We start from the raw sequence: 144,179 nt of genomic DNA, 5'->3' as shown, positions 1-144,179 counted from the left end.
GTCATTTGCTATAATCCAGAATGAAGGTAATTTTCCTTCTAGAAAATGGGCAAACAGGTACCCGCTCTGACACAGGACATGGTGAGGAAAGGGCAGGCTGTAGGAAAGAGGGAGAAGGTCCAAGGCAGCAGATTGTTACACATCATATATTTACCCTTCATGGTAACACTGCCATTAAAGGCGGAAGGAACAGGGCCCCCAAATTTTAAGTAAAGACACCACAAAATTTGTTCTCTTGACACCTTCATATCCAGCCCAGACGGGGAACGGAGGCCCGAAGAAGGGGCAGGAAGCGGGTGAAGGTCACACACAGTCAGGTGGACGGTGGGATCAGGGGCTTGGCCTCAGAGGGTCGGTCCAGCTGTCTCCTTGGCAGTGGATTGGACCCTCAGCCGTCCCTGTCCTGAGACTTCAAGACCGGCCAGTCTTGCACTTGGGACCGCGTCTCAGCTTTCGCTGCAGGAGTCAGCTGTTCTTCGGCCCAGCTGGTGCTGGGCTGACATCGCATCCCTCTCCTTGGCCCTGGAGCCAGGGACACGCTTTCGGCAGCCTGATACCATCCCCCACGGCGTGATTTCTGTGTCACGGCCGGGAACTGCTGGCTCAGGGGCCGGCAGGCTGGGCTCTGAGTCAGGGCTGGCTAGCTCCATGAGGATCACCTGGCCACAGGCAGGCTTGGGTTTTACTGCCGTTTGGCCACATGTCACAGCAGGACATGCTGAACTCTCCCCGGTGACCTGAGGACATGGGTCAGGTTGTCCAGGGCAGCAGGGCAAGAACCCTGAGGGTAATCCAGGCGGCTCCCCTTGCCTCAGGTGTCTTCAGGGCGCGCAGCAGTGGGTGCTGGGCCCAGCTCCCACCCCCAGGCAAGGGGAACAGACAGTCTTGGCCGCAGAACCCCCAGTTCCAGCCCCATCGACAGCACCTGTGGGGCCTGTCTAAGGAACCAGCAGAACAGCTCGGCAAAGGGTGGAGTGGAGGGAGGCACCCTTCCCCAAAGAGTCAAGAGCATCAGGAAGTAACACCCTGCCCATGGCCCAGATCCCCCAGCCTCCATGGACCCAAGGACCTCAAAGATCTAGCACAAGTCCTTCATGGTATGGAGGCCCAGAGAGGGGAAGGAGCTTGCCCTGGGTCACACAGCAACTTAGAGCCAGGACTGAAATCTGATCTTGCTATCCAGTCTAGTCCTCAGCCCACAAAAGCTTTCAGAGCACGGAGGTGACAGACCTCACTGAGGCCTCCTGAGTGTCCCGAGGGAAACATCTCTAGACGCTCCCAGGATGAGTACCAAGTGCAGGTGCAGACATTGCACTTTACAGCGTCGGCCATTGCACGAAGCATTGGATGCGTGGCCTTCCTCTGCATATTCAGCAATCCTATAAGGGAAGTGCGATTATTATCACCATTTATAGGAAAAGTAACCTGAGGCCTTCATTGGACCCTCTCTGGTCATCCCACATCCTTGTTTGCCCCTCACTATCAAGGCCAGTCAATGGATCGGTAAAGCTAGCCACCTCTAGAGGACCCCAGGGACAGGAAGGAAGAGAGTTGTGAACAGAATTCCAGGTCACCAAGGTCTCAGGGACCACAGTATGGACTCTCTGCCAAACACCATCCAAAACTGCTCTCCAACCACTGCAGGGGAACAGCCTAGGAACGTCCGGCACTCCCCCAGGTGGCTCACCCTGCGACCAGCACGGGGCCACGTGGGCTCCCCTGGACTGGGGCCACCTGGCGAGAGCATGCTGGGAAGCAGCTTGGCCCACAGCAACACCGGCCCTTCTATTTTTGTTCTCTCTTTCCTCCTCCTCCTGCTCTCTGCCCGGCAGCCACCTGCCTGTCCATTTGAGGAAGCTGTGATTCGAGCCCTCTGCAGTCTCTCCCTGCCAGCCAGTGAGGCCCCGTTACGGGCGTCGCTCAAACCCAGCCACAGACAAACAGGAGCACGTCCGGAGGAGGCGACCCAGAGAAGGAGGGGCTGGACTTCAGGTCCCTGGAAACGCAGTGGAGGAGCTTGAAGACACTGGAGCCACTAAACCTGAGGAAGAAGAAATTCAGGGGACTGTGGCAGTGTGGCCAGATCCCTGGAAGGGTGTCGGGAGCAGAGAGAGCAGCCACACTCTGCAGGTTCCAGGAGACAGAGTAAGGAGTGGTCACAAGGGGCAGATTTTAATTCAAAACAAGAAAAAGCTCCTTGACGATCCCAAGATAGTCCAGGGTACTTCAGATCAAATGAGATGCACATTATACTTGGGGTTGAGGAAGCCCAGATTGGAGGCCCAGCTCCTCCTACCTGTGCCACAGGGAGCAAGGCACTCAGTGTTCAGCATCTCTAAAATGGATCTAGTGTGGTGTATCGCATAGACTCGCTCGGAACTCCTTGCAACACATCCAGAGATAAACTTGAAATTCCCCAAGAGAAAAGGAGCTCAGCCCTCACATGTGCCAGTCCCAGCCTCACCCACACACAGAGGCTGTGATCCTAGTCAGGGTGGCCACAAAGAGCGGAGCCTACCGGGGCAGTGGGCACCAAGAAAGGAACCCTGGTCAGGAGCCAGATCAACCTGGGTTCAAGTCCCAGCTCTGCCCCTTACCCTCTTGACCTCTGGCAAGACACTCAGCCTGAGTCTCTGGGTCTCAGTTTTCTGTCCTATAAAATGGAGCTGTACACCCCTGCCCTGCCTCCCTCACAGGGTGGTGGTAAGGATTGGATGAGAGAGGAGAGCGAGCACCTTGGAGGCTATAGTTTACTTATAGAAAAAGCATTGATGTGTCGAGAATTTCTGACTATAATTATTTTTATCCCAGGAAGCACATGGGTGACACAACAATTGGGTTCAATAACAAATATCCATTCAACAAACATTCACTGGGCACCTACCATGCCAGATTCTGCAGATGTAAACATAAATGAGATAAAATTCTGTGTCCTCCAAGACAAACTAACTGGGAAGACAGACATGTCCCTGATTCACTCAGACAGAAGGAGGTACACAGAGGGGTAGACAAGGTACAATGGAACCAGCACGCAGTACAAGAACTCTGCCTGGGCCAGGGGATGCAGGGGTGAGGGCCCGCAGAGGGAGCATTTGAGAGAGTCTTGACGACCCAGAAGGAGCATGCACACACCCAATGACAGACCACCAAAATATATGAAGCAAAAACTGACAGGATTGGAGGGAGAAACAGACAATTCTACAGGAATAGTTGGAAACTTCAATACCTCTTTCTCAGTAATTTATAGAAGAACCAGACAGAAGATAAGGAAGGAACGAGAGGACTTGAACAACAGAATAAACCAACTGGATCTAACAGACGACACAGAACCCTCTTCCCAACAACAGCATACACATTCTGCTCAAGGGCACACGGGACATTCCCCAGGACAGACCATATGTTAGGACACAAATTAAGTCACAATAGCCGAAAGGTGGAATCAATCTAAGTGTCCATCAACAGAAGAACAGGTAAACAAATTGTGGTCTACACATATAACGAAACATGACTCAGCCTTAAAAAGGAAGGAAACTGTGACCCATACTACAACATGGATGAATCTTGAAGACACTTTGCTAAGTGAAATGTCAGTCGCAAAAGGACAGACACTGTCTGATTCCACCCCTACGAGGCAGCGGGAGTAGTCCAGTTCACAGAGACAGAGGTGGAACGGTGGTTCCCAGGGGCTGAGGGAGGGCAACGGGGGGTGATTGTTTAAGGGGGACAGAGTTTCAGTTTTGCGAAGTGAAGAGCTCTGAATATGGACAGTGGTGACGGTTGCACAACAACGTGAATGTACTTAATGCCACTGAATTGTACACTAAAAAATGGCTCAAATGTTAAATGTTATGTTACATATATTTTACTACACCTTTTAAAAATAAATAATTTTAAAAAATAAGAGAATGAGGAGAGAGTGTTCCAAGCAGTCCAGCTGGGGGAGAAAAGTCTAGACAGAAGAAACAGCTTGTGCAAAAGCACGGAGGTACGAAAGCAACTGGTGTTCTCGGGGAACAGCAAGGCGTCCCCGACACGTCAGACACACAGAGGCGAGGGCGGCCACGATGGGCTGGGGGTTTGCACACCATTCTGTGGGCTCCAGGGAAAGACAAGGTCACAGCCCAGGCTCAGAACAATCAAACCCACCGGGAGGGGCCTGGCGAGGGCAGGCGGGAGCTGGGAGAGTGTGAAGAGCAACTCAGCTCCAGACAGACGTTAAAAGGGAAACTGCTTTCCAGACAGCACCAGCTCCCCAGCCCTGTGGTCACCCTCTGTGGTCACCGTCCCAGGGCCGTGGTGAGAATGACCTAAGCCACTCGCCACGTGGGGCCATCGGCTGAAGGCAGGAGGGATTCCCCTGAGAATGAACCCCGGAACAGATGCGCGGGTGGGGGACCTGTGCAAGAAGTCCCTTCCACGGAGTCACTCTCCCTGCACCATGCGGTCTAGGAGACGCCCCAGCAATGGGGGGCCTTGTCTCCCTGCAGGCCCACCCTGTGGTTTCCACCCACTCACAGGCAGGCAAGGTCAGCTGCTGGAAATGTGCACATGGCGTGAGGAGTGGACCGGCCTCTGTGAGGTCTCGGAATCAGTAAATGTGGGAAATCCCAACTCTGCAGCTTACAAACAGTGACCTTAGGCAGCCTGTGTCTCTCTGCTCTCAGTTTGCCCACCTCTGAAACGAAGGAGTTAAACCTATAACTTCCTTGTTGTGCCCCTAACATTAGGAAGGGCAGGACTTTACAGGACACGTTTCAGTAATGACCCAATGCAGTGCGCACACACAGCTGGTCCAGAGGTGGGGCGAAACTTGCTCGTCTTGTCTGCGTGAGCCTTTCTTGTCCATGCTTAGTCCAGCTTGGGCAACCAAAGGCGCGTCTCCTCTGTGATCGCCCTTCCCCCCCACCCTACTTCCCTTCGTTTCTTCCTCTGAAGAGTAGTGGGAGCTTTGTAGGGGCCTCAGCCTGCTATGGATGGAAGGAGAATGAAGGTAAGTCCTTCCCCACCTGCCACAGGGCCAAAGATCGATGAAATAAATCCAAGAGTAAAATCAGCTGCCTCTTAGCTAAAACCAGTGTACCGTTCTCCTCAGAGCACCATTTGGTCTTTCCAAAGGAAGCAAGCCAAGCAAAAAATATATATATCCTCAAGGAAGAATCTGCTGAAAACCCAGATAGTCAAAAGTCAATTTGCCAAATGATCAATTCACTGCATCACTGAGAATGTTCTTAACATGATGTTGCTGTTTCACCTCCAGGAGAGCAAATTTGTTCATGCCCTTGTTAGCTGGGCTAGCCCCAAGATAACGCAGGCTCTGCTGTTGTCACCAACTGACTTCAAGGAGTGCCCTGGGGGGTCTTGGCCTGTGTGGGAGGTGACAACACCACCACTCACATTCGGTGGCCTGGCTCTAAGTCGCATGTCTACCTACAAAGAGGACTGGGACTGTGGTCCCTGAGCAGGCAGCCTCCCCATGGTGACAACCCTGGGAGCCGAGCAAAGGGAAGCACTTATCCTTAGTGGGCAGCCAGCCAGCTCTGCCACGGATGTGCTGCAGACACCAAACTCTTCTCAAGAGCTCAACATCCTACGTAGACATGTGTGGGCCTTTTCTTGTACACGCTGTCTCCCCCGTTTTGTCAGACTTACAGTCTGTCTCTGTCCCTGCCCCACGTGGAACATGCAAATGAGTGGACTTTTCCTTAAACGCCGTTCTCGTGTGGCCTTGTGTCTGGCCCCAGCTTTGGCGTCGTCATCGGCCTGGCCTCAGCCCGTGCCTCCACCTCGCCTCTGCATCTGCCCTGGCCTGTCCCCCGGCCCTGCCATTTCACAAATGGGCTTCCCCTTCAACACAGCCTACTGTTTGCTCTATTTATCAGGACTTATGCCCCACCCACCTTGGCAGGGAAAGCCTGTTGAGCTCTAGAAAACACAGACAGGAGGCAGAAAGCTTACCTCTAAGAGATGAAGTGGCTACAGAGAGAGGCCCCCTTTTGAGTTCTTCTTGGTAACAACGGAAGAGGGAGCCCTTGAGCTTTGAAACCGGGACAGCTGTCCTGACCTCTCTTTGCCCTCATCACAGACACCTCCCTAAACAGACCAAGAAAGCACATCTCAATGAAATATAGAGAACAAAAAAGAATGCCAGGACCTCTGCTTCCAGCCATGACAAAGGAACAGGGACTGACTTACTCTCCTGTCTGAAACACCAAAAGCAAAAATGAAAGAAAGAAAGGGAAACAAAAAGAAACAAAAAATACACGAAACGGTTGTTTTCAAGACACTGGTGGTGACACAACAGAGGACACCCAGGCCTGAGAGACCAGAAGCAAATGAGGTGAGCCCTATGGTTGCCCCAACTTATGCCTTCTGAGAGTTCCCGGCTGTGGCCCATGAGGGGAAACTGAGGCACAACCTGGCAGATTCTCTGAGCTGAGGAGACAGAGCTAAGAGTCCAGAGGGACCAAAGCAGTCAGATCATAATACAGAGCAGCAGAGAGGAGAGCTCTGGACAGAGAGAACCTCGGAAACCTGCAGAGGACCATCCGTGCATCCATCAACAACACGTCCTCAGGTGGAGGAAGGAACCACCTGAAAGGATTAGAGGGAACAAAGCCTAGTGCTCACAGGGGGCTGGGAACGGTGTCCACAGCCACCACCCAGACTGGAAAAACTCCTAAGTGACAGGACGTGGAGTAGAGCAGGCAGGAAGCTGTTGCCTCAGTGGTGAGGAGTAACCGGCCCTAAACTGCACTGCTCTAGACCTCCCAGCAAGTGATCCAAGTGAGACCCGAACGAGTCACATTGTCTCCAAGTACGTAACTGCGTCCCAGAACAAAACTCCGGAGTGACAACACACAATATCCAACACCAACAAGGTAACCTCTACGTCTGATAGCCAATCAAAGCCTCCCAGGCATGCAAAAGATCAGGAAAACATGACCCGTAATGAGGCCAATCAATCAAAACCAGCTCAGAACTAACACAGATGTCAGAATCAGCAGAGAAGGACCTTAAACAGTTATCATACTGTACTCCCAACGTTCAAACAATTAAATAGACATGGAGAATACACAAAAGACCCAAATCGGACTTCTAGAGATGAAAACCACAATGTCTGAGATGACAAAGGCACTGGTTGGATTAATGGGAGATTAGAAAGTGCAGAAAAAAAGATTAGCGGACTTGAAGGCATAGCAGTAGAACCTCCGCAAAATGAAACAGAGAAAAAACAACCTGTGAAAATAAGAAGAGCATCCGTGAACTCTGGGACAGCTTCTGGCAGAGAGGGGCCAGCTCCCTTGAGCTCTCAGTCTTCCACTCTCTGCCTTCAGCCCTCACACGCTGGAGGTTACAACTAAGGGGGCTCTGTCCACCCACTGGTGCTCGTATTTAAAGGGCTTGGGGGGGGTGGGGTGCATGTGTGTGTGCACGTGTGTGTTTTACATTTTTAAAAATCTTTTATTTAAGCAAAATACACCTATAGATAAATACACATATTATGAGTATACAGCTCACTTATTTTCAAAGATATTTATAAAAACTTTTTATTTTAGAATAATGTTAGATTTGCAGAGAAGTTGCAGAGTTAGTACAGAGGTTTCTTGTGTACTCTTCACTCAGTTTCCCCTCACGTTAACATCTTACAAAACTGTGGCACGTTTGTCAAAATTAACATTGGTATGTTGCTATTAATGAAACTACCAGCTTTATTCAGATTTGGCCAGTTTTTCCATTAATGTCCTTATTCTGTCCGTCCCAGGATCTAATGCAGGATACCACATCACATCTAGGCCTTAAAGGTTTAAAGCTGAAAACCTGAACCAAAGAGTTGCCTTATGGGGAGTCAGCAATCAGGGGTGACCAACTGTGGCTCTGTGGTGCCACTATCCACTGCCCACACTTCATACTCACAAGGACAGACACGGACGAGAGCCCTCTGTTGGAACTCCCCTAAAGTATGCTACCAGGGCAGCATGTGCTTACTGGGAAAAATGCTAGACACCTGAAAAGTAAGACTACAAAAAAAACACAACAAAAATAGTAAGCTGAACACTCTTTACCATATGAAGCAGAAGAATAGACCAAGAATTTAAAATAAATATAACAAATATTTGCATTATGGGACATGGACAATTTATTTTTAAAAACCAAGTGGAAATATTGACATTGGATCAAATGGTAGGTCTGATTCAGCTGAAGAATGTATTAGTGACCCGAAAGATCAGACTGAGGAATTCTCCCAGAGGGCAGCAGGAAAATTTTAAAAAAAAAAAGGAAAGAAAAGAAAGAAATACAAAGGAAAAAAAGAATATCTAAGATAAGATGTAGAACGATTAGAAGTTCCAACATCCAAATAATAGGAGTTCTAACAAGAGGAAGTAAAACAAAAATAGAAAGGAGAAAATACTTGAACAAATAAATGGACATTAATTTTCTAGAATTAACCAAAGATGAAAGACTTCTCATTGAAAATAGACAGAGACTAAAACTCACATCTAGATACATTATAGAGATATTTTTTAAATTGTCCCAAGACAAAGGTAAAATCCTAGAAGACTCCAGAGAGTAGAGAATACCTACCTGGAGAAAGAGTAGACCACCCACAAAGACTGACATTAGTCTTCTCCAAAGAAGTGGTGGATACAAAGAGACAAAAGAGTAATCTTCTTAAATAATTGAAAGAAAATGATTTGGAAGTTAGAACTTTATATCCAGAAATTGGCACTAAAATATGAGGGATAATAAAAATATTCTCAGGAATACAAGATACCAAAAAAGCACACAAACACACATTGAAAATAATTTTGGAGAAAATACTCAAAATCTAAGAGAGGTAAATTCAGGAAGGTAACAAAAAAATCTAGTAATTGAAAAAAAGAAAATAAGAAGGGGATGGGGTGGGCAAGAGAGTGAAGGACATGAGAGTAGACTAGAGTACTTACTTTTCTAGGGGAAAGACATAAATACTTATAAGTTTAATACGTTAGTAGGAGAAAATAAAAATATTAGTCCTAAGTTTAAAGCAATTATCAGGTGTACAAAATTAGAGTATAGCTTTTAAACCAGCAGATGAAAATTTAATATATCTAATGGAAAGCAAGAATAAAAGAAAAAAAGAAGATATATAAATGGAAAATAGGAAATAAGATGGCCAACTAAGTCCAAATAGAAAATAAATATAAATGGGCTAAATGCTCCAATTAGAAGACGGAAACTGTCAGATGGGGCTTTTTTAAAAAGGTCCAACAATACGTTATCTACACAGAAAATTTAAACCATAAGATTAAAAAGTTGAAAATAAAAAATAAAACTCTCTACACTAATAAATTTGAAAACCTATATGAAATTGATAAATTCTAACATATATAAAATGCCAATATTGATACAAAAAGAAATAGAGAACTTACATAGACCAAAAAATGTTACAGAAATGCAAATGGTAGCCAAAGACTTCCTCTCTCCTTCTCCCAGATAAACCAGGCTTATTGTATATTTAGTATCTTATTTATCTATTGTCTGAGTCTCCACCCTTGAACGTAAGCCTCACGAAGGCAGACATGGACTTGTTTGTTCACTGTTATATGCCCAGTGCCTAGAATAGTGTGGAGAATGTAGACACTCAATAAACATTCATTGATGGAAGGATGGATGGATGAGTAACCAAATGGATGGAGTGAGTTTAAAACTTGACTCAAACTCCTCATCTACATTGAGCATTGAAAAGGGCTGAGGTTGAAGGAGATAGAGAGTAGGTGGTGGGGACTGATTAGAGGAACACAGTACAAGGGTATCTGATTCACACCTAGGAAATCTAAAGAGTAAGTAACTGGTCAACTACTGGTTCTGACAGGAGAGCAAAGGAAAAGGTTCTGAAAGGTGAGTATTGCCCCACACTCCCAGTTTGTTGGGGGATGGATATGAGAGTGTTTATATGAGAATAGACATGAACCATGCATGACATAGGAGTCTACATAGGTTTATCTTATATCATGTCTAAGAGGGTCACCTAGAAGGGTGAAGGGACCTCAGGAAGAAAAAGAAAGAAAGAAAAGATCTTTAAACACCTTTGGCTATCTAGGGGCTAAAGAAGGGGTTGATGCAACCAGTTGGAAGACACAGACTTGCCCATTTCAAAATAGAAACAAATGAAAAATTCTCAGCCATTGGGAAGTCTCAAAGAACCACAAATGTGCCAAGAGATATTGTCAATACATCCACCAAATGCAGACACAAACACTAGATTGCCACCACACTACCAGTCAAATAAAATCTTTCCTGCTCCCCTTACCTCTTCCCTCCTACATAAATACCAACCCTGCAGGATTCAGAAACTGAAGTAAGCAAGACAGCGTTGGGGGGGGTGGGAGGGGGGGACAGTAAACAAACCAGGAAGGAAAAGAGAGAAAACCATCACTTGCCCTCCCCAACTGCAGATTTCCAATCTTTTGGAGGGAAAGAAGTTTTATCTTTATATCAGGCTTGAAGTTCTGAGCACTGTATAGGATAGGATAGGATATTGTAATTAGTAAACAGAGAATGTTTCAAATGTTGTATCACTTAAAGTCACCAGAAATCTGCTTATATTACCCAGGGGCAATCAGGACAATGGTGGGCAATTTTTAATTTTCGTCCAAAGACAAAGGATGAACTACCCCCATAGAGTGGATTGAAAGGGATAATGGGAGAAAAATAAAGCCTTTCTAGTTATACCCTTTGAGCCTCGCCTGATCAACAGAAGTTACATATAATCTATTCGTTAGGATAGTCTAGGTTATGCTGCTATAACAAAAACTGCAAAATCTCTGTGCCTTCCAATAACAAAGATGTCTTTCTCACTCACATTACATGCCCATCAAAGATCAGCTGCAAATCTGTCTTCACTCAAACCCAAGCTAAAGCAACAGCCTGCATCTAGAACGTCATCAGTCTTATGGAAAGGAGAAAGAGAAAGATTATGGCAAGTCACACGCTGGCTCTGTAAGATTCTGCCTGGAGGTGACATGTGTCACTTTCATTAATCAGCTAAAGCAAGTCACACGGTCAACCCTAAAGTCAGCGGTGTGGGGAGGTATGACCTTCCCCCAGAGAGGGGCAGCTAATACTTGGGAACAATAATAATCTAGCTTAGGAATTGACAAACTTCTTCTGTAAAGGGTCAGATAGCAACTATTTTCAGCTTTGTTGACCACACAGACTCTACCACAAGTACTCAACTCTACTTTTGTAGCAGGAAAGCAGCCACGGACAATATGTAAGTGAAAGTGCGTGGCTGTGTTCCAATAAAACTTTATTAACAAAAAGAGGTAGTAGCTGCCTTCGGCTCACAGGCCACGGTTGGTCCACCTGTGATCTAAGTTACTCCATTTGCCATTACTAACTTGAGAAGAAATGGAAAATGCAATTGTTTTATAACAAAATAAGAACTTGAATTAATAGTTCTTAAATTTTCCCATGAAGAAATTATGGGTTCCAGATGGTTTTCCAGGTGGATCCTCTAAGCTTTCATGGAACAGATAATTCCAACTATATATAAATTCTTCCCGACAGTAAATAAAGACGAAACTCCTCAACTTATTTTATGAAGCTAATATAGTCTGGATAACAAAACCAGACAAGGATATTATGAGGGAAGGATGTACAGGCCCCCCACCTCAAACACATGCACAAATACGAGAATTTTTAAAACACATACATAGACAGCAGACAGTCAGCTAGATAGCAAACAACTGAGCAATGCATGAAAAGAAATACATCACAACCAAATAGACGATGGTCCTCTATCTTATCTTTTCCTAAAAACGATAGACTACTCTAAAATTAGGACATCTATTCATGAAATTAACTAAATTAGGAAATTAAAGGGAGAAAATTACATAATCATATCAATAGATACAGAAAAAGAAACTTAATGAAGTCAGTCATGAACGGGTATTTGGAAAAACAACTTTTGGCAAACTAGTAATAGGATGTAAGCTCCTTAACCTGATAAAAAGGTAACTACCCAAAACCTACCACAAGCATCATACCTAAAAATGCAAACAGTACAATCTCTTTTAAACCGGAAAAAGAACAGGAAAATAATCCCCACTTGAACTCCTATTCAATGTTATACTAAAAATAGAAATAAGAGGTTTAGGGATAGAAAGTAAGAAACAAAATTGTCATTATTCCAAGTGATTTTATTATCCTCAAAGAAAATCCAAGAAAAGGTACAAAGCACTAGAACTAACAAGAGTAGAAATGTCACACAGCAAAACACTGGCAGATAAAATGAATGAACAAGATCTACATTATTAATATGGATAAATCTCGGTGTTGAGTGAAAAACAAAAGTAAACTGAAAAAGAGACAAGGAGGATGGCACTGCTTATGAAGTGTTGTAAATGCACAGGACAATGCTATGTACCGGTGTTTACTGACATAAACACAAAGCCACATCAAGGTCTGAGACCTGCTACTAACTTGAGAGTCACCCGGGAGAGCGGGAGAGGTCTGGGAGGGGGCAACTGGGTTTCAACTTCACCTGTAGTTTTACTTTCTTTCCAAAAGCATCTAAGGCCAAGGTTACCACTTCTTCCATCTAGTGCTGGGGACATTTGTGTTTATGACATTATTCTCTGTAATGTTCTGTAAGCTTGAAATCCTTCCTAATTAAAATCTTTCTTAATCAAAAAGAAAAGAAAAGGAGCCGTGATCAAAACCGTCTACTGTTTGGGTAGCTTCTGGCAGCACCTCTAAGTGCAGGGAGGCACAAGGAGATGAGGACACCCGCTCTGGGAATAAGGAGTGACACAGTCCTCTGTGCCCCGAATTCGTGAGGTCTCTGTGGCTCCCAGTTCTGCCGCCCCACGCAGAGCTCCCCCACACTGTGGGCCCCTGGGCAGGACAGGCTTGCAGTGGGCAAGGGTCACCGTTAGAAACTGAGGCAATCCATTCCGTGTTGCTCTCCCAGGGCCCTACCCCCACAAATTTGATCTCCCATTTCCCACCTAGGATCATCTGAAGCTCGCTTTGAAATTCTCTTCCACAAAACTGACGTCATAAGACACTTAAACAGATCGGTTTGGGATGAATTGCAAGCAGATGCCACTATGGGGACAATTGTTTTCCTAATCCCTTCACTTAAAGGCTAAGAAGAGTCATAACCTTTGGCTAAAAATCGTGTTCTTTGGCTCCTACAATGCCTCAAGATTCTGGATTTTAACACCAATTCTCAAAATATGATGAGTTTAAGGCTGGAGCAGTGAAAGTACAAGATAAGTGTGGAATACCTTTTTGTACCAAAAATAAGGATATGCTCAAAGAATTATGGGAACATGCCAAAAGGACACAGGAGCCAGAATGAAGGGGTTCCCACCGACAAAATCTAGTACAGTCTGATCATCAAAACCCATGAAATAAAATAAGGACCCATTGAATAAAATAAGAAACCATGAGCCGACAGCCATATAAAACAATAAATGGATATACAAATAAATGGAGGAGAAAGGAAAGTCCTTCTCTATAGTGGAGCTGACAACTACTAAATGTACAAAGAATGAAAAAACAAATTCCATGAGTTTTGAATACAAAGGAAAAAGAAAGCCTTGACAGCACAGAAGACAGAGAGAGAGTGGGAGCCAGTGTGCGTGCTGACTGGAAACCAATGGACACCTGCTCCCAGAAGAGGGTGCTGCTGGCCCCGCTCTGCCTTGCCTTCCCACCTCCTGAAAAGGCCACTTTCCCATCGGCCGCTCCAAGTCCTCATGCTGTTTTCACCTCCTCCCCCTGCCCAGTGACTAGCACCACTGTACTCCAATTTAAATCTAAAAATTGATGGACAGACCCCACTTTGGGGAGAGAAGGCAACGTGGAATTGTGGGATTCATATCTACCTAGACCAATACATGGAACCTGGCCTTGCGACTCTCTTGCCGCATGACCTTGAAAATCCCACATTCTCTGCTCTGGTTATCTCACGTGTACAACAGGGATTAAAGTTATTCACTGGGTGGATCTAATTATTCACCATGTGAGAACATGCTTGTAAACCAACCCCGGCAGACACTTAAGGTGTCAGAGAACTAAGGAACTTCTTAAGAAAGTGAGGAGGGCGATGTGGTCTGTCTGTTAGAAACAGGCCAGGATCAGAATCATCAATTTTTTTAAATATGAAGAATGCACTGAATCCTTTAAAAAAAAGTCTCAGGCTGTAAGCATTGACTTCAACGACTCTTATTATAATGTTTCTTATACATGAGAAACATAAAACTAGGTTTTGATTTCTTATGCTGCCTAAATAATTTACAGTGAGAGCATCTTTTAAAGAACAATGCGAATAATGGCCTTAGGGGCAATGAGCCCGGAAATTCTGGACTGAAGGCCTGAGGAAGACAGTGGAAATGCAAGAGCGGCCTTTTGAAAGAGATTGTCTAACCTCGTCTTCTTTTTCCTTTTTTCCACTGAGGATATAACTGGCTGTATTAAGATCAACACAATGGTTATGGGCTGAATTGTGTTTCCTCAAAATTCACGTGCTGACATCCTAACCCCCAGTACCTCAGAATGTGACCGCACTTGAAAATAGGGCCTTTACGGAGGTCATTAAGGTAAAACGTGGTCCTTACCATGGTCCCTATTCCAGTCTGACCAGTGTCTCTACAAGAAGAGATTAGGACACAGAGAAGCACAGAGGGGAGATGGTGAGATGACACAGGGCCAACCATCTGAGGACACAGTGAGAAGGCGGCCCCCTGCAAGCCAAAGAGAGAGGCCTCAGAAGAAACCGAACCTGCCACACGTTGGTCCCCTGCCACACGTTGGTCCCTAGCCTCCAGAACTGTGAGAAAATACATTTCTGTTGTTAAGCCGCCGAGGCTGTGGTGCTTTGTCATTAGCCGGAGCTAACTAATACAATGACACAAACTCCATGATTTTGAAAAAAGCTACTTTGTGCTTGCTTCTTCAAAGAGAACACTATGTCAGGGCATAAGATATGTTATAAACACATATGGTTCACATATGTGAATATTTACGGGATTAACTTTCTGTGGACACAGGGTGGGGGTCCAGGGACCGGGCATAGGGGTGGAGCATGTTCTGCTCGTTTCTATCCTGCGAAAACCGTCTGATGGCTACGAGGCTTGAGTACCAACCGAAGGCCAAACTGTACTGATCACATTTAAAAGGCTTCTCTCCAGTGTGGCTGCGCCACTCTGCGGGATAGTCACACAGTGGAATACTCGACAGCTATCAAAAGCCACAAATCATAGCCACATGCACAACATGGTTAACCTCACAAACATGATGCTAAAAAATGCAAGTCACAGAAAAAGACGTTCAGTATGATTTCATTCCTATAAAATTCACAAGCAGGTGCCTCAGCTCTACCAGGGATGGATCATAGGTCAAAAAACCAGAAAGAAAAGCAAGACAATGATTCCCCCAGAAGGGAGGACAGTGAAGAGCTGGAACGGGGAGGGGAGGGCGGTCGTCAGGGAGGGGACAAAGGAGATGATGGGTGCTCGCACCATTTCCCACCTGGGTGGTGGTTACGCAGGGGTTTGCTTTATAATTATTCAATAAAACCCATAACTTTTTAAAACTTTTCTTCTTGTATAAATCACTTTACTAAAAGAAAAAAAACCAGGAGGAAAGCCGAAGCAAATATGACAAACTAGTAACTGCTCTCAATCCTGGCAGGTCTATGTTCTATCACTAAGTACAATTTTCTGTAATTTGAGGGAGTTTTTTCAAATTATTATGCTGAGTCAAAGAAGCCAGGCAAAAGAGTACATACATTATATATGGAATTTTATATTCCATTTGTATAAAATTCAAGAAAATGTAAACGAATCTCAAGTGGCAGAAAACAGATCAGTGATTCCTGGGGGGGAGGGGGTGGCCCGGGAGGGCCAGGAGGGAGGGCACATGGAGGGGATGGACGTGTTCATCACGCTGATTGTAGCGATGGTTTCCTGAGCATACACTTTTGTCAACAAGTATCACTTTATATACTTTAAATACGGACGGTTTATTGTATGTCAATTGTACATCAATAAAGCAGTTTTTCCGATAACCTTCCTCATGCTTTTTGCGTGTTTCACACAGTCTTCAATATATACCCATTGCTTCGGAATGAGGGCGATGTGTCTACACAGAGAGTGTGTGTGTCTCTGGGTCAGCCTCGGGATTCCAGTGTCCAGATATTTTTGCTCTGCCTTTGACGTCGACCAGGCCTCCCCTCCTCTCCCCTCCCTCTGTTCTCCTCTCTTCCTCCCCCTTCTCCCCGCTGCTTCTTCCTCTCCCTACCCACCCTTCCCCCTCCCTTCTCTTTTCTCTTTGGCTCTCACTCCTACTCTCTCTCAGAAAACCCTTTCCTTCAACTGAGCAGGCAGCTTTAGGAGACATGACAACACTCATAAGAATGACAAAGGATCACTGCTGTCACTGAATGGCATTTTATAGTTTCTAACATGCTTTCTCATATCTGTCTTTTGATTCTCACAACAACCCTCCGGCGTAGCAATAGGAAAATAAAGGCAGCTGTAACCGTCTCTGCCTCCTAAGGAGGGTGGTAAATTTCCTATCAATGGGAAAATCAATCTCTTTGCTGCCCCGTCCACTTGCAGAGGCTTAGTGAAGACAGGAGATGAAAGATTCGTCCATTTCTTTCACTCCAGCCCCCTCCCTTCAGCAGTGCAATGGCCTCTGAGATTTAATAGAATAATGAGTCATGGGCCATGCAAAGTTAGGTCACAGCTGGTTTGGAGGTTGTGGCAGACATTGCTGGTTGCCTACCCAAAATTTGTTCTTCTCTTCTTACTTACACAGGGCTCAGGTTTTGTTGGAGGTGGCAACATGCCCAGCTGAAAAATTAGATTTTCCAGCCTCCCTTCCAGATAAGAGTGGCCCTGTAACTAACTTCTGGCCAATGGAATAAAGGAATAAACTGTAGTAAAGGGCTTCTGGAAATGCTCCCTGAAAAACGGACTGACTCACTTGGCAGGCCCCTTGTTGGCCTTCTCTCTTCCTCTGCCTGAAACATGGATGTAATGACTGGTGCTGCAGCAGCCATTTTGCAATCCTGAGGTGATCCTGCTGGAAGACAGCAGGCTTATGCTAAGAATAGCAAAACAGAAAGACAAGAGGAGGTTAGGACATTGATGAGATTATAGCACTACCATACCAGTGCTGGGATGCCTACCTCCAGACTTCTTTTACAAGGGGAAATATTTAAGGTATTGTTTCATAGGTCTCTGCCGTGGCAAAACATAGGTCCTAAATGACAGAGAACTAATGAGCTAAGGTATTCTGTGTTTTGAAGTGAGAGGCAGAATTTCTGAGACGAACTCTGCAGAAGGGTGCTGTAAAAAAAGGGAGAAACAAGCAATATGGTGACGCAAATCTCTCTGTTTCCTCACTTCTTCTATACACTCTGCTAGACATGGACATGCCTTGTGCGCACATGAGGGGAAATCAAGGAAAGGGGGTTGTGGTTCTTCATCAATGTGGTGTGAGGAGGGACAGCACACGTGAGATAGCAAGTTGACCCGTCCACCAAATTAATCCAGAATCAACAGAATGTCAGAGCTAGAGGAAGAGGAAACTTTGATGTCCCTTTGGTACCTGAGAGGCAGCTGGCGAGCTCGTCTCACCACACGTTTGGTGAGTTGTGAACCAATACCATTTGCATCCATAAGACATAAGGTACTGCAGGTCACGTGAGGGTTACAGGAGGAAGCAGCCCCATTTCACAGCTGAGGAAACTGAGGGCCAGGGAGGTGAAGTGACAGCTGCTTGAAAGCCCGCTGTTCCAATTCAAGGTTTGCCTGCTCTTTATTATACCAGAGCTGCACCTGGGATTCAAGAAGAGCAGCGAGGCGGGCAAGAGAATGGTCATCTGAGCAACCAGGTGGGCCATGTGGATCCTAGCGGCCAATGAGGACAAACGCTATAGCCAGACTCCCTTCTCAACCACGTGTTTGTATGTCCCCAGTGCCTCCCCGTGGAGGGTGTCTATGAAAGCCAGGGACATATAGGCCTAGCAAGGGATTCACATTATGGTAGAAAGGACACCTCCTTCGAACTTGTTCAGTCTGGGCTTGAATCTCAGCCGCGCACTTATCACTAAGTGTGATCTTGGGCAAACCCTTTAACCTCCCGGGGTCTCAATTTTTTCATCTATAACAGGAGGCATTGGTCAAATTAAGTTCTAAGGCCCAATCCTACTCTAACCTCTTAGGAGCCTATATAAACATGTCATTAAAGTAAGATTAAACCTATTAAGTGCTATACGAGAATAAGTTGTTTTATATAAATATATGCTACATAACAGTGGGAATCCACTATTTCAAAAGTCGCAAGTCTTAAGAGAACGGTACAGACTTACAATGAGACGGGCTGTGAAAGTACAGCTGCTCGTCCCTCAGTCTTCCCTCAGTGTCTTCATGCCTACGACAGCACATTCTTAGCTCTTCACACCTATGTACGTAGGTGCATTTACATTGGAAAATCTGCTTTAGACTTTGAAAATCATTTCCTTTAAGTAAAAATTAAACAGACACCACGGGAATTTAAAATACATTCTGGCACCATCCCCAAAGCACAAGAATGTGTGACACAGAGCTGGCGACATCGGCAGGGCTGTGGGAGGGTTTTATTAGACAAATTGGGTAGTTTACTGAACACCCCAGGGCCCTCTCATCATAAATGCAGCCAAGCAGCCTGGAGTAACGGAGATGGAGCCCCTTGTGAGCTCTAAGCTCTTTATTCTGGCATTTAATGAGCATGAATAACCAGGGATAGATGGCATCACTTATGAGTCCTCGTGAACCCGGGAAAAAGGTGATTTCAAAGGATCCTTTGGGATTTTTGAGGCTGTGTCTATAAACTGTGCCTGGATTCACTGGGCATCCTTAGGACATTGTCTTCAGCTGGACTGGACGCCCAGGAACTGGGTAAGGGGAGTCTAACGTCTGGAACCCTCACCTGTGAGTATGTCACTGACTTATTTGCTGAATTAGCCTCTAAACGATCATTCGGTCCTGTTCTCTGGCAGCCTGCATTATTCTAGTTGACTAGGGAAAGGCTTCCTGTTCCCTGAAACTGGAAAGCAGTTTAAATATATCAGACCTGTAAACAGAGCTCCTACTTGACAATTATAGAGTGGTCCAAAGAAGGCAAGGATTCCTAAAGAGCAGTGAGCTCCCCATCACAGGAGGTATCCAAGCAGGGTCAGAGACTGAAGAGAGGATTTCATATTCAAATTGGAGGATGGGGGAAGGGTGTCCTAAGGGTATTCAATTTTCTTTTCAGTCCTAAAAGTTGGGGATTCAACGACCTACAGGACCAAATGCTACTCAGTGTGAATACTACTACTTGTTATCTAAGGCTTATTACATGCCGGGCATTGTGCTGAACACTTCACTTGAATCCTTTCATTTAACCCTGACATAAAATAAAACTCAGCCTATATCCCTTTTACACAGGACTGTATCCGAGTATCTGCAGAGGAGGGAACTGAGGGTCCAGGCGGCTGAGCAAGGAGATCACACAGCTCCTAGGTGGCAGGCTGGGTCCCAGACCCCAGAGTCTGGGCTTCCTGCCTCTCAAGGGGGCTTCGCCCACACAGGGGCTGGGGCTGCAGCAGCGGGATCATACAGGAAGCTGGCCAGAGCCCCACCTGGAATTGCCCCTCCTCCCCGGCAACTTTTCAAGGTGTGTATGCAAAGACAGGGGAGATTCAGGGGTGATGGAACTGGGCAAAGAGAATTTGAGGGCTGGAGTGGGCGAGTCTCCTAAAGGTCAAAGGGCTGCTGTGCTGAGGAGGTGAGCAAGATGGTGGGAGGGTAGAACACTGCAGCTTTGGTTTCCTCAAAGAGACGTTCCAGGGAAGGGAAATTCTAGCCAAAAGTGTTTCTGTCCCTTGGAGCCATGGCCTTAGTTCCTCTGAGAGGCCTTTGCCAGGCAGGATGCTGAGGCCAGAGCCAGCCCCTGTTCCCCTCCTCACATCCCAAACGCCTCCTAGCAGGGAGCCGTCATCTCAGCCTGGGCTGCTGCCCCCAGAGGCCCCCACCCGTCCACTGCCTGGGCCTCCTGAGGAGCCTGGGGTTCTCTGGCTACTCTCAGATGCCGAGATTAGACTCAAGAGAAGGCGGAAGACAAATTTAAGAGACTTGGCTTTCTCTCCCTCTCTCTCTCTCTCAACAGGCAGCCCCCAGCAGTGTTTGTTCTCAGAGAGGCCCTGGGAAGAAGGATGGGCATGTCCCTTTCTCCCAGAGATAAGTGAAGAGAAGAAAGAGGGTACCTGTGACCGAAGGCAAAATGACAACAATTAATCTCTAAGCACAGGGCCTCACCATTACATTCTTCAGAGAAACAACTTTAGGAGTTTAACGACAATCAAGAAAATAAAATTGAATTAAGACAAATAGTAATTAAATCAGGAAAGAAGTTTTTGCAAAGGGGATGGTAAAGGAAATTAAAACCAGTAATGCTGAAAAATGTGGTGAGCAGAGCGGGGGGAGGAGAGGGCTGGGTGGAGAAGAGGAAAGGGCAGACAGAGCAAAGCAGGTGGGCAGCCACAGGGTGTCTGGCACTAAGGAGAGGAATTTGGAAATTGCTCTTGAGACACCAGGTGTCTGGCTCTTCCAATTTGGGTCTAATGAAGCCCAACTCCTAGTGGGATCAAGTTCTCTGTTAGGAAAATAGAAGTATCCAGTTGAAAAAAGTATTAAAAAAATCCATAGACTTGAAGTAGGTGACCAACTGTCCCAGTTTGCCTAGAAATGTCCCCGTTTTAGTACTCGTGTGGCCATGTCCCAGGAAACCCCTTACTGAAGGGCAAACTGGGATGGTTGGTCACCAAAACATGGAGGCAGACAGCCCTGGTCCCCAGCTCTGCTGTGCAGTCAGTAGCCCCATGACTTCGGGTGAGTCGCTCCATCTCTGTGGGCCTCAGGTGTCTCGCCTGTAAAATGAATTTTCATGGGTACCTCAAAAGATCAAAGAAGTTGCTATATGTCAACATGTCTAGAAAAGTGTGCATGAAGTAAAAGCTTGATAAATAGGAGTTGAACTCAAGAATACTGGTAAAGAAACAGATGAAATATTAGCAAACACAATCCCACAGCACATTAAAAAATAATACAACATGACAGTTTCAGGGGTCCCCAAGACCACCCCCATGTTTGATGATTTTCTAGAATGACTCACAGGACTCGGCATATAGTCGTTCTCGCAGCTAAGGTTTACTACAGTGAAAGGATACACAATAGGAGCATCAGAGGAAAGAGGCACAGGTGTAGTCAGGAGAAATCCATGCACAGGCTTCTCGTACTCTTTCCCTCCTGCGAGGGACACATCCAGCATGTCCCTCTCTCTAGCAGTGAAGAATGCCATCAGGTGTGCAATGTTTCCACCCAGGAAGCCCTTTAGAGACTCAGTGCCCTTAGCTGTTATTGGTCGTGGCTGCAAAGGCATCTTCTGCCTGGCAACTACCCAAATTCCAGACTCTCAGAAGGAACACTGGTGTGCAGGCTAAATCACATTGTCAGTCAGCCTTATCCGTCCAGGAACAGTTCAGATGCCAAGGCCCCAGACAACCAGCCAAGGGCCGACCTTGCAAACAGACCTTTTTAAAAATACCAGTGTCCAGCCTCCTACATTAACTCTTTTCATCACAATGACCAAGTGAAGCTCATTCTTGGAATGCAAGGATAATATACATAAGTGAAAACTTGAATCTGGATCCCCAAGCTGCTGTGTAGACTATCATCTCCCAGCTGGCTGTGCCAGGCCTTCACTGGTCCAAGCTTTATTGGTGGTGGTATGAATGCTAAATCCACTCTGCTAAATGAGCTCTGGTCACTACCAAATTCCCTGCCAAGAATTTACCACCAACCAAGGTCTTCTTAGTTTCTTGAGTCAGAACACTGGGGTTTTCTCAGTTCATCATGAGATGAACAAGTCTTCAGACAAAACAATCTAAATAGAAATAGTGCTACCCTCACACATAAAATAGACCAGCTTTTTATTTACAGTGGGAGACCTCCACTTCTAGTGGCACAAAATGCTTATGTTTCAGATTTGGGGAACCACTTTTCTCAAGATCAAGATACCAGAGCAGTGAATCAGAGCCTGCTGATTTCTTGCTCCAAAGCGGAAAAGGGCTGGAAAAACAAGTCTTGCAGGCTAGTGATAGGGAAGGGTTTTTGGAGTTTAGAGCTTCCATAGCTGCTGCAGATATGAAAGAAGCCAGAAGACAGGAAGCGGGATTTTCAAAAGCATTGCTGCGAGTTATCGATTGGCTTCCGCTTTAACATATTTGCGTATTGGTTTGCTAGGGCTGTCATAACAAAGCACCACAAATGGAGTGATTCAAACAACAGAAATGTATTGTCTCACAATTCTGGAGACTAGAAGTCCAAAGTCAAGGTGCTGGCAGGTTTGGTTCCTCCTGAGGGCTGCAAGGGAAAGGTGTGTTCCAGGCCTCTCTCCTTGGCTTGTAGATGGATGTCTTCAAGTTCACATGGTGCTCTCCCTGTACTGCCTGTGTCCAAATTTCCCCTTCTTAGAAGGACACAAGTCATATCAAATTAGAGACCATGCTAATAGCATCAATTTAATGTAATTAACTCTGTAAAGACCCTATCTCAAAATAAGGTCACATTCTGAGGTTCTATGGGTTAGAACTTCAATATATGCATTTGGGGGGACACTAGTCCACTCATAATAAATTGGAAAAATCTAAGTGAAAATCAGAATTACTTTTTAATAACTTTTCTTGGAAGACTGTGTTTCTTTGCACACTTTTATTTGTATGCACAATAGCCCAGGAACATTTGAGTTGTATAGAACAGAAGAGAGTAATGGGAGGGTGGAAGAGGTGGAGGGTCAGGAAGAAGAGCAGTAAGAAGAAAAGGAGAAGAGGGGCTGGCCCTGTGGCCAAGTGGTTAAGTTCACACACTCCGCTTCAACAGCCAGGGGTTCGCTGGTTCGGATCCCGGGTGTGGACCTACACACCGCTCATTAAGCCATGCTGTGTTGAGATCCCACATAGAAGAACTAGAATGATTTCCAACTAGGATATACAACTATGTGCTGGGGCTCTGGGGAGGGAAAAAAGGAGGAAGATTGGCAACAGATGTTAGCTCAGGGACACTCTTCCTCAAAAAAACCAAAAACCAAAAGGAGAAGAAAAGAAGGAGGAGGAGAAGGAGGAAAACAAAGAGGAGAAGCAGTGAGCTAGGTCCCATCACCCAGCCTGCACAGGTTCACAGATTGGTGACAAGGACAACTCACCACTCACCTCAGTGTGCTTTTCTTTCGCTTTACTACTAAACCTACCAACAAGCAGTGCAAAGCATGCACACAGCATTAATGCGGATGTTTCAGAGCTCCCTGGTCCCCTCCCCTGTGTCTCAGAGTCCTGGTAGGTTCAGCAGCTCCCCCCAGAGAGGCATGAGCTGGGTGGAGGAGCACAGAACCACGGCCCCCTGCCTTCTACACCATCCGGATGGGCGGGGGCATCCACACCGGTACTTAATGGCCTGCCCAGTAAGGGAATGCTTGCCGGCTAGATCCTTACATACTTGTTCTTCTCATTTCTCACAGCCTCCCAGAGCCAACGGAAGGTTTCAGTGCTGTAAGCCTACTACAAAAGGAAGTCTGGCAAAGGTTTGTTTTGTTCATTCAGGCAGCGTGGCCTCTATAAAAAGAGGCCCTGCTATGAGTCAGCGAGAGAACTGGAGGGAGAATCAGGGCCACCCTGCACCACGGCTCGCTGGCCGTGCGTACCGCCAGGTTACAAATACTCAAAATGCAAAACCACAGAAGGCAGGGTGAATTTGCCCGGGGACAGTGCAGACTGTGCAGCAATAGCACCAGGGGTAAAGCTTCAAAGAAGAGCCGGGGGACAGACGTAACACCCTGTACAGGTGACAGGGCTGGAATAAACTGCAGGCCCCGCGCCCCTGGCCCCACGCTGTGACTCCTGTTTTAGGGCTGCCAGCCCTCCCAGTCTGGCGCAGGCCAAATCTGCTAGGGAGCAGCCACAATTCCCTCCAGGTGACTCTGATGCACGCTGAAGTTGGAGAACCACTGACTTAAAAGTCTACAACCCAAACCAATTTAGACAGACAGGAGAATGAGCTTCCGTTTTCTTACCAGCAACTACACTCTTGAGTAGAACAGGTGAGAGGGCAGGGAGGTGCAACTCCAGGCTCTCTCATCTGCATCGCCCAGACAGAGTCACAGGGAAGAAAGACGAGCATGCGTGCAGGACCAGTTTACCTCTTCGATGTGTAATTCAAGTTCTTCCCCTCATGTCTCCATTTGCTTTCCGAGGCACAAATTTCTAGACCTTTCCCCAAATTGGAGCCATGTAGACTACGTATAACTACACCTTTGATTCCTATTTAGTTAATGTTTTATTTTACTGTAATGCCTTTAGCATGGGGAAGAGACCTAGTTGCCAGAGCGACCAGGAATAGTATTTAAACAGTTTAGCCTTGACCTTAACCCTACTTGGTCAGTTCACTGTGTCCTTGGCTCATCTAACATTTGTGGTCACAAGAATGCAAAACAGTGCCGCTCTGCTGCCTGCTTCTCCCTATTTTGTTTCCCCATGGAGCCTCAGGAACCCGCTTTCTCCTAGATCACTAACAGGATTCATTTCCTTTTTACTAGCTAACCTCACAGCCTTTACTCCTCCCCTTTGATGAGCACCGCCCACTAATCCAAGCCCACTGCTCGGTGTATCTGGTTCCAGAGCCTTGCCTCTAGTCACAGGTCGGCTGGCTTACGCACAGGCTCAAAACCACTTGCACAGAGCAGTTCTGGGAAGGAGCCCTGGCCTGGAAGCAGGAAGCCTGGTTCTGGCCTCTGCTCCGCTACAGCCCCGCTGCACAATCTTGGGCAAGCCCCTTGTCTCTGGGCCCTAGTCCTCTGTGGTACAGTGGGAAGGACGCAGCAAACGCTCAGCCCTTCCAGCCAGGGAACCCCAGGGTTCCCTGGTTTTCTTGTTGGACAAGTGACCCACAGAGTGGATTTCCTGGGAGGCAGTGCCAGTTTTGCTCTCCCTGGCACCACTGCCCACATACCATGAGCACACAAGTTCTTAAACTGTGGTCCCAGTATCGATTTCACCAGTAGTTGAGGCAGCCTTGAGAGGGCTCCCTGTCCAGTTTCCCATCATCACATAGCTATATAGAACTCACAGCCCCAGGTGGGACTGGGATCCTAGCATCCAAATGCCCAGCCCTGTTAAGCTATGAGAAATCTCACCAGGTCATTTCTAAGACCCCAACAGTAGGGCATGGCACACAGTGCTCAGGAAATGTTTGTTGAATGAATAAACACTATGCATTCTCTATAAACACACGAGTTCCAAAGAATGAACAAAGCTCAGGACTGAAACAGAGAAACCAATCCTTTTGCACAACTGAAAATCTCAAACTAAAGCTATGTAATGCCTGAAGTACACCAAACAACAATGTGGCCACTTCCAGGAATCATGTTATTCTTTAAAGCTCTATTGTCATGACACCCTTCCCTCGCCCTCACCCAGAATACTTACTAATCTGGTCTATGTACCGCTAGTGGGTAAGTCAGAGACCGGAGTTAAATCCCAGCTCTTCCACTGACAAGCAGAGTTGTTTAAGCTTCAGTTTCCTTTTGTGTAAAATGGGGCAAATAGTAAATTCCTCATTCGCGTGTTAATAAGAAACCTACATCTCAAATTATTGATAATAGGCACTTAACTGTTGGCTAACAAAGCACTCTTGGATCTTTCTTGTCATTTAATTCTCCTATTTGGTGGAAATTATACCCATAATTTAAGGAAAACAAGACCCAGAGAAAGGAAGTGAGCCACCCATGGTCACACAGCTGGTAAACTGCAGGGCCAGCAGGTGAACCCAGGTCAGGAACACTCCCAAGCCTGGAAGACGGGTAGTAAGCACAGTAAGTCTGGAAGTCCTACTAGCACACCCAAAGAGTCGAATGAACTTACTGCTGGCCAGAACCTTCCTCCTGCAGCACCCGAGGGAGGGGAGAGGCAGCCCCAGAGCTCCCAAAGGGGCAGCATGCACATACCAACTCCACACACTGTATTTTCTGTTGAACAAAGCCAGCTTTGTAGACATTTTCAGCCATTTTAACCGGATGACAACATCTGCATGATTTAAGAATGTCTTCTTCAATTCTTCTTATGTGGACATGAGCAGCTGGGAAAAAAAACTGGAGTCTCGACTAGGCCAGGGGTGAAAACAGAAGCTGTGGCATGCTGAGCCTCTCCCAGGAGCAGCTCTCTCCTCGAAAGTTTCAGGACACTGGTTGGGCCCAGAGATCCCAGTCTTTCCATCCCACAACTTGCAGGGACTCTTGGGCCCCTTCCCTAATATGTTTTCCCCCAATGACTTAAAAGGCTCAGCCCAAACTGCGGTTATAATGTAATTCATTTTCCCAGGTTAACCACTTAGAGCTTCTGCTCAACATGTGCTGGCTTGTGACCACTCAGACGTGCTCAGAACTACAGCCCATAGTCAAGGGAGCTTGAGGATTCTCTGCGCCAAGGTGACCTTAACTCAAGTAAAGATCTAGTTTGCTAGGCTTTCGGAATTACTATAGATGGCTCACGGTCCCCTAAGGCTTAGGAAACAAAGTGTGGGAATCCTTATTTACAAAGGAACACAAAACATGGCATATACATACAATGGAATATTATTCAGCCTTAAAAAGGAAGGAAATTCTGACATATGCTATAACATGGATGAATCTTGAGGATATCATGCTAAGTGGAATACGTCAAGCACAGAAAGGAGAAAATATTGTACAAGTCCACTCACATCAGGGACTTAGAGAACCAAGTTCCTAGATAGAAAGTAGAAGGGCAGTCGCGGGGCTACGCAGAGCGGGGAGGGGAGTTATTGCTTAGTTGGTTTAGAGTTTCAGTTTTGCAAGATGGACAAGTTCTGGAGATGGATAGTGGTGAGAGTTACACAAAAATATGATTGTACTTCATACCACTGACCTGCATACTTAAAAATGATTAAGATGGTACATTGTATGTTATGAGTATTTCACAATTTTTTTAAAAATTGGAAAAAAGAGAAAAAAGAGAAAGGAACAGCTTGAACGCGAAGATTCTCAGCCACGGTATTAGCATTGTATCATCACAGCCAAAAGTAGCTACATAATAGATGATGTACATCTTTATACCCAACCCCCAATTTTCCTTCTGCTGAATGAAGCATCTCCTTGCTCTGCCACTGAAAACTAGCATTTTCTTATAAATCTCTAGCTCAAAAACTTCAGTGACTTTCAGCCATCAGTCCACTAGAGACCACTGCTAGGCAGTTGGGGCTCACAGGGGCACTGCAGTGGAGAATGCACCCTCACAACCAAATAGTGCCCCCATGTGGCTTCAGCATGTCCCCCACAGGAAACCAGACTCTGGACAGAGGAACAGATTTCGCTGTTATTGGTACCATCAACCTGAACATCAGAAAAAAAAATTCCTATAGATACTATCATCTTTAATTTCTTCCAAATGAAACTGAGGCTTTTCCCCATGAATTTCAAAAGGAAGATAATCTATTTCGTGCAATTAGCAATTCCCAGGATCCAAGGGAAGCAGTTTTTCATTCTTCCCCAATAATCTGCCATTCATTAGGATTTAAATGAGCGCACTCACCCATATATTGCCCCAGGAAGTCTTTTTTAAAGATACATACTTCCGTCATTTAAATTTGGTACTTTGGACCTAAAATTACCTTACAGCCACGATTTAAGAAAAACACTTACAAAACTGCTTAGCTGTTCTAGCAATTTTTTCTTTAAATAGGCTTACTTTATGAAAGATATTTTTTTAATTATCCGTCTTTTAACTAACACATCTCTTTGTCATTTTGTGATTCTGCCGGATTCATATGGGTCTCTCACTCTTCAGAAATTCTGGCTCAGAGTCCTCAGCTCCTGGAGGATGCACCTTTGAGCAGTTCTTGATATTTCCTAGGGTCCACCTAAGAAGGTATACCTAGAAAGGCAGCATAAGCTAAATGAAACTTCAAAAAATTTTATTTTTGGTTGGAATTATATCAGCTCAGTTTAAAAAAGCTGGTGTTTCACTCTGATTAGAAAGGTCTTTAATTTTCAAAACGAAAACAAAATTTTAGTTGATAAATCCAATTTATCAAATGAATTCTTTCAAAAAACGTTTAGCAATAAGTGATAAATAGATGGAAAGCCCTGGTCTACACTCACATAATTAAGAACTGGGGGAGAGAAGAGACAAAAATATTATCTATCGTTTTAGAGACAAAGAACAGAATGAGCAAACACTTCATCCAAGATTTCTGGTTTAGGATTTCTATGACTATTCCCCTGGGGACCAGCTGCCTTTGAGAACAGATCTGCCTGATGGAGTCATAGGCACACTCCTTGAAAACCGCAGAACACCCTACATGACAATCATCAGGACAGAAGCACCTTGAAGAAAACAAACCAAGGCCAATTACAGTATCTTGGATTTGAATGACTATGTAGTCACGTAAGGAACTGTGAATCCAACGAAGAAAACAATCTCCACAAGACACGTTTTCCACGTATTTACTTGAAAATCTAAAGGCAGGGAGACTAAGGGCCCTAGCAGTCAGGCATCAGCAATTAGACTTGGTATAAATGAATTAAAAAGTTTATTAGCCATAGAAAAAAAACTGATTCCTTAAAATCAATTCTTGTCAAGTTCCCTGTAAAACAGTAAGCTTACAGAAAATTTCTTTCTCGTGAACAGAAAATCACTATGCTTTTGGTCCAAGATACGTTGGGTTTTTTCCTTCTTCTTCAGATGACAGACAGATGGATGTAGCTGAATCTATGAACGAGTGTACTTGCCCCAAATGTGCAACATAAATACAGAAGCGATGAACAGAAGACTCATAACCAATACTGGAACAGGGCCACTGCAAAGAAGAAGAGAAGGCATGCTTACTTTTAGTAACAATACAATATTATATCTGTAATACTAAAGATTGCCTGGGGAAAGGGGGGCGCACCTAAGACTCATCCAAGGATATTATTTGCATCATTTAAAATACTCACAAAATTATTATTGTGGCTATTTTGAGCGTGTGGTGATGGCACTGTAGTTATTTAGAAAGGAGGAGTCTTTATCTTTTAGTACAACATACCAATATACAAATAAAATGATCTGATGTCTTGTGGACACAAGTCTCTCTAATTTCATGTATCTGACATTTTCCATAATAAAAAGTAGTAAGAAAAATTTCCCAGACTCTTTAAGTGCAAATGATCCAATTACCAAACTATTATTTCAAATTAAGATCTACTTAAAGATAATCTTTATTGTCTAACAACAATACACACGTCATGCAAAGATGAATATCACATTATAAGGTACAAAGTGTTTTCAAATACATGATCCCATTTGAACAACAAACTCAGGACATAGGTGAAACAAACATTAACCTCATTTTATAAATAAGGAAACTGAGGCTTGGAGAGACTAATTATTACTTGCCTAAGAACACGTAGCCAGGATGGAAAAAGAGAGATCTGAACTCAGGTTTTCTGACTTGGCACATATTGCTCATTTTACTGCTTTAAGGTTCCCATCCTCAAGGAGCAAACGTTCTCGGCAACATGTGTTAAGCTTGATTTATATTTATAAGTTTATTGTAGGAAAGAAATAGATTTTACTCATCAGCGCCTCCCTAAAAGCAAACGCTTTTCAAATTGTGAAGTAGTGTATAGGTTTCTTAAAGGGAGAACTGGATTTTACACAACCTGTGAATGTTGACCTTAGTGAAACATCAGTTTTGGAGCATTCAAGATGTCTCGCTTCACCTCCCACATACAAATGGAGAGTGGACAATGGAAAAGACCCCAGAAAGCTTTATAATCATCAAGGCCGTGGAGCAACCCCGTGGAGCAGCAGGATAACAGAGTCCACTGGTGGACAATAAACAAAAAATAAAGATCGAAGTCCTTGCTACACTATTTCGTTCGTCCAATATGTGTACATTTACTGGAATCAACAAATTTAAAAGGACATAGGAAGAGATGGTCACCATGTTGTACCTGATCATACCCCGCTACTTTACAGAAACGTTACAGTAACATCAGCCATAGAGCAGAAAGCTGGGAGAGCTGCTCTCAGACTCAGGGTGCTGGCGTTTGGAAACCAATTCTGTCACGTTATGAGCTGTGACTATGGCCCTGTGATTTACCTGCTCCAAGCCGCTTCCTCCTCTGTAAAGTGGAGATAATCAGAGTACCTCTCTCATAGGGTTTCTGAGGTATTAAGTAAATTAATACACACACAATGCAGGTTTATACTAAGCCTACAGGAAATGCTATTACTATCAACCTGAAAGAAATTCTCAACTCCTAGGAAGAGCCAACAAGAAGCTCCACGGTGCTGACTGACTGCGCCAAGACGTGGGTTTGTGGATGAGAATTCCCAACTGTGTCCCTTCACCAAAAGCATGTCTCTCCAGTGTGATGAGACTGCGGTTTCTGACTCCTGGGAGGACTCAAGCAGTACGACCAAGCACGCCCGCCTGCACAACAGCAGAAAGCCCAGAGCAAGCACAAGCCAGACACCCACAGGAGAACAAATTTTACCACGCTGAGAAGGGTTTAAAATGTGTCCCCTGGATACTCTGAAGAGCGTAAGGCTTCAAAATTTCTCTGAGATACTCAGAAAAATTACCTCTAACAAAAACCAAAAGGTTGTCAGAAGCTGCCAACTCACAGACCCCAGCCCCAGGAACTACTTCCTAAATACATTCTCACCTTACCATACAGGTCTTCAAGATAACAGGGAAAAAAAAGCTCAATCAATAAAACCATATCTCAAGAGTTCTAGGGAAGTCTCCATAAACTAAATTTGCAATCCAAGTCAAGTTGCTGGTCAAGTTAATTAAACTAACCCAAGTAAGCCTAATTTAGTCTCCTTTCCAGCAGACGGGCAGCACAGAAGAGCACAGGCTCCAACAGTGGAAGATCTGCCTCCAGCTCTTGCTGTGTGTCTTGGACTCGTAACGTTTCCTCTCTGAAACTGAGCTTCTGAATCTGCAGAGCCGCACAAATGAGAGCTGCTGTCACCATTCTAATTCCTCATCCACAGGGTTTAGTCAGCAAACAGCTGTAATCAGTGGCGTCCTGGAGCCCATGTGATCAGAAACCTGTGGGATTAAGTCTGCCACACAGTAACAGAAACCTCAGAAAATGAAGTGAGCAAGGCATGGGGACAGGGGCCTGCTGGATGCCCACTTCCATCCCCTAATGAGCCCTCCCAGGCCTCAGAACTTAGAAAGTGGTATGTTCACCCTCCAGGCTCTACTCACCACCCAGCAAAGACAAGGAGGCCAAAGAACTTTTGGTAACAGCTGAATGGAGAAACTTCCATTAGGCTGAAATAATATCAGCTTATGTCTCCAGGAAAGCTTTGAAAAAATCACCCAATTCCTATTCAAGTGGTTACTCCTATTTCTCAGTGCGGGACAAGAACACCAAATGAAGAGCAATTTCATCTAATTAAGCAGTCTTCCCTCAGGTTCTCTCTGTTCCCATCGTTTGTTTTGACCTCGCTAAATGAAGCTCTCCCCTTGCTTTCACTCAATCCATGAAAAGATGTCATTCCAGGCCCTAAACTAACTGGTTGACATACGGGCAAACCAAACCTAGCCCACCTGGCACAAACAAAGCTGCAGTGTTTTGTAAATCTCATCAAAGCAAGCACAGCTGTCGGCAGTGAGAGAGCACGCTGCCAAAGAGCTCCGGGATACCGGACAGAAACACAAGGTCTGCTCCCCCAGACTTACACTTTGAGCCCAGGTGAATCCTCTGTGTAGAATCGCCACATTCCCCCAGTGCCTGCTGAGGTCGTGCGGCCTGCGCTCCTTGTTCCACAGCTGGCATTCTTCCTGCAAGAGGAAAATGTTACAAACACCTTTTTCTTGGAACCCCTTATAATAGCATGATAACATATGCTACCATTACATTGGTAAAGAACCAATAAAAAGAAAAAACTTTTTCTTTGCTAGTACTGTCCCCAAATTCTTGCTTTGACTCCACTGATCATGATAACGAACGAACACGAACTGAGTAGCTGCCTTAGGTTAATGCATTCAATAACCCTAAAGAGTAGTCACCATCTCCGTCTTACAGATGAGGAAATGAGGCTCAGAAAAGGTGAAGCTAAGTGCCTGAGACCACACAGCCAGCAGGTGGCCGAGCTGGGATGTGGACCCGGTCCTGACGCCAGAGTTCATCCGCCAGAGTCCATCTGCTTGCCCACACATATGGATACCTCATTTGCACAGTACATTTCAGTTTTTCTTCACATTTTTGTGAAGTCAAGTAATAAATCCCTGCTTAAAAAAGCCCTGAATCCATATAGTCTGATTATAAGATGGCAATCTTAAAATATGTCTTAAATCACTGCATTTGCTACAAAAGAGACAAAAAACATTAACCTTTAATTGTATCCAGGTCCCAGAGTATACATTTTATAAAAAATTATTCTATAATCTTTTTTCACTATTTTGTTACATTGACCACATATCTAACAGAGAGATAAGACATGAAGAAACACGGAAAACACGCAGCCAGAACTTGTCCCTCAAAGGGGATCAACGCTTGTGTGATGCACACAGCCCTGGCATACAGAAGTAGCTGAACAGCACTTACACCACTGGCCAGGAACAGGCCCAGGGAATCCTGCCCCTCCTCTCTGGGAGAATCCCTCAGTGACTGGGGAAGCCTACCCACACAGCACTACTCCAATCCTGGCCCCAGTGCTCGAGCGGTACAACACCAACGTAAGAAGAGATGGTGAGAGGACAAGTCACAAGGAATCTTCTTCAGCCCATTTATCACCAACTTGGAAATCCCAGGTGAGAGGAAAGGCAGAGGAGAGAAGGAAAGCCCTGTCCCAACACTGCCCCTCACCATTAACCAAATCCCAGGTCACCCTCCCTTAAAATCCCATTCCAGTATCTGTGGGCTGCTGATTCTGGATTTTTGAAAAGAGAAGGACATATAGGGAGAAATCAGAAGTGAAAACCCTATCCACACCATCTCTTCTCACTGCCCTCCCAACTCAGGTCCTATTCCCCACCTCACCCTGCCATGGTCTTTATCCCACACTCCAAATGCAAGAAGCACTGGTCTAGAGCTCAGGGAGCTTGCTGTGCTGCATGGAACGGAGAAGTGGAGTCCTGGTTCCAGCTTGGGTTCCAGCAAAGAGAGCTGTGTTCATGCTAGAACTCTGAAAGCAATCAGTGTCAAACAATGATTTGGGTCTATTGTACTATAAAGGTTATATTTCAAACATGCTAATTACAGGCTACGTGGTGGCCCGGGAACTTAGAACTCCATCTGTATGACTGATTTTATGAGAAAACTGATTGCACATAGCAAACAGACTTGTACAGGGATTTACAGAGTAATTCATACACTTAGAAGAACTTCCACACACACAGACACACATCATTTAATCTCCAGGGCAGGTACCTGAAATTCTCCTCCTCATTCATAAAAAGGAACTTGAGCCAGACAGTAAGGCCAGCGTGGATGTGGTAAGTCATCGGCTGAGCCAGGACTAGGGCCCATGCACTTTCCACTATGTCCACAACCCCTGAACTACAGTTCCTGTCTTCAAAGTCTTCTGAAATTACAGGAGCTCTGAAGGGATCAGCGTGGCCTCTTTTAAGATTTCTTACTATGCTGGCACACGGGACATAGCAGAGGATCTGAAAATCAGCACCCCTAGAAATCCCAAAATGTACTCAAAATACCTCCCATTCCCCTGCTGGAAAGTAGGTAGAGGTTAATAGAGCCCATTTTAATTTCTTAAATTTCTATTTGGGTTCTATTTTACTCTTCCTTTTTGGCCACTGTGTAACCGCCTCCCTCTTCTGACACCTTAATATGATGGTTTTCATAACTGACTTTTAGGTACTTTTGTTTTAACATGACAGCCTTCTGGCCTTTCCTTGAAGAAGCCAAGCTCATTCCCATCTGAGTCTTTACACTCAGCCACTCCTTTCGGCTAGGAAGCCTGTTCCTCCCCAGACCACTGCACGATTTGCTCCCTTGTTTCTTTCAGGTCCCTATTCAAATGTCAGCTGCTCGGAACACCCTCCCCCTACCACTCTCTATGCCCTACAAAGCTTTATTTTTCTTCACAGCCCTTATTGCCTGAAAGTGCATTATCTGCCTTGCTCACAGCCTCCCACACTGGAATATAAGGTCCATGAGGTCCTGTCTATCTTGTTCACACATATACTCTCAGAGCTGGAATGGTGCCTGGCATGTTCCCTTAATAACTATTTGATGATTATCTTAATACCGCTGGCTATCTCACCATCGTACCCTGTGTGAACAGGGTAACACCTGACAGCCTTACAGACACAGTGCATTACTGCTCCTTTTCATCCTCACGGCAGTTCCGTTTTATACTGTATTAAGCAGAGCAGGGACTCCAACCGCAGCCTGGCCTCAAATCCCACACCATTTCTTCTGCAAGGCACTACCTCTATCACCTCAGTGAGCACGGACAGAGGACAGAAATCTGCGGACTACGCAATCCAAAGCATTGCCTTCGACTGTGCAAACCATCAACTTCAACTGCTTCACACACACTTACAAAGTGGGGATATAGCCTTCGACAGCCAATACCTATCACATTCCACTCATGAAATAACACTTGAAGAGTGTCAAACTCTAGAGGAGAACACTCAATACATACAACCGTGATCTGTCTAGTTACGCTAGCCCCTGTCACACGGAATCCTAGAAGACAGCAACACCCAGAACTGGAAAGGACGCCTCTGTCCTCAAATGTTTCAGTTTCTCCATTTCACCTATTTCATTTTTATTTGTTAAGTACATAAATTGTTTCATTATCATATCTACGTTTGTTAAATATATGACTTCCCTTTTTTTCTTGAAAAGTTCTCAGATGGTCAACCTTCCCTACCACATTACTCCCAGTTCTGATTAACCAGACCCTCACCCAAAGGAACTGCACATGTTTTCCACTCCAAGAATCTCTGAAATTCAGGGTGGGAATGAGACAGCACTCCAAGCACACATAACCTAAACCACAGCTGACACACTGTCCAGCTGGTCCATCCCAGCCTTGCCCTGAACATCTTGGTGACAGGGAACTCACGATTGTTCAGGATAACCTTACCGTTTCTGACAGTTCCATTAGAATTCCCTTTAGCTGTCTCATGTAAGTTCAAATCACTAGTTTTAGATTTACCTATTCTAGCCCATAAGAAAATTCTCATTTCTCTTCACATCGTTAAGGACAGTTTTCATGAATCCCTTCCAGGTTTTCTCCTCTCTAGATAAAACCCCACTAGTTCCTTCAAAAATCCCAAGACAACGTCACTTGATTCAGTCATCATTTATGTGTTAGGCCCCATGGTAGGACAGAGGTGACTCGAGCAGTGGCTCTCAAATCTAATGAAAGAGACAAATATGGAAACATAAATGCTATTACAACAATGTGAACAAAATGCTTTAGGAACAAAGGGGAAGGCTAATAGCTACTGCTGCTTTCAGAGTCAGAGACGACCTCACGAGGAAATAACCCGAGCTTAACCCTGAGGAATAAACACAAAGGGTGGGGGTGTCCAGTGCCTTAAGAAGACGGTAATAGTTCACCGTTGCTAGAGCACAGCGCAGAGGCAGTTAGGCTGAAAAGACCATCAAGAGCCCTGGTATTCCTTTTTTTGTTTTTCAAAGTCCAGCAACCAGGAACTAACAGAGAAACTAAGAGGAAGCGTGACAGAATCAGAGCAGAGGATGGACTGGAATGGAAATGACCTGGAGAGGAGAAAAGTTAGGCAGAAAATGCAAAAGTCTAGATGAGAGAAGTTGAGGTCTGAACTGAGGCAGCAGAAACGGAAAAGGAAAGGACTGATGAGAAGGTTTTCATGCCTAGTTTAAAGTCTCGCAAACGACTGGATAAAAGAGCATAAGAAAAATCCAAGATGCTGCTGAACTTCCGGCTTTGGGTGAACGAGTTTACAGCAGCAGGCGATATAACTCGGGGCGAGGAAGGGGCTGGGGTGGAAGGAGAGGCTCAGTTTTGTCCTGACAAGTCACGCTAAACTGAGTATGTATGAGACCTTCAAATGGAAATGTCGAGTCCAGAGTTCAGGTCAGGAGACGCCAGTTTAATGACAGTTTTCTCAAAACTGTCTCTAACCCTGTTCCAGTTTGTTAACTTTCCTTTTTTAAGAGTGTTGCCCAAAACTGAGGAAAGCAAAGAAAACGCTGCCTCCCTCTCGAGACATAAAAGACTTCCAAAGGTCTTTAGCCATACGGCCATGTCACTTGCACCTTATTCTGCCCTTCTAAGTCCTAACATCCCGGGGTCTCCTTCTGAAGACCAGCGAATTCTTGGGCCCCACCTCTCCAAGCCTATAGCCGAGGGTCGCAGGGATCCTTACCTCTGCCGGACCGTAGAGCCCGCCGCCCGGGCGGCCACTGCTTTGCTGGGAGAACGGCCAGAGGAGCCCACGTTAGTGCCACTGGGGGTCGGACCAGGCTGCAGAGGAGACAAGGAGACAGAAGGGTGAGCGCCGCCGGCCCCAGGCCCTGACGGCCGAGACTGCACCTAAAACGGGAGGCCGAGGAAAGCAAGGGCGCCACGGAAGGAGGCCACGGCGTCAGGCAGGAGTCGGGGCGCCTGGGAGAGGCGGGAAGCAAGGAGGGAAGGCTGGGGCGGCCTTACCATGCTGGACACAGGCCGGTAGCAGAGAGCTGGAGCGGAGGACAAGCAGCCGAGGAGCCTTAACAACCGGCTGTTGGAGAGACTGGCTCAGGCCCCGCCCCCAGACGTGTTGGCAGGGTCCTCGCTGAATCCAAGGACTCCTGGGTTGTCCCACCATATGCCTGTAAAAATTTTGCTGCAGGCGACTTGGCCAGTTTCTGTGTGGGAAGCACAGACCTTCTTTCTCCTTCCTTTGGGTCACAACGTCCTTCCTAGAGTTCGGTCCCTACCAAAGGGAAGATATAACCACTGTCAGAAGAGAAATTTTCTCCGGCAGTTACTAGGCGCCCACATATTTGCGCTGATGTGGCCTAAGAAACGCGCGCGTCGCGGGGCGTGGTTGGCCCCCGCAGTGGCCCGCTGGGAGCCGGGGGAAGGAGCATGCGCAGAATCCCCTGAGGGGATGGGGCGCAGGCGTGGCTTCCGGGCCATGGCGGAGAAGCAGGATCGGGACGAGGAGCCGGGTCCCAGCCCGTCGGTGCTGTTCCTGCACCCAGACCTGGGCGTGGGCGGCGCCGAGCGGCTGGTGCTCGACGCGGCGCTGGCGCTGCAGGCGCGCGGATGTAGCGTGAGGATCTGGACCGCGCACTACGACCCAGGCCACTGCTTCGCCGAGAGCCGCGAGCTGCCGGTGCGCTGCGCCGGGGACTGGCTGCCGCGCAGCCTGGGCTGGGGCGGCCGCGGCGCCGCCGTCTGTGCCTACGTGCGCATGATCTTCCTGGCGCTCTACGTGCTGTTCCTCGCCGACGAGGAGTTCGACGTGGTCGTGTGCGACCAGGTGAGGCGGCCACGCCCGGCCCTCGCCGCGCCTCCTTCTATCTTTATGGAGGGCGCACTGCATGACTTCGGGTGACCTGTCTGCGTCTGCGGTTTGGAAAGAGCGGAGCTGATCTGGAGAGATCAGAGCTGGGAGTGAGACTCTGGTTCTCCGGCTTTAGTGCGGACGCATTCAAGTTGCAGATTACTCGGCCCCACCTTCGGAGGTTTTTTCATCCTGGAGTCCTGAGGTGGGGCCCCGAAATCTGCATTTTCACTGGATCATCGGGTGATTCTGAAGCAGATGAGTTTGGGCCTCGCTCTAAGAAACACAAGCGTTAGAAGTCAGCCTTTGGTCACCTTTTATTTCCTAGTAACTCGTATGTCTTCCCCCTTTGCATTATTTCTGTTGACTCTCCTTCCAGGCCACTGCATCCCACCGTCTCTTGCCTTTGCAGCCAGGCCACCCCGCTCCTTCGCAGTGTCGTGTGTTTCAAACGCCAAGGTCAACATGTCATGTTCCTGTTAAAACTGTAACATGGCTCGCCATTAGTCTTTGAAGAAAACTCCAAGTTCTTTAGCTTGGTAAATAATGTCCACCTGGATCTGGGCTCTAGCTATTGTAGACTTTTCTTACGTCTTTTTTTTTCTTCCCCTCCCCCGCCCCCAAAAAAATTTATTTTAAAGAGTAATATTTCCTCAGGACTAAAACTTTAAATAGTATAAAAGTGTAATGTAAAATTCCCGTCCCGCGTCCACTCCCTAAAGAGAGCCTCTCTTAACAGTTCCTCCTGTATTCTTCCAGAAAGTGTGACTACACCAGCATGTGAGTGTCTGTTCATAGATATATTTCCTTATTTGTAATGATTAGGATTATGACACACCCTACTATTGGACAACTTGCTTTTTCTCACCAAAAGTTTCTGTTTGAGACATCCTTATATATCAGTGTTAGAGATTCACTTCATTCTTCCTAGTGGCTGGAAATTCCGCTTTTGTTTGTACCATAATTTATACGTTCTTCTGTTAAAGGACTCTAACATTGTGGCCAGTTTTTCGTGTATAGATCAGTATTGTAATAAACATCCTTGTACCGTTTTTTTTTTTGTACTTCTGCAAGCATGTCCTTTGAGTAAATTCCTAGAAATAAAATTGATAGATCAGAGTTGTTCATTTTAAATGTCAATAGCTGTTGCCAAATTTGCCCTCCAAAGAGGTTGTGTCTCTACTCTCCCACAGTGTGTGATACAGCCTGCTTCATGCTCTTGTGCACGTCGGATGTTATCAACCATTTTTTAGTCTTTGCCAAACTGACAGGTGGGCATGACATCGTGTTTGTATTTATGTTTCTCTAATTATTATTCCTGAGTTACATTTGATCCTGCTTGCTTCTGTGAAAGCTGTTTCTTTTTAGGAAATATGGACATCTACCAAACATCCTGCGTGTGTAACTAGTCATTAGGTGTGAGGTAGCTGAGATTAGGCTGGATAGAGAAAAAACTGAGCTTGGAAGGAGGAGACCTGGATTCCAGTTCCATGTCTGATACTTTCTAACTCAGTGGCTTTGGATAAACCCCTCATCATCCCTAAAGCTCACCTTCTGCAGATGTTGAGTGAGCTGGAGATTAAGTGACGTGGAAAGATTACCCAACAGGAAGGTCTCTAGTGATGCCAGCATATAGCTCGTGATCAGTAATGATAATGGTTAACATTTATTGAGCACATATTCTGTGCTAAATTCTTAAGCCTTTTACATATACCAGTGCATTTAATAATCACAAAAACCATATGGGTTTTTTTGTACTATAATTGTCACCATGTTATAGAAAAGAAAACTGAGGCCCAGAGAGAGGTAGACTACCTGATGGTAGTCACACAGCTAGCTAGTCGAGCTGAGATTCAGACCCTGGCAGTCTTGATCCAGAGCCTGCACTCTAATCTACTGTAGTTCGTTCACTCAGTTCCTTAGGAGGAGAAAGATACTAGAGCTGCTCCATCCACGATGGCTGCTGAGCACCTGAAATGTGGCTAGTCTGAACTGAGATGTGCTGTAAGTGGGAAATACCGGGTTTTAAAGACAATGTGGGAAAAAAGAGTGTCAAGTACCTCATTAACTTTTTTAGTATTGATTACATTTTGATATACTGTTTTAGATGAAGTACATTAAAATTAATGTAACCATCATGTGATTACTAGATTTTTATTTCCGTTGGACAGTGCTGTTCTAAAGGAAACCGCTGGCCTTGCAGCTTTAAGTATTTAGCACGCATCCGGAAACCATGTACCCGCCTCCTGTACACCAGGCATGGTACTGGGTGAGAGTCTGGGGAACACAGAGCTGAACCAGACACTGCCTGCGAGGCGCCCACTGACTCACAGGCAGGGTGGGTGTCTGTGCTTTTGATTTGGTTGAAGCTTAGTTGACGAGTCACTTTATCTGCTGTCGATTTTTGCTTTGGCCAGGTTTCTGCCTGTATCCCAGTGTTCAAACTGGCCAGACGGCGTAAGAAGATCCTCTTCTACTGTCACTTCCCGGATCTGCTTCTCACCAGAAGAGACTCTTTTCTTAAACGCCTGTACAGGGCCCCGATTGACTGGGTGGAGGAATACACCACAGGTATGGCAGACTGCGTCTTGGTCAATAGCCAGTTCACAGCTGCCGTTTTTAAGCAAACGTTCAAGTCCCTGTCTCACATAAAGCCCGATATCCTCTACCCATCTCTGAATGTCACCAGCTTTGACTCAGCTGTTCCTGAAAAACTTGATGACCTAGTGCCCGAGGGGAAAAAATTCCTGTTCCTCTCCATCAACAGATACGAAAGGAAGAAAAATCTGACTTTGGCACTGGAAGCCCTGGTAAAGCTGCGTGCGAGATTGACGTCCCGAGACTGGGACAAGGTCCATCTGATCGTGGCAGGTGGCTACGACGAGAGAGTCCTGGAGAACGTGGAACACTACCAGGAATTGAAGAAAATGGTCCAGCAGTCTGACCTTGGCCAGTCTGTGACCTTCCTGCGGTCTTTCTCAGACAAACAGAAGATCTCCCTCCTCCACGGCTGCACGTGTGTGCTTTACACACCAAGCAACGAGCACTTTGGCATCGTCCCTTTGGAGGCCATGTACATGCGGTGCCCGGTCATTGCTGTTAATTCCGGCGGGCCCTTGGAGTCCGTTGTCCACAGCGTCACAGGGTTTCTGTGTGAGCCCGACCCAGTGTGCTTCTCGGAAGCAATAGAAAGGTTCATCCGGGAACCTTCCTTAAAAGCCACCATGGGACTGGCTGGGAGAGCCAGGGTGAAGGAGAAATTCTCCTCTGAAGCGTTTACGGAACAGCTCTACCAATGTGTCACCAGGCTGCTGGTGTAATGGGATGTTTTTTAAGGTCTTTATGCTACATTCATTAATACCATCTTTGTAGATCGTGACTCAGTTTTGAAACCAAAAAGAGAAAAAACCTAGAATCTAATGCAGAAGGGATTAAAAAATATGCACTTGAATCTTGAACCTGAGCCACCTTCCTATATACCACAACTCCCTGTCTGCTTTTTCAGAAAAATAGTATCTTTTATGCTGTAATAATCCTGAGTCTCACCAGTGTTGATTAAGATATAAATATGGTACAGTTCCACGTTCAGCAGAATATTTTAATTATATTTTCTCTAGATTATTGTTGCTCTGCCTATGAATTTTGAGTCATATTGTGCCTTAATTGTTTTAATAATTTAAGTATATCATCATCAAAGTTGATTGTTTGGCTTCGTAATGAGAATAGGGTCCCTGTAGTTCCCAGAATCAATCCACCTGGGTGTTGACTGTCCTCTGTTAGGAATTTTGCTTAGTCATACCTTTGCCTGGATCCGTGGCAAGAGTGATCTTTATTTTTTTACAAATGTGATTTATTGTGTTTTCCCACACTAAGACAATAAAAGATGTTTATCATAGGAAGAGACAAAATTTTAGATCTTGGCCTCCGTGATCTATTTTGGTATTATTAGGAATGTACACAGTCAAACCTGAAGTCAGAAACTAGGATAAACTGGATGTTGAAGTGGAGAGGGCGTATTGTCACGCGTGCAGTGTGCATCCTGTTTAGGGTTTGTTGCCTAATGCTCTCTGCATCATCAGCTCTGTTAATTTTGTCTTGTATTGAGTAAGCTCCTACAGAGTGTAAGACACAAATTCTCTTTATTCTTCAAGGCCTGCCTCAGTGCCACTGCTGGGAAGCGTTCCTTGACCCTCCCCTTTCACGTACTCCAGCCCTTTCCTGGCACTGACCAGTCTTAGGTTCATTATTTACCTGTGGTCTAAGTACAAATAAGCGTAAAGCACTTTTCAACATATCTATAAAGCTAAATTCATTTTTAAAAAATAGCAAAGATCACTAGCCAAAGACTCCACGTTAATCACCTCTAAGAGCACAGGCCAGGGAGCTGACAGCCTGTGTGACCTTGGGCACATTGCTTCATCCCGGCCTCAGCTGCTTCATCTGTGAGGTGGGATAACCGCTGCTCCGCTCTCCTCAGGGTGGGTGTGACGGGTCACCCCAATACGTGTATGTAAACTCTACTTAAAACGGCATTGCCGCATAGTGTGGGCTGTATACGTGTTTGCCGTTTTTCAATTTTGGGATATTGAAAATGACTGTAGAAGTTCCACGTGGGTTCATGCTGTGCTACAATATTGTTCTTTCGGGGTTCTTTAGAGGCTGAAATTTCAGGTTGTAATTTATCATGTTAGTCTATATCACAGGAGTATTTTAATGAAATGAAATGGCCACACCAGAAAGGCCTGGTGGCCCTCACCACTGCGTTTAGGACCAATGGACTCAGTCCTGCTCTGATCCATAATTGGTGCTTACACATTCCAAGCACTAAAACTTTTGCCCATTTGACAGTTTTTATGCAGATCCTTCCAAAATGGACTACATGGGTTCATGCCCCTTAACTTTAACTTCCTTTCATTGTCTTAAGCCCCAGCAGGTGACATTAAGACCACAAATCGGGGAGGGATTCAGAGCCCTGCCTGCCATAAGCTTCCAGCCTCTGGTGCATTAACTCTTGGCTCCCAGACATGGATGGAGCTTTGCCCACAAGAGGTGTTCACAGCTTCCAAAACTAAGCTGAAGTTAGGGAAAGTAGCATGGAACACAAGTGAATTGTCCAAAACCTTATCAACACTAATGCTTCTAGCACTTAGCACATGCCCGGCATGATAGGAGGTGCATAGCAGACAACTCATTGAATCCTAGCAGTTATATGAGGTGTAGGTATTCTCCCCTCTGTAGATGAGTGTGGTTAAGCGACTTGCCTGTGTTGCGCAGCCTGAAGGAACGGGCAGGCTCAAGGCCCTCTGGTGCCCAGGTCCAGCCACTCTAGCATTCTTCAGTCTGCCTCCGCCCGAACCGGGCTCCCCCTATGGCAGTTCAGTGAAACCCCCTTGCACCTGCAGTCGCACGTTCTCTGCTCCTCAGGTTTAGAAAGGCTTCGCTTTCGCTTGCCCTTTTCGCCTTCAGAGCAATCTTGTGAGGTGGGTATGATTATTCCCCATTTTATATGCAAAGAAAGAAGCTCAGAGAGATGAAAGACTTGCCCAAAGACACATAGTTGAAAAGTGACAGCCAGGATTCAACCCGAGGTTGCCTGATCCACGCAAGGTCTCTGCACAAGCCAGAGTTTCTCAGCCTGCGCCCCTTGGATAAGCATAAATATTGCATGTCCTTCAATACTTTATGAAATTCAAAATAAGTACAGCATTGTGAGTCATATCAAAGCTGAGGGACGGGATGCTCTTCCATCTTCAAATTAGTACTCTGACCCTGAAAGGGCTGCTGATGTCCCACAGCCATCCCAGCGCCCTGTCCCAACTCCATGAGAATCACCATGCTGAGCCCATGCTGCCTGCCCTCACTGTAGCAGACACTGGGTCTTTCAGAGTCCTAGTGGGGTTGTCAGGGTCGTTGACCTGCACAAAGCAGAGATTCAAGCTAGTTTAACACAAAAGGTTTTAAGAATTGGGTGTTTGAAAGAACCAAGCTGGAAAATACAGTCATGCCCCACCAGGGACTGGTGAACTGGAGATGAAAGTTCTCTCATGCAGTCTCTCAAGGAGGTCACTGCTTTCCTGTGTCTGCTTGCTCACCTGTGCACGTGGGTGCAACCCCTGAGCCTTCGTTACCTTCCATTGATGCAGAGATCTCCACCAGTCAGCTGAAATTCTACACACACACACGTGCGCATGCACACACAATGCGCCTGGGTGTGGTGTGGGGGGAGTCGTGATGTACATAGAAAAGAGATCCACCCACTCAGCTAAGGGGGAGCAGTATTCTGGTTCATCCTGTTTGAAAGTGACCCAATGACTAAGGACATGGGAACCCCGTTGGGACAGCCTTTAGAGTTCACAAAGCTCTGTCCGGGTGTCTCATTTGCTCTGCAGCATCATTCCAGGTAGTTATTGTGGCCGTGTTGACAGTAGGAAAGCTGAGGCTCACAGCCAGGAAGCCCTGGAGCAGGAATTCAAACCCAGGTCTGTCTGAGCCCAGATCACAGTTCCTGCGATTGGACTGCAGAAGCCCCTTCAGGAAATACCTCACCACCTTCTACCTGCCCAATACGCCCATCCCACTTCCACTGTCTTGTTCTGCCTCTTCTCCTTCCATAAGGAAAACGAGGCACCTGAACACTTCACTGCCCTGCTCTCTGCTTGTTCCCCACCTCTGTTCATGACAGAGGGCCCTTCTCTGTCACCTCTGCCAGTATCACTAATGTCCTGTTACTTCCTTTCTTTGCATTTCCAACTCCCAGAATCAAATCCACTCAGAACTGAATAGGACCCCAGAGGTCAACCGACCAACTTTGCTCTTACACACATGGGAAAACTGAGGCCCAAAAATAGAAAGGGACCCGCCCGAGGTCACACAGTGGGACAGCACAGCCCTCCTCTCATTTCTTTCTGGACCCCCTCACACCACCTCCACTTTTATCAAAAACCCCTTATCTCCTGCCACTCCTTAATCCTTCAGTCCTAACCTAAGCCCCCTGCAGCTCTGTCCCCAACAGCCCGTGAGGTTGCCACCACCCAGATGCCAGTGCCCTCGTGCCTGCTCGCTGAGGGGTGGGGAGCTTTCCCGATGACAGACTCCAACCTGTCCCCTTTGATTAAACAGTACCCTTGGGAGGAATTCTACCAAGCTGACTCCTGAGCTCAAGGGCCGCTGGAGCCAGCGCTCTGTCCTGTCAAGACTCCTGGAGATTGGGTGGGGCTCACGGTAAGGGCAGAGTGGCCTTGTGACCCAGAAATAGAACCATGAACAAATCAAATGTCTTGTAGGAAGCACGAGGCCAGCCACTGTTGTCATTTGAGACAAATATAGTCTACAATAGTCTCTTGGGGGTTGTGCGTATGTGTGTGTGTGTCTGTGTGGGTTGTGATTTGCGGGTCAGTGGGGGAGACAACAGGTGTAGCACAGGTGTGTCTTACCTTTGTAATCTCCCACTCACCCAAGAAGTTGGCAGGCAGAATTAGAACAGATGGCTAAGATGATGAACTCAGACTGGCCTTTGCTTTTCTGTGTTCCTGAACCGAGAATTCCAGGGTTCTGCAACTATTGAGAAGGTGTCTTGATGACAATAATCCTAAAGCCTAAGTTTCCTTATGTGTAAAATGGGTATAATCAGATCTGAGTGGCTCACCCCACAGGGTGGTTGTGAAGAATGGACAAATTCTTGTCCATTGTGGAGAGGGACTTGTCACTGTAGAGAGGGACTGAATCAGTACATGAATGAGGGAGAGAAATGATGGGAAGCTGATTTGTAAACTGTAGAGTGTCATGAACTTGTTAGGGATGCAGGATGTCCTTCACAGGTCTGTGTTGTGGGGGATCAGAATTGGCCACCCCAAAATGTGTCTCTTTGCCTTGATTATTTCTAATAACAAAAGACTCTGAAAGAAACTTTGACCTTCCCCGTGACTACTTAAAAGAACTTAAGATAAAAGGCCTGGCCCCAGGACAGACAGGCATCACCATAGATAACTCCGGGTATTGGTGGACTGTGAGGGTCCTTGCTAAGCCCACTCTAGGGAAGTTCTACCTAACAAACAGCTGCTTTTCCATCTCCATGTGAATTGCATTCCTCCCCTTTGAAGCCCCAAACCACTACCCCTAACACCCTCCTTTGTCTTTAGCTGAAGATGATATTTAAGGCGGCGACCTCAGCCATTCTGGCAGGTTGCTCAGTTTTCCGGGGTTTCTCCCGTGTATGCATGTTATAAAGCTTTGTTTGATTTTCTCCTGTTGTTCTGTCTGAATTTAATTCTTAGGCCAACCAGAAGGACCTAGAGCGTAGAGGATTTGTCTTCCTCCCCTGCAGTATCAATTGCCCCAGTCTGTTACCACCCCAGTAAGAGTAGCACTGGAAGTCAGCCTACGCCAGGGGAAGTCATGGGGGAATGGAGAGATGGCTTAAACAACCCCCATCGGGAGTATTTCCCTCTCAGTTTGTGGAATGCTTAACTCAATGTCAGGGGTTTCCCAATAGTCTATAGACAGTGTGGTACTGAGGTAAGGACAGACAAATGAAGGGAGTTCTAAAATATGTCTGCACATATGTGGCCAATTGATTTTTGCCAAAGGTACTAAGGTAATTCAATGGGGAAAAGATAGTCTTTTAAAGAAATGGTGCTGGAACAATTGGATACCTGTATGGGAAAAAGTGAACCTCAGACTCTATCTCACACTAGGCAAAAATGAGCTTGAAGTCGGTCATGGGCCTAAAGGCAGAAGCTAGACTGCAGAGTTAGAGAGGAAACAGAAGAAAATCTCCACAGCCTTGGGGGAGGCAAAGATTTCTTAGATAGGATGCAAAAGGGACAAAGCCTAAAGGGAAAAAATTGACAAGTTGAATTTCGTCAAAATTAAAAATTGCTCTTCAAAGGACACGGACTTAAAAAAATTTTAAACCAAGCTACAGACTGGGAGAAAATATTCGTAATTAATGTATCTGATAAAAACCTGCATCCAGGATATATGAAGAAGCCTTATAACTCAATAGTAAGAGGACAAATAACCCACATTTTTTAATGGGCGAAAGATCTGAATGGTCACTTCGCAGAAGATATGCGAATGGCCAATAAGCACATGATAAGATGCTCAACGTGACTGGCCATCAAGGAAATGCAAATTAAAACCACAGTGAACACAGGGGTGCAGATAGCTTTTCGAATTAGTGTTTTCTTGTTACGCCTGAAATTTATATAATGTTGTAAACCAGTGTGACCTCAATAAAAAAAAAAAAACACAATGAGATACCAGCACACACCCATAAAATGAAAGATTCCCAGTAAAAATGTTGGAGAGAATGTGGCACACCTGGAGTTCTCACACGTTATGATGGGACGTAAAATGGTGCAAACTCTTTGGAAAGCGGTTTGACAGATTTTTATAAAGTTAATCATGACACCTACCATGTAATAGCAATTCCACTACTAGCTATTTTGTTTAAAATAAGTGAAAACATATATCTAAACAAAGACTTACTCAAATATTCAGAGCAGCTTTATTAATTAATGGTCAAAAACTGAAAACAACCCGAGTGACCATAACAGTGAATGGATAAGCAAAGTGTGGTCCATTCATACAATGGAATACTTCTCAGCGATCAAAGGAATGAACGCCTGTAAGCACAAGGATGTGGATACATCTCGAAAACGTGCTGAGTGAGAGGAGTCAGACACAAAAGGGTTCTTACTGTGTGATTCCATGCATGCGAAACTTTACAGAGAAGAAAAAACAAAGCTAGTCTATAGTGACAGAAAGCAGCTCACCATTTGCCTGAGGCCCAGGGTGTGACAGAGATTGACAAGGAAAGGGCGTAAAGGAAACTTCTGGGATGATGGAAATGTCCCATATCTTTATTATGGTTATAAGGGTGTATAAATTTGTCGGAACTAATGAAATATATGCTTAAAATGAGTGCTTGCTATTGTATGTAAATTATACCTCACAAAGGTGATTTTTTTTTAAAGCACATGTGATATAGTCCCATTTTTATAGGAAAGAAAAGATCTTCTAAAGGAGCAAGTGTGTATATATGTGTATGTAATTATAGAAGTTTCTAATAGAACATTCACCAAGATGGTGACGTGGTTGTCCCCGGGGGATGTGATTATCAGTATGCATTAAATTTTTGTTTTGTTTGCTTATATTTTCTGATATCCCATAAGGTTTTTTTCATTAAAAAAATAAATTTGAACATAAAATAAAGTATAAAATAATCCTATGGGTCACTTATGTTTTTACAACATATTTTTAAACATTTCCAACTCTTGCCCTATTTGGGATGGATAGTTGTTCTAATTAATCCCTCATTATTATATATTAAGATTGCTCCAACTTTTTGCTACTACAAGCAGCCTAAGAGAAAAAATAATTGACTTTAAATTCTAAAAGCAAATATTTAAAATTTTGAAAAAGCAAATTGAAAAAGCAAAAATGGGCTGGGGCAGTGGCGTAGTGGTTAGTTTGTGCCCTCTCGATCTGCAGGCTCGGATCCTGGGTGTGGACCTAGCTCTGCTCATCAAGCCATGCTGTGTGGCATCCCACATAAAATAGAGAAAGATTGTCACAGGTGTTATCTCGGCGACAATCTTCCTCAAGCAAAAAGAGGAAGATTGGCAACAGATGTTAGCTCAAGGCCAATCTTCCTCACCAAAAAATAAATAAAAATAAGTAAAAACCAAAAACAGAAAAAGGCAGGCATATGAAAAGATTGCAAAACTGCCTAGCAATACACCAAAAAAATAGCAATCAAAAAAAATCTCTAACTGGTGATGTTTATTTTCAAAGCAAATTACCACGTTGACCAGCTTGCTTTCAGCCAAATTGTATGCTCCTCTTGCATTGTGGAAGCTGGAAGCCTAACTTAACACTTCAGTTCAATAGAGTGATACAGTATCATATGTCAGGACGTATGGACCACCACTTGAAAATTTTAACAAGGCAATTGTATTAGTAAGGACTCTTGTGGTCGCAAGTGACAGAACTCTAGCTTAGGCAGAAAAGGGACATTTTTAGGAAGCTACAGGGATGGATCATTTGGGGAAAAGTTGCACAACTGAACCAGGGAAAACGCAGGGATACGGCTAGGCCTGACCTTCAAATAGAACCAAGACTCCAAACGCCATCAGAATGCCACTTTTGATATAAAATTTCGCTGTCTTTCATCATAGACAAGTTTCTTCCTCAGGACAGGAAACATGGCCACCAATAGCAGCCAAGAACCTCCATCTTACTGTTGGCATCACCAAGAGGACCCAGCCCGCTCTTCCCGAGTTTGAAAAGACATCAGTGAAGGACTATACGGATCCTTGGTTCAGGTGCCTTTCCTTTTGAATGAAGCAAGTCGAGGGGAAGGTGCCGTGGTTTGCCAGGCTCGGGTCGGCTTCCACCAGCTGTGGCCAGGATCCAGGCTCACACAGCTGCAGGCCTCACAGAGCTGGGAGAAAGGGGCCCAGGGTGTACAGAGGAAGGAGGAGGAAGCAGTTCCCAGAAGAAGGTGAGTTGGGAAGATAAAGTAGGTGTCCTTTCCGGTAAGAAAACATGGAGATCCCTTAAAACCTTGCACCCAAGGGGCCCTGGCAGCCAAGGGCCTTCCCACACGCCTTTTTCCCATTGTTTCCACTTCCACAATAAATCTTGCTAATATCTATTTACGACCAACCTTGTGCAAAGAACTAGGGATAAAGAAATGAAATTGTTAACAGTTTAATATTCTTTGGCTTGTATAATTCTGCATTGTTTGATATCAGTATTCCCAGACCTGACTTTCTTTTTGTTCACATTTAAATAATCATATTTTAACGTTGAATATTTCTTTCTCTCGCTCTCTTTTTTTTTTTTGGTTTATCTAATAAGCAGAGAAACCTTGAATTTAGGGGTTTTTTCCCCCTCATCTGAGTGTATTGGACTTCAATGCTTTACTAGACTTTAATTAAGTCTTTATTAATGACTACTGGGGTTGTTCTTGTTACCTGTTTATATAAACAGATATATATCCTCTCTACCGTCCTTTTTTTCTTAAAAAAGTCACTTGCTTTCTCATTCCCCTCCTTCACTCCTTTGATCTGCACTGATGTAAGCTTTACCCAATTATTTCAATATAAATAATTCCTTTCAGATATTTTATTTTTATTTCTTTTTGAGGAAGACTAGCCCTGAGTTAACTGCTGCCAATCCTCCTCTTTTTGCTGAGGAAGACTGGCCCTGAGCTAACATCCGTGCCCGTCTTCCTCTACTTTATATGTGGGACGCCTACCACAGCATGGCTTGCCAAGTGGTGCCATGTCCACATCCGGGATCCAAACCTGCCAACCCGAGGCCGCCAAGTGTGCACTTAACCACTGCGCCACCAGGCCAGCCCCCCTTTCAGATATTTTAATCTTTCAATATCAGTTTGGACCAGATATTTGCTGCAATTGTTCAGAATTATTTCAATACAGTCGACTGGGCTCACTCCTTTCTGCAAGCTCTTGTCTGCCAGCCTCGAGTTTCTACTTCAGAGTCATCATTCCCTTCACGTGTGACACACCTTGGAGGAGCATTTTTTCAGAGAGAATACATGCATTTGCATCATTAATTCCCATTGCCTCCCCATATAAATAGCTTGATTGTGTATAAAATCTTTGAATCACGTGCCTTTCTTTCAAAGCTTTGCAAATGTACTGTCATCTTCTAGGGCAGCTTTTCCTATAGTATGTTCTGGGGAAAAGAAGCTGTAAAAGATGCTTCAGGAAAAAGGCTTCCGTGGTCGTATAAGCATGGGAAATGCTCCACTCAACTGGAAATGTACCCAGCCGAGTATCACAGTAGAGGCCATGAGACGTCCTGAGGGAACGAAGAGGTTTCACTTTATCTCCAGTGTGTCCAAGCTGTTGGACCACAGCAATACGGAGAAAACGCAAACGACCAATGATAGGTTCTTAGTTGACACTGATGGAGCACTTAGCCTTCTGGGACTTGTTCTGCAAGTATCAACTCACTGGATCCTCACAGCAGCTCAATATGGTGGATAGAACTCTTAAACCCATTTGAACAGATGAGAAAACTGAAGCACAGAGAGCTTAAGAAAATAAACTAGAAAACGGCGAATTCAAACCCGAGCGGTCAGCTCCCCATTGCTCACAGCCTTAAGAGTTGGCAGGTAAGGGCTCCAGACAGGCAACTTTTATACCTGTCTCAAATCAACCAAACATCCCATTGCACCAAAAAGAAAAGGGAACTTTCCACCTAAATGTCTCTGTAACAGAATTTGCCGTTGAATTACGGCAAAGGCACTTTGGGGGGTTAATCTGATTATCGTGGGCGGAGTGCTCAAACTCCGGCGTTGGCCAACGTCCAGGACCCATCATTGAATACTCATCACCTCATCAATTCAGCCTCCTCGACCGACGGGCAAAACAACCTCCAAATATTCATTGCACATCTGTGCCGGGCAGATTATACATTAGCAATTCAAATCTGGCCTGTGTGCCGGCCGTTCCGCAAATGCGTCTGTTTGGGTGAGATGCCTTGTTGTCTGGGATGGATAATAAGGCAACTCGGTCTAATCTTGAAGAACAATCAACCCATCTTGCGAAGGTGACTGGCTGTGTGTGTTCTTGCCCTGGCAGCGTTGGAACAATGGCCCCATAATGCACTCGACTCAGCTGGCAATGAAGTCCCATCCTGATTAGTAGCCGTGGCTGGTGTCAATCACCACAGGATGCACCATTGTCCTCTGGTCCCCAACACAGTTTATTTACAGGAAAACAAAGGCTTTGGGGGGCTATGGCTGCTTCCCAGAGATTGCAAAATAGATTGAGCTGTCAAGCACACAAAGTAGATGAAGATTAATGAGTTGTGCGGACAATAAATATGAAGAGATGACCATGAATATGCTAATGGCCATTATCCATATACACCGTAATTGCTACCAAAATTAAAAGGTGGCATGAAGAAGATGGGGCACGAGGTGACAGGGAGATAATCTTGGATGCTTCAGACGCTCACCCTAGATAAGACCCACTACAGGTTTCCTTTCCCCGAATAAACCATCCCAAAGCATCATTGTTCGCAAGCTGTCTGAATAGGTTCCTTTGAAACAGGGATGTAAGGGGTGGGCTGAGGGGGGGAAGCTGCAAAAGTTACTTTAGGGGAAGGTGTGATTAGAATAAGAAAGGTGCTTAGCAAAGGCAAGAAGTGATCAGCTGTCAGGCTGCCTCCTCATCCCCAGGGACAGAACTGATGAGGGATGTCACTTCAAACTTCAGACCCCCCACCCCAGAGCCACAGGGATTATTATGAGAATGTTATTTAGATCACCTTTGGGGGAAGAGTGGGTAATTTTTCAAAGCATTCCAATATTTTGATGATTTTTAAAAATAAATATACTAGAGAAATTTGAGGAACATAATGTTTAAAAGCGAATGAAATTTTGTTTCCTTGGGTGATTTGATTTTGGAAAATCTGTATCCTGTTGGACTGTGGTGTGACTGATTCCCTCCCAGTCTGTCTTCACCGCCTCGCATGTGGTGGGACGATGTTCTCTGACCCCATTCACCTTCTTTCTTCCTTTCCATCCTCACGCCTGTGGATGATGGTTAGTTAGCATCATAACGTACTGAAGTAACTGAGCGATTAAGTAGAAGGATGGCAGATGATGGGAGGCAAGCTTGTCATCCTTGGAGTGGGAGTTTGCAGGTAAGAGAGGAGGCTGGAATGATCAATGTGGCAATGGATTTGAGTTGGAGACATCAGTATGAATTTGTGTGTAACACAGTATAGATACAGATGGTTACATGTAGAAACTATAGATATGTGTACATACACAGTACCCACACATATATTTCCTTGCCCTCTCAGCTGAGGGGGCCTAGGTAATGACACTCCAGCAGCAACAACTCAGTAGCAACAAGCACACCTGGTACCCAAATCTTGGTTTCTAATACCATTCTCCAGTAAAAGGAACCAGGGCTCCTTAGAGAACTGGCTGATGCTGGCATGGCGCAGGAAATGTACAAGATGAGCCTAGAGCATGCTGTAATGCCAGAAAATAAGGAAGTGCAAAACAAATTTTTTAAACCCACATTTATTGGGGGGGTGGGTATGTCAATGGGACACAGAAGCAATGAAATAAATAAAATAATACTGGATTATAACCCAAAGTATAAACTAAACATCCATAAGTCCATACTGATATAAATAAATGATTGAATAAATAAATAAATGGAGAAGAATAGAATAGACAAACTTCCCATGCAGAAGAATTCCAAATAACTTATGTAGATAGTGCATCCTCAGGGAGGTGGAGAGTAAGTCCCTACTCATTACTTTTTGAGTCTCGTGTGGTTACTTGCTGCCAAAGAGAACAGTTCGGAAAGGGAGAAAAAGAGTAACTTAACAGTGGAGAAATCTGACAAACATGACCTCAGCCAGCTGATCAAGGTCGACGTCAACAGTGATGAGTCATGTAGGTAGGATTGCCCTTGATATGATGTGATGAGGATGGCACTTTGCCTCTGTGGTCTTCCTCCCCAAAACCTATAATCCCAGTCTAACAGTGAGAAAAAATATATCAGACAAATCTCAATAGAAAGACATTCTATAAAACAGAGGACCAGTACTCCCCACAACTGATCATCAAAAACAGAGAAAGTCTGAGAAACTGTCATGGCCAAGAAGAATCCAAGGAGACATGATGACTAACTGTAACGTATCCCGATGGGATCCTGGACCAGAAAAAGGATAGTGGGTGAAATGGGTAAAAACTAAGGAAATCTGAATAATATTTGGGCTTTAGTTAATAATAATAATGTATCAATAGTGGCTTATTAACTGGGACAACTCCGGTTTTGAGTTTCTGCTCTGCCCTTCCTAGGTGGTGACACTGGGCAAGGCATGTTTCTGAGCCTTATCTGTTCACTCTCCTCTTCATCTGCGCTCACACTCCAGCTCTTTGGCGCACTTACCACTCTGTACTGGAATCATCTGTTGATGCGTCCATGAGCCCACGGGACGGTGTTCTCCTCATTCATCTCTGGACCCCCGGTGTTCAGCCGAGGGTTAGCACGTGGTAAGCACACAGAGATGTCTGAATAGATGTGTGCATGAGGATGATGCAGAGTTATGAGCCTTATCAAGTGCCCTCAGTCAATAAGAATTGCTTATTGAAAACCTTTTGTGAACTTGAAGAGATATGGATTCTAATCCTTCTCAGCCACTCATTAGCAGTGTGACCCTTGGGCAAGTACTAACTATGCTGAGTCTCAGTTTTTCTCTTCTAAGAGTGGGACCAATAATGAGGCCAACACTGTTAAATGGCTGCCCAATGGACATTCTCAGCTCCCTTCTCTCTTCTCACCATTGCAGAGGCTAAAAAAACTAAATACTCAGTTTCCCAGCCTGCCTTGCGGGAGTAGTGGCCGCATAACTGGTTTTAGGCCAATGAGTTGAGATGAGTAAGTTTGCAGGTGAGCTCCTGGGAAAGACATCCTTTCTTTGAAGATAAGCACAGGAAAAGAAAGACTCTCACAACCATGACCTCTGCCTGCTTCCTGCCTTTGAACGTAGATGGAAGACCCAATAGCCATCTTGTAGTCATGAGGGAAAAGCCCAAGGAAGGAGGGCAGAGCAGAAGGCTGGAGTCCTCGATGACACCATTAGACAGCTAAGCTAAGAACAGCAACATCCTCCTACAGACATCCTATTAAGGAAAGGATAAATGTCCTCACGGTTCACACCACCATTGGTTGGTTTTCTTGTTACTTGCAGCCTAAAACATCAATAACTGATAAACTTGCCTCTTAGGGTTATTGTGAGGACTAATTAAAATCATCCATGTGCCTGGCATGCAGTGAGCCCTCAATAAATGGGAATTTACTGTTATGACTATGAACTGTCACCCCATCCTCAGGGAGCTCAATGTGGCTGAGAAGACAGATCGGAGGGGGTGAGGAGGAAGGGTGAGGGATGGAAGAGGGATGCGGTGGGGAGGTGGACAAGGGCAGAACCGAGCGGGAACGACAGAGAAGGAGGGGAGAGTGGGAGGGGCTGGAGAGAGGAAAGAGGGAAGGAAGAGGACAGGGACGGGGACCCCAACAATAACTGAAGCAGAAATGCAAAATAATCATGGTAACAGAAAGAACTCAGAGTCCAAAGTTGATTGAAAGGAAACAAAGAATAGTACTGTTTCCTGTACCCTGGGCTTCTGGTCTGAGATGCGTGGCCGCTGCACTGCTCTGCTGAGTTTCTATGAACATTTAACCACATACTACATGGGAAAGGGCCCAGAGTGTGGTAGACACTTAACAAATGTTTGACGAGTTGAAAGGTATCAGTATGAAATTGGCAACCACACAAGGGGCCAAAGAACCTAATGTGTTGTAGCTCTTTAATCCCCTCTGAGTAGATACTAGGTGGCTCTAAGCTCTTCCTGGGTGCAGCTGGAAGGGGAGCCAGAAAGGACCAGCTCTCCTTAGCAGACACTGTATTTGTTGTCACTTAACAAGAAGGTGCCTGGCAAGCCCTGCGGAGCCTGGTGACTTTCTTCCCAACAGGGCTCTGCGATGCAAGCTCTGTGATGCACCAAGAAGCCAACGGCTGCAGTGATCGAAGGCCAGTTTCACTCCAGGTAATTAAAAACAGCAACAGCAACAACAAAAGCAGAGTAGATTAAAACAAAACGGCTAAAAAAAATCCATTTTAGAGACATTTGAATTTGACTTAATATTAGATACTATAGAATTTTTATTAGTTTTCTTAGTAATAATCGTATATGGTGACATAGGAGTATGTTCTTATTCTTGGGAGACTTATGCTGAAATTTATAGGGATGAAGAGTCATGATGTTTAGAAATTGCTTTCAAATGGTTTTGCAAAAAAAATTTTAAAAAACAGAAAGTGAGATAAAGCAAATATGGAAAATGTTGAAGTAGGTAACAAGCTCACGGAAACTAGTGACCTTGATTTATTCTTTTTTGGGTTTCTCTTCACCCACTCACCACTCCAGGCCCAAATCCGCTCTCTAGTCTGCCTGGCACATGGTGGGCACTCAAGATGTTTGGTGAATTAACATTAAAAATTAAATTCTCTTTACCTGCTAACATTTGCATAACTAAGTAAAGATGTGGTTTCAAGCCATTTGCAAAGAAATACCCACAACCAATTACTTTCTTCTTAAGTAAACATAATCTGCTTAAAACCACAATTTAACATTGATTTTTCCTCCCAGAGTCTAGTATCAAGCAAGGTCCCATGTGCCCTCTGTCCTAGGATGCCCCAGCCTGATGCTCCATTCTCAGAAGACCCGTCTCCCTGCGCCCAACACACTCTTCCCACTGCTGTGTTCCTGCTGCCCCGACTCAAGAGTCCCTTCCACTTCAAGACCTCGGGAGCAAACCATGTGGGCAAAAGCAATCTGATGGAAAAAGAATATACATTGCACATTTTTAAAAAGACTTAAAAGAACTGTCAATGGAAAACATTTATTTCCAACTAGCTTGTAAATATTAAAGTAACGAAAATATTACCCAAGAAGCAATGAATTCTAGTTCATCGTTTAAGAATGAGTTAGAAGGGCCAGCCTGGTGGTGTAGTGGTTGAGTTCGGTGCACTCTGCTTCAGTGGCCCAGGTTCACAGGTTCAGATCCCGGGTGTGAACCTGCACCACTCGTCAAGCCATGCTGTGGCAGCAACCCACATATAAAAATAGAGGGAGATTGGCACAGATGTTAGCTCATGGCCAATCCTCCTCACCAAAAAAAAAGAATGAGACATTTTTTAAAGCTCTAATTATTTTCAGATTCTTTGTTTTAATTTATCTTTTATTGCTTTTTCCTTATGCCACAGAAAATTTTGTCCATTATAGAAAAGGAAGAAAATGAGGACAAGAAAAATGAAGCCATCCTCACACTGAGATGACTGTCACATTGCTGTAGGTCCTTTTGTATAATAATAATACATATTACCAGTTAACAGGTGCTTGCTATTCTAGTCCTCAGAGCATGAATATGAGATTTACAGATGAAGAAATCAAGGCTTAGAGAGGGTAAGTCACTAACCCAGCGTCACACAGCTAGTAGGTACAGAACCAGAGCCAGATGCCCAGATCTGTTTACCCCAAAAGCCCGAACCTGTAACCACCACTCCATACTCTCTCCCATAACCCTCTATCATTTTCTTTACAAAAACAGGATTCTATCACGCAATCCACTATTGTATCATTACACTGCCTCCAGCTTGTGTTCACTTTCTATTGCTGCTGAACAGATTAGCACAAACTCAGTGGCTTAAAACGACATACATTCATTCTCCACTACTATGTCCTCACACTGAAGGATTCCTGTGCTGGGATCTTCCTGGGGTGCGCTGGTCCTGTCTGGCCTGGGGGTACCTGGCTGATAGCTGAAGACGTTCCGTAGCCTGAGATGCCAAGGGCCTGTACTTTCTCGCTTCCGTGCTGATCTCTAATCTACAGAAACCAGACAGTTGTCCCAGAGGTCCCTCATCCCCACAGGCCGGCGAGGAGTGGATCTCTACCCAAGAATGGGCTACGCGCCCAGGGGCACTGTCTCTGCGCTGTCTCTGTAGCCCTCTCGCCCCTCTGGTGCAGCCTTACCACTCCCCTGCCATACGAGACATGGTGCTGTGCCAAAGGCAGGCTTCTCTGAGGCTGAGAGGACCAGCCCTGATGTTTTTAATTCCTCCAAACTTAGCAGCTGGCTTCCTCTACAGACACTTCCTCTCTGCAGTTCAGCCCAACATGGAAGGAATAGTGTGTCAGTCAGCTGTCGCCGCATGTAATGCTGTGTAACAAACTACTCCAAAACTCGGTGGCTTCCAACAGCAAGCATCTGGTTTTTGCTTACAAGTCTGTGCTTTGAGAAGCTCTGCTTCAGGCTGCAGGTCAGCAGAGGTCGCCTCCAGCTGGATTCGGATTCACTCCACATGACTCCACATTCTCCTTGGAACAGCACCTGCCAGAGACACATTCTTCTCATGGAAAATCGAAGAGCACTAGAGAATATAACCACACACTGCCTCTTAAGGCCTTGGCTCTTCCATTCACATCCTACTGTTCTGAACAACGAGGCAGGGAAATATGTTCTGTCGTTCTGTGTCCTGCGAGGTCACAAGACGGAGGGAGAGAGCGGCGTTCAGGGTTTACTAGAAAGTGGGAGGAGAAACTACCGATTTCCAGGAGCCTCTGAGGCTTCAGAGACGAGATGACCTTCATGATGTTTTTAAAACCAGCAGTTGTTCGCCAAACAGCCCAAAGAGGAGGGACATTCTGGGCGGAAGTTGCAGGTTAAGGGACCAAGAAGGGGAGAGCCTGGCGTGATGGGAAATGAGCCTGAAGAGAGGGGCAGAGTCAAATCAGAGAGGATTTTCTAAGCCAGGCTAAGGATTCTGAGGGTCGGACTTTGTTCTAGAAGCCAGGGGGAGTCTGTGACGGGATTTAAACAAGGAAGAACCTGACAGTTTCACACAGGGCTAACCGGCAGGAGGCAAACGTGGGTCTTCTCGCCCCCAAAGCAGCGCTCTTCCCCTGAGGACCCATCCCAGCTCCAGGCATCAGGGCTCCAAATGCCCCGCGCCTTCCTCTGCCCCGTGTGTCGAGCATCACCACTGGTTCCTCGCCTTAATGGGGAGAGAAGAAGGATGAGAGGCCCCTTTCAATGATCGTAGAGAAAGGAACTGCTCCCTCAAGCCTGACCTACTTACAGAGCTCAGATGGCTGAAGACCATCAATATAAATTCTAGTTTCTATTGTATTTATCTTAGTTGGTGACTAGGAATGTTTGAACCTTATACAAATTTACTGTCAGAAAATATTAGCTCCTAAATGCTGCAACCCTGCCCCCACATCACCTCTTTAAATTCAGATTGTTTTCCCATTCCATCATTTGCAATCAGAGTTTTCATCGTGGGCAGATTTTTACAGGTCAGCCCTAGACCTGTGATTTATTTGTACCCATAAACAAAACCCCGATATTAATGGCCAACTATTTCTGATTCTCCGTTAACGTTCTTAAACATCTTGTGTCCCAGGGGACCCTTTGCCCTGTCATATGAAGATGATAATTCAAGATTTATATTTCCCCAAAGAAGCAAGTAGATCATAAAACCTAATGTATTCCGTGGTTTGGAATGATAATGTTGCAAAGAGCTGAGGGAATATTTCACTGTGGGTCATCACAACACCCATGCAAGTTGTTAATATAGTCCTTGCTACTTCCCTGTACATATTCATCCAGCTCCCGTTTATGGAACGGCTCCTAGCCCCCAGGGTGGACTGTGCGTGGGACACGCACTCGGGATGGGGCACCCGTGAGGACAAATATGTAGACAGCCCCCTGACTTGGGGAGGAGAGTCGTGGATGGAGATGGAAGGGAAGAAGCTGTCACAGGCAAAATGGCCAGTCATGGGCAGCGTGCTGGAGACAAGGAGGAGAGAGCTTAGGCCAGGAGAAGGGGGGACAACAGGGTCCAGGGCTGACACTGTATGTGGCCACAAGGATGTCTGCCCCTGGAGACTTGTGCAAAGCCCGAAAGCAGAGAGGTTGCTGAAGTGGATATGAAAACTAGGGATGTGATGCAAGGAAGCTACCAGAATGGAGGAGGATTCAATTTAACCAACGTCTTCTGAATATCTCTGCCATGGTCCTGTGCTCAGGTTGTTCCCAATCTAGTCACAGAGCAGAGAGGCACAAGGCAAAGTGTCTTTCAAGGAGGACCATAATAAGGAAACCTGCAGGTGAAGACGAAGGAAGCTTGAGTCCTGTCCCTTGGGAGTAATCTCAGAAAGCTTGTCAAAATGATGAGGTTGAGCAGGAGTATTTGAAACAGGATTGAAATCCCAGCACAGTCCCTCCCTAACTAGGTGGCCTGAGGCCTGGGTCTCTCCTCAGTGCCTCAATCCTCCCATGTGCACAATGTGGATAATAATATGCCCACCTCTTAAGAGGGTTGTAAGGATGAAACAGAACGGTAACATGCACAGCACTTAGCAGACCGAAAGCTCCATAAATGTTAGTCTTTACCATTCTTCCAAGTAATGACAGCCTAAGAGCCTTGACACTGGGCGTTATCCAAAGGGTGTAAAGGCACTGAGCTTTAGGCAAGAGAATGGTGGGATCCAGTCTTCATTTCAGAAAGTAGCCAGGAGGCAGGTAGTGCTGGTGTCACAGGGAATGGGGAGGCAGGACTGTGTCCTGCTGTAACCCAGCAGCAAAGGCAGGCTTATTTGAAACTGGGAAGAACTGTAGCTGGGTAAAGCAAAGAGGAGGACGGCGGTAAAATGGAGATGGGGCGGGGGGTGGTAATCCAAGGGATGGAAGAAGGAAGAGAGAGTGGGCATGAGCTGCAAATACTACAGTTTCACAATTTCGCTCCCAAATTAAGTCACAGCTTCTGCAGCTCTACATTTGACAGCGAAGAGACCAGGGCAGAATCAAAATATAATTTTTTTAAGAGAAGAAAAAATATTCTGAATCTCTAATATTTCCTTGCATTGGCTCCATCACTGGAGCTGTAGATCTGAAATATGGTTTGGTTATCTGTCTGTTTATCCGCCCATCCATCCACCCATCCATTCATTCACACTGTGTCCACCAGCCCTGGCCATGGAAGGTACTCAACAAATATTTGTTGAGCAAATGAAGGAATGAGTGAAAGCCGAAAAAGAATTGAAGTTTGTGAAATTTAGCCTAAAACTCTTCACGGCCGTGCAATATTAAAGAACAATCTTGTTTTTATTTATTTCAATGGATCATTCAGGGGCTAATTTAGAAAACACGCCCACCACTTTCACTCCCATTCAAATCAAATCTGTAGTTATGGGCAAGTCACAAGCTCGGCACCTTATCCGTTACTGGAGGGAGTGTATGCTGGTACAACTTCTGTGGACAATTTGGATGGTCTCTCAAGATTACAAAAGCACAGGCTTAGTAATTCCACTTTCAAGATTTTCTCCTTTACCTAGGCTCACGCATGTGCGAAATGATATCTTACGAAGATATTTACCAAACATTGTCAGTAATATGAACAATAAGAAACAAATGTCTAACAATAGGGGACCAGTTGAATGACAGTATATCCATACAATAGAATACAGTTCAGCTACTTTTCAAAAGAAGAAGAAGCTGTAATTACGCTGTTAGGGAAGGATCTCCAAGACGAGCCATTAACTGAGAATAAAAGCTCGTAAGCCTGAATATGTTTCTAAACTCTGAGACTATTTCCGTAAAAATACACGAGACGCCAGTAAATGGTTGCTGCTGGACTGGAGAACAGGACGGGGAAATAGACTCATTTCCCCCATCCCCTTTGTATCTATTTCATCTATTTTAGAAACTAACAAAATTTACTTTCCAAAGTCAAACAGTAGAAAAAGGCTTAAAGTGACAAAGTAACAGTGTTTTCCCATCACTCTCCATCCTGAGCTCCACTCCCCAGGGGTAACCATTTTTCATGATTTTGTTTCTTGTTCTCTGGTGTTTATTTCCAAATAATATGTTGGTTAGCCAGTTCTTGGTTCAACAATTCCCTGTATTATCAATTGATTTTCTGTTCTAATCATTGAGGGTTTAGCTTCCCCACAACCCCCCCACCACGTCCCCCTCTTTTTAATGTAGTTTTATCCCATTAGTCAGGATGCAGTAGGTCTTGCTGCAGCGACAACCAACCCACTGTCTCAGTGGCTTCTATCAAGAAAGGGATTCATGCTGCACTATTGCAGGCCCGTGGGGCACAAGGAGAGGCAGAATCTGTACGCTGTAATCATTCAAAGGCCAAGGCTGACGGAGCTGCCATCATCTCACACAAAGCAGTCGCTGTCCCAAAGGAAGAGTCATCACACCAGCAGTGAAATGCTCACCCGGAAGTGATTCGCATCACTTTGGCTCATAACTCAATTGCCAGAAGTAATCCATGGCCCCATCCAACCCCAGGGGTCAGGAAGCGCCTAGAACAAGGGGGAAGCAGAAATATCCCGGTGAGCAGCACTGATGATTAATGCAGTTACCATTGCAACTCAACATACGTAGTTCAACCTCAATTCTTGTTCCCTCAACTTTAGATACTATGCATTGCCTCCCGGCTTTGTGACGAGACTGTTACTAATGGCCTCCTCGGCCTCTCCCTTTCCTCCTGTCCTCCTGCTTTGGCTCCTGATTTCTTTCAGCTGTACTTTTCCACTTTTCCTCTATTTTTGGTCAAGTTTCCTCCACTCCCATACTCCTCAGCGACATCAATTCTCTTATTTATTTACCACATAAATATTACTCGCCGCAGAGACAAGCAGAGAGCTGGGCCTTCGTTTCTTTCTTCAGGTGTCTCATGTTACCACCTCTGGTGCCACTCTGGGGAATTTTCAGACGGAGACTCCTTACCTACACCCCATAAACTTCAGTTTGCTTTGTATTTTCACTGAAATTCAAACATCAGTGGAAGCACTGGAAGATAAAACTGAGGAAATCCGGGCCACAGGACGTATCAGGGTGCCACGGGCCACAGGAGCCACAAAGGACCAACATGGAGCCGGCAGCCTCAGTCAGCTGGAGACGGACAGCAGGGCTGGGCAAGGGGCAGCTACAGCGGCAACCGGAAGGTGGAGTTTAGCGTTCAGGCCCCGGAGCCCATATTAGGACCCCATCCTCACCGCCAGCCCGGGTTGGTCCCTGGTCTAGATGGATTAACTGTTCCATCATTTTCCTTCTGATGCCAAGTGGGGAGAAGGGCCTCATGTGCCTTCACGGTAATGTTCTCCAAGCAGTACTCAGCTGGGACGCCCTGGGGGTACCATAGAGGTCAGGAACAGCCAAAGGGCAAGGCACTGTTCGTTTGTTTGTTTATTAATGGAATCAGAATCAGGAGATTTTAGTACCAATATGGACTCTGTGTGTATTTATTGGGACAAGTGGGGAGGAGACAGTGGTTAGAGATTGCCCAGTCCAACCTGCCCATTCTACAGATGAGAAAATTAAGGTCCAAAGAATGACAGCAATGTCCCCAGCTTCCCTGTGCATCGGGGGCTACTCTGCACCCCTCCCCCTTCCCATAGCGGTGATCTTTCTCCCTCTGCCACTGCCTCCCACCAAAACAGCCCGGAGGACTGCAGGCTGGGGGACACTGGAAAGGCAGAGCCGGACAGGTAAAGAGAGACCCCATCTCCTGCCCACAGGACGGACAGCAAGACACGCCTTGGGTCACACACTGAGTCCGCGTGGACAGGCCAGAGCTCTCCCCCCCGGGGACTGTGGCCAAGCCTTTCCCAGAGGCCCCAACTCCCTGGCCCTTGAGGTCTCAGATGGAGGGAGGCATGTGCCTCTGGCTACAGAGCAGGCCCCTTCCGGGACAAGAAGGCAGCTCCATCCTGAGCATCTCCACCTCCCTCTCCATGACAGGAGGGGCATTGGCATCCAACGCCAGCAGGAGAAGCAGCTTTCATCAAAATCTCTCATCTTCACACACCACGTCCTTTAGAGCCCCCTCACTTCGTCTCCTTTAAACCTCATGACCACCCATGAGACAGGAGCCACAAGCAGTATTATCCCATTTTACAGATGAGGCAACTAAGACTGAGGGGTAAACACAGCGGCTGAGCATCGGAGCTGGGGTCTGAACCCAGGTCTCTTGACTTCCCAGATCGAGTGTCCTTGTACCTAAGGAGCCATTCTTAGGCTAGACTGCTCCCTAAGATCGGAATATGCCACTTTAGAAGCTGCGGGGGTGGGGAAGCCTTCCTCATCCTTTCTTCACAGGGTCGTCTTCCCTGACTTCCCAGCTCCCGCGCGGCCGCGGGCGGCCCTATGGGAGCATCCGATGTGTGGGCGCCCACCGCCCTCTGGTGGCCAGAGGACAAAGTGCTTTCGGATTGTGACTCCGAGAACAAAGCCCGGCCGGTCTCCCAGCCTCTCTCACTGGCCAAGTGAGAAGTGGCCGTGAGGGTTCTTTCTTCTGGGGGCCCTGGCCGCCGCTGCCGTGGCCCGGCTGACTAATGAGATGTCCATCAGCTCAGGAAAGAGCAGCTGAGTGTCTGGCTGGGGCTGAGTCTGCGCGACTCAGGTGAGACTTGGACTCGGGGTTGCTATGGCCAGTTTGTCTCACCGGCCGCCCAGGAGGGTCGGCTCCCCCTCAGAACTCGCCCCAGCCCACCCCAGCTGTCACTAAAATCGACTTCAAGGCCCAGCCCTTGCCCCCTCCTTCAGGAAGCCTTCCCTGCTCCCTCCCGACACCTCAGGTTCTGCCTCTGCCTCTGTCAAAATGAGCGGGGTCTGTGGCTGGCGTCTGCTCAGCATTGCATTTCTGAAGGCAGGGGCTGGTCCTGTCAGCTCCTGGGATGAGGCCCGGGTGGAGCCAGTGAGTTTGCTGAACGAGAACATTTCAGCCCAGCCGCCACATCCCAGCCTCCACCGAGCCCAACAGGAGAATGGGGCAACTCTGGAGAAAAGTGGGCTTTGTGGGGGTCGTACCTGTCAGTACCATCCAGGTTTGAGGGTGAGGCCACAGAAAGAATTTCTGGGGACAGTTGGGGCGACTGAACATCCTACCTGCAAGGTGTGGGGACCTGGAATTGGCCACCCCAAGATATGTCTCTTTGGCATCAGGATTATTTGAGGCTGATTGCTTTTGATAAACTGGGACAGGGAAGGAGGAATGGAACTTGCCCTTTGTTAGGACACGTTTACATTTGTAAGGTAAATCTCTATCTGTAAAATGTGCCTCCCTCTCTGTACCAGGAAGAAGAAAGGAGATGATGACCTTCTCTCTAAAAACTCTTAATCAATACCAAAGGCAAGGACTTAAAATCTGCATTTTATTGTGCCTGTCTGGTAACCTCCTGTAGCTGACTTCCCTCCCCCTCCCAACTTTGGCATTTCTTAAGGATTAAGCATCTTTCCTTAGGCTGGGAACCGAATGTGGTGCTCATCTGTGACCCCCCCCCCCAGCCCGAGGCAACACACCTGCCACCCCGCGGCGCTCACTGGGACAGCAGACCTATCTGTCGTTTCCATCAAGCGCTGTGCTGACAGAGCAGCCTCGTGACTATTGTAAAAGGGACATTTCAATCACATGTGAAACACCCTGTTTGGGGGTATATAACCACTATGTGCACCCCGCTTCTTCGGTGCCCTTTCTTCCTTCGGGAAGAAAGGCCCCGGGCCATGGTTCCTCATAAAGCTTTGTTTGATTTTCTCTTGCTATTCTGTGTCATGTGAATTTAATTCGTTCTCCAGCCAGACGAACCCCCATTTGGGAAGAGGAAATGTCTTCCTCCCCTACAAAGGCTTGTTTCTTCACCCACTTGTGTGGCCTCCACCTCTCCAAGGAATCCCCAGGGGCCACAGGCCAGCCTCGGGGAGGGGCGAGTCGGGGGAGAGGGGTTGGTTCTGGGGGAGTTATCTTGGCGCTTCTATTTTCTCATCTATACAATAGGAGCAAATAATGCTGATTGACAGAGGTTTCCAACCTTAAATGAGGCAATTGATGAAAAGCTGTTAGCACCATGGTCAGCCTTCTACCAACTTCCAGGTTCAGGGAGCTGGGTGGGCATCTCCTACCCAGTCATTCATTCAGTCCCTGCTGCGACAGTACGGATGGTGGCCCAGAGTCTGGACGCTGGAGCCGCACCGCCTGGGTTTGAATTCTCGCTCTAGAAAAGGAAGATGATGGCAGCACCCACATCATAAGAGCGTTGGGAGCACTCAATGTATGAACACAGATAAAGAGACGGGACAGCCACGGGCACTTAGGAAATGCTCAATAAAGTGCGCTCTTACTGCACCGTTGCGTAGAAGCCGCTTGTCGCGAGGCTGGCTCAGCCTGGAACGTGTAGCACAGAGTCTGTAGCACAGAGTCGGAGCTGAGCTGCCTTTTACATAAAAATTGGTCTTTCTAATGCACACCCTCGGTGTAAGTGTCTTCACCCTGTGGTCAACATGCCTTCCGTGTGAAAGGAAAAACAGAGTGTGCCCTAAAGACGTTTGTCACACTAATGTTTATTCAATTGGTTAATTAATTAATTGATAGCTTCTATTTTTTCCTAAATAGGTTTGCATTACATGCACGGGTTTGTACGTGAGGCAGCGGTGACCCACACCTGGACCGCGGGCTGTGCTCTCCAGCCTGTGATGCGCCACGCCAAGGCTGCGGCCGGTGTGGGGCCGCACATCTGCTGAGAGCCCTGGAGAGCTGCGCGCCAAACCAGGGCCATTTAATATTTCATTAATGACTTGAAGGATGGAATGGAGACCCAGCTAATCAGATCTCCAGATGATCCGAAGCTGGAAGGGATCCTCGCTACTTTGGAGGACAAGATTAAAATACAATCCAAGCTTGACGAATGGCAGGGCTGGACCTAAATCAATAAAGAGGGCAGCAATAAAGATAAATGCCAGCTGTTCCGAATAGAGACGAGAAAATTATCCGGGTACCAAATGGTGATGGGAGAAATGAGTTTGGAGGAGGCTGGGAGGAGCTACCTGGATGTAAATCCATCAAGTCATAGTATTTGTAAAGTGGAGGCGCAGCTCTGTCACCTGGGGGACGTCAAACTTCACTGGGTATAAGAATTACCCAGAGAGCTTGGTCAAATGCAGATTTCCAGGCCACAGGCCCGCGATTGCGATCCAGTTGGTCTGGAATGGCGCTAAGATGATTCTGATGCAGGCCGTCCGTGGACGGTGCTTTGAGAAGATTAAGGCCTGCAGGTGAGGAGACGGCCGCTGACCACACCGCTGTTTCCCAAATGCTTTCTCTGGAACACTCATCCCACAGGCTGCTCTGCAAAAGTGACTTCCACAGTCAAATAACCCTTTAGAAAGAAAAACAAAAATTCACGAGGTAAGCGAGCATATTCATGAGGCCAACATTTTCTACAGTGAAATAAATAGCTTCACTTGGATTCACTTGGATTAATACAGAGTTTCCCAAACTTTTTGACCAGGGAGCCGTCTCTTCCTGTAACATCCAGCAGCGTCTTGGGGACGCACCTGAGAAGGTGTGATCCCATTCAAGCCCCTCCCTCGTCAGATTCTCCAAGAGTTCTCAGTCCTTCCACCGCCCCGTGTTGAAACTAATCCAGGGGGCTGGGACTTGGAACCATTTTATTTATTTATTCTTTTTTTAAGATTTTATTTTTTCCTTTTTCTCCCCAAGCCCCCCGGTACATAGTTGTATATATTCTTCATTGTGGGTCCTTCTAGTTGTGGCATGTGGGACGTTGCCTCAGCGTGGTTTGATGAGCAGTGCCATGTCCGCGCCCAGGATTCGAACCAACGAAACACTGGGCCGCCTGCAGTGGAGCGCGCGAACTTAACCACTCGGCCACGGGGCCAGCCTCACTTGGAACCATTGTAAATGCTGCTGCATCTCCTCGACTTCCCTGGGTCTGAACTTTCTTCTAGCATTTAAAGAGAGGATGGGAGCAAATGAGCTAAAGCTTCGAGTCTTTGGCTTTCCCTTGCCGGGTAAGAGCACCATGAACCCCAGGTTGAGGGGGTGGAAGGTGTTGCTTTCCCTTTTTTGTTCTTTGTCTTCCTTAAGTTTGTGTCAAAAACTGGTAGTTGCCCTCCATGGTCTATTCCCTCCGAACCCTTAGTAACAGAATCCCTGTATCATTGAATATGGCCATGTGCCCCAGTACAGAACCACATTTCCCAGCCTGTTTTGCAGACAGATGTGGTCAGATGTACTCAGAAGTACATTCGGTGTACATGGGAGGATTTCTAGGAAATAAGGAGGCTGACACCTTTGGAAGGTATCCTTTTTGCTCTTCCCAACCTCTTCTTCCTGCCTGGAACACAGATATGGTAGGAGCACTGGCAGCCATCATGGGCCATGAGGTGAACTTGTGGATGGAAGCCACTCAACTCACTAAGGACGGCAGAACAGAAAGACAGAAGGAGCCCAAGGGTTTGATGGCATTGTGGAGAGCCAGAGCAACGCTGCCAGGCCTAAGAGAAGAAAATGCACCCCTATTTTAAGCCATGGTTTTTCAGGTCTCTGTTACCTGCAGTTAAACGCAATTTTGAACTCACACAGAACAGAACCAGCGAAGCCTTTTTGTCATTGTCTGCAAATCTCGGCCTTGCTGGGCTGCCATGCTGACTGTATCCTGCATGTCCTTGCCATACGTCATGCACATCTGTGTGCATGAGCGTGTGTGTGTGCTCTCCTCCCACCTTCAGCAGAAGGCAGCTGCATTGCTGGAGCCCAGCTCAGTGTCCTGGGCAGTCACACCTGTGTCTTTGGCTGCCTCTCTCTTTTCCCTTCATTGTAACTAACTGCAGAATGGAATTAACTCAGAATGACATTTTTGAGAGTTTCCAATCCCTCTAGAACGAACTTCCCTTCTAGAACTTCTATCCTCAGAGTTTTTTTTCCTGAAGTTTTGTAACCTACGTTCCCACCTGAAACCAGTGAGCGACTCCTGAGAAGTAGGTTGAGTGTAAATTCCATCTCAAGAATTCCGGTTATATCACCCATGAGACTTGCTGAAAAAGAAAGAAAAATCACGCAACTGCAAAGAAAAACAAGAAAGGAGCACAGTCGAGAGTCAGAAGGATACCCGGATCCACTCCAGTGATGGATCAGGTGGCAGAAGGTCCCCGCTGCAGCCTGTCCTCACCGCTCCGTGCTGGCCTCCAGCGGCAGGGGCCGTCGGAGCCTCAGGTCTTGGATGCTCCACTCTGTTGGCGGCCCCTGGCCTGGGGCGCACCTGCCTGGTGCCCTCTGGGAGGCTGCCAGAGGAGAGGAGCGCATCCACCGGAGCGCCCTCTGCTGCTGGCCTTGCGGCCTCAGGAGCAACACAGAGGATTTGAACTTTCCCCTCCGTTCTTTGACTGGGAAGTCCATTTACAAGAAGCTTTTAGCCTAGTTCAGACCTGGTGAGGTGGCTGCATTTTCCCGGAGCTTCCAATGGGAGACTCTCCTGGGAGAGGGACCTGGCGTCCACAGGATGCCTGTCCGCTGACCGGTGTGTGCTCCTCACACACCATTCGTCTTCAGTTCAGCCCCATCTCGTCATCTTCTGATCCCTGAACCAGCTTCTGATCCCTGAACAGCTTTGCAGTTGGGCCTCCATAGGTTTTCCCATTGTGACCCCATGCACATAACAGCAACCCACACGAAGTGTGTGTTTTCTCCCAACAATGCAGGCAGCGTGTACGCGCCTTAAGACGGGCAGGCAGCACGGGTCCTGCATCCCGTATCCCCAGTGCCTCCTGTTGCTGGAATGAATGAATGAACGAATGAATGTGGAATAAATGTGGAACAAATGGAATATTATAAACGTGTATAAACTGTGTTACTCCCACAGGGAAGACACATGGGGTGAAACTCACAAGGTTTCCCTCGAGGACGATCAGGCTCTTGCTCCCTGATAATCAAAACAAAAACTGCCCTATCTTTTCCTGAATATCTCCCAGGTGATATCCTCTCCCTGCAAATAAAACTGTTTCTGCTGAAAAGTCCATGAAACAGAAGAGACAGGTGCCAGTAAAATGTCAAGTCATTTTTTCAATACATTCACGGGTTGTTCTCGGCTGCTCTGTGCTTCATCGGCAGCATCCTTCGGCCAAATAAACCAGTCAGTGCTCAATTCTCCAACTGACTAGATGGCTCAGGGAACAAACCCTCAAATCTGATTACAGGAAAATTCATTACTTTAAGTACTCCCTCAGGGTTCAGAGCTCATAACAGAAACCTCCAGAGGCCCCGGCTCGGGGGAAGAGAGGGCTCCCCGCGCAGCAGATCTACAGATTGGCAATAATTAACCTGAGCTAATTATGGCGAAGCCCCAGGTCAGTCTTCCCGGATCAAGGCTGCCTCCTGAGATGTGAGTTTCCAGAGCCAGAACTTTGCACTTAAACACAAACGAACGTTCAGCAGATTTTAATAGAAAAAGAGAATGACCCAAATGGGATCCTCTCCCAGGCAAAGACGGAGCGCGTTGGAACTTCCCCCGCAGGGACACGGCTAGAGCCCTGAGAAGGACAATGTGCCAAGACACCTTCCCCAGAAACTGCTGACGAGGTTCTCAGGGATTTTAAAACCAATACTAGCTTAAAATTTGAACAAAATTTAGACAAAACTGCCACAAACACCAACACATAAAGACAAACAGCAAGCTAAGACGACATGGAAAAATAAGAAAAACAATGAATACTCCAAGAGAAACTATGGCAAATTATAAGGAAAGAGAGTTCACAGAAACAACAGTCAGTCAACTCAATCGACACGTTCAACCTCACCCTAGTAACAAAAAATTATATCAAATAGTATGAGAACTTTTTGTCTTATGAGTCAAGTTTTTTTAAAGGTTGATGCTCATATTTATAAGAGTGGTGAATTGGGCATTCTCATACACTGTTGGTGGGAGTAAATCATGCAACTTTGGGAAGGCAATTTGGCGATAGATAACAGAAGTCTTAAAATATCATACCCTTTAACCTTTTGACCTAAGAACTTTGTCCTTAGGGCACTGATTCTCAAGCAGGGGCAATTTTGCAACCCAGGGGACATTTGGCAATCTGGAGATATTGGCTGTCAGGATACCGAGGAAGGGCTGTGCTACTGGCATCTAGTGGGTAGAGCCCAGAGATGCTACTAAATATCCTACAGTGCACGGGACAGAGCCCCAGAAGAAGAACGATTGGTCCAAAACGTCAATAGTGTTGCTATTGGGAAACCCTGCCTTAGGGAGGAAACTGAGATTGGTACACAGGGACGTATATCCAACGATATTCATTGCAGCATTGTGTAACAAGTTAAAAAATTATAGGGGCCGGCCCAGTGGTGCAGCAGTTAAGTGCACACGTGCCGGTTTGGATCCCGGGTGCGGACACGGCACCGCTTGGCAAGCCATGCTGTGGTAGGCGTCCCACATACAAAGTAGAGGAAGATGGGCACGGCTGTTAGCTCAGGGCCAGTCTTCCTCAGCAAAAAGAGGAGGATTGGCAGCAGATGTTAGCTCAGGGCTAATCTTCCTCAAGAAAAAAAAAAATGTAAACAGTGGGCATCAATAGAGAGCTAGTTAAATAAGTCATATTCCAGGCAAACATGAGAAAACCACCGAGCCACTAAAAACGAGATAAGTATGTGTGTTGACACGGAAATAAATTCATCATATAGTGCTCAGTGAGAGTGTCTGGCTTCAGAATCCTATGCCTAGTAGGGTAATATTTTTATTGCATATATGCATAGGAAAAAGTCTGAACGCTTTTAACCACCACATCCCATATTTGACAGTGGTTTTCTCTAAGTGGAGACGTGATGGGTGATTTGAATTGTTTATTTTAGCTTATCAGTGTTTTCTGTTTTTCTGCCAACAGCGTGGCTAATGGAGACCCTGTAATGTAGTGTTTTATTATTTATTTATTTATTTTTAAAGATTGGCACCTGAGCTAACAACTGTTGCCAATCTTTTCTTTTTTTTTCTGCTTTATCTCCCCAAATCCCCTCCATATATAGTTGTATATCTTAGTTGTGGGTCCTTCTAGTTGTGGCATGAGGGACACCGCCTCAGCGTGGCCTGACTAGCAGTGCCAAGTCCGCGCCCAGGATGCGAACTAGTGAAACCCTGGTCGCTGCAGCGGAGCGGGCGATCTTAACCACTCCGCCATAGGCCGGCCCCTAATGTAGTGTTTTAGACCAAGGACTTCAGAGTCAGACACAGAGAGTTCTAGCTCCGTCCTTTCCTAGTGACATGAAAAAGGATGATGGAGTACCAGTGAACCTGTGTTCCCATACGTCTACAAGCAGCAGGGGCTGTACCCTCACACCATTTGCCCCTATCCGTATAGAATGACCCCCTTTTCTCTTTCCGGAAATCACCGGAAAGCAATGATTGTTCTCGAACCTGGAGACATTTAAAACTCCAAAACCAAAATCATTTTGAAAAAGCTGCCCAAAGCAGTAGAAATAAAGCAGGAGACTGAAGAGGGGAACGAGGAGGGAGTGGAGAGGCTGCTGGCCTCCGGGAGGCCCAGCAAAGTGATTCTGAAAATGAGGGGCACCCGGGAGGCGGGAGGCGCAGAGCTGGCGTCGCTTGTTGATAGCTCCGCGAGAGGGGGATATCGGCTAGCATCAGGAAATCGCCTGGACATGCTGTGGTTTTAGGAAGCAGGGGAGGTGGGGTAAATGAGAGATCACCCAAACCAGCCCTATTTGCAGGAAGCAGCTGAGGAGAAGAGTAAATTTGCATGGCAAAAACAAACACCGCCCCCCCCGCCCCCAAGCAAATAAATCCCAGCCTCTAATCTCCATTAGCGTGAGGACAATGAAGGCTAAACGAACTCCTGTATAATACCTTGTGTCATTTTTTTTAAACAATCATTGCGCTGGGGCCCCGGCGGTGGAGCCATCAGACGCGCTCCGAATCTGGAGCTCGCCAAATAGTTCCTCACATTGCAAGTGCAGCGTGGTGGGCGAGAGCGTGGGCCCTGGAGGTGGCCCACCCAGGATGCAGCCCTGCTCCTCCATAACCTCCGGGAGACTCTGCCCACCTGCCCGATGGGGCTGGGTGATGGCCCCCACCTCCTAGACTTTTGTGGGCTGACCAAAGGCGATGCACGGACGTCGCTTAGCGCACCGAGCCCTCGGCAGGCGCTCCCGGCTGTTTGCTACTGTTATATAACACACCTGAGGGAGCGAAAGCCGAAGTTGTCAGTGCTTATAACGCGGCGGGAGGGGGGGCGGCCCCGTTTAGACGGTGGGTCAGAAAGCTTCTCTGGGGAAGAGCTGGAGGAAACCAAAAGAACCTAAGTCTTCAGGAATTTACAAAAATCTAGGGGACGATTTGGATTCCGCCAGCGCGTGGCAGCGCTATGGAGGCCGAGCTCAGCGGGACCTCAGGGGCCCGGAGATCCTGCAGACCGGCCGGTCCTGAAGCAGGGGGCCCCGCCCTGCCCCAGGCCCCTCTCCTGTCAGCAGGGGCGAGCAGCCCGGCAGGAGCTAATGAAATGTTTACCGAAAAGATTAGCTTGTCGGTGGAGCCTGGACAGATGGCTATTGATCCTCTGCTGTCTGTCATCCTTCAGCTGGGAACAGGGTCCCTCCGACCTGGAGCTCAGGCCCCAGGGCAGGGGCACACGGGAGGAGGCGTTTGCCATGTTCGAGGGCCTCGTAGACCTCCGGGGTGGGCAGAGGGGTCTCTGAGCCCCCGAAGCCCCCACCTCTGTCCCTTGGGTGGGTCAGCTGTGGAATCATGGAAAGAGCACAGTTGAGATAGACTGGAGTTCAAGTTCCACCTTAGTTGTTTTGTGACCTCCGACTCTGTGAGACAATTATTCTCACCCGGAAAATAGGGACAATGATGCCTACCTTGTGGAAGTGTTGTTTCCAGACTTAAATCAGGGAATGGGTATCAAAGTTCTAAGGACCAACATTGCTGAGGGGATATTTGTCCAATTTTTTAAAATGAGAAAATTGAGGCTGAGACAAGACCTCTTGTCCTAGTCCATGAGTTTTTCCAGCATGTGATGCCACTTGGTGGTCTTGAGGAATCTGGCTTCTAGGATGTTCTAAAGAGCTTGACCTTTGACACGTGGGCAATACAGAGCCACTGAAGCGCGTGACTTGATAAAATATCGGTTTAGCAAGATCACTCCGGCTGTAGGAAGGTGAGACTGGAATTTGTCACAACTAGAGTAACTCGTGGGAAGACAGAGGCTCCTTAGAGTCTGGACTATAGGGCTGCGTGATTGATTGATGGATGGACAGGAGAGATGGGGGGAGGGATGACTCCCGTGTGCATGGTGACACTTTGGACGAGATGGGAAGCCCTAGGGGGAGAAGCAGACAAGGGGGAGATGACGAGTTCATTGTGAACATGGAGCGTGAGATGCCTGTAAGACTAGCTAGCAGGTTCTCCCTGAGAGGAAGGTGGTTTCCCGGAAGCCAAGGGAGGGCTGCAGCCAGGGACCCTGGGGGGAAAGTAGGGCCATTTTAGGAGAGGAGACACTTGAGAGTCTTCCAGTGTGTGGGAAGCATCCAGGAGGGAGTGAGCCAGGAGAGAGAGAGAGAGAGAGGAGCAGGGTCTCGAGAGGCACAGACTCAGCCCAGGTGGGGCCTCGGCCCACGTCCACAACTGAAGGGCAGCCCCGTGGACAGGGAGGCTGAGCTCCGGCAGGAAGGAAGGGAAGCTAAGCAGAACCTCCCTCCACCCCGTGTTGTCTCTTTTCTTGGGGAGGGCGGAGAGGTTGTCTGATAGGAACACGGAGGGATGAGGCAGGGGCTGAAGGCAAGTCAGGAAATTGGGAACCAGTCGCTGTGATGCGGGGTCGGTGAGCCGAGGAGTCGAAAGAAAGATTTCTTAGACTCTTAAGATCTGGCAGTAGTGCCCTTTTATTTAGAGAATAGAATAGCATGGGGACAGGACCCATGGGCAGTCAGAGCTTCTGCTGCTGCCGCTTCTGCTGCCCCCACTGGCATGGGGACAGGACCCATGGGCAGGCAGAGCTGGTGTGTGGGGACAGGACCCACGGGCAGTCAGAGCTTCTGCTGCCCCTGCTGGCATGGGGACAGGACCCATGGGCAGGAGGAGCCACTGCTGCTGCCCCGAGTTGAGGGTTAGGGCTAATTTTATAAGGCATGGGTATGTGAGTCATCTCTTTACAAGACAAAGGAAAGAACATGAAAAAAAGTTACAATGGTATCAGTGCAGGTGGGGTCTGGTCATTGGGTGATCCCATGACTTTTAGACAAGAATCAAATCGGATTAAATAAAGGTTAGAAAGGTTAGAAGCCACCACCCTAAATCAGTTACATGAGATTGCCAGACAGCAACCAACTTAAGTTCTTGCCTTCCCCATTAAGAGTTTCTAGGGACAAGGTCATCTCCCTTCTTCTTCCTGGTACAGAGAGGGAGGCACCTTTTACAGATAGAGATTTACCTTACAAATGTAAATGTGTCCCAAGAAGGGCAAGTTCCATTCCCCAGAGCCTCCTTCCCTGTCCCAGTTTATCGAAAGCAATCAGCCCCAAACAATCCTGATGCCAAAGAGACATATCCTGGGGTGGCCAATTTCGGGTCCCTACAAGGTCATCCCCTCTTCCTTCACAAATGCAAATATCTCTCAAAAGGGCAAGCAAAATTCCAGTCCTCGGAGCCTGCTTCTCATCTGCAGTTTCAAAAGTAACCAGCCTAAAATCCTCATCAGCTGTGGGGAATGGAGGAGAGAGAACCGACCTGGGGCGTATAAAAGGGCATGCCGGGGTGGAGACCACGAATGTGTACAGGAGAGAAGAGCTGGGTTTGAGTGATGCCAGGGATTCAAACGGGCGGGCCCTGGGAACTGCTGGCAGGTAAGGGTGAGGGAGAAGCGTCTCAAGGACCCTCCAATTGCTGGCTGGGGGATTCGGTGCCATCCAGCCCAGTGCACACGTGGGAAGGGACGCTGGGAGCAGCCTTGAAGGGGTTTCAGATCAGGCTGCCTGAAGGGCACCGGTCAGCAGGCGCCCCTCCCCTCTCCCCTCCTAGGAGCCTCTTGCTTTCTCCCTTCAGTGCGTCAAAGTTTGCAAACCTGACTGTCCGCCCTCACCAGAGGGGACGCTGCCTCAGCATTTCAAACCGCCTCACAGGCACCTGGCAGAGTGGAGAGGAGCAGGCCCGGGAGGCAGCCTACTGCCCCCTGAACCTGTGACCCTGGGTACTTCTCTTCCTTTGTCTCAGCCTCAGCTTCCCCATCTAGACAATAAGATTGTTTCCAGGAATCTCAAAGCACCCCGGCCAGTGTGGACATTCTCAAAGGGAAGTTTTCCTTGCCAGTGTGTTTCTTATACCCTGAGGTGCTGGCGAGGGGGCGGTGCGGAGCGAGGATCAGAAACACGCCAGGCAGTTAACAGCAATTGTCTAAACAAGGTCTGAATGGGCCACGCTTCCTCTTAATTAATGGCTTCTTTTGAGGTTATTAAGTTAGACGGGTAGGTGTGTGGCCTTTCTTTCTACTGCCCTTCAATTAACAGGCACTCTGCTTGGTAAATGTTAATTTAGAGTAATTGGGTGTGCAGACGGCGCAGGCAGGGGAAACAATGCTCCCGCTACTGTCGTTAATTGCTGGTAAGTGTTGTTCCTGTAGCCGTGGTCCCACATGATTAATGGCCGTGGAGTCCAGGCTGAAGCCCCTGAGGGTTGGCGGAGGCTTAACCCCTTGGTGACCGAGATGAAGGCAGAGAAGAATCCCAGTGGGTCTTCCTGGGTGTGTGAGCGAGTCTCGTGCTGCACTCCTCGCCGCGAACCTGGCAGGTTGGGTCTCCTCCCACTGGATGTTATGAGAGTCAGGGATTCATCAAGATGACATTGGCAAAAAGGTTTCATTCCCCCGATACAAAGAACAGCTAACTGGACCAGTGATAAGCCCGAGTTATCATCACCTGAGGAAATCAAGTTGCTTTCAAAAAAACCCAACACCCCTCACTAAATATCTGCTCTATGTCGGTTGTGTTCAGCTGAGTCAACCTGTGATGGTCGGTCGGATGTGTCAACTTGGCTAAGCCACAGTCCCCAGTTATTCAAACGAATGCTAATCTAAGCATTTGTAGGTGTGATTAAAGTCCATAATCAGTTGACTTTGAGAAGGGAGATTATTGTAGGTGGGCCTGACTCAATCAGTTGAAAGGCTTTATGAGCAGAGTTGAGGCTTTCCTGAAGAGGAGATTCCCCCCCGTGGCCTGCAGCTTCGGCTCACACCCGGGCATCCCAGCCACCCTTCCTGACAGCCCGCTCTACGGATTTCAGACTCATCTAGTCTGCCCCCATGATTATCGAAGCCAATTCCTTGCAATAAATCTCTTAATAAACCTCCTCTCCAGGTTATGATGGAACCGACTGATACACAACCTAAAGCCGCTCAGGGCTGGGGACGGTCCTTCAAGTCGTGCCTGTCCCAGACGTGCATCCCCAGACATGAGGCCGCTCCGCTCCCAGCAGGCAGAGCCCTCATAAGAAAGCCCTTCACCCCTGGGGGCCCGGAGCCTCCAAAGCCCACCTGTCTGTGTGGTTAAGGATTCTCCTGTGTAGGGGAGGTGGACATTTCCTCTTCCCAAATGGGGGTTCGTCTGGCTGGAGAACGAATTAAATTCACATGACACAGAATAGCAAGAGAAAATTAAACAAAGCTTTATGAGGAACCATGGCCCGGGGCCTTTCTTCCCGAAGGAAGAAAGGGCACCGAAGAAGTGGGGTGCACAGAGTGGTTATATAGCCCCCAAACGGGGTGTTTCACATGTGATTGAAACGTCCCTTTTACAATAGTCACGAGGCTGCTCTGTCAGCACAGAACTGGATGGAAACGACAGATAGGTCTGCTGTCCCAGTGAACGCCGCGGGGTGGCAGGTGTGTTGCCTCGGGCTGGGGTGGGGGGCGGTCACAGATGAGCGCTGCAATGGGTTCCCAGCCTAAAGAAAGATGCTTAATCCTTAAAGAAATGCCAAAGTTGGGAGGGGGAGGGAAGTCAGTTACAGGAGGTTACCAGACTAGCACAATAAAATGCAGATTTTAAGTCATTGCCTTTGGTATTGATTAAGAGTTTTTAGAGAGAACGTCATCTCCTTTTTTCTTCCTGGTACAGAGAGGGAGGCACATTTTACAGATAGAGATTTACCTTACAAATGTAAATATGTCCTAACAAAGGGCAAGTTCCATTCCTCAGAGCCTCCTTCCCTGTCCCAGTTTATCAAAAGCAATCAACCTCAAATAGTCCTGATACCAAAGAGACATATCTTGGGGTGGCCAATTCCAGGTCCCCACACCTGTCACCAGGACAGTTTCTCCCCTGACACCTCAGGAAGGGGTAACAATGGATACATTGTTCTTTTTTAAAAAAATAAATTACTGTAGCAAGCATGGGATTACAGCTATAAATGCTTTATTGTGAAAATGAAAATGTATACAAATTTTTAATTTATTAAGTTAAAAACCTCCAGGTCGAAATGATGCGGGGTCGGTGAGCCAAGGAGTTGAAAGAAAGATTTCTTGGACTCTCAAGGTCTGGCAGTGGTGCTCTTTTATTTAGAGAATAGTGTGGAATAGCATGGGGACAGGACCCATGGGCAGTGAAGAGCTGTTGCTGCTGCTGCATGGGGACAGGACCTGTGGGCAGTCAGAGCTCCTGCTGCTGCCCTGAGTTGAGGGTTAGGGCTAATTTTATAAGGCATGGGTACGTGACTTATTTTTACTGGAAAAAGAAAAGATGATGTAAAAAGTCATTGAATGATTTCAGTGCAGATGGGGCCTGGTTATTGGGCGGTCATATAACTTTAGATACGAATCTGGCCATATAGATCGGCATGTAGGTGAGGATGCCCTGGGCTTCTCTCCCTGGGGCGGTCCTAATTCATACCATAAAAAAAATCCACTGGGTCATATAGTTTGGCATGTAGGCCAGGTCACCTTGGGCTTCTCTAGCTGGGGCAGCCTTAATCCACATCAATAATGGAAAAGAATAAAAGCAGAACATTAGACAGCTTTTGTGGAAGAAAGGAGGGAGGAACAAGAATACATGCTCACGTTTACATAAAGAAACTCCGGAAGGATACACTAATCAACACGGTTCGCAACGGGAGCGGAGGGACGGGGAACGGAACAAGGGGGAGAGTCAAGCTTCTCAGGGAAAGAAACTTTGGTTTTTGGATTCTTCTGTTTTTTTTTTTTCATTTTTACTGAGATATAGTTGACATATTTATTGTGTAAGTTTAAGGTGTACAATGTGTTGATTTGATATTTATTGCAAAATAATCACCACCATGGCATTCGCTAACCCCTCTCTCCTATCACGCAGTTACCATTTCTTTTTTGTGGTGAGAACATTTAAGATCTACTCTCTTAGCAGCTTTCAAGTGTATAATACAGGATTATTAGCTATAATCACCATGCTGTACCTTAGATCCCCAGAACTTGTTAATCTTATAACAGGAAGTTTGTCCCCTTTCACCAACATCTCCCCATTCCTCGCCCCCGCCCCAGCACCCAGGAACCACCATTCTGCTCTCTGTTTCTGTGAGTTCAGCTTTTTTAGATTCCACATACACCTGATAGACATATGAAATATATATCATACAGAATTTGTCTTTCTCTGTCTCACTTATTTCACTTAGCATGATGTCCTTAAGCTTCCTCCAAGTTGTCACAAGCGGCCAGATTTCCTTCTTTCTCTAATGTCCCGTTGTATATAAACATACCACATCTTTCTCCATTCATCCAGTGAGGGACACTTGGGTTGTTTCCATGTCTTGCCTGTTGCTGCTGTCAACACACAAATGCAGACATCTCTTCGAGATCCTGATTTCACCTCCTTACTGCCAGAAGTGGGATTGCTGGATCATATGATAGTTCTATTTTTCAGTTTTTGAGGAAACTTCATACTGTTTTCCAGAGGGGCGGTACCATTTGCGGATTCTTGAAGTGCATTACCTATTCAAAAAATAAAATAACATTTTCAAAAGGATATTGGTTCCACAAGAAGCTCCTAAGTTACTAAGCACCCTTGTGACAGGCTCTAGAAACAGCCTGTGTGTGTGTGTGTGTGTGTGTGTGTGTGTGTGTGTGTGTGTGTGTGTGTCTGTCTGTCTGTGTGTGAGAGGGAGAAAGACAGACAGACACTGCCAGTTTGGAGACAGGGGATACCTGGAGGGGAGGATACGGGTTTTGAGCCAGGCAGGAGTCAGATGGGCAGAAGGAGGAAAGAAAATTGAGAAGACACAGATTTGACAATACTGTGGCTGCCACGGCTGCACGGGCAGCAGCCCCCGGGATCATCCCTCTGCTCTGAGATGGATCCCCTCCACCCGCCCACACGCAGAAACCTTTTCCCTTCCCCCACCGTAGATGGATTCGTGGCTTCTCCCTTCTTTTTAGAAAGGATAGAAAGTTCAGAGGAGACGCTGTCCAATCTCCAGTACTTTGTCTCACATGATCAGTTCAGGGCACTGGGACCCAACACTGGGACGTGGGGCAGGGGAAGACGGGCAGACAGAAAAGAGACCATTTGAGGGGGCCTTCAACAATCAGCTTCATTCTTCAGTTGAGACATCCACGTTCAGGGCTCCCACAGTTAGCACCGGACATGGAACACGTGTGGGCCACTGGGCATCCACCTGGAGCACCAGCTCCTGTCACACGAAGACCCCAGAAAGATATAGGGGGAGAAAAAGATGACTTTACTGGAACGCCTCACAAGGAGATTATTCTCTGTGGCTGTAACACTTCAATAAATTTCTTTATTGGTGTAATATTGGTGTATATCATTATATAAGTTTCAGGTGTACAACATTATAGTTTGATATCTGTATACACTACAAAGTGCTCACCACCAAAAGTCGAGTTACTATCCTACCTCTTTCTTCAGGGGGCAGGAGTAATGAGTCCTCTGAGGGACAGGCTTGAGTAAGCAACTGTCTCAGAGTGGAGTGGGTTGAGTTTTGGTCTCATTAGGCGGCAGTGTGGACGTTTGAGGCAGAGCTCAATTTGTCAGCAGGGAAGAGGAGAAGCTGAGCTGAGGGCTGCCACCAACAACCCTCCTGCTCTAAACAGAGCTTGGCCTCTTCTTTAAAGAATAGTTGTCTGGCACAGCACCATTTACGTAGAAATGGAGAGGGGGCTATACACATGCATGCATGCATATGTGTATGCACATGCATGCATACACCCATGTGTGTTTATGCATGCAGCCACATGTGTATGTATATGCATGCACTCATGCATGTATGTATACACAATGCATTCATGCATCTGGGTGTATGTGTATGCATGCACATATACATGCATGCATTCATGCATCTGTATGTATGTATGTGCATGTATTCTTGCATGCATATATATACATGCATGCATCACTGTGTATATATATACACACGCATTCATGCATGCATGTATGTATTTGTTCATCTATGCATGAAATATCCTTGGAAGGATCCAGCAATGTGTTCCCATTGGATGCCTCCAGGGAGGAGAACTGAGTAGCCCAGAGATTGCATCAGTGAGAGATAGGCTACTGTAAGAAGTGACCTCAAAATACAAGGCTTGAACAAGATAGCCTTTCATTTCTGTCTCACACATATACTAGGGCTGGTATAATGGCAACCGAGTGCCAGGGACCCAGGCTCCCTCCGTTTTGTTGCTCGCCACCCCTACAGTGTGGTCCTCCTCTGCACAGACAAGGATGATTCCCCACAGCATCCACATCCAGCCAATAGGAAAGGGGAAATCCAGGAGCAGAAGGCACATCCTTGCCCTTGAGGAGCTGGGCGGATGTTGAGAATGCTGCTTCTGCTCACCGACCATTGGCCGGAACTGTCACTTGGCCACACCTAGGAAGTGCCCTCCTCTGTCGAGCAGTCATGAGCCCAGCCAAAGTTTGGGGCTTTGTTTCTAAAGAAAGAATAGTAAGAATAGATATAAGGGGCTAGTAGTCTTTGTCTTAGGCAGGATGAAAGGCACATTTTCACTTTATAGATCTGTCTTATCCCTTTTCAACCACATGAACCAAGAAAAAATTTTAAGTTTGAAAAATATACTATATTGGAAGTCACAAATTGAGCACATACATCCACCTCTCCACTAGACCACGGACCCATTAGAATAAAAGATAAGGTATTCTTAAAAGAATTAAATCACATCGGTGCTAGAAAACAAGAGAGGATGCCAGCAGATCAGAAAGTCTGAGAAAATACGGGAAGCTAGAAAGTAGATGGGATTGGATTGACTGAGAAAGACCAGCGGTAAAGACCAGCCCCAACACCAGGACCCAGAACGTCCCCTCTCGAGGCAGCTCCAGAAAAACGCCAAACTCAGAGCCAAGACACAGACAGCAAGAGTAGGCCACAGGGCACTCATCTAAATAACTGAGCAAAGCACTGCATGCAAGTGGCTGGGTCTGTTGGGGCTTCCACCTCTCTTCCTCCCCCTACTCCTCAACATACCCTCAACCCGTAAGGAGCCAATTGCCCCAGGACCCGTATATTATTCTCAAAAAAACGTGAGTGATCTATCCAGGAAGGGCTCCTAACATGAGTGTTGAAACTCAATCAAGAAGTAGAATAGAGCTTAAAATCATTCTAGACATCCCAACACACATATATGGCAAGGGGAGGGTCAGTGCTCTGCCAAGAGGAAAACCTAGCAATGTGCTGCAGTCCATTATTTAACCTCTCCTTACAGTGGCACACGTGGCCCTGCAGGCTGCAGTCTGGAGCAAGCCTGCTGACAACATGGCCCAACCACTCATAGGGGCCTGTAGCCAGCCCTCCATTCAAGGGAGAGGCCTCGCGGGGAAATGGGGCTCACCGGCCTTCTAGACAGATTGTCCAGTCCTTCATTTGTGAAAGAGGGATTTGAGAGCATATTAAATTTCTAAATCAAGAGCTGGCAGCCATTAAAAAGGAGCCATCAGAGAACAGGAAATAACTTCTGGAAATTTAAAATGATTGTCAAAATTTAAAAATCCAGCAAACAGAACAAATCATAGAATAGCCGAGACCAAAAACCAGACTGGTTATCAGAATTCAGTGAAATCTCCTAGAACGTGGGAAAAACACAAAGCAGCGAAAAATGCAAGAAAAGTCCAGAGACAGAGGAAAGACCCAGGAGGTCACCATCCATTCATTCAATAGGAGATTGAGAAAGAAAGAGCAAAAAAAAAGAGGGAGGAAAATCAGACATAACAAAATTTTTCTGAGCTGGAGAAAACACAAATCTTCAGATTAAACGAGCCCACTGGGTACTAAGCAGGATAAATAAAAACAAGATCCAGACCTAGACAGCTGTGGAAATTTAGATCCCCAGGAAAAACGATAAAGGCTTAAAAGCTTGCAGAAAGAAGAAAATAGGTCAGCTACAAAGCAATGAGAATCTGACTAACATCAAACTTCATATTACAAATACTTGTAAACCATGCCTTTAAAATTCCAGTGGGATATGAATTTGAGCCTAAATGACACTCCAGGCCAAACCAGCCATGAGAGGGGAGAAGAGATTTTCAGCTATGCAGGGAAAGCATATGACAGATGCGCTTCGATTTACAAATTACCCAAGGAGGTGCTTGAGCAAAGCAAAAGGAATCTAAGAATGAGATTTGAAGAAACATGAGACTAAAACAAACTAATAAAAAGCAGTGAAAGCCGAGGAAAATAAAAATGACGTGAAAAGACAGCTTTGAACCTTGGCGGTGGTGTGGTAGGGGTTCCATCCACGGGACTGGCTTTCTTCCTCTAAAGATCTGAACACATTCTGTTCTGCAGTGATTAATATTTACAGAACCACAGTATGATAAGTGCTATTTTTATTGCGTTTAAGTACTCAGGAGTTCAAGCCTAAAAGACTTGACTGTAGTTCTGGAACAGAACGTAAATGTGATAAACTCTGAAAGCGGGAAGAATGAAGATGTTTTGTATTGACGTGGAGGAACGCACACTACGTAGAAGCAAACGTAAGTTGCAGAACGATATTTATATATGTAATGTTGTCTATGTAATTTACATGCATAGGAAAACTTTCATTCACTTTTACTTCCTACACTTCTGTATCTTTTGAATTTTTATAAGCATGTACAACTTTTGTAATGAAAACATTTTAAATAGAATATTAGTTTGACGATTTACCTAATTATTAGCCCGCCTAGGGGACTTAGGGTTTTTGGTGAGGCCCTGAACAGAACAGACTGATTGAGTAAAAAGAACTACTTTTTGTGGAACCCACAATCTAAAGCTAGACCGGGACCTCAGCTGTTCTAAATCATAAAAACAGAAACAACGACAAAAACCCACAGACCGAAAACCAATGAAAGACCAACACTGCCATCTATTGAAGACTTCTTGGAGAACAGGCTGAGTTGGGAAGGCTTTTCGTTTAATTTCATAAATAACATTTCCTTTTGAGACCTGCACAGACCTGAAATCCGGTTTCTCTTCTCCAGGGCGCATGGATCCCTAGCGAGTTAAGTAAGGAATCAGGCTCACACAGAGGGGTGCTCAGGAAAGCACGGGCAGTAGTCTGAGAGATGCTTTGTCCCCAAGCATAGAGCTGACCCAAGGGACGTGGTCTCAAGTTTCTGACGCGGCTGTACTGGGGCAAAGGCTTGGTGTGTGGGCCCAATGAAGAGGAGTGATAGGGTACTAGAAAGACCCTTTAGTAAGTATTACTTTCCAAAAATAACTTAGGTTGTCCTGTGAAATAGTGGATGCACCCCTGGTCACCGAAAATGGGTAAAGAGAGATGCAGTGTGACCCTCTATCCTGGAAATTACAGAATGAATGTCTGCATTTCTGGGAGAAGTTAGACCACATGGACTTGGCATGCAGGCATTCAACAAACACTTACTGGGTGCCTACCACACATCAAAAACTGTGCAAGTGCCCTTACACCCAGAGTCACAGAGCCACAGAGTGGCTCTGAGAATGACTCAGACACAGCTACGGCATCAAAGGGTCCAACAGGAAACGCACTCTACCTGGTGGGCCATCCTGCTAAACCCAACCTGTGTTCAGCAAGCACTGGATTTCCACATCACACTGTCCACGCTGAGGACACATTCCTTAAAACCCAGGCCCTGGAATCTAATGAACCAAACTCTCGTTCTTTTTTAAAGGAAAGGTTGAAAATATTAACATCCCAGTAAGATCAAAGCAGATTTCATTCATTTATTGGTTTAAAAAAGAAGCATAAAGTAAACCCCATATTCAAATCCCAAAATATTAGAGCTGGAAAGATTTCTAAAATCATCTGGTTCACTAAACTCATAAGCTGGGCTGAGTCTGGAATGCTGTAAATAAGAATTCTGGTAGCTTTTTCATTTGGAAGGACAGTACAAGAAAAGAAATGGGAAGAGGTGAACAACATGTATAGGATTTGTTATATAGTCAATCCTCAATAAATATTGAGAATATAAAAATATTCTTTGACTTCCAATAATTTAAATCAAAAAGCCCCAAACTTCCATCTCACTAAAAGGTGCTGGGTTCCAAGGAGAGCCCATTGTTTAGGAAAAACAACATCTAGTAGGAGAAAAATACAAACTAGTAGAAGGAGATGGAAGTAGCTGATGGAATAAGTAGATGGAATAGCAAGAGGGAAGCTAGAGATTGGTGGGGTGGTGAGCAAGCACACAAAAAGGTCTTCTCCGAGACGAGGGGAAGCTGGGGCTGGACCACCTTTGTGAAAAGCTTGCCGGCCTCCATCTGGGGAGCCCAGGGTGAAGGACTTTGCTTCTAGAAAGTAAACATCCAGCAGTACGGCTGCACTCTCTCAGATGAGTTTGTGCTTTTAGGATTCCTTTAACCGGACATTCATTCATTCCACAAACTCTTCTCGGGGACTGCACTGAGTGAAACCTGGGCTAGGCAACAGGTTCACAGAAATGAATGAGACATGACCCTTGTTCTCGGGGTGCCATATCTCGCTGCACGGACAGGTCACGGCACCAATCGAGGACACAACATTGATACAGGGGCTCAGGGGGAAGCACACGTACTATACGACGCAGCTTCATAAACGGAGCGTGGCGGGAAGCTACAGAGAGAAGACTCCCCCAAGAAGTGTCTTGTGCTTCTGACAGGGCACCCCAAACACACTGTGCTCCCTGAGAGCCCAAGGGTCCAGCGGAGTTAGCCTCCCCATAATCACAGAACCTATTTTGTTAGTTCTTACGTTAGGTGTTCGGAAAGGGAAAGGTGCGAAAGCCATCTGCTTCCTTCAAGCTGAAGAGGGAGAGCCCTAAAACCCCGTGAGGGGGTTCAGGTGGGAATGAAGTGCGGTTAGAGGTTGAGCAGGTGATTTGGAAATACTGCAGAGGACCAGTGATCTGCCAACAGGCAGGACCGTGAAGGGTGCAGGCAAGGACATTTGAGCTGGGCCCTGGGGGCGGTTCACGTTCGCAGGGCAGAGGAGGGGAAGGTGCAGCTCCGGCAGAGCCTGAGCAGAGAGGCGAGAAGGAGGGTGTGTCAGGGAACACGAGGGTGCTTCAACAGCATGCTGGGTGGGAAGAGTGGCAGAGGGAGATTTTATTTCTTCAACAGATTTATGGAGGTACAATTTACACACTATATAATTCACCCATTATATGCGTACAATTAACGATTTTTTTTGTCAGGGAAAGATTTGCCCTGAGCCAACATCTGTTGCCCATCTTCCTCTTTTTTATTTTTCCTCCCCAAAGCCCCAGTGCATGGTTGTATATTCTAGTTGTAGGTCCTTCTAGTTCTTCTGTGTGAGCCACCACCACAGCATGGCTACTGACAGACAGATGGTGTGGTTCCATGACTGGGGAACAAACCTGGGCTGAAGTGGTGAAAGCACTGAACTTTAACCACTAGGCCATCAGGGCTGGCTCCAATGAATGATTTTTAGTAAACTTATAGAGTTGTGCATCCATCTCCAAAATCCAGTTTTAAAACATTTCCATCACCCCCAAAAGTTGCCTCACACCCATTGGCAGTCTTTGCATCCCACCTACTTCACTTAGCATGATGGTTCTGAGGTTCCTCCATGTTGCAAGATGTACCAGTGGTCCATTCCTTTTTATTGCTGAATAGTAAACCATTGAATAGATGTAACACTTTTTAAAAAATGAACTCACCAGCTGGTGGACATTTCGATTGCTTCAATTTGAGTCTATGATGAACAATGCTGCTATGAACATTCACCAAGCATTCTTTGTGTGGATGTTTTCATTTTTCTTGGATTAGGGTTGCCAGATTTAGCAAGTAAATACATGATGCCCAGTTAAATTTGAATTTCAGATAAACAACAATTTTTTAGTATGTCTCAAATATTTCATGAGACATATATATATTGAAAAATTGTTTATCTGAAATCCAAATTTAACTGGATGTCCTGTATTTTGTCTGGCAACCCAACTGTGTGCAGACACCTAAAGATGGAATTACTGGGTCACATCATAGGTTAATATTAAACTTTTTAAGAAACTGCCCATCTGTTTTCCAAAGGGATTGTACCATTTTCCACTCCAGCAATGTATGAAGTTTCTAGTTTTTCTCATCCTCAACAACTCTTGGTATTGTCTGGTTTTTTTTGTTTGGTTGGTTTTTTATAGCCATTCTAGTGCGTGCAGAGTGGTTTTTCATTGTGGTTTTAATTTCATCAAATCTTTAAGAAATTGTCTTTATTAGTCATTCACATATCTTCTTGGGAAAATGCCTATCAAACCTTTTGACCATTTTTTAATGGGATCATTTGTCTTCTGACTGAGCTATGAATTCTTTATGTATTCTGAGTGCTTTATCAGAGAGATGATTTGTAAATGCTTTCCATCTGTGGCTCACCTTTTCATTCTCTGAACAGTGATTTTTCAAGCCCCAAATATTTCAATTTTGATGAAGTCTAATTTATCAAATTGTTTTTTCTTAAATGAATTTTGCTTTGGGTGTCATATCGAAGTCTTTGTCTATCCCGAGGTCAGGAAGATTTCCTCCCATTTTCTTCTAAAAGTTGTATAGCCGTCACTTTTACCTTTAGGTCTATGATGAAGTAAGGGTCTAAATAACCTTCTTTCTCCCGTCCTTCCTGTCTTTTTTAATATGGCTATCCAATTGTCTCAGTACTATTTATTGAAAAGACTGTCCTTTCTCCCATTGAATGGTCTGGGCACATATGTCAAAAATCAGTTGGTCACATATGGAAGGGTTTATTTCTGGACTCTCAGTACTGTTCCATTGCTCTATATTGCTTATCTTATGCCAATAAACATTGTTTTGATTATTGCAGGTTTATAGTAAGTTTCAAAAGTGGGTAAGGTAGTTCCTCCAATTTTGTTTTTTACAAAATTAATTCTGGCTATTTTAGATATTTTGCATTTCCATATAAATTTTAGGATCAGTGTATCAATTCCTAAACAAAAAATCCTGTTGGAATACTGATAGAGATTGAGTTGAGTATACAGAACAGTTTGGGGAGAATGGCCATTACAACAGTACTGAATCCTCTAATCCACAAACATGGAATATTTCTCCATTTGCTTACATCTTTAATTTCTTTCAGCAATTTTTGTATTTTCAGTGAAATAAATGTATTCTTGTATTCTTCTTGATGCTATTGTGAGTGGAAATTTTTTAAATTTGGAGGATTGTTCATTGCTAATATAGAAAATTTCAGTCTTTTTGGATATTGAACTTGAAAACTAAAAGCTTGCTAAATTCGGTAGTAGCTCTTTTGGTGGATTCCTTAGGATCTTACAGGATCATGTCATTTGTGAATAAAGGTGGTCTTACTTTTTTTTTTTCCAATTTGAATGCCTTTAATCTTTTTTAGGGGGAGGGAAAGCAGAGCTGGATAGAATCTCCACTGCAATGTTGAATAGAGTGATGAGAGGGGATATTCTTGACTTGTTCCTGATTCCAGGAGAAAAGCACTCCTCCATCATTAAGTACGTCAGCTGTGGGTTTATCATAGATTGGAAAATCCTTCATTAGGTTGAGAAAGTTGCCTTCTACTCCTAGTTTGTTGAGTTTTTATCATGAACAGATGTTGAATTCTGTCAAACGCTTTTCCTGTGTCTATTTAGTTGATCATATGGGTTTTATCCCTTTTTATTAATATGGTGTAAAACATTGATTTTGGGATGTTGAATCAAGCTTGCAGCTTATATACCATTTGCTCCTGGTATATGAGCCTTTTTGTTTGTTGCTGGATTCAGTTTGCTAATATTGTGTTGAGGATTTTTGCATCTATCTTGATGGGATTTAAATACCTTTTTAAATAGGGTATTTAAAACTATAAATTTCCCTCTCAGCACTGCTTTAGCAGCATATCATAAATTTTGATATGTTTTCATTTTCATTTGGTTAAAATTATTTTCTATATTCCCTTGTGATTTCTTTAATACATGGGTTATTTAGAAATGTTATTTAATTTCCAAATATTTGGGGATTTGCAAAGTTGCTTTCTGTTGGTGACTGTTAATTTCATCATGGTTGGAGAAGATACTTTCCATGATTTCAATCCTTTTATATTCATCGAGACTTGTTTATGGCACAGAACATGGTCTTCCCTGGAGAATGTTCCAAGTGGCCTTGAAAAGAATGTGTGTTCTGCTGTTGGTGAATGCTGTTCGACAAATGTCAGGACAAGTTGGCTGAGAGTGTTCTCTTTTATATATTTCTTGTCAAGGTGTTCCCTCAATTATTGAGAAATATTGAAATCTCCAAATATTATCATTGAATTGTCTATTTCTCCTTCCAAATCTGTCACTTTTTTCTTCATGTGTTTTGGGGTTCTATTAGGTACAATTAATAATTGCACGATAACAATACTTGTTATATCTCCCTGATATATTGACCCTTTTGTTATTTGAAATGTGTGCTATTTCTAGTACTATTTCTTGTCTCAAAGCCCACTTTGTCTGATATTAATATAGTCATTCCAGCTCTCTTATGATTACTATTGACATGGTATATATTTTTCCATACTTTTACTTTCAATTTGTATCTTTGAATCTAAAGTGTCTCTTGTAGGCACCATATAGTTGAGCTTTGCTTTTTTATCCCTTCTGACAATTTCTACTTTTTGAGTATTTAGTCCAATCACACTTAATGAAATTACTGGTACGGTTAGATTTATTGCTGCCGTTTTGCTATATGTTTTCCAAATGTCTCATCTTTTTGCTTCTCTTTCCCTCACTTGCTGCCTTCTTTTGCGTTAAACATTTTTTAGAGTACCACTTTAATTTCTGTTGTTTTTTAACTGTATTTTTTGAGTGTTTAGCGGTTGTTCTAGGGACTACAAAAACATGCATTTCAATTTATCACCATCTTCTTCAGATTAATACTGAAGTAATTCCAATAATTCCAACAAAATATAGAAAGTTTGTTCCAATATAGCTCCATTTCCTAATCCCTCCTTTGTGCTACTATTGTAATATACATTGCATCTGTTATAAACCCAACAATATAGTGTTATTATTATTGCTTTATATAATAATATGCCAGTTAAAGAAGAGTAAAAATCTATTTACTGTGGTAGGCAAACGTCTCTCTAAGACCCTCCTCCTCTGGTTATTCAATCAAGGTACTGCCATCAAAGAAGTTTGCAAATGACATTAAGGTTGCTCAATAGGGAGATTATCCTCGATTATCCAGACAGGCCCAATGCAATCACATGAGCCCTGAAAAGTGGAAGAAGCAAGCAGAAGAGTCCATCAGAGAGAGATGTGGCGGAAGAGAGAAGCAGAGGAGATGCAGCAGATGGGGAGACCAGAGGGATGCAGTACGAGGACTCAAACTGCTGCCGCCGCCTTTGAAGATGCGGGAAGAGGGCCAACAGCCAAGCAAGGTGGGCGGCCTCTAGCAGCTGAGAGCAGCCCCTGGCTGACAGTCAGCAAGGAAATGGAGACCTCAGTCCTACAACCACAGGGACTGGATTCTGCCAACAACCTGAATGAGCTTGAAAGTCAATTCATCTTGAGCCTCTAGAGAAGAATGCAGCCCAGCCAAAACCTTGGTTTTGATCTTCTAAAATGTGGAGCAGAGAACCAACCGGGCCACACTATACTTAGACTTCTGAACTATGGAAGTGTCAGATCATAGGGGGTGCTGTTTTAAGCCGGTACGTTTGTAGTAATTTGCTATGGCAGCAATGCATTCATACAGTCTTTTCTATTTACTCACATACAGACCATTTCCAGTACTCTTCATTTCATCCTATGGATTCGAGTTACTATCTGGTGTCATTTATTTCCATTCCGAAGGATTTTTTGTAATATTTCTTGTAAGGCAGATCCACAGGCAACAAATCGTCTTAGTCTTTTTATCTTTTTATTTTGCCATCTTCTTTTATTTTCTGCCTTCATTTTGAAAGCTAGTTGTGTCCAAATCCTGTAATGCTCCCAACCAGCAGTCTCTGGAGCTTCCTGAAAGTATGGGAATCGCTCTTGAGCACCGAGTCCTTGGTGGTCTTGACTCAGAGATCTGAAGATGGTTATCCCAAGCAGGCGTTAAGATTGGATGTGAGAATATCAGAGATTCTGGGGCCTAGTGGGGAGAGTGGCAACTTCCTCCAGAATTTGCAGGCCCCAAACCTGAGTTGCAGCCCCAGGATGCCCACCCCTTCTGAGTTGGCTACAGGAGCTCAGGGCAGCAGGAGTCACCTTCCCTACACTCTTGTGAGACCAACAGTTGGAAAAGGAAGGACAGATCTGAGCCTGGCATAGGAAAATCTGCAATGGCTGTCCCCATGTGCCCTTCCTGTGTCTCCCCTACTCAGGAACAAGAGAAGTGAGCCTAAAGGTCATCCAGAGTGTATTCGACTTACACTGCTTATAATTGCTCTAGCCTGTTGCAGATCTGGGTAGATGTTGCATATTGAGAATCCTGAGTGTGTTCAGCTTCATGGGCTTTTTTTTCTTTGCTATGAGAAGGCCTCACTATCCTTGAGACTGAAATGAATACCAAGGCTGGCTCTGGGGCTTGGCCAGCTGCCACTGGCCTCCCAAATCAGAGCTCCCAGGGGACATGCTGAGCTCTACCTTCTGAGTGAGAGAAGCTCCCAAGGTGGAAAGGCCAGCGAGGGAGAGGAAGCTATTCCTGAGCCTCCCAATACTTGCCCTCTCTGGCCTCACCCGTCTAGCAAATCCACATCCAGAGGACAAGATTGCCAGGCTCCTCTCAGTCCTGTGTACCCTCCTTAGGACACCTTCAGTTGGTCTCTATCTGTCCTAGTTGCAAAAATCAGGTGAGATCATGCATATGAAAGTAGTTGGACAAAACTCAAACGCTAGGTATTAGCCAATCACCTCTCGCATCTGGAATTAAATCCCAAAAGTGCATTTCATCCATCACTCATGGAGTGCCCACATCACTCCAGCCTGTGAATCCAATGACCACCTGATTCCTCTTAAAGGTACCAGGAGCGCCAAGCGGCAGTTCTAATTTTACCTACCCGTCCCACATTGTTTTTCCTTTCAAAATGTCTAACATTCCTGTAGCCTATCAATCCACTCCTCCCTTTAAACATGGAACCCAAGCTCCCTGCACACCATCTATTACAACCTTCAGAGCCTGAGTGTTCTGTGCTGCAAGGCGCAGCGCGTGCGCATCTTACTCCTGGGCCATGCCGACACTTGCTCACAGCTCCTGCTCTTCTCGCCCTCCCCCAGCTGCCTCTGTCCCCTTCCCCTCTTTGAAACACTTAAGTTGCCAATCGCCCTTTTTATAGTTCCACTCTTTCATAACAGAAAATAGTTATCTTCACTTTCTTCCCTTTCCCATTTCTCTTTAACTCACACAAAGAATCCTTTATTTCCATGATGATTTAATATTATTTAACTGTATCTTTCCTAATTCTTAAAAATCACGGGCTGACCCCCACAGGACCGAGCCCTAGCTTCTGTAACATCAAGTTTTTCTACTCGCTTTCCAGAAGAGTCCCACTGTTCTTTAAAAAAGTACAGGGTTGGGGCTGGCCCCGTGGCCGAGTGGTTAAGTTCGCACGTTCCGCTGCAGGCGGCCCAGTGTTTCGTTGGTTCGAATCCTGGACGCGGACATGGCACTGCTCATCAGACCACGCTGAGGCAGTGTCCCACATGCCACAACTAGAAGGACCCACAACGAAGAATATACAACTATGTACCGGGGGGGGTTTGGGGAGAAAAAGGAAAAAAAAATAAAATCTTTAAAAAAAAAAAAAAAAAGTACAGGGTTGCCAGATCTGTCCCTGAGGCCACGTCTCCCAAATCCCTGTTTCCAGTTAAGAAACACCAAAGGCAGAAGAGACCTGAAGAAGCTGGGGTCCGCTGTTTCTCTGAATCTGCAACGTTTTAAAAATAATTTCACTTTTTTCTACTACATCCTGCTGATGTCTTCTTTATGATGAAGAAAGAAAAAAATCCCTACATCCAGTCTTTGAATTGAAGTGACCAGTCTTTAAGGCAAGCGCAGTCCAACCTGCACAGCCTCTCAGAGTCAGTCCAGGGTCTGCGGACCACAGCTCCTCTGTCTACGCCTACTGCCTCAGTGCTCTCATCAGCCAAGTGCTCACGCTCAGGACACCAACTGTTCAAATCTACTTAAAAAAAAAAAAAGCCTATTCTACAAATTGTACCTATTCTCACAAATCCTTAAATTAGGAAAGAACACGAAAATACTCGAAATTTCCTTTGAAAATCACTGAAAAACTTTAAATCAAAATAATAACACCACTTTAACATAAACTTAGTGCATCTGCTGAGCCAGAAGTAAAGTAGTTCACAGGTAGACGGGTCCCATCCTGACCCGACAGATCAACACCGCGAGCAAGTGGAAAGAAACCACCACACTCGCAGACGCACCTTTAGGCAGGCGGCACTTCTCAAACACGTGACGATCCTGTAACTTGTGCTGGGCAGCAATCTAAAGATCCGACTGTACCTACGGCCACCGCACTTCCTAACAGCAGGATTTACTCCAACGTACGCGCTTTATTTTAAATGATGCCACTAGCACATGGGAAAAAAAGTAATTTATTTGCATTGCTTCCATTTTCCTACTGTAGTGTTAGGACTTGACATTAGTATCACTCTTCTACTTCCTATTTACAGTTCATTCAGAATTTACTACAAATACAATATACAATTTTAAAAAACTTATGGGGAACTGCAGTTTTTGTTTTTCTCTCCTCTTTACAGGTTTCTCAAAATCATTCAACTTAAAAGAAAATTTATATGGACATTTTCTGTACAGATCTGAAAGGACAGAGATTACAGTGATAAAGCCAAAAGAATTTTGCACAAATACAATAAAATACAGAAAATAGAAAGTATAGATGATGTTATTTGGGGTACAAATATAAACAATACAGTACCATTTGAGTAATTTAACAACATAATACTCATACTTTATAGAAATAAAACTGCAAACCTGGAGAATGCTCTGACAAATATTAAACATTATATATACAATGAGGTAAATGTACCTTGGTCTCTCGAGAGGTAATTTAAGTTTAAAGCAATTGACATTTTGAAGCATCTCCTTGACATATAAAGAAATATCAAACACTCCATTCCATTGGCACAATGTGAAAAAGGGTTATCAAAACATGGTTCATGATAATTAAACTCACAAATCTTGTTAAAAAATAAAAACAAATTCACTGAAGTTCTTTTTAAGCTTTAAGAAACAGGTTGAATATTATTAACCACATTTTTAAAAGTTTATAGTTACAAATAAGATTGCATAATGGGATTGAAAAGTTTAAATGTACTGACAACCCTCAGAATGTCCAGCATTGCCAGAGAGAGGGCCCATGGATACTCCAGCATTCCAAAGCAGACACGAGAAGCTGCAGTACATGTCCAGAGCTATTCAGGATCTCAGAAATATCTGAATTGGCATTTTCCACCAAGCTGCAACAGAACCATTATCTGGAATCTCTACAATTTGGAGCCACAACACTGCCACAGTCAAGAAGCGAAAGGAACAGCTGACTTACAATCACTCTTTCAGTGCAAGGACAAAAATAAACTCTCGATATGACACATCTAATGGGGTACTGATTCTGTTGTCCATTTTAATTAGCACTTTGCCATCTTGTTTTACAAAATATTCTACGTGATAGTTCTCAGATGTAGAGGGAAAAAAGGTAACTCGTGCATGAACTGCAAAATGGCCAAGTGACCACTTAAATTTTGTAGTAAGAACTGAAATTTGGAATTCTTGGTGGCACGGCACTGTACACGACTCAAGGCACTTCTTGAGCACTATCATTACAGCAGAATTACAGGCTCAGCTCTTTGGGACTTACCCTGTCCTACAGAGGATACAACTGGCCACTGCTTCTGGCACAACTCCCACTGTCCCTCAGCCGCCACCTGGCTGCCACCCCCTCCTTGGCCACGGCTGAAGTCAAAGCAGGGCAGCCAGTAGGGCCCTCATCCATCCAATCTCCAAACGTGGAGACCCCTCCCAGCAACATCCAATGGCTCCAGGAAGCGGAAGTACCCCACAACATCCATCCACCATTCACTTAGATATCAAAAGCAGCTATTCAGTCAAAGGCTGCTGCGGGGCCAGGGCGGGGCAGGTGGTATAAGAGAGTGGCCTCTGAGCCAGGGGCCAGCAGGAAGGCAGGTGGGGAGAAACAGCTGAAGTTATAAAGGAAGGGCTAGGATGTCTGCGCCCCACCAAGTGACACCTGTCCAGCCCTATTCCTTGGGGATACTGACAAAATGGATGTGGACAGGCAATTTGCCTGCAGGTGTATTTCAGCCAAGCTGAATCCTGGAAGGTGAGCATCTGAAGATAGGCAGTATAAATAAAGGCTTCTGTTTCTAAATAACAAAATTAATACTCTAGTCAAATTTATCTGCAGTTATGGCCATAGTAATCATGATCTATTTCATTGTTTAAGTTACTTTCATTTTCAATATTAGACAGCTGGGGTTTATCAAGCCATCATCAGCCAAAAAAGGAATTAGCTGCAGTAATACACCCAATTTAGAACTAAATTCCAACTTTTTAAAAATTCCCTGATTTATCAAAAGTACATTTTATCCATTTAGGCAAGAACACCATAACTGTAACTCGATCTTTGACTCAATACCTTCAGCAAAAGTTTATTATCTTATATGAAAGTGAGAAATCACGTGTCACAACTTTAAATCAGACAGGAACTTTTGGTATGTTCTTAAAATTATATAAAAATAGTTTCAGTGATAAAATGCATTGGTCCCCTGGATTTCATAAAGCAGATCTGGTAGGCTTAGAAATGGCCAAAAAAAAAAAAAAAAGTACCTGATCATAGAGCTAGAGATGAAACAGGAAATATAACACAATTATAAAAACAAACCTCTCAAACTCATTCACTTGCTTTGATGAAATCATGGTAACTACAGAAAAAACTCAAATTTGGAGTCAAAATATTAACCTCTAAGCACATTTTCCCCATGATGTTTTTAAACACATGAAATTGACACTAAATTCCTATGTAATATGTCATTCACTCTAAAATTACTTTGGTTTAAGACCAAATAGTCTTTCAATTGATTCTACGTATAAGAGATAAGACATTATCAGAATGCAGCTCAGTCAGCGTGAATGGCCATTGTCTCTTTCTGACCAAAATGCTGTCAGGGTTATTCTGACCCTCTCAAATGGAAATCAATAGTCCTATAAAGTCAATGTCTTGCCTCACAGCTATGACAGTTTGTCCTCCCTCAGAATAAGATCACAGTGATAAGAGAACTTTGAAAATGGTACAAGCCCTACAAAGACTTTTAGCACTGGAAATAAAAACCAGTCATTATAAGCTAATTTCAACTTAATGTGAGAAGACCATGACCAGTTTGCTTTACACATCTAATCTGACTGAAAACATCCGCAAATGGAGAACCTGTACTCAGAATATTCTTTAGCTTCCTCTCTCCCAAATATCAAGGGTGCACTGAACTCATGACATGGCCATGGAACCACACAGCCGCACTCCGTGTGCAGAAGGAAAGACGGAATGAAGAGCTGCCTTCCTCAGAGTGTGGTGAGACCTCAGAACACGCTACTCTAACCTTGTTACAAAGACAAAACCCACCGAATAGCGACTCCTACAAAACAAAGGTGACTCTCTCGCACACCTGTCATCTACTCAAATTATTCACTACTTTCACCTCCCTAGAAAAAGGCCTATTATTTAACATTAACCATATTCTAATTTTAAATGTAATTCATTTCTTAAAAAAATAACACTGTCTCTGATCAGATAAAGAACAAAATGGCTTACAGAATGCAACACAACTTTTCACAAGTAGCTAGACAGATTTTCCCTTGGAGAAAAATTAGCCTGTACGCTACAAATTTTAACTTAAGTACTATAAGCATCTAGAGTGCCACTTGATTTTTTTAAGTATACTTAGACAACATAATTAAAATGCAAAAGCTGGATGTGAGAATATTCAAACATGACCATGATAATTTACCAATTAATGACACTTCACTTCTTTCGTGGGCTAAGCACATTTTGGTAGGAGAAAGGCATTTTCAAAATGGAATACTGAATGACACACCACAAAACTTCCAAAAAACAAAACAGAAAACGTCTGAGTTACCCAGATAAATAAACTTTTTCAGTTAAAACACTTCAGGTTTTAACATATACAGACTTTAAGCAATTCTACTTATTTCCGTTAGAAAGATACAGAAGTGGCACTTACTGGTATAGTACAATCCCATTTTGAAGGCATGTAATGTTGTGAATATGTGAAAGAACAATAATAGTATACAAAATACAATTGCATAAATTATGTTCCTCACTACTACATGAGGTCATTTTTAGACTCAAGATAAGAGTTTTATAAGTGTTAGTTTTAAGATCCTGAAATTATAGAACAGTACATTCAAAGTCTGAATCAAGGGAACTCTTTAGTGGTTCAGAATCCTCTGAGAATGTACTAACCAGGAGTAAATCACTTTCTTTAAAAATAAGAAATGTTTCGTATAACTCAGCAATCCAGTTCCTTTACCCTTAAAGACGATCTTCAGCACAGCAGAGCTACCTAAAGTTAAGACCAGCAATTATGTTTTAATAAAACAAGTTTTGTGTTAATAAAAGATAAAGGTAGACTACACAACATTTTGTAACTGTCCTGGGAAAGAAGCGTTCATAGTGCACAGAAAGGACCCCATGGCTGTTTCCTGGGTCCAAAGCAATCCTGGGAAGTTTTTAATTGACCTTATTACACTGTTGCAGAAGGAAGCAATATCCTTCTGTTCCCTCTCAGTGAGGTAGAACTGACCTCCCAAATTAAACCCAGGAGCAGATCTGAAGGAAAAGCAGAGCCCAGGCCAAGCTGCACAATTACATTTTGATGCCTTCTTGTTGACTGAGCTGTGACAATGTTTTCTTAATCCGCAGAGCTGTAAGCCTTGCCGCTCCATTGGCATACCAGCATTCTCTCATGATTTTAGCCATTACTCTCAGAGCCTAGAAGAAAACACAGGAAAAATAATTAACACACACACCACTTCCACTGATTTGGATAAGAATCTTTACCTGTAAAGTTTCTTTCTAAATGATGTGTGTACAAGTTTTTTTTGTTTCAGCATTATCTGTAACAGGAAAAGAATAGGAATGACCTAAATTCTCATCAATAGGGTACTGGTGCGAGCAGCTGGAAAGCAGCGGACGGGGGCACTGACTGAGCAGACCTGAGAAAACTGGACCCTAACCAGAGCTGTGCTGGGGCAAAGAAGGAACTTGACTCACACTGAAACTCCCCTCAAAGGCATCAAGTACCTGTGGGGTGAAGTTCAGGCTAAAAGTAGGAGGATCGACCACAAGAGCTAGAACCCCAGACACCCGCCCCTCCCACCTTCACAGAGCGGGGGACTGCCCCCACCCCAGCAGAAGAGCAGAGGTTTGTATCTGAGAGGGTGAAACAGAGCTTTCCGGCTTGGGGAACGGAAGGGCAAAGTTCCACACTGACAACCCACCAAATGCTAAGACCGTACGCTTTCTCCCCAAAACACAGGCAGCAGCTGGTGCACACTCCGCCAGGGAAGAGGCCGGGAGAATCTTCTCTGGGCAAAGTGAGCAGCCCAAGAAGAAAGGCCTGAAGACACCGGCGTCAGTGTCAGCCCAAGGAAGCAACCCAGTGACGTTTCCCGCAAGCCCATGGTCAGTGAGCCGCCTCCAGCACACGAGCGTCCTCCTGGCTGTCAGGGCCCCGCTCTTAAACATGAAGACAGCACGAGACTATCAGACACCTGGGGAAAGTACTATGAAATGCAGGAGCTGACACAGACAGAAAACAGCAACTTGGAGAAAGAGAAGCTGCACAGAGAGAAGAAAACACCAACAATCTATCCTTACTATGCTCAGAGATCAGACAACACTGATGCAGGGTCTACCAGGGATGGGCTTTTGTTTCTGGCTTGACTCTGGAAAAACTTTACAGAACTGGAAGGAAAACCTAGTAAAAAAAAAAAGATAAAAGCTGAAAACGTCCCAGAAAGTGGAGAAAAAAGACAAAGAAATGGACAATAGGAGGGAAACGATAAGAAAATCAGAGTCCTGTCCAGGAGGTCTGACTAGAGGTCCAACTTCCTAACTAGAACTGAAGAAAGAGGACAGAGGAAAATGGAGGGAACAAATCAGAGACACAGGTCAGGGACATTTCCTAGAAATGAACATTCATCTCCAGATAAAAAGGACCAAGTGCCCAGCACATACTTCTATTCATTCAACAAAGATTTATTGAGTGCCTACCATCTACCATCCTAGATGCTGGGAATACAGCAGTGAACCAAGAGACAAAATCTCTGTGCTCACAAAGCTTATAATCTAGAGTGCGAAGCATATAATTAATTAATAAAATACATGGACTTTCAGTGTTAAGTGCTAAGGAGAAACATCACTTAGGGAAAGAGATAAAATATGACACGGAAGGAGGGTGCGATTTTAAATAGGTATAGAGGTCACATCTCACTGACAAGGTAACATCTGAGCAGAGACCTGAAAGAGGGAGAAATGAGCCAACCAAGAAACAGGAAGACATGGAGTGCAGGCAGCTTCACCAGAACAGGTCAAGGGAACCCCAGGACGAAAGGCAAGGGCTAGCCCAAAATGAAAGCTGTACAGCTGGCTAAGAGCAGCCAGTCCAGACTGGAAAAGGCCAGAAGGTTCCGGAAGACACTTCTTTAGGCATTCTATCAGTTTCATAGTCTTGATGTGTTTCAACTATTGAGAGGAGATTTATAAAATCCTAGAAAAGTAAAAGATTGAATTAATGAAAGTACACAGAAAACTAACCAAACGGAGGATACCCAAAAATGACAGAGATGGCATTAACTCAGCATGATGTGATAGTAACTGCAAGTTCTAAGTGTGCTCTTAATGTTAACTGCTAACTTTTCTTCATGCTTAAAAAGCCATCGGTTTAATAATAATTTACTATTTTTTTTTTTAAGATTGGCACCTGAGCTAGCATCTGTTGCCAATCTTTTCTTTTCTTCTTCTTCTTCTTCTCCCTAAAGCCCCCCAGTACACAGTTGTATATGCCACTTGTAGGTCCTTCTAGTTCTTCTATGTGGGACACCACCTCAGCACGGCCTGATGAGCGGTGCCATGTCCCTGCCCAGGATCCAAAGTGGCAAAACCCTGGGCCGCTGAAGTAGAGAGCACGAACTTAACCACTCAGCCACAGTGCCGGCCCCAATCTGCTCTAATTATTGGATGAGTGCACACATACTTCAAGTTTATACTTTGCAGTATCAAGATCCAATTTTTAAAAGACAAAATAGAGCCCAATTTCATTTGTTAAAAATGCAAATTCCTTGAGCTCACTTAGATGCACTTCATCTGGGCCTAGATACTTGACTGTGTTGGAAGGAGCTAAGGAGCTCTCTTGATGTCAAAGGTTCTGGTGAGTCCTACATTATTTTAAAATGTAAAATCAACTACTTAAGCGACCAGCTTTTTACTCTTCCTAAGCTACAAAATTCAAATCTGGAAGGAAATGCCCTGCCTCACCAATATTATAATAGTAACAGCTAGCAATTAAGGACAGATTAAATAAAATTTGGCTTATGAACTCTTTAAATTTACAACTACAAAAACATTTGTAAAGCTTTTCTAAGAGCTATGGCTGAGAAGCTCGGATACTGCTGGAAAGCATTTTCCCCAAATCCCTCAGGAATGGTCATACGGGCAATCACACGAATACGATGTAAAAGCGTCTGAATCATCTTCGAAATCATCTTATCCAAGTTCCTCATATTACAAAAAGGCACGTTGACGTCCAGAGAATGAAAGTGATTCGCCGCAAGCAGACTGAACGGCAGCCGGACTGGTCTGGAACACAGGTCTCCGAGTCCGTCCAGCACTCCGCTGCCCGGGTGGAAGGGAAGCGCTTCGGCTCACCGGCAGATCCACACACGGTTCTGATGCAATGATAGCCTTTCCAACGTGCTTAAAATTGAACATGGAAGCCAAATTATTCTCTTTTTACTCATTGGTTTAGTTGCCATGAAAAGGAAAGAAAAGGGAATCCTTGTGTCTGTTTTCCTTAAAGAAAAACAGTAAATTTCCTAGCAAATTCCTAAGCAGCAGCAGTTTAGAAAATCTCATAGTATCCAGAAGAAACACTCACTTCACAGCTCTGCCATCTGTTTGGAATATTTGGCCTTAACTTCTGTTCACAAACAACCTTTCTCATTTCTTCAACTGATGGATCAGAAGGTACAAGATCATAATAAGGCAGCTGGTAATCTTCATGAATTCCTATATAGGCCAAGAAGAAAAAAATCTGTTTTGAAGAATTTACTGAGATAATGCTAGAGCATTCTTTGACCAGACAGAAAAGGAACACCTGTGAGTCCTATTATAGTGTCCCACTAAACCAGGCGAGCGGGACAGGCCTTACAGCCTGGTCTATCTGCTTCCACAACCCACCTCCCCAAGCTGGTACTGGGCCCACACCTTGAAACTAAACACCACCAGGGATCAGCAAAGGCTATTTTAATGATGCCTAACTATGAGCTGTGATCCCAGACTGACGTGTTCCCTAGAGCCCTAATGTTCAAGAAACGAGTTTCTATTCTGAGTGCACAGCCTCTCAGTTGGTACAGGGGTATACACTCTATCACCGAGCTGTGACTCCCACAAGGCCAGCCTGAGGTGCAAGGCCCTTCCTCTACTTGCACTGCCAATCACCTGCCCTATCTGCCACCATGCAGAGACAGATTCGGCCCCGCGGCCTCAAACACCTCAGGCCCGAGTCTCAGCCACGCCTGCGCCCCAGGGAGAAGAGAGATGTCTCGAGTAAACATCAAGAGTGCTCAATCTAAAACTAAACTTAAAAGTTAAAACTTACTTTTAACAGGAATGGAATGGAATGGAATGGCAGTATAACTGCATTCTGTATATCTCGTTTTAGCTAAAAGTCGGAGAAAAGAACCACAATCTCAGGGGAAAAAAGTTAGTTTGACCCAAGCACATGCTAGAAACAGCTTCCTGGGTGGCCTCTCAAGCGTTCATCCATTCTAAATAACTATATTCCAAGAAAAAAGGGGTTGGTTTCTGAGGCTTCCCAAGATTCAAGCAGAGACAGGAAAAGAACACACTAGGATGAAGCAGGCCCCTCACTCCAAGTTTTCTCTCCTTTGCTCTCTCTGGCTCTCTCAGTGATCGCCCAGTGAACACGATTTCAGACTGCTAATGTGTATAATCTCAGCCAGTAAAAAAGAAGGCAATTCTTGAACAACTTCTGCTCATGACACACCGCTGGGGAAGGGGGAGCAACTCACCACCAACGGAGCATCGTCGAGCTATTTCCCAGAACACTAAGCCCATTGCATAGATGTCGGCACGTTTGAAGGATTCAAAGTGTTTCATATTTATGGAATCATCTAGAACTTCAGGGGCCATGTACCTAAAAAAGAAGTCAGCATTTTATTTAATGGAGTGGTGGCCACATTACTTTTGAACTGTTTCATAAGTTTTCTTTTATTCCTGATAGTTATAAGAAAAATCAGTATTAACTTTAAGATTTTTCTCCCCTTTCAGCATGGTTTAGCTGTTTTTTAAAATGACTCATACTACTTAGGGAAATTTTCCCAAAGGACATAAAGGACAAAGTGAAACATCATTCCATTACTACCACACAGTGTGAACATTTTGATAGACATCCTTGCAGACATCTCTCTGTACGTAGACAGACATATACCTACAATATTACAGAACTGAGATCATATTAGACTCAAGAAAAATATATATCCACACTAGTTTGCAAATTAATGCTGTCAACTAAAGCCCAGGGGAAGCTGAAACAGCATTTCATGCTGTCTGCCTCATCTCAGTTTCAATGACAGACACACACTTAACAACTGTGACTGTGACAAGAGTCCTAATGTACTTTGTCATGTCCTTTGCAGGGACTATAATCTAGACGTCTTCTCATCCAATAGGATGAAAGGAAAGGCAGGGATACTCGAGGAAACAAAATAATAGATTAAAATGAATGCCCGTCCTCCTACTGATGCCACATTGCAGGGTTCTGAAGTTTTACAAATCCTACTAAGGATACAGATCAGGATGCATGAGGACCTGCAGCAACCACTGTCCCAGAACCCTGAGTGAGGGTTCTGAGAGTCCCTGTTAACGCCAGAAATCATAAACACAACTAGACAGAATAAAGCGTGGCTCTATTCAAGGCTAAAGAAGCAGCCTGAAGACATGTTGTGGCAACATGCTGTGATATACGGAGCCAAGCCTGGGGCAGAAAGGCCCAGGTTCCAATCTCAGCTCTTCAGCTTACCATCTGTATCAGGTTGGCCACATTACTTAACCTCCACGTGATAGTATCCTTGTCTGAATTAAGAGTAATTCAGATAGTAACACCTACCTAGTTAGATTCTTTTGAGGACTCATGGATTCAACAAATGTTTACTGAGGACCTACTATAAGTTAGGCACTGTGATGGATGCTGGGAATACAAGGCCACTCTCAAGCAGCCTGCAATCCAATGGAATATTCAAACAAATAAATGGACAGTTACAACATGGTAAGTGCCTCAACGGTTCAACGTGCTAGGAGAGCTCTTGGCAAGAAGACCTAACAGCCTAGGAAAGGCTTCCAAAGAGAAAGGAAGGGTGAGTACAAGTCAGGGAAACAGTAGGGGGAAGCATGCTCTAGGATACAGCACATGCAAAAGTTCTAAGGAAGAGAAAAAGGCATACTTTTAGGAAGTGAAAATATGAACACAGCTTGGTTACCTACAGCTCAGCATTTGAGGAGAGAATTAAATGAACTAATATATATAAAAGGCTCGTTAAAATGACTGGCACATAGTAGGTACCCTATAAACATTAGCCACTGCTGCTATTGTAATAACATAACTAATGATAATATTTTCTGGAAAGGCCACCTTTCCTCAGCAGGCATCTTTTAAGTCAGGTAGCCTTGGCTTCAGAGCAGGCAAGATCATGAGATCTTCTACCCGTGGACAATCTAATAAAGTACAAGTTTGAGTTTCAGAAAAGATAAGTATATACAAATGAGAAGAAAAAGGAAGAGAAACTGATTCCAGAACATGTTGAACACTATTCCTTCACAGTGTACCTTTTTGTTCCCACTCTGTGGTTTGGAGCAATATCAATTGTATCTGTGGCCGAATCATGCCTTACTGCCAGTCCCAAGTCTGCAATGCAGCAAGTTCCATTCTTCTTTACCAAGATATTCTTGGATTTCAAATCTCTATGAGCAATGGCTGGTTTTCCTAAAGAAAAAGAATTAAACATGACTCCTTAAAAGGCAATACCAATCACAACTCTCACTTTAGGTTCCAAAGCCTCTCCTCTCATCCCAGAACCAAGCATTTCAGCCCACATCACCCACAACACCTGAGCTGTCACTTAGCAACCTCAAGTCAACTGTTATACCAAAAGTTCCTGAAATTACATTTCTTCAAAGAAAATGATATGCTCCAAACGACAGTGTTCAAAAAATGTAAGTTTAACAACTCAAAGACTGGGGGTTAAAGATATTAGTTTGTTTGTTGAAACCCTATGAATTATTTATAGGAACCCTAGTCACAGACTGATATTTCAGTCCAAGAACCAAGAATCTAGGTCATTTCCTTTGCCTATAAACTGGAATGTACTCATTAGTAAATGTACAACCTTGAATACTAACCACTAGAAAAAGTGTTATTAAAAAATAATTAGGGGCCAGGGGCTGGCCTCGTGGCCGAGTGGTTGGGTTCGCGCGCTCCGCCTCAGGCGGCCCAGTGTTTCATCGGTTCGAATCCTGGGCGCGGACATGGCACTGCTCGTCAGACCACGCTGAGGCAGCGTCCCACATGCCACAACTAGAGGAACCCACAACGAAGAATACAAAACTGTGTACCGGGGGGCTTTGGGGAGAAAAAGGAAAAAATAAAATCTTTAAAAAAAAAAAATAATAATTAGGGGCCAGCCCGGTGGCGCAGCAGTTAAGTGCGCATGTTCCACTTCGGTGGCCCAGGGTTCGCTGGTTGAGATCCCGTGTAAGGACATGGCACCACTTGGCAAGCCATGCTGTGGTAGGCATCCACATATAAAGTAGAGGAAGATAGGCATGGATGTTAGCTCAGGGACAGTCTTCCTCAGCAAAAAGAGGAGGATTGGCAGCAGTTAGCTCAGGGCTAATCTTCCTCAAAAAAAAAAAAAATTATTACAATGTAGAAAACTGAAACCCTCATAGACTGTTGGTGGGAATGTAAAATGGTACAGGCTCTTTGGAAAAAATAGTCTGGCAGTTCCTCAAACCACTAGAGTTACAATATGATCTAGTAATTCCACTCCCAGGTATATATCCAAGAGAACTGAAACGACATCCTCACAAAAACTTTACACCAATGTTCAGAACAGCATGATTCATAATAGCCCCCAAATGTCCATCAACCGATGAATGGATACACAAAGTGTGATGAATCCATACAACGGAATTATTAGCCAGCCATAAAAAGGAATGAAGTACTGAAACATTCTACAACACGGATGAACCCTGACAATATGCTGAGAAAGAAGCCAGTCTCAAAGACCACATATTGCATGATTCCATTTCTATGAAGCATCCAGAATAAGCAAATCTTAGAGATGGAAAGTAGATGAGCGGGTGCCTAGGGCTGAGGAGTTCGGGGGAAAGGAGGATGGACTGCTAATGGGGACAAGGTTTCTTTTTGGGGTGACGAAAATGTTCTAAAATTGACTGTGATGACAGTTGCACAACTCTGTGAATATACTAAAAAGCACTGAATTGTATACTTTAAGTGGGTGTATTATATGATATGTTAATTATAATTCAATAAAGTTGTTATAATCAACAATGATAATAATTACAAAGATGGGGCTGGCTAAGACACAAAATGGCACATGTATGGTGCAGTGGGGAGCGGGGGCCCTCAGGTAGCAGGTGGATAACGACCAGAGTGGAGAGGCATTAGCATCTGTTCCCCTGCACAGCACAGAAGCCACAGCATAAGAATTCCATAACTAAGACTTAGTATTTAATTTTTCAACTGCAAAAGTATCTCATGCAGTCTCTTTATCTCAGGGACAAATATAATTGTCAGATGACCAGATAACATTTATATGGCATGTTGATACTTACAAAGCATTTTCACATTTCATTTGACACTACACATAAAAATACATTCTCTTAAACTCGAATTTTAAAATCAAGATCCTCAAAATCCCATGACTGAATGCTACTTTTAAGAACTCACAAAAATACCAGTGTTGTTACAATGACTAGAGAAGCTCTAAACAAATTCCCAGATTCCTAACTCCACCTGAGATTTTCAACAGAAAGATAAAATGTTCTCATCTAAAACCTCTAACTTTTAAACATCTCCAATTAGGCTAACTTCCTACAAAAATTTTCTGAACAGACATTAGATTCATGGGAATTTAAGGCTTAAATAACAAGATTGCTGTAAGTTACCTTGGGTACCAACAATCTCCATGTGAAGATGGGCGAGTCCACTTGCCGTGGACAGAGCGAGTTTTATCATCCCTTCCACAGTCACTGTGTATCTGTTCAAATAATCAAAAAGGGAGCCATGCTCATGATAATCTGACACCAACCAGAGCTGAGTCCATGTACCGTTGTCTACAAAGTAGAATAACAATGTTTCAGATGGGTTGGAGAACACTTACTATTTATGTATTCAAAAGTGATCACTTTTTATTCTCAATCTTGACTCTCACAACTACAAAATGATAGTACTTTAAGTTTGTATATATTTCCTTCATATTTTCTTCTATTTTCAGTCTGTCTTATACTTTTACATACATATCCTTTAGATCCTCAGAGTAAGCCCCTCATTCTTGAGATAAGGCAAGGATAACTAACACCATCTAAGAGACAAGGCATCATAGTTCAAAGACGGCGATCCTGAGTCCACACAGACAGTAGCAGAGCTGGGACTCCTTAGTGCCTAGAAAAATGCCCGGTTCAGCTTAGGTGCTCAATGGTTGTTTCTGGAAGGAGGGAGGGAGGAAGGTGAGAAGTATGTGGTGCCCAGTGTGGCCACAGTGGGAATGCAACAGTATGGAACAAAACTGAAAGTGAGCTTAAATGAAGAAATGCAAGCTTTAATGACACACTCTGTATATAGTTCACAAAGAAGCCAGACAAGACGACCATGATTCCAAGGCTTCCAGCTTAGAAAAATGTAACAACAGTGGGGTATCCCTGACACATGAGGCAGCTGAGAAGGGAAATTAAGTGGCAGGAGGAGAAAAAGCTGGGAGTGAACCCAGTTTTACACAAGGTGATTTTGAACTTCAACAACTAGGAATGCACCTTCCAAAAGTTCGTTTCTAAGTGGATACGTGAATTTGTTTTCCCATGGGAATCGTGGTAAAGGTTCCGGCTAGGCTTGTAGGCTAGGCTGGTCCACAAGAGCCTATTTAACCTAGAAATAGCTGGAAAACCTACTATTTCATGAAACCATGAAAAAAAAAAGCATGACAATAGCAGGAAGCAGCACAATTCAGCGCAACATGCACACCTGGAGTCATTCTGACCTGGGGTGGAATCAGGGTCTGGCTGTTACTACGGGACCTCAGACAAGTTTCTTAACCAACGAACCTCGGTTTCTTCTCTTACGTAACAAGAATACCTTATTTTACAAGACAGTTCAGAAGACTTAAAAAAGAGGATAATAGATTTTTTTTAAGCATTTAGTACAATGCATGGCACATAAGAACTTAAAATGTGCTGTTTCCTTCATTATTCTAAAAAAAAAAAAGAAAAAGAAAAAACCCAAAGTGACATAAAACAACGTCTGTATTTTACTTCAAGGAAAGCAACTCTGATCAGAAGAGATTAAGGAAGAAGATGTTCTCAGAAGACTGTGGAGGGGATTTCTGGGTACTTTCAAAAGAATTTAGAGGTTCATGATATTTATAAACTTGTTCTTCATAAACCTTATAAACTGATTCTGTTCAAACATATACCTTTTCTTTTCCTCGAGACAGGTGCATCACTGGCTTTATGCGCATGCTTATTAACAAGGACTGAATTGTGCAAGGCTCACAAATACAAGAAATAAATAACACAGGCAGATGGATGAAAGGAGACTGAGGTAACTGACGAGAGAGGCAGAAGGAGAAAGGAGATATAAGAGGCTATGCACGTAGAAAGGGTCGTCTGAGGTGGAATTAACTCAGTCCGGAGGGTAAAGGAAAAGGGAACTGCGGTGGAGGGGCTAGGTTCTGGGCAAAGTCTGCCAACCCTGACAAAGAAGAAAGGAGAGGGGAGGGAAGAGCCCGCAGGGTCAGCTGGTTCCCACGGTGACCACCAGAGGACAGCACCAGCTCGGCTGCTGCTTGAGCAAGTGGGAAGAGAAAGTTCCGCGTACAGCAGCAGGAGCGTTTTGTGCTAGTGTGTTTGCAACATGAAACATGCCTAAAATATGGTGGGCCTGGGTGAGGTTTGAGGCTCAAAATGCAGATTTGGAAGTTTGCCACCACGGTGGAGCATCAAGCCACAAATGTGGGTGAGTTCTTTAAGGGAGTAATGACTATTTGTAGAATTAGACACTTTACACGAATCAGTAAGAAGAGTTTCAGAAAACAAAGACGACTATCAAGAAATACGAAATAAAGGAAGCCTAGAGTCACAGAACATAATAAAGGTTGTTTTGAGAGGTGGAGAACCTAGTCTCAAAGACAGAAGAAAATGAAAACGGAAGACTTGGTCAGACTAGGATCACTGCTTTGTTTGTTTTGTTTTTAAATTAAGTAATACTGAACTGGTAGCAGCCATTGATAATCGCTGCCTACATCCGTCACATCCGTCACTGCCCCAAGTCACAGAAGAGAGGTAACCAAACACTACACGCCTACTGGTGTGACACGGTAGAAAGGACACAGCAGATCGGAAGTATACAATATTTTCAGGAAACCAGAAAACTAAGTCAGATTCAGTCTCTAACTACCAGTTTTCAAATACAAGGAGTAGGATCAGATACTATGGGAACTCAATTAGCAAAATCCAGAATGTGAGAAGCCCGACAAGACAAACAATCCAGTTCCTTCAACAAATAAACTGAAAGAAGAAAAAAAGATGGAGAAGGAACCTACAGACTTTAAGGACTTAAGATAAATATCAACTAAATGCAATGTGTAGACTTTGGATCCTAAAGTGAATAACCAATTGTTTACAAAAAAAAAATAGGAGACAACTGCAAAAATTTGAAACTGACTAGATATTTGATGTCATTTTAAAAATTGACAGTGGTAGTGTGGTTGTTTCATAAAAAAGATTCCTCATAATCTAAGGATACAAATTGAAAATATTTATGGATGAAAAGATACATTATCTGGGACTGGCTTGAAATAATTTAGTTGGGGCAGTGTAGGTAGAATCAGAGATCAAATATGACTGGCAGTGAACTTAACTGGTGAAGATGGGTGATGGGGGTTCATTATACTAGTGTCTACTTTTCTAGATATTGGAAATTTTCTATAAATAAACCTTAAAAAATAAATAATAAATGCTCGTTGTAAATAAATTTGAAAATACAGAGAAACAAAAAGAAAAATCATAAAATCACCCATAATCACTGAGATTAAACACTGTTAACATCTTGAAGCAATAAACATTGTTGAAGAAAATGGGAAGGGACAGAAGAAAAAACACGACTATGGTCTGGCCAACCTACAAAAGATAACAATAGCATTTTTTTAAAAATAGGAAAGCTGGGAAATATATTTGACTCAGGCTGACAATGAGGAGAGTTGTGACACAGTCTCCGACAGCAGCTATCAAAGCAGGAATCGTGGGCACAAAGGCAGTAAGGAAGCAAGCAAGCAGCCGAAGTCCAGGCTGAAGCCACTGCTCAGGCCCCACGTGCTCTGACGCTCACTCAGCTTCCCTGCTTCCTCGGCATCTGAACCGTCCCCGGCATCTGAGCTGTCCTCGGCCTCTAGCATCTGTGCCACAGGCAAGAAAGTGTCCACGTGGTCACCGATGGCAAGGTGGTTTTGGAGAAACCACTTCTCAATTTAACTGAGTTTACCTAACAGATTAATCTACGAAGCCCCAGGCAACTGAAAACATAGAATACACTAAGAAGTTATTTTTCCTCTCGATATAAATAGGGTCACTAGTGTACATGAGAATGCCCTAACGGTCAGGAAGAGATTAGAAGGAAACAGGCTTTTTAAAGCTCTTCACATTTTATAAAACAATTAGAGATTGAGTAACACGGCATCAAGAGTCAAGAAACTCTTGAAGTTCCTGTTTCTAAAGGCTCCTAAGACATCCTAATCGACCTGAGGGATCTAATCTACATAACAAACATCTGTTTCTCATCAAACTTGACAGGCTTTAGCAGCCATCCCTGTAAAAAGCCTTCAGTGGATCTTGTTATACTCAGAGGAGAAGCGAACGCTACTGACCTTTATTGTCCGCTGCTATAAATCCCAAGATGTTTTCATGACGTAACATTACAGTTTGATAAATCTCGGCCTCACGGAACCATGAACGTTCTTCTCTAGAGGAGAATATTTTAACAGCGACTTCTTCTCCTCTCCACTTCCCTCGCCAAACTTCTCCAAATCGACCTTTGCCGATACTTTCTTGTAACACGATAGTTCTCGCGATTGTTCTCTGAACAAGCAATGGTAAACCTAAAGATAAAAATACACAGTATTCGATAATAATCAATCAATATGGTATTTCTAACACCATGACAGGCATTAAAGGGTGACTAGAAACATATAAGCCCTTAAGCTCTACCCGGAAGGAATTTACAACCTCACTGAGGAGTCACAGACTACGTTGGCGAAAACAGTAACTCACGACAAAAGGAAAATAATAAATACAATAAAAGAATCCAGAAACTCCTGCCTTGACAGGCAAGGTAGGCTTTGTAAAGTTGAATTTAGCCTGTCTTTTACAGAAGGAGAAAAGGAGGAGGTGAGTAACATGTTTAGGTAGGAGGAAATGAAGGACACAGGTTAGGGAACCAGCAAGATCAACAGGAAAGGGATGTATGTGGCAAAGCAGTGGAACAGAAGGTAGGTAAGCTATCACCAGAATACGAAGAGTGAATGCCAGGCGCAAGGCAACGAGTGAAAGCTGTGGGTAAAAGACGAACCAGTAAAGAGTTCTGAAACGGGGCCACGAATGAGAAGAAAGTTAAAAGTCTTCTTTTAGAAAGATGAATATGGTAACGGTTTTACTGATGGAAAGAGAAAATATGTGAACACCAGGAACACAGAAGTAAATTCTGGCCTAACTTTTAATCAGTAAAAATTATCACAGAAACCATTTCAAGACAAGCAATTTACGTGCTAGGAACTAGGCCTAGGCAACACTAGTAGCTCAAAGAATGATGCCGAGTAACTTACCTTGGTAACGGGTCACTGGCATTTTTTCACCAACTGAACTTGCCTTACTCTTAAATACATATTTTTAAATATTGCCACACATTTCATTTACAGAAAAGAATTTGCTAACTACCTACAACATTTAAGTAACACTATATTTGGGACTATGCCAATTAACTTAATATCATACCCCCAAGGACTAAGGAACTGACATTTTAAATTATACTAATGATGACAACGAAAATACTAGCGTATAGCATGTTCCACACTAGTCTGTCACTTATACAATCTATTAGACATAATTCAGAGTTCCCTGCTTGATCAAATTAACCCAATGATAGTAAATGAAATTATCAGCTCTCTTTGGTTCCCTGATGTGAAACGCTTATAAATCCAAATGTTAAGTCTTCAAACTGATCAGAAGTTTTTCTCTTTTCATCTTTAAGTTTCTCAAATGGGTCCTTTCCTCCCCATCTCCTATGAAGTAATCAGCAGTCTAATTATAAACAATTATTTTTATGTTTATAAGGAGACTGCTAGTTAATAACAGATTTGTGAAAAATCCTTATTTAAATCAAGGAACTCTTTTGTATTAATAAATTGAATCCTAATTATGCTGTTGAGCGTAGACACTAATTCGCTAACTGAACAGGGCCGCACCATGTACTTAAAGATTTAACGTACACTTAACAGTTAACTTCAGGAGGCTACCCTGAAAGTTAGAAAGGCAAGGAATAAAGCAGCAAGAGGAATCGCAGACTGGAGGCTGAAAACGCCTGACACACTCAGGACTCCCAAAAATGGGACGGTCAAGAAAGGCCAAGAGGACAAGGAAAGTTCCTGTCTTCCCCACCACTGGATTCCAGACGCAGAACTAAAATTAAAAGCCAAATCTAGATTCATCATATTATCTATAATTGGTTAATATAACTCACATGAATACCTGGGCATTTTTTAAAAGTAAATTTTCTTCTAAAGACAAAAATAAACAGGCCTAATTCATATCTCTATATTCTCCGCTTTACTCTTTTGTACATTTAGAACTGCTTGAGAGAAAACTTCAACAGGGAAACGGTCCAAGCAGCTTCACATGCAGTGAACAGAAATAAAACCTGAACACCACGTGTACCTTATAAGAGATCATAAGCATGAACAAGACATAACGAACACTGGCCTGGCAGACTCACTCTCGTTCAAAAACTGGCACATGTGCGCATGCTCACACACACTTTCTAATCTAATGGCGGCTTAAATAAGGTGCATGCACAACCTGTGATTCAAATTAGTGCAATGGGCATGGGTTAGCTTCAAGGTTTGAGCTGCCAGACCCCAGCTCCCCACCGTCTTCCCTGCAGTTCCCGAGTTAAAACGTACGGTCTCTGAGAGCTGCAGATACGGCTTTTCCTCAATTATGCTCACGGTACTGAGCTAAATATGTGAATTCACAACACGAAACGTCTACTTTTACTTTTCCCTCAATGAGTGAAAGAACTAAAAAGGGTATTATGAATAGACACTGTACTCACTCACAGGCGTGAGTCCCACGCACAAGGTGGTGTGAAGGCTTTATAATGAATAGAAGGGAAAGAGACGGCATTTTCTGCTATCATTCAACAAAAGCTAGCTTCTGTCTGGATAAATCTGGAGGCATTCAGCACACAAGGAACTAGGACAGGGAAAGGAGGCCTTAAACTAAGCTTTTTTGTACAACACAGTAAATTGATAATGTATATCAGATTTTTCTTCCAAATATCTTTTCAATAAGAGTAACTTCTGCGGCCAGCCCGGTGGCACAGCAGTTAAGTGCACATGTTTCGCTTTGGCGGCCCGGGGTTCGCCGGTTCAGATCCTGGGTGTGGACATGGCACTGCTTGGCAAGCCATGCTGTGGCAGGCGTCCCCCATATAAAGTAGAGAAAGATGGGCACGGATGTTAGCTCAGGGCCAGCCTTCCTTGGCAAAAAGAGGAGGATTAGCGCAGTTAGCTCAGGGCTAATCTTCCTCAAAAAATAAAAAAAGAGTGACATCTGACATTTGGACATAACCTCACAATTTACCAAATGCTTTCACACGAACATTGTCCCATTTGAAGCTCACAACAGTCTGACGACGAGCACAGGACAGGGTCCATAACTTTCATTTTAAAGATGAGAGAACTCAGGCAAGAGGCATCAGCTAACTGTGCAAAGCCAGAGAGCCAGCAAACCACAGGGACAAGCTTCTCGGGCTTAAGGCACAAAGGAGGGGGAGACGCTTTCAGACAACAGAGCTGTGGGCCCTGATGGATCTAGAGATACAGATAAAATGGAAAAATAATTCCATTCTTTACTTCATGTCTATATCTTAAAAGGTAAATGAATGTGCTCTTATTCAGAAGTCGACTGCCACCCAGACAGTAATCCCTTTTAATTCTTTAGGTAGGCTTGTTCCCCTGAGGCCTCATGCATACCACTGTGCCCAGTGGCATGAGCGGCTCTGATTTCCCTGGATGTAAGTTTGGCAACCAGAGAACAGGTCTAGGGAATTAATTCCAAATGGTCTGTAGCCACCGTGATTTGCTGTGACTTTGGTTCTTGCTTGTCATAGTTTTTTGGTCCAGCATGACTTATAGGATGGGCCCGATCTTCTCTGGGAACCCTTTGCACTAACGCAGAATCAATGGGAAACCTCAGGAAGCCCTCCACAGTCTCTCTCCACTCCTCCACCACTGCTGCCCAAAGGCTCACACCTTCAGTACTAAGGCTGCTCCATCTCGAGCCAACCTCTCAGTGCCTCCCTCCTCACACCAGTCTCAGGGCTCCCTGAAGGCTGCCTTCAGAGACCTAGGCCCCGGCGCCAGCCCGTCTGCGTCCCAGCAGTCACGGACAGAACTCCCTTACTGAATATACTCGGCCGAATTCCACAGAAGACTTCAGGTCAGGAAACTGGCTTCCCCACACTTGAACGAACTGATATGATATGCATCAATATATAGTCATTTCCTTAAAACAAAGAGACATCTGTCACTGCGTGAACTTTCTGTTTGATCAGATGTGACCTTGTGCTTCAGTCATATTCTTCCCCCAGTCACAATTTCTGCTTTAATGTTCCTTTAGTCACTTGACTATAAAATTAGTGAAATTTTCATTATCTCTCTTTTCAAATCTTCATTTTATCCATGAATCTAGCCCCTTATTTGAAGCTGATTTATACTTTTCAAAGGACAGTATATCTCATTTAAAAGTCCTAACAAACCACTTTAAGTATTATTACCAACACTACCTGTTCCATATTCTGATGAGGAAGCAGAAGCCCAAAGAGGAAACCTGGTTTAACCAAGGTCAGACAGCCAATCAATGACAAAGCTTGCAGTGGAATCTAGATCTCTTGATTCCTAGCCGAGTGTCAAATTACAACATTGTAAAGGACAGAGGTCTTCCTCTCTTACTATCCTTCCAAAGCACAGGCAAGAAAAAGTAAAAGACAAATCCCCTTCGGTTTACAGGCGAACCCCTGCTATGCCAAAACGCACCTCAGGAGATGATGCCGGCAGTTCACCGGGCTATTTCTGACCCCACAAAACCCAACAAACGGAACTGCAGAGAGCAACACCACAGGGGCTGTGGACCCATAAAGCTACAGGAAATAACAAGGTGGCTAGACTTTTTTCTGAAGTGAGAAAAATAACTAAAAACTCATTATTTTAATAAAAAATTAGCCCTGAGCAAAAGACAGCAATTTCTTGTTAAAAAGGCAAACAACCCTCACAACTGCAAACACATTTTCTGTCATGCCTGCTTTCAAACACAGAAATAAAGCAGCTAAACAACTCTGAATAGAATGGGTAGCTACAGATCATTTGAACATCTTTCAACTTCAGCCTCACCTATATGAGAATAACTGTCCTTATTCTTACTATCTGTGGAGTCATGAGAAGGTGAGAATGCTCTGAAATTTATACACACTTGAAGCTGACTTACTGACTTATTTCAACAGTAAAAGTTCTGATCTGTCTAAACTAGCCACAGTCAGATACAGACCAAGCTTAAAGACCTTGATTAGGCTCAAAGCTGGATTAGTATTCACTCTATCCCAAGTTTCAATGAACTAAGCCAACTGGCTTAGCCAACTAATAAAATAAATAATACAGTTAATTTTAACAAGGCTTCTTAGGAACAAGGAAAAACAATTACGTCACCTGATCCAGAACCTGATGTTGTCATATCATAAATTAAGTCTTTTAACGTAGTGCCCTCTGAAATAAAAGGGCGATCTAATGAAGGATCCTCTTCATTTGGCACTCGATGGTGAATGACAGTGCGGTTATGGCAGATATAGACCATCAACATGAGTGAGATGCAGACGAAGCAGACTGGTCCAGCAATGACAGCTGCCAGTTCGACAGGACCAAGGCCAGATGATGGCTTTCCTGAAAAAGGGCCTCAAGTGAAATAAACATCAACAACAATAAAGACACTGTAGGTGGCATCCACAATTCCTAAGCCTCCACAATTCCTGCAGTTGGCCACACCACCGTTAGTGACAGAGCCTCATTACAGGAGCCCAAAGGGCTCTAACCCAAAACAGGTGAATGGTTCAGAGTTCTCCCATTCGCCCTCCTTTTAAGACCACCAGCTCTGTCAGTATCCACTTATTCTTCCTGTATTCTTCAGCCCTCGTCTAAAGAACAAGGTCAGCTCCCAGCAACATTCTAGGACTAGCAACATTTGTCACTCTCAGGTGACTAATGAAGGAACCAATCATCTGGAACAAGTCTTATTAACATCTTCTTAAGTTGTCTTTTTTTTTTTAAGTACTTTTGGCTTGTCATCTTATTCCAAGGCCAGTATAAGCTCATAGCAGGAAAAAAAAAAAGTATAAATTCAGATGAGCAAAAGTAAAAAAATAAACAATCTCCACCCCAAAACAGCTCATATTTTAGTGTGTGTGTATATATATCTCCATCAATTTTGTTCACGCAAAATATATCCTTTGTCATTTTTTTAATAGAGTTTGCATGTGTATACTTTCTAGTCTATTTTAACTACTTGGACTTCTAATTCAAGATCATTTATTTTCTTATAATCTTTTAATAATTAACGTTTTGCACTGTTTTAGAAACATTAATTACAACTACTTTGGCATTCATCTTGAGTCTTGAAGATTCATTGCTCACCACCATTTCTTTCATATCAAGTCTTTGCCATTCTTGAGATCTTTATTTGGATTGATTTCTCATGATACAGAATCCTAATTCTAGCAATTTCTTTCAGAAAGAGTATATGGATCCTTACACATTTAATAATTATCTAAAGATGGCTGGTGGTTGCCTTTTTATATGAAAAACCTTGGCTTATCTAAAGAATTTGGGGTAACAATATATGATGTTCCATTGCCTTCTGTTATTTAAAAAAGCAAAAACATCTTAACTTTTTTTCCCCTTGTATAGGTAACCAGTGTTCACTCGTACTGAATGCGTATACTGATTTTTTTCTTTATTCTTGAAATTGATATTTTTTTCATTATATGTATTTGGGTTAAATATTGTTTCATTCATTTTGCATAGTATTCGTCCCTCTTCTGTCTGCTTTTGTGTTTTTTTCTGAAATTTTTAAACTAAGCATATTGGATCACCTCGATCTGTCCTCTCTCTCTCCAACTGTCTTTTTCTCTGAATTGTAACACAATTTCTCGAGCTTGTCTTGCCTTAAGCTTGTCTCACGCTTGACTATAAAGTTACAGGATCCAGTCTGCTGCTCACTTTCAATATTGCCTTTTCAAAACTAATTCATCAATTGCGCTTCTCATCTGAAAGCGATCTTTAACAACTGTGAAATGTCTCATTTCACAGTGAATAACTGAAAACAGACTTTGGGCCGCCTGAAAGTTCTTCCCTATCATGTGGTAGGCCTGTCTCATAGCATGACATCTACTCTGATTTATCCAGTTCAGTTCACTCCTTTTGAACCACTCAATCTTTTCATTTGGTAATTTTTTTGCTGTTTGCTTATCAGGGAACTGGGGATGCGGGATTTATAAATGTTTAGCATTAGCAACGAAGCGCGTTCTTCACAAGGTCCATGAGTCTCCTTTCAGATATTTCAAGGCCAAATAACAGAAATGGGAAATTCTGGAATTATCATCTTCTTTGTCGTATGAGAACTGCAGATGCCTACATCAAAATCAGAAAAATTAGTCTGACAGAGCCTTGCCATGGGGAGCTCCCCCATGCTGAAGATGTGCTTCTCCCTCGCTGTGGCCCCCGCAGGAGGTGGAGGGCTGCCTCCCCTCTGTAAAAGGTGGGGCAGGCTCTTCTCCTCTGGGCTACAGCGGTGCTTCCGACGTGAAGAGCACGACACCTGCCTGCCTGAGTGGAAGAAAAGTGAGCGCTGAGGTCTGCCCACGGAGCGCTGACACCAGGTGCTTCCGAAAGGAGAAGTGCGACTGGGCCCCTGTAACCTAATCTCACCCACAGCCTCTCAGCTTAAGGTGCTGGTGGGATGTTGTAAGAGGTCCTTTCACTTCTTTTCATAGTAAAATTCTTCTTAAAATACTTAAATACTTAAAACGCTTCTTTTCGATTCTCCACTAGTCTGACGTCATCTGCACTATAAATTGGAAAAGTTCCTTACGAGTGTAGGTGTGTGAGTGGCATTCTTCCATTAATTCTCCTAGCACTAATATGTTTCCCCCATGTTTATATTGCTTTGATTATTACGTTAGGAATTTGGGATTTGAGGAAAGTGATAGAAGGTTAAATACATGAGCTCAAACTAACATCTTAAACCAGAATCTTAAAATTAATCCAGTCCTGAGAGTTTATGAAGCCACCAAATTCCTGGCTCTGTCAAGACATTTTCAAATGTAAACTACGGTGAAGGACCAAAAACCTACAAACCATACACAATAATTTAGACATAAAGGTCATAAGACAAGGTGAAATTACAAAACGAAGGCATTTGGACTGTTGAGTGCTGCTCTCAATTCCCACCCATAATCGATCGCTTTAAAAGGCTGGAGCATTATACAAGGAGGAAGAAATTCACTCTGAGGACAAAGTAGGGACACTCTGAGGACATCCCGCGGTGGTGGGCTTTGTCAGGGTTCCCTTTGAAGAGGCTCCTCTTTTAAGCCTTCCAGATCTCAGAGAAGGCCTATTATTGGACCCACATTCTCGAACACACACCCAGGAGTCAGGATGTTGGCTGCTCTTATAACTCTCAGTTATGGACAAGTTACTTCTCGCCTCTAAACTGAACAAGCTGGGGTAGATGATTTCTAAGATCCCTTCCATAACTAAAATCATAGTCAGAGTCTAAGAGGTTTTCTTATAGTGTCAAGAAAAAAAACCTTACACAACAACTTACCAACAGTTGGGAGTTCTATTTTATTGCAATGGTCCTGATTGCAGCAATACGTTGTAGTAACAGACCCAGTTTTTGAGGACGGTGCACATACAAACGGCCTGTCTCGAGGAATTAGGTCGATTTCAGCTATACACATGCTATTGTGTATAACTTTATCTGTGGTCTCTGTGACAGAGACAAAGCAGAGCCCATCTGTGACACAAGTAAAATTGTCTTTTGTACAAAGGTGGCAGAAACACTGTAATGCTGGAAAAAGAGAACAAGATTCTATTACAAAAAATTCTCAAGGTTAACAATTTGAAATTACCCCATATTCACTACAATAATACATCCCTAATCCTGTTATAATCATACAATTTCTTTGTACTCTTCAAAAAACAAAACTCTATTACTCTTAGAAATTCCAAATTCTATTGGGAGCATACATATGTAGGAGCCAAACATGATGAAATTCCGACCCAGGTTTTTTCCTAAAACTTTTTTGCTTCTAAGTATAGAAAAATTGTTACATACAATTTCATCAAGGTAAGGAAAGCTTCTGCCCTCCCATCTGAAAAAAGGACATTTAAATTTTTAATGACACTCATTCTTAGCCCAAAACTGTGCATTCACATACTCCCCCCCGGGGAGCAACGTGTGAAAATACTACTACCTACTCAACGCAGGTTGGAAATGTCATTTAGGCGGATTTATGGCAATGGAGTAACGGAAATAGATACATATTGAGCTAGACACTCTTTTCTTTTGTACAAACCCTGGAAAGACATGTATCTTGTAGCTGAGGGTAGTTCTCAGCAAGCTAACAAGACTGTACCAGTAACCACACACACATGCTCCAACCACACAGGCAACCTGGCTACAGAAATGACTAGAGAACACTAGCTCCATGCCCACGTGTGTCTACTTGATCTTCACGGCTCATGGAGTGACTCCTTTAGGGAAGTCTTCCCCAACTATCCTCAACGCCTTCCCACGTACACAGACACACACACTCTCCACCATGCTCTCCAACGAGGGTAGCTGCTCCCCAAAACACACACTGCTTACCAGAATCGCTGTTTTTGTTTTTCTCTTCCTTATGAAACTCTAAGCTCCTTGAGGGTAGAGACCCATATTAATCATTTCTGTAAATCCACATCTAGCACTCAGCCTAGTACATAGCAGCCTTCAAAAAGTACTTGCTGAATGAGTGACAGAATGGGCAGTTAACATTGCTCTATGATCTCAGGAAACTGCAAAGCACAGATATGTACTTAACTCCAATCAAACTTTCCAATCACTTGGGAAAAACAGGGACGAGTCCAGGTATGTGGAACAGCCATGTACGATGAGACTAAGGAGGTCTACTCTATCTAGAAAGAGTGGCTAGGCAGACAGGCAGGCCAGAAGAAAGCTAACTCTCTGAACAGCTAACTTGTGTGCAGGAAAGGGTTAACTCAGCAGGCCTGAACTGCTCAAACCCTGCGCATTCCCAAGACAGGCCTGTCTTCAGGACTGGCCCTTGGCCAATTCCTAGGAGATGAGCTCTGATCCTTTGAAAGATTCTCCCTGATAAGAATGCTGCCAGGCTGTGTGACTGAGCCCCAGTAAAAATCCTGGACATGAAGGCTCTGGTGGGCTTCCCTGGTTGGCAACACTTCACGCATGGTGTCACACTATTGCTGAGCAATGGCGAGAAGACACCTGGAAGCTTGCATGTGGTTTCTCCTAGACTTTGTCCCATGTGCCTTTTCCTTTTGATGATTTTAATATGTATCTTTCCACTGTAATAAACCATAATCATGAGTATAACAGCTTTCCTGAGTCCTTCTAACAAATCATCGAGTCTGAGGGTGATCTTGGGGACCCCCCACTGACTTGTTAAACCCAAATTCAGGAATGCCAGGACCTCCTCAAGCAGCTGCTTCTTGGTTCTGGCTTAATTAGCACACTTGTCTATTATCTTTACAGACCACCCAAGTTTTACCTTGATCATTATAAAAAATTTGTTTTTCTTCATAGATAGTTCAGCTATTTGAATTAACTCCTCTCCAGCAAGACAAGAACTCAAGAAAAGTATAAGAAAGAGACACAATCATAATCTGACATTTAAAGACTGTTAAAGGAGACAGTAGTTACTCACGGTGAGGTCTGGTTGTGATTATAGGTTCCCTGGGTATAATTCCTAAGGAGAGATTCTGAAGCAGAAACCTATGAACTGGCTTCAGGAGTACATGAATCCCATGAAACTGTAAGCCAAAAGTTGTACGTATTTGGATTTTCAAGGAGAAAGTGTGTAGCTTTCAACAGAACCATAAAGCGGTCTGTCACCCACAAAAGATTAAAACCACCACCACCACAGGAGATTGTCATCCTTCTCTCCTGAACCCTCTTTACTCATGATTAGTTATTCAACCAATGTTTTCCAAACGTTAGCTTTATCAGCTACTCTACCCAAAGCTTCACATACAGAGGTTACTAACCCATGGTCACGGCCCTCGAAGAGCTCCAATGGCTCGTGAAGGAGAATGTCACAATACCTTGTGGGGACTGCTTTATATAAAAACACCGCCGTGAATACACTCCCAGTGCTAAGATCTTCACCGCTCCCACAGACGATGCGAAGTAAGAGCTAAACACTTGGTATAACAATTAAGACTTCCACTTTGGGTTCCAGCTTACCACTCATATTACAAACACCATCTAGGGCCACACACTTCTCACCACTATGAAAATCACGTCTTTTATGACTTTGGTCTTTACACACACTATCTCTCTGCCTAGTTTAGACCCACCCTCTCATCCTTTAAGACCCTATGCAAACAAACGCTTTTCCATCATGTGCTCTAAACCTCTTCCCTGCCTTTAAGCTAACTCGGCAGCTCGGTTCAGTGGTCCCACAGCCCTCTCTCCATACCTCAGGACAGCACAAATCAATCTACCTTAGGATAGCACAAATCAATCTACTTATAGTTTGCTATTAAAATGTCTCTCATTGTGGGGCTGGCCCCGTGGCCGAGTGGTTAAGTTCGCGCGCTCCGCTGCAGGCGGCCCAGTGTTTCGTTGGTTCGAATCCTGGGCGTGGACATGGCACTGCCCATCAGACCACACTGAGGCAGCGTCGCACATGCCACAACTGGAAGGACCCACAACGAAGAATACACAACTATGTACCGGCGGGCTTTGGGGAGAAAAAGGAAAAAATAAAATCTTTAAAAAAAAAAAAATGTCTCTCATTGTATTAAGAAGGGCCAAGTTTTATTAAATTTGTTTTGTTTTCCCATCTTTGACTCCTGGGCTCCTAGATGGTGATAAGAAAAATATTTGTTAAAGTAGTGGTTCCCAAACAGGGGGTCACAAATATGAGGGAGAAGGGGAGTCTGAGAACTGTGTACAAATTTTAAAAAATATTTTCACTTAAAAGATAATCTAAAATGAAATTGGAACATAAGTAACCACTATCTAAACAAGTACTGTCAGGAGGCTTCCACAGCTGCTTCTCCAGCTGTGCTAAGACCTCCTACAGGCCAAAGGTCCTCACGGTGCACAGCGTGAGCAAAGGCTTCACAGTAACTGTAATTGAAAGAGTGAAAACCACAGGGAACTTGAATCATCAGAGCGTATGGTGATACAGGCATGGTATATTCACGGTATATTCAGAAGCCAATAGTCTAACAGCCAATACCATACACAAGCTACAAGTATTACACAGGTCCTATCTTTGAGGTAAATCTGAAAAAGTTCATTAGCGATAAATGCGGCTGTAAGTAAGCAATGACAGTTTTCCATTCTCACTTCCAGCCTTAATTGGTTTAGAAAAACATTTAATAAAGATTTCAGCAATGTCACCATGTTAACCTCATCTTCAAGTGAACACAACAGCTGACACCACATAAAACCTGGTATCTGAGGAAGGCTTGCTGGCAAGTGTTCTGGTTAGGTACGAGGTCTGACCATCCTGAACTTACAAACAAGGCCTTGACGTCGTGAACAGCACTCTGCACAACAGCATTTACGGACCCGGCACTGCAGCTTTCAGGCTCACTGCAGTTAAAATACAGAAACAGATTTAAAATGCAATCAGACCTACGGCTATTTTTGCCTACTGTGAAACCTAAACATCATCTGTCACGCTGAATAACTGTATTAATTTGAATTCTGCTAGTTTTGTAGTTGTCTTTGTATTTAATTTGCAGACTTGATTTATAGTTGTAAATGAGCCAAAAACATAAAAGTTTTATATCTAGTTTCATGTCTATACAATTTAAGTAACATTATGAAAAAGACATTTTGCACGTTTCCTTTCAAAGGGGCCATTACATTATGGCAAGTTTGAGAAAGTCAGTGCCAAAGGGCTTCTGTTAACAAGAGTCTTTCAATAAGAACAGATTACTAGACAAATATAAACATCATATAACACAAAAATTAACCAAATAAGGGTTTATTTTCTGCGGGAATTTAAAAATTTTATTTCAGCACTCTAAATCAGAGTCATGATTGAATATAAGATTGCTGTTAAATGTATATGATATAGTAATATAGTTTAGGGTAAAATAAAACAGGAATTAAAAAATTCCCATGAATTCATGTGCTTTAATTACCATTTTTTTAAAATTCAAATTTATTTTATTAATAGATCTGACCCCTCGCTACCTCTCTTTTATTAACTAGGGGTTGTTTTTTAGCTTTTAAATGCACGCACAGGGCACCATCTCTAAAAGCACTATACCCTGATGTGCTCCTCCCACGCCAGAGCCCGAGTTTCATGCCCTACTCTGCTGCATCTTTTAACACCAGCCCAGCCACTCGATTCTTTCACTTAATTCGGCACTTTTTCATCGAGCTCTCTATATGCCAGGTATTATGTGGGCTACGGGGTGCAGGAACGAAGAAGACAAGGCATCTGGACTAAAGGAGTTTGCCAGGGTGGACGAGTAAGACATTAAACAGATCATTAAAATCCAGAGTCTTCGGGAAACTAATCAAAGGGCTTCACCTCTGCCCAGGCAGAAGACAGATCAGGAAAAGCTTCACAGGACAGTCAAGTCAGAACTTCAGAACTTGGAGAATATGTCAACTTGCTAGATGGATGAAGGTGAGAAAGCTATCCTGACAGGGTTTTCCTCCTCAGTAGCAGGATTTCCTCCTTGGTGGCTGGCGTCCCCAAATGTTAATAAGATCATCAGATTTATATACCTATTCAAGATGCTAACCACAATGGCTTCATTTCACCAGTAACATGAACGTTAATACCTTCCTGACCTATTTCAACACCTCATTGAAATCGTCGAACAAGATACTGTACATTAACACATTTTAAAATTATATGAAGATACAGAATTATCGCATACAATAAATGGCATTGTTCCAAACATGGTTTTTATTTGTAGGCCACCAAAGAAAAACACCTCTTTCCAAAAAGACTGCCTAAAATTCCACTAGAGTCCTAAACTGACAGAACCGCATGAAATCTTCATGAGCTGGTTCTGATTCAGTTCTATCATTTTACTAATGAAGAAACCAAAATTTAAGAGTACCAAAATGATTTGCAACAATACTCCACCCAGGTTAGAGCTGGATATGAATTCTCACTATTAATAAACTATATGTGGGCTCTCTTCTGCACTTGCGCCCTATGGTAAGTGACTCCAACCTTTCGAGACTCCCTGGTGGTTCAATAGCACAGCTTCTTGTTTGGATGGACCTCTAGAGCTTGACTGTCCTGCTAGATAGTAAAGGTAAGAACCAGATTCCCTGTTTAGTATCTCTGTCCTACCCTGGCCACCTTTGCTTCCATGCCCCAATCTCTACCGGTGGCCACAGCGTCTTCAACTCTAAGATGCACATTTCCCCCACACTTTAACATTTCTGAAATCTGAATACATTTCACAATCAAGGTCAAAAGAAAATTCCAGCCTCTGGACAGAAAGGTAAGACATGATGTAGTTGTTGCAACCTATGCATGTGCAAACTTGGCTAGGCATGGAAGGTATAATTCATTTAATCATCACTTGAATCATTTGCATTGGTAGCTCTCCTGCAACTAAAATTTAACCTAAGCTTGAGCCCCATTAAAATGTCTTCACAAAGATTTCACTATGATTTAGCACTGCGATGAAACGCTACTGTGTTCACAGAAAATTGCCAGTTCTGTGCCAGGAAATACAATTACTAGCAGTAGAAATTCCCAAAGCCTGCAGAATAAATCACAGAATTTTCAAAGTTTGAAGATGTTGGTGGGATGTGAAGGACGGTCAGAAACCAAACATCTAGCTGTCAAAGGAAGTGACAGCAGTAAAGGGACAGCAGGACCCTTGGGGTTACCATCTTTGCTGTATAATAGTATCGGAGTGATGAATCCTAAATTGAGATTCTGGCTCTTGGTCCCAACAATAAGGGAAATTTCCATCTTTGCCTCATTTCAATGTGCCTGGAGGTCACACATCGAAACACTATTTTTCTCCCTCATGCCAGGGCAACCAAGGGTTGATTCACAAGGCCATATATCTGGCTAGAGAAGTGGAAATGTAGACAGCCTGCGAATAGTACATGGAACACACATTTCTATTAGCGTTGTTGACTAAATAAACATTAGTACCAGAAACCTTGCTTTCCCAGGCCTAGAGCGACAGCGTCTATGCAACTTAGCCCCCGTTTATGCATACACTTCAATACTCTTTTCCTTTCTCAACCCTTATTACTTGGTCTCTCTAGGCTTCCATCACCCATCTTCCCTCCCCGGCCCCCCATCAAGAACTCAACTGAAACACTTTGTTGAGATTCACTAGTAACGCCCTTCGGGCAAATTCAATCTTCTTTCTGAATTTGCTTAGGCTCTGAGACACACTGACACCTCTTTCTTTAAGAGTGGACCTGACACTACACTTCCCCAACCGACTTCCACACTCAGCCCTTTGCTCCCTCTCAGATCTACATCTCTAAACTTCCCGGCCTTGCACCTGTGCTCCCAACTCCTATTGTAACTGCCTTCCAGGAAACACTCTGCCTGACTTGCCTTTTAGCGCAAAGTCAACATTTTCAAACCAAATACAGCAGCATTCCTCTAACAGTGGTATCTGTGATTTTAAAAAAAGCCCCTTGGAATCCTGGAAGAACTCCTAGGTTTCTTCTTGCTGAGACAGCTTAGCAGTGAAAAAGGAAGAGGGGGATGAAGATTCTCTCACAGAGACTGAATTCCAGTCTTTTCACCATCCGACTTTGCTGGTGACGACCCTTCTCTCCCTCACCCTGCCTACTATAGCACAACTATGCCTTCCTACACAGCGAATATTTCCAAATACTACAAACACGCACCAAAATGTAGGGAGAGGGCCTAAGGTGCACATGCCCTTTATTCAGTGTGCTTAGCAGATCACACCACTGCGGCAATGGCGAAGGCAAAAGTCAGAACTTAGAGCAAAGACTTTCCGGTACTGATGTCAACCCCCGTTAACATCTACCGTCTAGTCTGTTCCTCCACTCCAGTTCTCCTGAGTAATCCGCCTCCCTCTGTCCTCTGCACCCCGAACACCATGCGCCCTCTCAAGGAGGCCTGGCTTCTCTTCTCCCTCTTCTGCCTCTGGGGAAAGCATACCACATAGGTTCTTTTCCTCTTTTTTCAAAATATGCTGCATATCTCTGTGAACAAAGCTAAAACCCTGACCACCAGCTCCCCCCAGCCTACTGCCCTGGGTTTTGTTCCTCAAACGCCTCAGCGGTTCTTCTGAACTCCACCCACTTGGGGTTACCCCGAGGCAGTAACATCAAAGTGAGCGCGTCAAAATACCGAGCACCACACAACGTGACAACACGAAAGTAAACTCTCCTCTAGCCCAGGTAACATTTCACTCCCAAATTTTGGGGTTCAAAACAAAAATCTGATTTACCCAGACATTTCTCCAGATAAATTCCATTTACTTCTATCATCTTTAAAACACTTAAGCAGCATCATTTATAATTCAACAGACACCTCCATCTTGGAAGAATGGGGGCACTCCTAAATTCTCAATCACTTGTTTTTCCACAATACCTCCATTTCCTAGTCTCCTAACCTCCACGGAATTGGCAGATACAATGCTAAGTGACATCAGAAAAAACCACACTAAGAATAGGCTGCCTAAATGGCAAAATGAGATTTAATAGGGGCAATTAATACAAAGGCCTTCATTTAGGTTTAAAATAAAATAAACCGCACAAGTACAGGATAATTGCTTAGCAGATTTGGGGAATCTGTTTAACAACAGATTAAAGAGAGTCAACAGCATTTACTGTTAACTGTAGCCATGGCAATGGGGGAGAGAGAGGGAGAACTGGGCACAAAATCTCACAAATGTCCTATATGTAATCGGCAAGTGTTACTTGAATATCAATCTGCCATGTAAATATAAGTCAGAGATTCACAGAATTAATTCAACAAAGTTTGATCTGAAAGGTACCCTAGCTGTGAAGACAAAATCACCGCATTTTATAGACGCAGCAACTGAGTCAATTTATCTTACTCCAATACTAAATCAAATCGTGAGGTCAGGATGTGGTAAATTCTGTTTCACCAAAATTCATTTCCTAACTACAGCTCCTCCCTACAATGGAACTGGCTGCCTCAGAAGGTGATGACTTCTCTGTCATTAGGGATATTTAAGCAGAGGCTTAAGGACCAACAGTCAGAGTTCGTGAAGTAAGGATATCTTGCATTAAATGAAAGGTTGGTCTAAAACTGTACAATACCAAGATTCTGTTATTTTACAAGTTACATCAAATATTAAACATCCATGTTCCATTTTTTGACTAATTCAACTTAACATCTTCAACGTACAGCAATTACAGCAACGCACCTCATTTCACAACTGCTTATTTATCTATTTCCTCCACTAAACTGTGAACGCCTTCAGATCAGAGACTGGTTTAGTGCTTGACGCATCTCTCCATCTCTAGATCCTGGCAAACAGGAGAGATGCAGTATGTGTGTTTCTTGCATAAATATCCAAGGAATATCTCTTTATCATGTGGGTGGTTCCTACCACTAGGGTCCTCAGTAAAATGGCCAAGCAAGCAAATTTTCTCTTTTACCCTTTATTATCTTCATTTTTGAAGTCCTTTCCCCATCTCTCAGTGCTCTCCTTTCAACTATCCAAAATTCCCACTTAGGTACCTCCCTCAAACCCATCTGACGTAAAATATCCCATTGTCCAGAATAACCTCTCTCCCCATCTAAACAGAGGGCAACCCAACACTGCCAAAATTACAAATGAAGGTTTGAGGGTTAAATGAGGTAATATACATAGAATACTCAGCATAGTGCCTGGCACATAATAAAATGCTCAAAAATTCATTTATGCATTCAGTCAGCAAGTATTTATTTAGCACCTACTATGTGCCAGTCCCTGTTCTAGATGCAGGACAGAGACTCAGAGCAGACCTTTATCCAGCTGTGGGAGGCAAGGCTGACACACAATACAAAGTAAACAGTGTGTGCATAAAGCAGCGAAGAGTCACGGTAGCGGGTTCTCTCTCTCCATTCACCGATGCCCATACAGAGTTTTTCAGCAATACGACTTAACAGCGGGAGAACCTCACTGTATTAGCACAAGAGGTACCTACAGGGAAGTATATTTTCAGTTCCAACCGAAATTAACAAACTGGTGGAACACATCCAGCGTGTATATTTATATGTAATGCCCCTCACTAATTAAGAATCACAGCTCATTAACCATAAAATGTTCATGCTGGAAGGAACCTGATACTTACCTGATCCTAACCCCTCATTTTGTGGACAAGGAAACAGAAATGCCCTAGGAGTCACATCAACATAATCTACACTGATTCTAAAAGCACGGAAAGAAAAAAAAGGGATTATTAGATAATCTTTGGTGATCTCCCCCAAGTAGATGACAAAAGACTCAAGCCTTTCCCTCTGTAAGCAAGCATGGCAGCAGGAGACATTGTGACTCAGCAGCACAGATACTGAGGTAGAGTGATGACGCCAAATGAGAGTGGCAGATCATTCTGGGCTAGCGGAATGAAGTATGAAAGAGAACTACGGTAAAGAGAAGGACCTGGGAACCACCCACCAGCTGCCTGAGAGGTAAGGGCAGAGGAGAGTTACCTGGGCCAACAAACAGCACAACCTACCGGAGCCCCAGGTGAAGAAGTGAGCCGACAGCACTGTGTGGTTAGTGATTTTACAAGCAGAGAGTAAGGCCTGAACACCCTTCACCAGACAAGAACAGTATGCACAACCTGTCTAGGAAGACACCTCCACCTTCGGGAGCACAGACGACGAGGACGGGAGCCCTCCTGTCAAGGACTTCACAATGTAACGTAGAGAACATGTCACACATAAAGGGTAATGCAGACCAAGTGCAGAGAGAGCACAGGAAAGGGAGCACCCTCAGAAATGACACCTAAACTGAGGCTTAAGGAAGGCTACAGAAGAAAGGATGGTGGTTCCAGGGAGATGATGAAGGTATTGTACACAGATTGAGGGATAAGGCAGTTAGGCAGTTAAATGTACACAGACCAAATAATCATCTTGATGTAAACAAAAACAAACTGATAAAACAACACTTATTCATGATAAAACAGCAAAGTCACTATACAAAAAAAGTCATCAGCTTTTCTTAAACCAGCAACAAATAGAAAACAAAAACTCAAAAATATATCATATACAAAGGCACCAAAAAAATCAAATACCTAGGAGTAAATCTAACAAAAGACAAGATCTCTACAATGACGCTTCAAAGCGTTACTTACTTGATGGAAACTATGAAGGATAGAAAATAAAATTTCTTTTTTATAAATGGAGGTACATGCCAGCCTCCTCCCTGGGAGATTCACCACTGTAAACATGTCAACATTCTGCAAAGTGATGTGCAGATTCAACAAAACCACATCAAGATCCTACAGGTTTGCACGGGCTGGGGGACTGACAAGCTGATGCTCAAATTTTTAGGGAAAAACGTCCCAAGAATAGCCAAAGCAACCTTGGAAAACAATGCTTTTGGAAGACCCACACTACTAGAGATCCAGTCCCATCATAACATTGTAACAATTAAGACGGTGTGGTTTTGGCCCAAAGACAAACAGACCAACGGAATAGAGATTCCAGACTCTCACATATAGCACTACTTGATGTATGATAAAGGTGACACTGTAGTGCACTGGGAAAAGGAAGATATTAGCAACAAATCGTGCTGGATCAACTGGGCAAAAATGAAAAAGAAATGCATCTCAAACACATCCCCTACCATAATCAAATCAACTCCAGATGGACCGACTGCACATCTCAGTGTGAAAGGTAAAAGACAAAGCCTTTTAGAGGAAAGAAGGGAAAAACATTTCAAGACACTGGGTCCAGAAAAATTAACCAAATAGGATTCAAAAACCACTAACTTTAATGAAACAAAACTCAAGTTGGACTACATTAAAGTTCATCAAAAAGACACCGTTTTTCTTTGCCATTTTGCTATTTGCGTCTTTTTTTTTCTTTTTTAGATTTGCCAAATATTTGTCCCTTTTAATAACGTGTTTGTTTATAAAGAACCAATTTGGGGTTTTATGGATCAAATCTATTTTTCTTAAATTTTTTTCTAAATCCCTATTTTCTTTGTATTACTTAGCTGTTCCTTCTCTAGCTTGATTTTCAATCTTCTTGCTTTCACATTTCCCTTTGGGAACTGTTGTAGCAAACTCCCACTAGTTTTGATACGTAGGGCTCTTGTTGCTGTTCATTTCTAAACGGTTTGTAATTACAACTGTGACTTATTCTTTAACCCAGGGATCATTCAGAATAATCATCTTCTATTTCCAAGTAGATATATTATTTGTTTTGGCTTTTTCTTGATTGTCGTTAACTTCTAATTTGGGTGTTCTTTATAAACCTCCATATCAATTTCCTAGAAAACTCAAGAAGTATTTTAAAAGAATACTGTTCATGATTACAAAATTAGAATACATTAAATCTTTATTATGTTACTCCGATACTGCTTTCTTAATCTACAAGCAGTGAATTTATCAACTTTTTCTTGTGTTTTTAACAGTTCTGGCCTTATATATTTTGATGCTACTTTATTAGTCGAATAAAGATTCATGACATGTCTTGAGAGAGGCTACCACATCAACATAAAATACACCCCTTTGAGGGGCCAGCTGGGTGGCACAGCGGTTAAGTGCACATGTTCTGCTTCGGCTGCCCGGGGTTCGCCAGCCCGGATCCCAGGTGTGGACACGGCACCGCTTGACAAGCCACTGTGGTAGGCGTCCCACATATAAAGTAGAGGAAGATGGGCACGGATGTTAGCTCAGGGCCAGGCTTCCTCAGCAAAAAGAGGAGGATTGGCAGCAGATGTTAGCTCAGGGCTAATCTTTCTCAAAAAAAAAACAAATACACCCCTTTCTTCCCTTTACTCCTTCTGTAGCTTGAATTTTATTTTGTCACATATTAATCTTACCATATCTACCTTTTTGTTTTGTCAGATTTGCGTGTTTCTATTACACTATTTTCAACCTTTGGATGTCACTTTAAGTAGCTCTTGAAAAAAACAGCTAGATCTGCAGGCCCCTCTGTGTATTATTAATGCAATCTAAGAATCTTTTTTTTTTTTTTTCCTGCTTTATCTCCCCAAATCCCCCCAATACAGAGTTGTATATCTTAGTTGCAGGTCCTTCTAGTTGTGGCATGTGGGACGCTGCCTCAATGTGGCCTGACGTGCGGTACCACGTCTGCGCCCAGGATCCGAACCAGCGAAACCCTGGCCACCGAAGCAGAGTGTGTGAACTTAACCGCTCGGCCGTGGGGCCAGCCCCAGAATCTGTCTTTTCAACAGCGGACTTCAATCCTTCATATCTACTAAGAATTCATCACTTACAACCGCCATATATTTAACATTAATTTTTTTAACTCAGATTTTATTTTTATCCCAGTTACATATGTATAGAGTTTAAGGTATCAAACAGTTCTACGAGACTGTTAGCCCCCCAAAAAAGGTAGCAGGTCCCCAACATTCACCCTTCCTATTTCCTGCTCTAAAGGAGCAATCACACTTTCTACACTCAATTGAGTCTCTTGCTGTCTAGCTTTATGTCATTTCCACCCCTCTGCAGAACAAAGAAAAAATTACTGAATTTAGCCAAAAGAAATATGATACCGTTAGAAATCTCCGAGATTCGGTGAACTACACAAGCTTTAATTTCTTGCCCTCCCTAGTCTGAAATGTTCATCCCCTTGTCAAACAATATGTCAAAGCAAGCAGTTCACTTCTGGTTGCCGTCTCCTGGAGGGTGATAGCTAAATCAAACCAACCAGGGAAAAGCCCAGCGAAAATGGAAGGACTTTTATACTATTTTACAATATTCATATTTTTATAAGATTTCTAACCACTGAATCCACAGCATCCCTTGGGGCGTGAGGATGCAAGCATCTAGAGCTGTCTGAACTCCTTCCAGACCTCAAGATCTAGATGTCCAGAGACTTAGCATTAGGACTGTACGGGTGTCAAGTTGCTGGCAGCACTGATGCTAGCACTGTGTTTAGTGAAGAAGGCCTCTAGTAGCAGGACGATTATTCAAAAATAAGGGTCTGACAGGGCTTGATGTTATCTATCCTTCAGAGAATTGAGGATACAGCAGAGACGCTGTACAGAATTATGTAGCATATGTATGTGCAGCACAGAATTATGACATCTAGACACAAGTCAGTAATTAGTAGGCCCTAGCTACAATCTAGAATGGTTCATAGGTGATTATACGCAGTTGCTCCAGGAGACTTTTTTCCCAGTTCCAGGATCTCTAAGCTAAAGTATATGCAAGCCCCCAATTGCTGAGAGCAGCTATTTCCTCAGGGCGCACCATCTGTTTGCAAGGAACAGCTAATTCTGAGCCTGGTGGTCCCTGAAGAGCATCCCCTAAGGTTTCTGCCTGACTCCGAAAACCCAATTTACTGAAACCCTCCCTCCCCTTCTCCCATGATAAGGAAAGGGACGCTGGACCTGACAAGACTTAAAGGACTGATGAGAAAGGGTGGAAGGGCCCTAGCCAAAAGAATATTTAGGTGGCTTTGTTTTTTTAAAAAAAGGATAAAGTGGAAGAAACCACTGTGATCTTGGAGAGAAAGACTACAGGAGAGAAGAAAGACTCCAGCTTATAAACCCATGAAAAACAAGAAGGAAGAGAACAAAAGTAAAATTTACCAAGCGAAGGGAGAAAGCAAAACAAGGGAAAGAAAAAAAACAGCATTTGTTCATAGGAAAGTGATCTACAGTGCTAACTGTGTTAATTGGCTTGTTTGCTTGTGCTTAGGGAATTTCAAATCTGCAATGCACAACTATCATTTGTAATTTCTGTTTTTTAAAAAAAGAGAGGAAAAAGAAAGGAAAAGAAAAGAGAATGTCAAGACCAACCCATGGTCCTCAGTCCCTGGAGAATGTCAAGGGGAGGGCCGAGAATGTGCGCCCAGGATCCCGCAGGGGCTCTGGGCCCCAGGCTGTCTTATTTCCTTGGTGGTAGCAAGTACTGCTGGTCTATCTGTCTACAGAGATGAGAAACGGAAACACACCTAGGGTGAGAAGATCCTGTAGGGTTTTTATCCGCCCCCACCCCCAGCATTTTAACATTGTCAAACATTCAGAAAAACTGACAGAACTGTGAACGCCTACATACCTACCACCTAAGTTCTATAATTGTTACTATTTTGCTATATTGATTTTATCATTATTTATCAAGTCTGCATCTATCTGTCAGGGGTCTGCTTTGAAAGGATTTTAAAGAGGTCGCCCATAAGTTTAGGTGATTTTTAAAAAATGCTTCCCCCTAATGGAGGCGTGGGTCAGAAAAGGGATGCTAAATGAAGTTCTAAGCGAGGAGGGAGCCAGGTTCCTGTTCAGCCATTCGCTGAACTATTATCCTGAAATTATGCTGAAACACCACAGAACTTCTGAGCCCGTTTCCTCGCCCGTAAAATAAAGTGGGCTAAAATGATAACCATGGTCCCCTTAGTCATGGTCCTTTCTAGTCTAAAATGTCTATGAAAAACAATTTTCTTAATAATAACTCTCATGTACTTCGTGTTTTCTATGTGCCAGGAAGCATGCTGCAAGTTTTATGTGTGCAGTCTCACCGAATGCTCAAAGCTCCTTTAACCGTTCTGAGAGCCCGCCTTCACGAAACCAGCAGCTGTTTTCGGCTCTGGCCGTGCTGCCCCTCCCCACCTCCAGTGCTCTCTACCAGCGTCAACTTGACACTGCTTTGGTGGAACTAGCAATCAGAAATTATCTTTCCTCATTGAGAAACATGAGCAAACTCTGGCCCCTGGTTTGTCATTTTTTTCCAAATGTGAAATGAGATAAAATAGCTAAAACTACTTTAACTTGTTTATTTTGGTAAAATAATTACACATAATTATTGTTGAAGGAAATCTACAATACACAATCTTGGTGTTTTTATTTAAATCTGTTGCACATTGAATAACAAAATTAAAATGTCAGTTTTTCAATTGGAGAAAGTACTCAAATCAACAGCCATGTGCTAAACAAAGAGACTCAATTAGAGCACATTATGGTTCGATCTGGGAATGAATACATCAAGCAAAAACAGCCAAAACCCCATACATATATATTGTATGTGTTTGTATAAATAAAAAGCCACAGTTATCGCTGTTCTACGTCTATATTGGTCTTCAGGTTTAACGACCTCCTCCATGTTCAGTGCTCCCAAACATGTCTATTAGTCCTCACTTCAAGTAGAAAACGCCATTTGTTTTCGCTTTGTTCCTTTGGAGCTATTTGTATTTCAATGCATATTTCAAGATCTGATATTGCAGAAATGTAACAGGAAGCCTGCACAAGGTGTCCTGGAACTATAAATATAGACTATTATGTAATCAGCGAGGTTCACACCTAGGCAAGCTACACGGAATGGTTATCCTGAAGCAAGTGAACAGAAATAAGGAGGTTCAGCCCTGCTCGCCAGAACAAGGAAACCCCAGAAGAGGCTTAAAGTAGCTCAGCACCTGCAGAATAAAGCAGGAAAGTGAATCCACTCGAGTCATGGAGAGTGATAAACCCAAATTCTTCACTGTATTACCGGATGCCCCTTATACAAAGACTGCTATCTTGCTGGAGAGCAGGGAGAAACTTCTTTTTCCCAATGAAATCAGCGTGTCTTTAGCCAAAGAACCATGGTAACACATGTGAGTATCTTTTATATGCAACCTACATATATCAGGTCACTCTCTGAGTAAGTGTGGTCTTTCCTAAAGGAAGTCATCATTCCCAATGTCCGTTACCCGGCAAGGCGGCAGCTCTTCAGACAGGAAGCCCAAGCAGACATCCTCTCGGACCTTGCTATCTTGGGCCTGCTGGAAGACAGGTAAACGTCTGGCTCTGGACACTTTTAGTGGCAGTACTCAGATGATGTCTGCCAAATGGAGACAGGCCAGGAGGTAAGGACGTGAGGAAAATGTCTCTGTAAGCCAGGCTGAACAGTTTCATACTGCTCCCTATTCATTATCCTCCAGCATTTACAAAGCTTGATTCAAACGTCCCAGCCTTACACCAGCTGTTCCATCAGCATTAGGGTAAGACTAGTGCATCCACACTTGGGAGCAGAGCCCCCGGGTGAGGAAAGGAAAACGGCAGCAGCAGTGCTGAAGCGAAGCCTCAATACACGTTAAAGAGGAAGCCTGAATAAGACGGCCGGCTGCCAGCCCCAGGAGCCCTCACCATTTGCAGATTCTCCCTGCACTGCAATCTTCGAGTTTGGGGCTCCACAGTACCAAGGAAGGTGGCACCCTCCTCATGAACTCACAGTTAACAGCCAATGAGACCCACGCACACTGCCAGCTTCCCTACTGCCCTCACTGCCAGAAAACTCGGAGCTAACTACTGTGCTCAGCGACTAAAGCTTCCTCAGCTAAAGTTAGAGATGACTGTTCTCTTTCTTTCCCCTTTTACCTGTTCTTCCCTTTCTGATTGTTAGTTTGGGTCTTACTGCACGTATGTTTACTTCAAGCTTCCTAAATTCTTTTCTGGAAAATGGCCAGAGTACAAGCCAAGCAATAAATAAATGTTTGCACTACAATAAGAAAGTTACAAAACAGTGTTCATCTGGAAGCCGTGAATGCTGGGGAGGCTGAGAGCCTGTACGCTGGCTAAAAACAGGGAGCAAGGAAGCTTGGACTACAGAATTCTACAGCAGAAACAGAGCTTGGCGATAACCAATTCCATCCTCCCACCCAACGCAAGCAATTCCTCCTACAGCTTCTCAGACAGCAGACGATCCAGCCTCTGCCTGAGTATTTCCAGCCTTCTAACGCTGCACTTCACGGCAGCTCCCGGAGACAGCAGCTCCTCCTGGGGTGAGTGAAATATGTCTGGGCACCGACCCACCGTGGCTCCTCACTACAGAGACACAGGTTTCCTCCTCCAAAGGACACCCCTGCACTCATTTAAATACATAATCATTCTCACCTGTGGAATATCTGCTGGTATCAGGTTATGTGCTGGGCACTTTATGAACACTACTACACACTAGCTTCACAGCCATCATTTACGTTAGGTGCTATCCTCCTTTGAGAAGTGAGTCCCAGAAAGATACACTGATTAGAATCCAATTCCAGACAAATACGTAGAATTTTTTATCTACTCCCATAAATAAAGATTTTATTAAATTTCAGGCAGCCAAGTCACATGATTTGAATGCCTTCAAAATCAGAAGGAAAACAATCAAGTTAGATCAACCCAAAGAGAAAAATAAAGATGGCCTAGAGATACAACTGCGCCGGTGTTTGGTTCACGGAGAAAAACAGCAGCATGGGAAGTATTTAACAAGACAGCCATCAGGGAGCTTCAGGAGATAGAAAAGGTGACACCTGTAACATCGCAACCATGACCGGAAGCCAGCAGTGTAAATGCGGGCCCCAAACAGGAAATCTCTTCTCCTCTACCTCAGCCAGGAACCAGAGCAGCTTCCCAAGAGGTCAACCACACTGCTGCAGAGAAAGCGGCCCAGCCTGAAGGCCGGCTTTAGCACAGCCAGAACATCTCAAACAATTCCGAACACATTCTTCTTTGGGGCTGGAGGGGGCGGGGGAAACAAGGCACGGACCTGCAAACTGGGAGGGGGAACATCACAGCGAACACAGCGAGGCTCCAGATCTAGGTTAGACGTTCAGGGCCAAAATAACTACTCCACTTAAGACGGCTTTTTAGGGCACTGGAATCCAAAAGAAAAAGAGAATGAAGCAGAAGGTGAATGCTGATAATCATTTCTTTGCCTCGGGCTCTCTCCCATTTCCTACCATGTTTCAGTCTTAGCTCTTTGCTGCCTACTAAACAATCCCACTTGGCTATCCCGCACCTCAAACTCAACAGGCTCAAACCAGTATTCATTTCCCCTCAATCTTTCACTCACTAAATTTCTCACTAGTTAAAGGCATTTTCCAGGTGTAAAAACCCTGGAGCCTTTTTTTTTTTTTTTTTTTTTGCTGAGGAAGATTAGCCCTGAGCTAACATCTGTTCCCAATCTTCCTCTTTTTTCGCTTGAGGAAGATCAGCCCTGAGCTAACATCTGTACCAATCCTCCTCCACTTTATATGTTGGTCACTGCCTCAGCATGGTTGACAAGTGGTGTAAGTCCACGCCCAGGATCCAAATCTGTGAAGCTGGGTCACCAAAGCAGAGTGCACTAAACTTAACCACTATGCCATGAGGCTGGCCCCTGGAGTTGTTCCTTTATTTCGTGGAGTCCTTCTTAATTTTTGTACTCCACCCTTTGACAGACAACAGCTACTGCCATTCAACAAATACTTACTGAGTGCCTAGGAGGCACCGGGCACTTTCTACGCACTTGAGGTACAGTGGTGAACAAAACAAAGATATCTATTTTCATAAGGCTATATTCTAGTAGGAAGGAGAGAGTAAACATAGTAAATAAGTAAATATCATAAGTAAACACAGTATTTCAGAAGGTAGTAAGCGCTACAAAAAAAGAAAAAGCAGAGTAAGATAATGGCAGTTTTTTCCAAAAGAGTGGTCAGTATAAGCCTCGATGAGCAAAGGGGACATCTGAGCAAAGACGTGGACGAGGTGAGGGAGAAAGCCTGCAGACACCTGAGGGAAGAGCACGCAGCCAGGGACACAGCTATGCAAAAACCTGGCCACCAGTGTCTCCGACTTCTTTGTCTCAAGTGTCACCGAGCCGCCTTCCACTCCATTTCTGATGCCATCACACCAACTCCAAATCTCCTAGGCAGCCGCCCTGCTCCACTTCCTCTATGGCACGGTTAGACGCTCTTTTTCCACATTAAAACCATCCAGCTGATTTTCAAGGCCCGTAATTCTCTGAACGCACCCCTTACATCACGAACTTCCACTCCTCCCCTTAATATCCTTGAACCTTAGCACGCTCCTTCTTCACACACATTCTCCCCTGCCTAGAAATGCTTCTCCTCCGCCCCTCATTCACGCTAAACCCTAGCCATCCTGCAGGGCACAGAGATCAAGCCTCACCACCCCCATGAGGAGCCCCTGTGGTTGCTATCATGGAATCTGCACTCAGCACAGTTCCCCAGCATCACATTTCTTGAGAGCGAGTCTGTCTCTTTCTCTGTACTTCTCATTGTGTTGATCACTACTAAAGATCTGCTAAGATTAAATGAGCTATTTTTTCTATACGCTGAAGCTCTTTGCCAACTTAAAAACACTTTTATTAGCTTCGATAAACTACTGAAAGAGACAGAATGGTTAAAGAATGATTTTATTAGACTAAAAAAAAAAATGCATGGGGGGTAGAATGAGCCAAAGTGTTACTAACGAACAGTGATAGCTTTTTTCTTTTCTCTAATTCAAAATTTTAGTTGTTTGCAGGTCTGTGCTTATGTTACTTTGAGATGCAAGGAGTTTGCTATAAATATATATAAATTAATTCAAATAGTGAGTAATCAACTATAATTAGACTCATTGGAGAGATTCAAATTACCTTAAAAAACCAGGTCTGCTCTGACTGCTGCACGCACGAGTAACCTGCAGTTACAAAGAGGCACAGTGTCACTAAGACGAGCTGAAGCAAATTCTCCTGGCGTAAAAAAAAAAAAAGAAAAGAAAAAGAAAACCTTCCTGATGAAGCGACCATAACAAGATATTTACTGCACATGAAGCACTATGATGAGGGGAAAGAGCGCCCACTCTGGGATGCCCAGACGCAGGCTCCACCACCACTAACATGGTGACCTTGGCCTCCTCCTCTGTAAAGTGGAAACAAGTTCTTCTGTTTACAAACTTCCATAGATACAACCAAGTTGCAACCTGAGCAAGATCCTGTCAACTCTGCCTGCCCAGGGGGACGGGGATGGAGTCGATGGTGAGGCACAACCATTTGAGTCTCAGCGGCTGGACTGCTGTCGTCTACAGGGATCTGCTCTATCTGAAGCAGGGTCTTCCTTTTATAAATACATTTATAATTAAAAAACGAAAGACAAAATATTAACATCTTTGGATAATGTTTAAAAAAGCTGAAAAGAATCCTGGGTTAGAGTCAATGTCATCACAGTCTAGAGTGATCTCCTGAGCACTGGTCACCTAGACCTGGGAACAAACAGACTTAAAAAGAGCTTTCTGGAAATTAACTGGTACATAAGTAAGAAGCTTTTGTACCATTATAACAACTACCATCCAGGGCTGGTTCCCAGAACTAAGTAAGACAAAGCAGGCAGAATCCCTGGTACCTTCCTATAGTGTACTCCTTTCAGATTGATAAAATGTTGCAAGGACCACTGAACCTTCAAGAAATGTCAAAGCAACCAATATGTAACCAAAGTTAGAAATCCTCCTTTATAACGTGTACTGCTTTGCCAAAATGAGGGACCAGCTTTACAAAAAGCCAGACCTGATCTATGAAGCTGGACCCATTAAACCAATCAGACTTACTCCACTAGTGTTTGAGAATGTGTTTGTTTAAGGCAAAAAACCCTGCTAGTCAACCAATCCTAAATTCACAGCCAAAAAGGTACCAAAAGAAACCCACCTGCGCTATCTGGGCCCCAACTGTGCAGCTGAAACTGGATCTAAGTCAGAGAGGAAGCAAATCTTAATGTCTATGCAGACTGCTTGGATTTGATTTGAGAAGATTCAGTTAAGAAAGGCATTATATTTTATCCTTAGCATTGGAGTTAGGGAAAGTCAAGACACATCATAAATTTTGAGAAGACTCCAAAAGTTTGCTCAAGCCAGTTCTATGGGACAGAGCATGAAAATCCCTGAGAACCATGCCAGCATCTGCCCTCAATTCCAGAAGCAGGAAGCGAAGATGTGACCCAATCACATGATATCAAACCACAGTCCATCTGTTCAGGGAACTTGCCTTACGTAAGCCAGGACCAGGAAAGAACGGCAAAAGGCACGCAGGCTGTCGACATGTGTGGGGGGCTCCACGGTTTGAGGAGACAAGTCGTCACATCAAAAGGGCCATCCACAGGATAATGGCATTTTCAAAACCCACTTCATTAGACATGAACGTGTCTGATGCAAGACAATGGTACTACAAGAATGGTGTTGAGTTCAGATAACTGTTTCAGCTAGGCCGAGAAGAACATTTCAACAAAGGCCCTCTCCACATGAGAGGCTCTCCCCACAGGAACAAGATTTATCTCCCTCTTGATTTTGATCATGTCAGTTCCCCATTAATTTCAACAACGAAGTAGACCTAAAATTCTAAACCTAACCCTGTACTGCAAGGCCTTTCAAGTACGTCTCATTTTAATTAAACCCAAAACCGTTTCACCATCTTCCAAAGTACTATAAGCCTACTTTTCTCAGTCAATGAGCACTATACCAGGTCCTTTCATGAGCAATATAAAAAAAGATACGGACCTTCTCTTGAGGACTTTAAAACCTATAGTCACTCCCTCTCCCTCCCACCTTCAGAAGTCACTTTTCCTAAGTTCTGTGAAACTCAAGAGAACTTCACTTAGGTAAGTCACTCCACTAACCCTGTTCCTCCCCCGCTCCCAATTCCTTCACATTTTAAAAGGCCATATAGGGCACAAGATTTGGAATCAGAAAATCAAAGTTCCTGTCTGGGTTCTGCCTAACCGTGAGAAATTCCCCTAACTTCTCTGAGTCGTGTTTTCCCAACTGTAAACTGAAGTGACTTACAACTCACCACTAGGATGCCCAGCCCTGGGGGGCATCCCATAATATTATTCTCCCCCACTCACCCCACTTAGATTACCTCTCTGTTTTATTTCCAGTCACATACTATAGTTATTAGAATTGAAAAAAAAATAATAGTGGTTAATACATCCAAACTCCACAGTATAGAAAAAAGACTAACTCTAAAGAGTAACTTGCCAGCCAGTCAATAAAAGCTTTGGTTCCTGCCCTGGGGTAGGCCCAAGGACAGGCAGGGGACGCAGCTTAGAGAGAGAGCGCTTGACACTCATCAAACCCCCATCTCCGTCCTTCTGAATTCCAGCCACCCTTCAAAGTCGGTTCCAGTCCTCAAGAGTCCAGGGAGCCTCCCCCAACCATTTCAGCTCCATCCATCATTTCCCTCCTTGAAGCCTGAGGTCTCTCTGCAGGGCAATAGTAAAAATACTGAACAACTGGTACCACGATGGCAAACCAATCAGAAAGGATGTCTGACTAATCACACACACAAGGCTCAGTGGGAATCGCCGCGTGAACGTCAGTCCAACCTATTATCACCAATACAAAGAGCAACCTCCAACTCCAATAGGACTTTCTCATTTGACCTTGACCAGCTCACGAATTAGGAAACGTAGGTACATCCCCATTTTCTGCATAACTCGAGGTAAAGTCAGGACTCATAACCAAATGTAATAACCAACTGCTTCTATCACCACATCACACAACTTTTCTTGATTATATACACAGAATTATCAATTAATATTGCATAAACTGTACATACAACAGTATAAATACTAAAGGAATGTTCAGTCAAATGGAATTCATTTACTCAACAGGCATTTAAGTGGAAGTGAATACAAACCACAGTGCTAGGTTCTGAGAGCAAAAAGGAAATAAACGGCATGGCTCTTGCCCTCTGGGTACCCATAACATGTTCAAGAGTATAGTTAAATAACAGTGCAAGACGGTAGAAATGGACAGCACAAACTGTAAGTGCTATATGGCTCAGACGAACAGAAAGTTCAGGAACTAAACCAGTACAGCAGGTCGGGTCCGAGAACTTCTCTCCTCATACTCCCAACAGGGGCAAAATTAAGAATGTAGTGAAAGGCTGAAAAGTCACGAGCCAGTGGGAAAACAGAAAGCGCTGGAATTGCGGGTTTGCAGTAGTGAGAAGAGAGCTCTCTGGGTGGATACTCTGAGGCGGCCCTAATCATAAGCTTCAAGGGCTGCTCTGAGCGCCGAACACACATGGGAAATCTCGTAAGCCCTTTGTGGGGGTGGCTGAGGAAGATTAGCTTGGCAGCAGCCTATAGAAAAGCCTAGATGAGAGAAACACTGGAAAGCAACTGGATTTGAGGGATAAGAGGCAGGACTAAACTGATGGCTGCATACAAAGAGAAACATTCAAGAGGCATTACTATAAAGAAGATTTGGGTTTTAGGCATGTTTTCAAAGAAAAAAGTTATGAAATGGCAGAAAGGAAGCAAACAGCATCCTCTCACATGGGTTATATATGCAGACGTAGTGAGACTAAACTGTGTCCCAGGGAGAGGGAACCAATTTCCCTAAAGAATCGATACTGGAGAGAGCAGAAGCTGGGCAGAGAACTACAAAACTGACAACCCAGACAGCAAGGAACAACTGCAAGCTCTTAAAAAAGGAAGCCAAATTAGAAACAAGCATTTGAGCTTCTTCGCAATGTATGAAAAGATGACCTGAAGCATCAGCACAACCAACGACGCCAGGCAGACCAGGTGAGGCAGTCTAGACTTCAGAGTGACAGCACCTGGATCAGCTCCGTATTGTCTGCATGCCACTGTCATGTGTAAGTTCCTCCAGGGCATGGATTGAGCAATCCGTACATCAATTAAGTCGAATACTGTTACTCGAACACCTGAACACTTCGGTGCTAGGCTAGGTGGAAAAGAGTGAACTATGCTATTTAAGAGTGGTGTGGAAATGCTATTTATGTTTCACTCATAACTATACTGATTCTCCCACCTGTCCACACATTTATCTTGCCCCTCTCCTTAGACCAATGTCAAAAATCCACTGTTTCCTCTAATGTAGGCCCAGTGTGAAGGGACTCCATAAATGTACTACGTGTCACAAAGAAGTCAACCTGATTTTCAAATTGTAACGGCAAAACCTAAAAGTGAATAGTAAAGATCAACCGCTCACTGGAGGACTGATAAAGAAAAATGGGCTACGGCAGACACTTAGGTGTATACACTAAGGCGTGTAGGTTTCGGAAACACTGAACCCTGGGTGCAAATCCTAACTCTGGCTCTTAGTATTTGAGTACTTCACTTCTCCGCACTTCAGTTTTCTCATCTGTGAGATGGGGCACATGCCACTAGCCCTGAGGGCTTCCTTGTGAGGATCAGAGAATGTACTTAGGTGTACTTCATGCATCCACATCACAGTAAACTCTCAACAGACAAGAGTTACTAGTAACAACTGGCAAGCTCAGTCTCGACCTTTTTGTTTTTTAAAACATTTGGTATTCATTTCATAAACAGAAACGTACCGGCACTGTATTTTAGTTGCTAACATTAAGGTTCTCTATTTGAGTTTCTAAGATTTCAGTCTGGATGCTAACAAAGTTTTTCGCTCCTCTTTCCACGGGGGTAGGTGAGGACCACGTACCCTGTCCTGATTCAATATTTTGGACAACGGAGCAGACATTCTCCCTTGAAAACCAGCTACACAGACGACTGATTCAAACTACTGTCACTCAAGAAGAAGGACCGTCACTAGCGACGTTCCTTCGAGGAAATAAAGGCGTTTGATCACTTCACAGAGTCGTCCCCATTCAAACTCTCCAAACCCCGCAGAGTGAGCAAACGTTCAAGTTTCTACTACGAAAACAATCTGCAGCCTTCTGGTTCCTGGATCCCCTTCAACACCCCCAGACGCACGAAGGACGCCGCACCCCGCGCATCTTCGTGCCGCCGCCGCCGCCTCACACAAAGCTCCGCAGCCCCCTCCCAGAGCGCCCCGGCCCCAGGCGGCCCCCCTCGGCCGGCGCCCGAGGCTAGCGCGGGGAAGCCCGGCCGCCCGGGAGCCTCCCCGACCCCGGCCCCGCCCGGCCCGGGCCGCGCGCACCCACCGCTCGGGGCGGGGAGCAGCCCGGCCCCGCCGCCCGGCCCGCGCCCCCCGCTCCTCAAGGGCAGCCCCCGCCCCGGACGCCGCGCCCGACGCCCCTCCCCGAGCCGGGAGCGCGGCCGGCCTCCGCGCGGACACACGCCCCCGCCCCGCCCAGCCGCGGCGCGTGGCGGCGGCCCGGCCGGGAGAGCCCCGCGCCGGCCCGGCGCCGCCACCTGCGCCCCCGGCCCGCGCCATGTTTGAGAAAGAGCGGAGGGAGCCAGAGGCCCGGCCGCCGCGCCCGCCGCGCTCACCCGTCGCCCCCGGGGCCAGCGCCGCCGCCGCCGCCAGCGCCAGGAGGAGCAGCCGGGGGCGCGGAGCCGCGGCCGCCGCCTCCATGGTCCCGCCGCCGCCCGTGGCCCGGCCCGGCCCGGCCGCCGCCTCGCCTCGGCAAGCTCGCCTCGCCCCACCTCCCCGCCGCCGCGGCCGCCTCGCTCCGGCCCTTTGTAACTGCGGCGGGGCCGCGCGGCCATTGGCTGCCGGGCTCCCGCCGGCCCCGCCCCCGGCCGTCGGCGAGCGGCCGCGCGCGGCCCAGACCGGAGCCCCGCCCACGGGCCCGCGGGCAGCCAATCCCGAGCCGCGGGCGCCCGGCCTCTGGCCACGCCCCCAGGCCCCCGGGCCGCGCCGCCAGAGCCCGGCCGCAGCCCCAGCCGCTCGCAGCTGGGAGCAGGCCCCGTGCGGTCAGGGTG

The 144,179-nt window shown here is 44.6% G+C and overlaps 3 protein-coding genes across 7 annotated transcripts; 1 reads left to right on the top strand and 2 right to left on the bottom strand.

Moving 5' to 3' along the window:
* Positions 1-28,662: 28,662 nt before the first annotated feature.
* On the bottom strand, positions 28,663-36,984 carry SEC61B (SEC61 translocon subunit beta). Its single transcript, XM_005605655.4, has 4 exons — positions 36,764-36,984; positions 36,480-36,577; positions 31,833-31,934; positions 28,663-28,946 (listed from the first exon to the last, which is right to left on the bottom strand). Exons 1-4 carry the CDS (start codon positions 36,764-36,766, stop codon positions 28,859-28,861), a joined length of 291 nt encoding a protein of 96 aa, XP_005605712.1. The 5' UTR covers positions 36,767-36,984; the 3' UTR covers positions 28,663-28,858.
* A 221-nt stretch (positions 36,985-37,205) lies between these two features.
* ALG2 (ALG2 alpha-1,3/1,6-mannosyltransferase) lies at positions 37,206-41,517 on the top strand. The gene is made up of 2 exons (XM_001504059.6): positions 37,206-37,580; positions 40,022-41,517. Exons 1-2 carry the CDS (start codon positions 37,206-37,208, stop codon positions 40,922-40,924), a joined length of 1,278 nt encoding a protein of 425 aa, XP_001504109.3. The 3' UTR covers positions 40,925-41,517.
* A 35,171-nt stretch (positions 41,518-76,688) lies between these two features.
* On the bottom strand, positions 76,689-143,921 carry TGFBR1 (transforming growth factor beta receptor 1). Of its 5 annotated transcripts, none has more exons than XM_023629742.2 (10): positions 143,745-143,920; positions 118,226-118,471; positions 115,057-115,299; positions 109,948-110,178; positions 105,980-106,147; positions 103,616-103,772; positions 101,803-101,927; positions 100,647-100,777; positions 97,359-97,480; positions 76,689-79,003 (listed from the first exon to the last, which is right to left on the bottom strand). In XM_023629742.2, exons 1-10 carry the CDS (start codon positions 143,827-143,829, stop codon positions 79,000-79,002), a joined length of 1,512 nt encoding a protein of 503 aa, XP_023485510.1. In that variant the 5' UTR covers positions 143,830-143,920; the 3' UTR covers positions 76,689-78,999. The 5 variants fall into 5 exon arrangements, with proteins under 5 accessions (XP_023485510.1, XP_023485511.1, XP_023485509.1 ...); XM_023629743.2 differs by having other exon boundaries at positions 115,057-115,287; positions 143,745-143,919; XM_023629741.2 differs by lacking the exons at positions 76,689-79,003; positions 97,359-97,480 and adding an exon at positions 99,452-100,465 and having other exon boundaries at positions 115,057-115,287.
* Between the last annotated feature and the right edge of the window lie 258 nt (positions 143,922-144,179).

The sequence above is a fragment of the Equus caballus genome, chromosome 25 (genome assembly GCF_041296265.1).
Source record: "Equus caballus isolate H_3958 breed thoroughbred chromosome 25, TB-T2T, whole genome shotgun sequence".
Taxonomy (NCBI): Eukaryota; Metazoa; Chordata; class Mammalia; order Perissodactyla; family Equidae; genus Equus; species Equus caballus.
Note: the sequence above shows the minus strand (reverse complement) of the source record. Positions and strands in the feature narration are given on the sequence as shown.

Excerpts from the sequence above, each read along its gene's own strand:
- TGFBR1 (XM_023629740.2), bottom strand. The coding sequence starts at position 143,829 with ATGGAGGCGGCGGCCGCGGCTCCGCGCCCCCGGCTGCTCCTCCTGGCG. Across the intron at positions 115,300-118,225 it reads AATAGAACTCCCAACTGTTG|GCCCTTTTTCAGGAAAGCCA; the intron begins GTAAGTTGTTGT and ends ATTTCACTTGAG. Across the intron at positions 110,179-115,056 it reads AACATCAGGTTCTGGATCAG|GTTTACCATTGCTTGTTCAG; the intron begins GTGACGTAATTG and ends TTTTATCTTTAG.
- SEC61B (XM_005605655.4), bottom strand. Across the intron at positions 31,935-36,479 it reads GGCTCTACGGTCCGGCAGAG|GAAGAATGCCAGCTGTGGAA; the intron begins GTAAGGATCCCT and ends TTCCTCTTGCAG. Across the intron at positions 28,947-31,832 it reads GATTCACCTGGGCTCAAAGT|TGGCCCTGTTCCAGTATTGG; the intron begins GTAAGTCTGGGG and ends TCTTCTTTGCAG.
- ALG2 (XM_001504059.6), top strand. The coding sequence starts at position 37,206 with ATGGGGCGCAGGCGTGGCTTCCGGGCCATGGCGGAGAAGCAGGATCGG. Across the intron at positions 37,581-40,021 it reads ACGTGGTCGTGTGCGACCAG|GTTTCTGCCTGTATCCCAGT; the intron begins GTGAGGCGGCCA and ends TGCTTTGGCCAG.